The 144,179-nt window shown below is 39.9% G+C and overlaps 3 protein-coding genes and 1 pseudogene across 3 annotated transcripts in view; 2 read left to right on the forward strand and 2 right to left on the reverse strand.

Annotated features, from left to right (window-relative positions):
- Positions 1–12,107: 12,107 nt before the first annotated feature.
- Positions 12,108–80,852, forward strand: RGSL1 (regulator of G protein signaling like 1). Its single transcript, XM_044003129.1, is given in 23 exon segments — positions 12,108–12,218; positions 19,193–19,267; positions 20,768–20,897; positions 22,909–23,013; positions 24,990–25,151; positions 26,632–27,686; positions 32,013–32,075; positions 32,721–32,955; positions 33,436–33,546; positions 34,138–34,249; positions 43,367–43,560; positions 51,817–51,934; positions 53,235–53,352; positions 54,414–54,543; positions 58,299–58,479; positions 60,348–60,486; positions 60,913–61,037; positions 71,193–71,302; positions 72,378–72,470; positions 79,598–79,655; positions 80,122–80,212; positions 80,717–80,734; positions 80,736–80,852. Coding segments are annotated over 23 exon segments (3,651 nt in total).
- Positions 80,853–84,178: 3,326 nt separating this feature from the next.
- LOC122725768 lies at positions 84,179–84,654 on the forward strand (annotated as a pseudogene).
- Positions 84,655–103,156: 18,502 nt separating this feature from the next.
- RNASEL (ribonuclease L) lies at positions 103,157–127,368 on the reverse strand. The gene is made up of 7 exons (XM_043999943.1): positions 127,225–127,368; positions 120,779–122,398; positions 117,783–117,868; positions 114,017–114,222; positions 113,770–113,887; positions 104,788–104,924; positions 103,157–103,842 (listed from the first exon to the last, which is right to left on the reverse strand). Exons 2-7 carry the CDS (start codon positions 122,220–122,222, stop codon positions 103,713–103,715), a joined length of 2,121 nt encoding a protein of 706 aa, XP_043855878.1. The 5' UTR covers positions 122,223–122,398; positions 127,225–127,368; the 3' UTR covers positions 103,157–103,712.
- A 15,294-nt stretch (positions 127,369–142,662) lies between these two features.
- The window catches only part of RGS16 (regulator of G protein signaling 16), a 6,974-nt gene continuing 5,457 nt past the window's right edge, over positions 142,663–144,179 (reverse strand). Inside the window, exon 5 of the mRNA XM_043964150.1 lies at positions 142,663–144,179. This exon is cut by the window's right edge and continues 217 nt beyond it. Within this exon, the coding sequence (XP_043820085.1) occupies positions 144,172–144,179 (8 nt within the window). The 3' untranslated portion in view covers positions 142,663–144,171.

A 144,179-nucleotide genomic window follows, 5' to 3' on the forward strand; every position in this document is an offset into this window, starting at 1 on the left:
TCCAGATACCTCATATCATCACTGACATTGAACAATAATTAGCAACTACTTTTTGAGTTCAACCATCCAAGCAGTTCTGAATCTTTCTAATTGCATTATATAATTCCTATTATTAGCAATCAATCAATAAACTAAAGCACCCACTATGTGCCAGTCACTGTGCTAAACACTGAGGATACAAAAAGAGGGAGAAAAATAGCCCTTTTCCTTGAGGAACTCACAATCTAATGGAGACAAATGTAAACAAGCTCTACATAGGATAAATAGAAAATCATTAGTATAGGGAAGGCATTAGAACTAACGGTTGGGAAAATCTTCCTGATCATTACTCATCAACTCTCCTCCCTCTGCCACTCCATCCTCTGCCAGACAGAATCCCTCCCTTGTGACTAGAGTTGTGCAAAACACATTTCCATAATGCCCGTGACTGAAGTGCATCTTCAGTCTATCCCCCCTCTCTCTCTCTCTCTCTCTCTCTCTCTCTCTCTCTCTCTTCATCTTTAGCCTTCTGAAGCCCTGGTTGGTCACTGCATTCATCAGGGTTCTCAAGTTTTTTACAGTTGTCTCACTTGACAATATCACAGTCAATATACCAGGTGAGCCAAAAGTCACGATGTTTTTAAAACATCGTGAAAAATTTTTTTTCTTTATTTTTTGCCATTTATGAGATGTGATTTTTCACACATAATGTAAATGCATTTCCTATATACACTGTGTATGATGCTATGGTATTATAAACTAAAAACAAAAAATAAAGGAATTAAATATTAAAACCCCTTTGTGACTTTTGGTCCACCCTGTATAACAAAGTTCCCTTCATTCTGTATCATTTCATTGTCTCAGTTTTCTCTGAATCCATCATGTTCATCACTTTAATAAGCACCTACTTTGCTTCTAGTTGATACAATAAAAAGTACTGCTTATAAATATTTTTGTTAATATGGGTTCTTGACCTCTGTTTTTGACCTCTTTGGGATACTGCACCTAGGTAGTACAGTGGATAGACAAAGGGACTTACAGTCAGGAAGATCTGAGTTCAAATCCTGCTTCATACACTTACTAGCCATCAGACCCTAAATAAATCACTTAACCTCTGTCTACTTCGGTTCCTTTGTCTATAAAGTGGGAATAATAATAGTACCTACCTCACAGGGCTATTCTGACAATGAAATGACTCAATATATGTAAAGTACTTTGCAAACCTAAAAGCTCTAAATAAATTTTAGCTATTAGTATTGTTCAGTCATATCTGACTCTTCATGTCCCCATTTGGAGTTTTCTTAGCAATGAGACTGGAATGGTTTGACATTTCCTTCTCCAGTTCGTTTTACAGATGAGGAAACTGAGGCAAACGTGGTCAAGTGACCTACCCAGGGAGCTCACACCTACAAAAGTATCTAAGGTCAGATTTGAGCTCATGGCTTCCTAATTCCCAGCCTACTGTCTACTGCTCCACTTCGCTGTAGCTATTAGTATTATATTCCCAGTAGTGACATCAGTGGGGCAGAGGGTATGCCTAGTTTAATTATTTTTTGCAATGGTTTCATTTGTGGATAAGAAAAGTGAGGCTCACAGAGGTTAAATGATTTTCCCAAAGAACACTGGCAGCTAGGTGGCTCAATGGATAGAGTGTCAGGCCTGGAGTCAGGAAGATTCTAATTCCTGAGTTCAAATCTGGCCTCAGACACTTACTAGGTGTGTGACCCTGGGCAAATCACTTAACCCTGTCTGCCTCAGTTTTCTCATCTGTAAAATGAACTAGATAAGGAAATAACAAATCACTCTAGTATCTTTGCCAAGAAAATCCTAAAAGGGGTCATGCAGTCAGATACAACTGAAAAACAGTTGTGAACAACAGTAATTAGAAAACCAAGGATTCAGATCACACCAAATCCCATGTTCCATTGAACCAAGCTAACTTCCTAATAGATAAGAATCTTCCACCTTCTCACAACTGCTATAAGCGATGGTAATTTCAGACTAGATAGAAATCAATTCTTGCCTTGATTGGATTTTTTTTTCCAGTGAAGTAGAGAATAGTATGGGACCTCTGATGCATTAGATAGAAGAAGGGATGGGGCCAGGTTCTTTGGCAGTTTTCATTATACTTTCCTTCCATTTTAAATCATTGTAACCCACTATCCAATTCTCTCTAAAAGCTCAAAGTGTTCATTGAGGTTAGGAGAAAAGGAATCAGAAATGGGGGACCAAGAAAAGGCTTGGTGGTATAAAATTAGTCTAAGTTCCTTTTCACACACACCACTGCCTATTGAACCATTTGTTTTGATGCAGTACAAATGGCAACATCAATATAGACCGTGTGGTGTGGTATGTGATGGAGAGAGTATTTGCCTTGGAGTAAGGAAGCCCTGAGATAGAATCTTTCCTTGGACACATCTAGCTGTGTGACCTGGTATAAACCACTTAATCTTTCTAGGTCTCTACCTCTTCATCTGTAAATTGAGGAAGTTAGACTCAGTGACCTAGAAGTCCCTGTCACGTCATGAGCTATGATCCCATGACCTTAGATTTACATAGATCCAATGTTGACAGCATCTCCAAAAGGCAGTTTTGTATAGTTAGAAGAATGCTGGACTTTGACCATTTAATTTCTGTATTTCTATCACCAGAGTCTAGCACAGTGCCTGATACATAGTATATATATATATATATATATATATATATATATATATATATATATATATAAAGGATTGTTGATTAGTGATTAAAACCTGACTTTATGGCCCAGTTCTGATAGTCACAGGTTTGGTAGTTGCAGAAAAGTCACTACCTTTCTGAGCTTGGGTCTCCTTCTAGGCAAAATTCCTCATTTCCTTTTACTGCCTACCTGACAGAGTGATCCTGGGGATAAAAATGCTTTCCATAGCTTAAAGCAGGAAATAAGTTATCAGGGTTAGTAATATGTTCTTACTCTCTGGGATGTAGGCAGCAGATGAGATCATGGATACAAACAGGCTTTCTTTCAGATGGTCAAGTATTATCTTACCATGAGCTGTTTTGATAAAAAGAAAATAGGCTCATGTGGACAGGGACTTTTGATCTCTTTATGAGAAAATAACCCAAATCTAGGTACTGTGTTATAGTAGAAAGGACACTGGATTTACGGTCAGATGACCTTGATTTCACTCCCAGTCTTGGTTCAAAGCTTTGCTTCACCTCATCCTACCTGTTGTGATCGTGGTCAAGTTACCTCCTCTGGGCTTCACTTGTCCCATGTGTAAAATGAGGGGTTTGCATTAGATGGTGTGCAGGGTCTTTTCCAGCTCTCCATCTGTGGTCCACAGCCAATCAACATAAAGATGGATGCAGGAGCAGGAGAGGTAGAGGTGCCTCCCGCTTGTCTAAAAATCAGACTCAGAAACACTAGGAAGCACTGGAGCCCTCGCTGAATGAGACTGGGGAGGGGGAACACAAGAAGAACAAGTTCTTAACTCTCCAGGAATTATGGCCGAGGAAAAAAACAAACAAAAAAACTCAAACAAACAAAACATAAACACAGGAAACCCTTGACAATAGTCCGGAAGCAGTCTGCGGACCAGTGAAAGCCAGGGCAGATGAAAAGCCGACTATGAGGAAGCAGCATGGATGGGCCCAGCCCATTGGAGTCGGCACACTGTTCCTAGAGGGCCTGGGAGATCAGGTAAAATACCAGCCATTCTAGAACCCAGAACTCTTTTCAAGCAGGCTCACCACTGTTATTTCACAAAGGTTCTGGTGGCTGCTGAGAGAGAGAGACAACATGAGCAATGTGGGTAGGTAAACACCAAGTTTTGAGTTAAAATACCTTAGATCCCCTTGCCCGAGTGCCTGGTAAAGGCCACCCTGCTTTTCGGGGCTGGCCCTCGGAGGTTTCAGCTGGTCTGGCAGGCTTTTCCAATTGTCCAAGCCCTTTGTTTACCCCCTGCCTTTCTGTTGCTAGCCTTTGGGTGATACTTGGACAGCTCCACTTCAGGACGGGGAAGGGAAGGGAAGGGAGGCAAAATTCAGTTCATTTTATTCTTTTTCAATATCCCCCAGAGAAAGGGCTTATTGTGGGGAGGAGGTTGGAACTACTGGCTACCACAGATGGTTGGAAATAATTCATAATGTCTGTTCCCCAATATTGGCTCTATTATCACTGATAATGTGAGCTTCCTGAGGGCAGGGACCATGTTTTCACCTTCCCTTGTATCCCGGGCATGTGGCAGAGTTCCTTGTAAATAGTAAGAGTTTAATCAATGCTTGTTGAGTGACTAAATGACTACTATAAGTTTTCAAAGATCTATAGGAAGATTCTGGACAGGAGTGATGAGAACTGAGAATCAGAAGGAAATGAGGAAATGAATAGAAAATAAAGCTGCCAGAGGGCAGGGGCTTTTTTTTTTTTATTGCGGGACAATGGGGGTTAAGTGACTTGCCCAGGGTCACACAGCTAGTAAGTGTCAAGTGTCTGAGGCCGGATTTGAACTCAGGTACTCCTGAATCCAGGGCTAGTGCTTTATCCACTGCCACCTAGCTGCCCCCAGGGGCTTTTTTTAAAACAAAAAAATCTTTGCATTTCCACTATTCAGCACACAATGTACAAGGTAGATGCTTGATAAATGCTTAAATGGAAGAAAGAAAGGAAGAAAGAAAGAAAGAAAGAAAGGAAGGAAGGAAGGAAGGAAGGAAGGAAGGAAGGAAGGAAGGAAGGAAGGAAGGAAGGAAGGAAGGAAGGAAGGAAGGAAGGAAGGAAGGGGAAATGAAGGGAGATTCAGGAGGAAAAAAAATAATGGCCACACTTAAGACCACAGCAAAACTGGCTATCATTGAAAACTTTGAAGGATCCAAAGGCTGCCACATAAGTAGGAGAGACTGGAAATCACAAATGCCTTGTCACTTCTAGAACCAAGGAGCAGAGGCAAAATTGAAAAGACAGTCAATCTCTTGTCGTGTTTGATTTTGCTCATACAGACCCACAAGAAACACAATTCAGTAATCCATTCACTCACTTGATAAATATTTATTCATGGAATCCTTGTAGTACCTCTACTGACAGCAAGATCTAGCTATGCCTTTGGGGGCTGCCTCTCTCAAAAATCTCTCCAGGAAAGATTTCCCCACACATGGAGAAACCCTGAGAACTTCAAGAACTGATTTGTCTCCTAGAAAGGGCTCTCAGCAACCCTGCAGTTACTAAGGTTAAAAAGATATTAAAACCTAGAAATCATTTTACTCACAGAACAAAACGAGATGGAAATAACTTTTATCCAAACCTATTCAGAGTCAAGAAAACTCTCCCAATTCATTCCCCAATAGAAATGCCTCAGACCCAAGCAGAGTGGATATAGTACTTGCAATTTAGAGGATTGCCCTTGTGTGGCTCAGTGTCACCTCAAGTACAACAAAGGAAGGGCTTACATAACTCCTCTAGCTATATATATGCTACATGGAGCCCCTAATGTGTACGTTGAACTGTATGGGGCATTGTGTCGGTTGCAAAGATGAGGAAGGCACAATCTGTGACCTGAAAGAGCCTGTAATTTAACAGGAGAGATGAGATGAACACAATGAAAGGAGAAGTAGTGGGGTAAGTTGGGAAGAATGCTAAACTTGTAATCAGGAAGGATCTGTGTTAAAATTCCGGCTCTGACATTTACCAGCTGTGTGGCCTTGAGCAAGTCACTTTGTTTCTGAGCCTCAGTTTCCATATCTGTAAAATGGAGACTTAATTCATTGGAACAAATATTTGAGCACCTACTTTGTTTTGTTTGTTTGTTTTGGTTTTGTTTTGTTTTGGTGGGCAGTGGGGGTTAAGTGACATGCCCAGGGTCACACAGTAAGTGTCAAGTGTCTGAGGCCAGATTTCAACTCAGGTACTCCTGAATCCAGGGTTGGTGCTTTATCCACTGTGCCACCTAGCTGCCCCTTGAGCTCCTACTTTGTACAAGACACCGAGCTAGGGGCTAGGGAAGCAAAGACTAAAAGCATTCCTTGCCCTTAACAAATTTACATTCTACTAGGAAACCATACAATAGGTGTACAGATAAAATGAGAGAACAAGCACAAATAACTAAAGGGGATAAGGGAAAGCTCTGTATAAAAAGTAGCATTTGAGATGACCCTTGAAGGAAACTAGAATTTCTAAGAGGCAGAGGGGAAGAGAGAGTACATTCTATGCATTGGGAATAGCCTGTTGAGGTAAAAGATGGAATATTCAGGGAACAGTGAGTAGGCAAATTTGGCTGGACCAAAGCATTCATGAAAGGAGCTAATATTAAGTATGGAAAGGATAGGTGACATCCAAGTGTGGAGGGCTTTGAACATCAGGCTAAGAGCCTTACATTTTATTCTAGAGGCAATAGAGGACCAACAAGGCATCTAGGTGGCATAGTGGTTACAGTGCTGGACTCAGAGTTAGAAAGGCCTAAATTCACATCCTGCCACACATATCTAAAAGCTGTGACCATGGGCAAATCTCTTTACAAATAAATTAAGTAAATAAAATGATAATAAAGTAATATTATTATAAAGTAAAAATATTTAAACATTAAGAAATAAATAAAAGCTAGTTTGAGAAAAGAAAAGGTACCAAGAACCATGAGGACCAGGAAATATTTTCTGAAAGAGATGCTGTCTCATGTCAATCTTAAAGGTAGCTCAGATAGTTATCTTAGGGGCAAGAGTGAAGGAGGGCTTTCCAAACTTGGGAGACCTACTGTGTGAAAAGCCCAGGAGATAAGAGAATGACAAGTTCGGGAAACAGGAAATAGGCGTGTGTGTGTGTGCACACACGCGTGCACACGTGTATAAAAGGGGATCAAGTGAAACAATTCTGGAAAGCTAAGTTCAGACAAATTGTGAAGGGTTTTAGATGCCAGGGTGAGGAGTGTCTACTTTATCCTGAGGCATTAGGGCACCACTGAGGAATTCTGAGCAGGAGAGTAAGTCCTATGTTCTGTAAAATTTCCTTTGTCAGTTGTGTGAAGGGTGGGAGGAGAGGAGGATAGATGGAAGCAGGGAGACCAATTTGGAGGCTCTCAAAATAGTGCAGACAAGAGGAAGAGAGCCTCAACAGGGGTTGTGGAGATGGATGCAGAAGATACTGAGGAGACAGAACAGGCCTTGGATCCTGTTTGGATCTGGAGAAGAAGAAGGGTGAGAGAGAATGTAGAACCAAGAACGACTCCGAGGATAGGAATCGGGGACTACTGGAAGGATGGTGTCTCTGTCTAGAGAAAGAAGAAAATCTGGGGGTGGGGAAGGGAGGTACTTAGAGAAGCAAGACCACAGAGGCAGAGTCTCCAAATGGGAAGGGGTTCCCAAAGGCGGCTAATCCAACCCATCCTTGAACAAGAACTCCTTCTACAAGAAACATGACAAGCGATCATCTGCATAGATCCAATGAGGGGAGTACATTTCATTTTTACAGAGTTCTGTGGGGTTAATGAAGAGCCCTGGATGTGGAGTTGGGAGACCTTTGCCCCAATTGCAGTTCTGCCACTTTTGTGACCTTGAGCAAGTCACTTTTCCTGGTCCAGCCGAGTCTGAGCTCTAGCATTTATCATTACGATTCCCCTTTCTGAGCCATGGATCCCTTACTGTAGAACAAGGACAAATATAGGGCCTCCTGAGTGTTGTTTTTTAAGCTGAGGAGGCCTAAGGATCCCTTTTAAAAAGATTGTTTTGTTTTGTTTTTTAAATGAAATAAAATACAGTGTTACAAAGGAAACTAATTATATTGGAAATATAGTTATCAAAATACCTAAAAAAACAAGTTCACAGACCCTCAATTCAGAAGACTAGCAAATGAACTGTGTGGTGTCTTCTTGCTCTAAAGCCAGTTTTCCCAGACATCTCTCTCTCTCTTACCCTTTTTCCTCCTCTCCCTCCTCCCTCTCTGTCTCTTTCTGTCTCTGTGTCTTTCTCATTCAGTCTGTCTCTCTCTCCCTTCCAGATCTGCCATCAGCAAATCTGATTAAAATTCCATCTATGCTTTTTAATCCAATTCATTGGCAAATCTGTTAAATGGCATGGGGTTAAGAAGAAATCCCTGAGGTCCCTTCCTACAGACTACCTTCCAATTTAATATCTAAACATCAATTAAATAATTAAACATTTGCACTGGTGCTCAACCTGTCCCAAATTTACCTGCTTTTACTATTTTCCAGCCAACATATCTCCAGATCTCTTTCAGCAGAAATAAGAGTAATGTAATCCTTTATCAAGTCTTGTTATCTCACTATGATCTTTCCTTTCTAAATGATCATTAACCATTTAAAAAAACACATTCTAGAATTGACTTAGAGTTTTCTGATTCTATTCCTTTCCCATTTTTAAAAATAAGGGTGATATTTGCCTCACTCCATTCCTGCAGCACCTCTCTTATTCTCCACGACCTTTCTGATAGCTCTGATTGTGGTTCGGCTATTCTATCTGCCTTTTTTTTCAGTTCCCCAAATTGTAGTTCATGCAGGGCAAGTGTCTTCAACTTGTCAAGGCTCCCTCAGGATTCTCCCATTATCTCCTTATTTATCTTGAGAACCAATAACCTTCAATTATCCTGCCCCTTCTAGCACAAAGGTTATTCTCATTGCAAAGAAAACAAAAGCAAACTAAAAACCAAACAACTCTGCATTCCATCTGTCATCAGTTACCAACAACCCATGCACTCCAGGCTCACCTCATTTCCCTCTTTGATCATGCTATTTTACCAAACATGACTAAAAAGATTTTCTTGCTGTTGTTATTGTCGTCAGCATGCTTAACTTTCCTTCTGGTTGCAGCTCATTCTGAGCTTTAGGATTCCTTGTGGTATTCTTACAGTAGACAATATACCGCTTCTGTGTTCTTCCTTCATTACCCGCCCTTGCTTCCACCATTTGTATCTGACCTTTTAAACCTATCTGTCTGCTAAGACAGCTTCCCTTTTTCTTCCTCATCAGAATTGCATCTCTCTGGATTTTTAGATTGCCATTCTTGAACTTCCCTTCTCCTGGGCTCACTTCCCTTGAAGAATTTTTCAAGGATGTCCTACCCATCCTTGCGCAGATCCCTTTGAAATCCGCTCCTCCAAAATCTAGTGTGCATGTCAGTCTACCATGGCATGACCTCCCTTATGTTGCCATAATTTCTACCCCGCTCAAAAAATTCCTTCCTGTTGTTGATAATCACATTTGAAATAGAATTTCCCCTTGTTGGTTCCTAAACATTTTGAAGGATAAAGTTTTCATTAGAGAGAAGCAAAATAATTTTTAGCTGCTCCGCTTTTGGCAGAAGGGTCACATCCATCTGTTTAAAAAAAAAAACAAAGATTGTTAATTGAGGCCAGGCACTAAGGGCAACTTCAATTGAGAGCTGAAAACTGTGTTGTTTGCAGTTAAGATATTAATTGGAAATGAGTGGAGAATTAAAATGGTTTCTTAAAAAAGAAAATAAAATCAAAGGTCATTGAAGATCTGATGTCTGTGGAAGTGCCTAGAACATAGCATTTTAATTTTAGCATCACGGAACATCAAGGCTAGAAGGGACCTTAGTGATTATCTAGTCCAGGTAAAAGCCAAGGGAGAACGTCTAAAAGAGAAAGGAGGTTAAAACTATTGAGAAAACTGAGAAATTGTTACTTGCTAAACTTAGTCACGGGCAAATCAGTGTCCAAGTCAGAAGAACCAAGGCATTCTGATGCTCAAGGCAATGTTCCTTCTGCACTACATCCTGACTTCCCTCAGGAGCAGTTAGGTGGTAGAGTGGATAGAACACTGGCCCTGAAGTTGGGAGTACCTGAGTTCAAATCTAACCTCAGATACTTACTAGCTCTATGACCCTGGGCAAGTCACAACCCCAATTGCCTCAAAAAATCCAATTCACTGCAAGTCATGACATCATCCCAATGCCATGGCCCTCTTTGATAAGGAAGGACAAAAAGCAACAAGTCTGACTTCCCTAACTCATTTAGCTTCCAAATGAGCTCTCATATTATTTCTTCAGGTCCACCTGTAGGGCTTAATCAAGTCAGTCAACAAGTCACCAAGCTTTTATTAATACTGACAATGTGCTGGGTGTTGTGCTAAGGACCAGGGCTACAATAAAAGGCAACAGCAGTCCCTGCAATGAAGGGGTTCACTATCTAATAGGAGGACTTGAAATGCAAATGACTACACCTACACAAGAGTTAGACAAGATGAATAGGAGACATTCTCTGAAGGAACAGAAGCATTTTCTAAGGCAGGAGTAAGCAGCTAATGGCAGGATGTTACTGCTGCTCATTCATTCATTCAGCATTTCTCCAGTACACAACTTTCTTCTAGGCAGACATGGCTGCTGCTCACAAAGAGTTTACAATATAGTGACTATGGATAGCCATTTCTACTCCTCCCATTCCCTTCTCCTCTCTCCCCGACCCCATTATGAGGTCTGAAATTATGTTTTTTGTATCAGTTCCCATCCTATTTTATTATTATTATTATTATTTGATTATTATTTGATGAGGCGATTGGGGTTAAGTGACTTGCCCAGGGGTCACACAGCTAGTAAGTGTTAAGTGTCTGAGGCCGGATTTGAACTCAGGTCCTCCTGACTCCAGGGCCGGTGCTCTATCCACTGTGCCACCTAGCTGCCCCTCCCATCCTATTTAAATCAATACATGGTGGGAGGAGTTGGGCATGGCATGGCATGGCAGACAGAGGAACAACCTTGGGGTCCCTGGTTCAAGTCTTGTTAACGATGTATACCGGACATACATGCTTCAGATTTAAACTTTTCATATATGCTCATTAAGAAATCATGAGCCTCAGACACTTGACACTTACTAGCTGTGTGACCCTGGGCAAGTCACTTAACCCCCATTGTCCCACAAAACAAAAACAAACAAAAAAAGAAATCATGAGGGAAAATGTCAGGTAGAAATAATTATATAGTGAGAAGCAGCCTAGCATAGGGGGTAGAGTACCAGCCCTCAAGCCAGGAAGATGAGGGTCCAAGTGTCATTTACTATGCACACTGGCCATGTGACCCCGAGCAAGTCAGTAACTTCTCACTGCTTCAGGCAACTCTCTTAACAGGTGCAGAGAAGACGCTGATCTGCCTTGGTGGAGGGATCTTCCCATTCTGGGAGTTTCCTCTATCAATGAAATCACAGGTACCTTCCCTATCCCTACATAATGACCATAGGCATTATTGCAAAATGTGTTAGATGGTGATTATTCTTTTAAAAATATTTTTATTGTTTTGTTTTATTGTTTTGGTTTTTTGTTTTATTCCTTTTTTATAATTCTGTTTATCTACTGCTTCAGAGGAAGTGTGACCTCATGAATACAGTACTAACTGGAAATCAAAAAGATTTGGTCTCATTTCCTACCTAAGATACTAATTAGGTGACTATAGGCTAGTCCCACAACTGATCTGAGTCTTGTGCCTCTCTCTAAACCTAAAAACGAGGTAGTGATTTTAGTGTGTTTGCCAGACTAATGAATTTACAGGCCAGCTCGATGCATTGACTTCAGTGTACATACAAATATGCATTGCAAATTTGTAAATACAATATTTTGCAGAAAGATAAGTTGAAGATAGATTGCAGAGAGCTTTAGATGTGTAACAGAGGAGTTAAATTCCTAATTGGGGGCCAAAGAAGTTCTTTGAGCCACAGTTTAAGAGGGGGTGTTGACAAACCTTCAGCACATCCAGAAGTGAAGATGGTGAAGGGTCTCAAAAGCATGTCTTATGAGGAGCAGTTGAAGACTCTGGGGCGCTTATCCTGAAGCAGAGAATTGGAGACTTGGAGAGTAGAGATGAAACTTCCTTTAAATAGTTGAAAGATGGTCAAGGGGGAAGGGGATGTGAATTACTTTGTGTAGCTCCACAGGGTAAATCTGGACCCCTGGATGGAAGTTACAGGGAGGAAGATTTTGATTCAGTATGAGAAAGAACTTAGCAATGATTAGAACTATTTGAAAATGGCAGCAATTGCCTTCTGAACTAGCGAGTGCCTTATCCCTGCAGCTTTCTCAGTAAAAGCTGAATGGCCATGCGTCACAGACAGCCTAGATCACTCCTATATTGGGTGGGAGTTGGGACTAGATGACCTTTAAGGTATCTTCCAAAGATAAGATTTCTAATCATCTCATTTCCGGATGTATCGGTCTCTTATTCCCCATATAGATGTCATTGCTTCAACAAACCTTATAGTGCTGCTGGAAGATGAAGTCTTTGCTGATTTTTTCAACACATTTCTGTCTCTCCCAGTAAGTATCTGTTGCATTCAAAATCTGAACCCAAACTCCCAGAGATGTTGTGTATTAAATTGTGCTGTGTTCTGTAGGTGGTATAGCATATACAGCTCTGGGCCCGGAATCAGGAAGACCAGATTTCAAATCCTGCCTCAAGCATTTACTAGCTGTGTGTCCTTGGGCAAGTCACTGAACTTCTGTCTGCCTCAGTTTCCTTATCTGGAAAATGGGGGATAATAGACTTGCCTTGAAGGGTTATTGTGAGGATCAAATAAGATAAAAAATGTAAAAAGTGGGTTTAGGAAAGTGCCTGGAACATAGTAAGCACTATAAAAATGTTAGCTATTATTATTATTATTATTAATAATGTGTGGTGCCACACATTATATTATATCATCTTGTATCATGTTGTATTGTATTTCTTTTATTTAACTGAGAAACAAACCAAAGTATTTTTTTTCAAACCAAAGTATTTTAATCTAATTTGATTTAACAGTTTAAGACAGAAGTGATTATAGATCTTTTTTTCAGGTTGCTAGGGGTTGCAGTGGATAAAGTGTTAAACCTGGAGTCAGGAAGACCTGAGTTCCAATACAGCCTTAAACATTCAGACATTAGTTGTGTGACCTGGGAAAGTTATTTAATCTCTGTTGGCCTCGATTCACCCATCTGTAAGATGACAATGATAACAACACCTATTTCCCAGGGTTGTTGTGAGGATCAAAAAAGAATATATGAAAAATAGTTTGCAAATCTTAAAGCACTATGATATACAACTATGATTATTAAAATGGCTAAACCTGGGGGCAGCTAGGTGGCGTAGTGGATAGAGCACCAGCCCTAGAGTTAGGAGTACCTGAGTTCAAATCCAGCCTCAGACACTTAACACTTACTAGCTGTGTGACCCTGGGCAAGTCACTTAACCCCAATTGCCTCACCAAAAAAATTTTTAAAAAAAAGGCTAAACCTGAACATCTGTAGATGAAGTCTCTGTTCATCTTTTAACTGGTTCACAGTTTGAATTGTAGTGGAAGGGGAAGATGCTAAAGAGAGAGCAGAAGCTTAACCTAAAGTTATGGACACTCTCCACTTGGTATAGAAATGATTCCCCTGGACTTTGGCCTAAGAGCCTTCTCTTTTTCCTCACTGTTGTTGTTGTTGTTTAGTCATTTTCATTTTTTAAACAATATTTTATTTTTCCCCAATTACATGAAAAAACAATGTTAACATTTTGTTTATTCTTTCCCTCCCTCCTTCTCTCCTCTCTCCCTTCCCTGAGATGGCAAGCAATTTGAAATAGGCTATACATGTGCAATCATGCAAAACATTTCCATATTAGTCATGGTATGAAAGAAAACACAGACCAAAAAAAAAAAATCACCACCGCCACAACAAAAATAAAGTAAAAAATAGCATGCCTCAATCTGCATTCATATTCCATCGGTTTTTCTCTGAAGGTAGATAGCAGTTTTCATCACAAGTTCTTTGGAATTATCTTGGATCATTGTATTACTAATAATAGCCTAAGTCATTCATAGTTGATAATTATACAATATTGCTGTTAGTGTGTATAATGTTCTCTTGGTTCTGCTCACTTTGTTCATGTCTTTCCAGGTTTTTCTAAAATCATCCGGCTCATTTCTTATAGAACAATAATATTCCATTAAAATCATATACCACAGCCTGTTTAGCCATTCTACGTTTGATGGGAGTCCCCTCGACTTCCAATTCTTAGCCATCACAGAGCTGCTATAAATATTTTTGTACAAATAGGTCCTCTTCCCCCCCACCCCTGCTTTTTATCTCTTTGGGATACAGATCTAGTAGTGGTATTGCTGGATCAAAGAGTATGCACACTTTTATAGCCCATTGGGCACAGTTCCAAATTGTTCTCCAGAATGGTTGGAATAGTTCACAACTCCATCAACAGTGCATTAGTGTTCCAATTTTCTCACATCCCCACCAACATATATCATTTTCATTTTCTGTCACATTAGCCAATCTTATAGGTATGAGGTAGTACCTAGAGTTGTTTTAATTTGCATTTCTCTAATCAATAATGATTTAGAGTGGGGGCAGCTAGATGGCGCAGTGGATAAAGCACCGGCCCTGGATTCAGGAGTACCTGAGTTCAAATCCAGCCTCAGACACTTGGCTCTTACTAGCTGTGTGACCCTGGGCAAGTCACTTAACCCCCATTGCCCCACAAAAAAACAAACAAACAAAACAACAACAACAACAAAAACAAAACAAAACAACAAAAAAAAGTGCTTTAAAAAATAATGATTTAGAGCATTTTATGTGACTATAAATAGGTTTAATTTCTTCATCTGAAAAATACCTGTTTATATCATTTGACCATTTATCAGTTGGGGAATGACTTATAATCTTATAAATTTGACTTGGCTATCTATATATTTGAGAAACGAGGCCTTTATCAAAGGAACTTGCTAAAAAATTTTCCCATCTTTTTGTTTTTCATCTAATGTTGCTGTCATTGGTTTTGTTTGAGCTAAACCTTTTTAATATAATCAAAATTATCCATTTTAAAATCTCATAATGCTCTCTACCTCTTGTTTGGTCATGAATTCTTCCCTTCTCCATAGATATGACAGGTAAACTATTCCATGCTAACCTAATTTGTTTATGGTCTCCCCCTTTATGTCTAAGTCACATACCCATTTTGACCTTATCTTGGTATATGGTGCAAGATGTGGTCTATACCTCGTTTTTGAGATACTATTTTCCAGCTTTCCCAGCAGTTTTTGTTAAACAGTGAGTTCTTGTCCCAAAAGATTGGGTCTTTGGATGTATCAAACACTAGATTACTATGGTCATTTACTAGTGTGTATTGCATAACTAATTGATTTCAATGATATACCACTCTATTTCTTAGCCAGTACCAGTTTTGATGGTTACCACTTTATAATACACTTTGAGATCTGTTACAGCTATGCTACCTTCCTTTATATTTTTGCATTGATTTTCTTGATATTCTTGACTTTTTTCCAGTGAATGTTATTATTTTTTCTACCTCTATAAAATAATTTTTGGTAGGTTGGTATGACACTGAATAAATTAATTTAGGTAAATTGTCATTTTTATTATATTGGCTCAGCCTATGCATGAGGGAATGATATTTCTGGTTTTAATTGTGTGAAAAGTGTTTTGTAATTGTGTTCATATATTTCCTGGGTTTGTCTTGGCAGGTAGACTCCCAAGTATTTTGTATTGTCAAAAGTTATTTAAAATGGAATTTTCCATTCTATCTCTTGCTGCTGGATTTTATTGGTAATACATACACACACACACACACACACACACACACATATATATATATATATATATATGCAGGATTTATGTGGATTTATGTTATATCCTTCAACTTTGATAAAGTTGTTCATTATTTTGACTAGTTTTTAAATTGGTTCTCTAGGATTCTCTAAGTATACCATCATGTCATCTGCAAAGAGTGATAGTTTTGTTTCCTCATTGCCTAATCTAATTTCTTCCATTTCTTTTTCTTCTCTTATGTCTATAGCTAACATTTCTAGTACAATATTGAATATTGGGAAGGATAGCTTATCATCATTATAGATAATGCTTGCTGATGGTCTTATATAGGTACTACTTATCATCTTAAGAAATGCTCCATTTGTTCCTGTTCTCTAGTGTTTTTTTGTTTTGTTTTGTTTTTTAGTGAGGCAATTGGGGTTAAGTGACTTGCCTAGGGTCACACAGCTAGTAAGTGTTAAGTGTCTGAGGCTAGATTTGAACTCAGGTACTCCTGACTCCAGGGCTGGTGCTCTATCCACTGTGCCATCTAGCTGCCCCTCTCTAGTGTTTTTTATAGGAATGGGCATCGTATTTTGTCAAAGGCTTTTTGTGCATCTATTGTGGTAATCTTAAAATTTCTATTGGTCTTGTATTGATATGGTTGATTATGCTGATAGTTTTCCTAAAAATGAACCAGTCCTGCATTCCTGGTATAAAACCTACCTGGTCATAGTGTATGATCCTTGTCAAATATTGCTTTAATCTCCTTGCTAGTATTTTATTTACATTTTTGCATCAATATTGATTAGGGAAATTGGTCTACAGTTATAGGTCTATAGTTTTCTTTCTCTTTTAATTCTTCTTGTTTTAGCTATCAGCATCATATTTGTATCATAAAAGACTCCTTTGCCTATTTATTCAAATAACTTATAAAGTATTGGAATTAATTGTTTTTTAAATGTTTGATAGAATTCACTTGTGAACCCATCTGGCCCTAGGGATTTTTTTTTACTAGTGAGTTCATTGATGGCTTGTTCAATTTCTTTTTCTAAGATAAGGTTAAGTATTCTATTTCCTCTAATGTTAGCATGGGCAATTTATATGTTTGTACATATTCATCCATTTCCCTTAGATTTATTGACATATAATTGGACAAAATAGCTCCTAATAATTGTTTTAATTTCCTCTTCATTGGAGGTGAATTCACCCTTTTAATTTCTGATACAGGTAATTTGGTTTCCTTCTTTTTTAAATCAAATTAACCAATGGTTTACCTATTTTATTTTTCATAAAACCAGCTCCTAGTTTTATTTATTAATTCAATAGTTTTCTTATTTTCAATTTTATTCATATCTTTGATTTTTCAGGATTTCCAATTTGGTGTTTAATTGGGGATTTTTAATTTGTTTTTTTTCTAATTTTTTCAGTTGTATGCCCAATTCATTGATCTGCTCTTTTTCTACTTTGTTGAAAGATATAAATTGTTTAGAGTTATAAACTTTCCCCTAAGTACAACTTTGGTTGCAATTGATAAATTTTGATATGGTGTCTCATTGTTGTCATTCTATTTAATGAAATTACTCTTTCTATGATTTCTATGATTCTTTGACTCACTCATTCTTTTGGATTAGATTATTTAGTTTCCAATTAGTTTCGAATCTATCTTTCCATGGCCCTTTATTGAATATACTATTTATTGCATTATACATTTAATATTTCTACTTTTCTGCATTTGATTGTGATGTTTTTAATGCCCTAATACAGGATCAATTTTTGTGTAGGTGGCATGTACCACTATTCCCATTCAATTTTCTCCAGAGGTCTATTATATCTAACTTTTCTAAAATTCTATTCAACTCCTTAAATTCTTTATTGTTTATTTTTGGGTTAGATTTATCTAGTTCTGAGATGGGAAAGTTGGGGTTCTCTAGTACTATAGTTTTACATCTATTTCCTCCTGTAATTAATTTAATTTCTCCTTTAAAAATTTGGATACTATACCATTTGGTGCATATATGTTTAGTATTGATATTATTTCATTGATAGTACCTTTTAGCAAGATATGGTTTCCTTCCTTATCTCTTTTAATTTTTGCTTTTGCTTTGCCCAAGATCCTGGTATTGCCCAAGATTTGATTGCTACCCCTGCCTTTTTTTTTTTACTTCAGTTGAAGCATAATAGATTCTGCTTCAGCTACTTACTCTATCTGTGTCTCTCTCTCTGCTTCAAATGTGTTTCTTTTAAAATTTTTTTTTTTTTTAGTGAGGCAATTGGGGTTAAGTGACTTGCCCAGGGTCACACAGCTAGTAAGTGTTAAGTGTCTGAGGCTGGATTTGAACTCAGGTACTCCTGAATCCAGGGCCTTTGCTCTACCCACTGCGCCACCTAGCTGCCCCAAATGTGTTTCTTTTAAATAACATATTGTAGAATTCTGGTTTTTAATCCATTCTGCTATCTGCTTCCATTTTATAGGTGAATTCACCCCATTCACATTCAAAGTTATGATTACTGTGCATTTCCTTCCTTCCCTTTTCCCCTGTTTAAAATCTTTTTTGAGCTCTTCTAGGAGGTGGGTTGGTTTTTTTGTATTTTTTGTTGTTGTTGTTGTTGGTGGTGGTGGTCTAAGACCAATTCACAATTTTCTTTGAGGCTTCACAGGTAGCCATTTTGACATTGTTGTCCATAGTCACTTTCTATGGCCAGCTATTTTGTGTTTGTTTTTTGCTCATTCTTTCAACCTACTTCATTAATTTAATTTTATGTTAAAGTTGGGCTCTGCTCCTGAGGTAAAGGGGGTACTGTCCCAAACTTCTTGTACCAGGGGCACAAGACCTTGCTGCTAGCCTTCACCAGAGGCATGGGGCCTTGATGCTGACCTGTCCCGAGGCTTGGAACTTCACTGCTGCCTTGCTGGGGCACAATCTGCTATTGAATTGCCCAGATGACACTTTTGTTAAACTGTGCTCCTCTTTTATCTGAGTGAGACAGAAGTTTCCTGCTGACCTTCTAAGTTGTCTTGGGCTGGAAAATTATTTCACCCTATCCTTTCCTGTCTTACACTTTATTGCCCTTGATGCATTCTGCAATTCAGCCTTCCTGGCCTACTAAATAAGTCCCCATGTCTTGCTACTAGTTGTCTCCTATGCCTATGATGCTTTATCTCCTTACCTCTACCTCTTAAGTTTCCTCACTCAGAAAAAGACTCAGATTAAATTTGATATTCTTCAGGAGTCCTTTCTTGATCCCACATGATACTACTGGCTTCCTTTCACAAATTACTTTACATTTGCTCTGTATATATTTTGTACATACCTAGCTATTTACACATTGTCTTCCCCATTAAACTTGCTTCTCTATATCCCCAGTGCTTAGCACAGCTGTGCCTACCAAATAGTAAATGCTGGTTGGCTGTCTGACTTGTGTGTGTGTGTGTGTGTGTGTGTGTGTGTGTGTGTGTGTACGGGCTTGATAAAGAGGAGAACACAAGCACACACATACACACACATTGTGGGGTGGTCAATTTGGGGTGTGTATCTGTAAGGTTACTCTGCTCTGATGCTCAGAATTGGTAAGTTAGTAATGTTTTGAGGATGATATATTCTGAGACAGTTGAGTGTGGCCCCAAGAAACACTGCTCTGTAATGAGTAGACATTTTATACACGTGGGTGAAAAACTTTATTCTGCTGGTTGGATTCTTCTCTTTCTTTTGCAGGTATTTGGTCAAATGCCAATTTATATAGTTCATGATTTACAGTGGACCCTATGGCCAGAGTTACCCCATGCTTTGGTAAGTCAGGCTCTAGCCTTCATTATATGGAATAGGCATGTGGAGGGATTTAAGGATAAGTTGAAGTGTGGCTGGAGAAATGGGGAGAGGGTGAGGAACAAAACTTGAGGCAAGTTGAAGGCACATAAGGAGTAAGACAATCAGTGTTGAACCAAGCTAATCATTCTCCTAATATATACAGAGAGGCTCCTCGCCAGTAGGCTGGCTGCCCCCTTGTTAAATGTTTACTTACTACTTGACAGGCATATGGGCTAATATTTGTGCATATAAATATAAAAATCAAGACCCTGACTTCTCAGAAGGAGTTTAATAGGGAAAAACAATCCTTTTGGGGGTGTGGTGGGGAGGGGTGGCTATAGAGAAATTTTTTTGGAAGAAAGGTCCATTCTTCACATAAACCACAGATACTATTTTTAAATATAATAAACATTTTCATTTATAGTTTTGAGTTCCAAATTTTATCCCTCTTTCCCTCCCTCCCCTTCCCCTCTCCCTGAGGCAATAAGCAATCAGATTTGGGTTATACATATATGACTATGTAAAACATTGCCATATTTGTCATTTTATACAAGAAAATTTGATTAAAAGAAAAAATGAAAGAAAGTGAAAAATAGCACGCAGTCTTTCTTTGGAGGTGGATAGTATGTTTCATCAATAGTCCTTTGGGATTGTCTTGGATCATTGTATTGTTGAGAATAGTCAAGTCATTCACAATTCCTCATCAAACAATATTGTTGTCTCTGTGTACAATGTTCTCTTGGTTCTGCTCACTTCACTATACATCATTTAATACATGTCTTTCCAGGCCTTTCTGAAGTCATCCTTCTTGTCATTTCTTGTAGCACAATAATATTCCATCACCATCATATATCTCAGTTTGTTTAGCCATTCCCCAATTGATAGGCACACCACTGATCTCCAATTCTTAGCTACCACAAAAAGAGCTGCTATAAATATTTTTGTGCAAATAGGTCTTTTTCTCTTTTGGGGGATGTCTTCGGGATATAAACGTAGCAGTGTTATTGCTGGATCAAAGGGTATGCACAATTCTATAGTCCTTTGGGCATAGTTCCAAATTGCTCTCCAGAATGGTTGAATCTTTTCACAACTCCATCAGCAGTGGATTGGCTTCCTAGCTTTCCCACATCCTCTCCAACATCCAATATTTTCTGTTTTTGTTATATTTGCCACAATAGATACTGTTTTAAATAATGTTAACTAATTCAGAGAAATGGATTTGGAAATGAAAGACCACTGCAAGAACTCAAACCATTACTTCTCTTCTTTCCTAATAAAGCTTCCTCTTTGCCAACCTCAACCCCAGACTATAGTTTCCTCTCTTTGGATTCTGCTCTTCAGTACCTTCTGCATCCATTCTCAAATGTTGGTAGGATCCAGCTTGGTTGGGGAGAAAGGGAGATGATTGTTATCTGCCCCATTCTGAGATGGACATTCCCAATAGCCATTATTTTCTCTTCTCTTCCTGTCCTTGAATTCTAGATTGCCAAGTATAAAGGCTTATTGACGTGGTTGGAAAAATACAGATTACCTTATTTCTGCAAGACCAACTTATGTCACCATTACATGCTCTGTAAGGAACTCATCAGTTTCATCAAATCCCCAGAGGGTGGTGAGCACAATTCAATTTCAATTCAAACGAACAACTTTTAAACAAATAATTATTTTGTGCGGAGCACTCTGCAAAATATAGGGAGAGATACAAAGTCTACCAGACAAGGTTTCTTCTCTTTAGGAATTTACAGTCATGTAGGGGTGTAAAATGCAAACACAAATAATTTAATAAACAACAATGCATGGTTTGGTCCATTAGAAGAATGCAAAAAAAAATTTTAATGGGAGGCAAAAGGGTTCAGGTTATTATAGACAGGAACGATCAAGGAAGCCTTTAAGGGAAGGTGGGATTTAAGTGGGATTATTCAAAAATGGGTAGGAATCCAACAGGCAAATAGTTGTAAGGAAGGTGTTCCAGTCCCAGTCAACATCATGAACAAAGATGGAAAGCAAAGGGCTTGTTTAGGAAACAGAATATTTGGGCTTGACTAGATCATAGAGTGCATGGCGATAAGAAATATGAGGTGAAAGAAGGCTAGGCAGAGTGGAGGGTACATCTTTGGAGGGCACTGAATGCCAGGAAAAGAAAACTGAACTTTAATCAGTAGGCTCCAAGAGATTGAAGACTGATCAGTCTCTTGAAGATGGAAGTTTCAAGCAAGTGAGTAGAAGGGACAGGAGCCAGATCGCTAAGAGGAAAAGTGCCCAGCCTTGTTTTATGATAGACGCCAACGGAGATAATAATAGCAAACAATGAGAATACAATGGAAGGCCACAAGGTCTCCCAACAAGAATTCCATGTCCAATAGTCTTCATTAAGGATCCACATGTTGGGGCAGCTAGGTGGCACAGTGGATAGAGCACCGGCCCTGGAGTCAGGAGTACCTGAGTTCAAATCCGGCCTCAGACACTTAACACTTACTAGCTGTGTGACCCTGGGCAAGTCACTTAACCCCAATTGCCTCACTAAAACAAAAAAAAAAAAAAAAAAAAAAAAAAAAAGGATCCACATGTTTATATTACCATGGGTGCCTTTGGAGAAGTTGACACATGAAATCCCCTGTCTTCATGAGAAAGGATAAGGATTAAGATCTCCTCTATAGATTACTCCTAGCACTAATGGGCTTATGAGGCAAGAGGCCTGGCTTCTTGAACCAGCCCAGCCAGAGTTAAAAGTGTGTTTGGAGAAATTGTTTTATAGACAGGTCAAACACTCAATTTTATTTTCAAGAGTACATGGTCAGGGGAAAGCTAGGTGGCACAGAGGATAAAGCACTGGCCCTGGATTCAGGAGGATTTGAGTTTAAATCCAGCCTCAGACACTTGACACTTACTAGCTGTGTGACCCTGGACAAGTCATTTAACCTTCACTGCCTCACCAAAAACAAAACAAAACAGGGGGCAGCTAGGTGGCGCAGTGGATAAAGCACTGGCCCTGGATTCAGGAGGACCTGAGTTCAAATCCAGTCTCAGACACTTGACACTTACTAGCTGTGTGACCTTGGGCAAGTCACTTAACCCCCATTGCCCGGCAAAAAAAAAACCAAAACAGCACAAACACCAAAAATAACAAACAAACAAACAAAAAACAAGAGTACATGCTCTTATCCATTGAGCTAGCTGACCACAACTAAGGGGATTCAGGTTTAACCCTAGAGAATGCAAAACCAGTTTAAGTCACAATGTGTTAAGCCCTTTGATACATGTACATCTAGGGGGAATCAAGTAAAAACCAACATCAAAGGTGACCTTCAAGGGGGAAAATGGTCAGTCAGTAAAGGACAGGATGAGGAGGAGGAAAGGGATAATCCTAACCATTTATTTCAAGGAATTCATGGGTTGATTATACTTAGGTACATGAGCCTCTACAAAGAATGCCAAAGTAGTTGCCTCCAATACCTGGTTGCTCTAGAAATAACTTTCCAGTATTTGAACCTATAGCCTTGGTTTCCTGAGCATAGTGGTCCAATGGGCTGAGATGACTGACTACAGCTAGGAAGAGATTAACTATTTGCAAAGTTGCAAGGGGGTTGGGGAAAAGTCCTCTCACTGTCAGCCTTTTCTGATAGCCAAGATGATGAGATGGAAGACAGCAGACCAGTGGCTGCTCTACAAATGTGTTGGCGGTGTCCGGGGAATGTGGCGCTTCTGTGCCTACCTCAGTGGCACAGCAGGTGGGTTCCTGCAGCCATCCCTGTGACCTGCTTCTCTTCCCTCCTCCTTTCCCCCCCTCTCCTTTTTTCTATTGAATCACAATAGGGATTTTTCTAGGATACAAAATAAGGGTGCTGATGTCTCTTTTAAATCAAGATTTAAGAAGATGAGGACAGGGAGTCCACATTGCCAACCCATGGGTTGGAATTTAGATGAATAGATCCTCCAGTCATGGTGACAGTGATCTATGCTTGATACTCTAAGGAGTGATTGCAAACCAGGCACACACATCCTGGGTCCTTTCCAGGGATAGGACAGCAATGCTTAAAACCTCAATCTCTCCCTTCTCCACTCGTCTGTTGTGGCGCGTTGCATCCCAGACTGGGGTTTGGGTTCACTGGCCCTTGGCCACGACCTCAGTTTGAACAAAGAATAAGAGAAGAGAGGCTTTTTCTCTCCCCCTTCCCCCACCTCTTCAGCAGGTGTTATTGTGTTCTGAGGAGTAAGAAAGGGAAGAGCGGACAGACTATATTATGAATTTCCTTCAAAGAGTTATTACTTTCCCCTGTCCTGTCCTCAGTGGATGCGGTTGTTCTGCTGGCTGATTCAAGTTTCCTACTCTGACACTCCATTCAGTGCTGCCTTTCCTATCAGTGCACTGAAGAGAAGCAGAAAGACGGTGACAGAGGTCTGAGCTGGGAGTCAGGAAGACCTCACTTCAAGTCCCATCTCTGACACCTAGCTGTGACCTTGGGCAAGTCACAGAACCTCTGTGAGCCTCAGTTTTCTCCGTACCCCTTCTTCTAGCAAGACTGTCCCCAGTCATGAGAGCCACATCTCACTGTCACCATGAATGGAGGATCCATATCACACCTTTTCTGGGGGATGCCCAACCCCAAGAGAGCTCCTCCCCTCACCAACTGAATTCACCGCAGGCACCAGAATTCCTATTTATGGCTCCATACCCTACTTTTCCTTTTAGGTAATGAGGCTTTTGCTGGTAGAATTCCAGGCCATGTGGCAGGTAGTTCAGGTAGATGCGTCAGTCCTTCAAAACATATAGGAAGGGGGCTACCAACTCTTTCTATGCATGGGGGGCAGCTAGGTGGTATAGTAGATAGAGCACTGGCCCTGGAATTGAGGACCTGAGTTCAAATGTGACCTCAGACACTTACTAATTATGTGACTCTGGGCAAGTCACTTAACCCCAGTTGCCTTAAACATCCAGGGCCATTTCCAGTCACCCTGATGTTTCTCTTGCCACTGGACTCAGATGACTCTGGAGAAGAGAGTGAGGTTTGTGACCTTGCACAGCCCTCTCTCACTTAAATCCAATTCAGTGCAAGTCATGACATAACCCCAATGTCATGGTCCTCTTTAAAAACTGTGGGGACCAATTTTTAATTGGGGAGTGAGTGCTAGCTAAGCAGCTCGCTGCAATATTGGGGCAAGGAAGGAGACCGGCAGCCTCCCTCAAAACAGAACAAGATTTATTTTAACAAGAACGAACTTAAAAAACAAAACAAAACACAAACAGGATCAGTAGGATCAAGGGAAAGGAAATAAAATGGGGAAAGGGAAATTATAATACCTGAAAAAATACCACCACCCAGGAATCAGCTGAAAATACACAGCAGAATGCCTGTCGCTTTCCAGCTTCCACCTAGAATGCCCAATTCTCCTCCCCCAAACCTAGAAACATCCCACACAGCCCCAGCCAATGGGATGGCCTCTCTGACAGTCACATGACTGCCCTCACTAGGCTTCCAATCTTTATAATTTTGCCAGGCCCATGTAGGCGTGGCCAGTGGTGATGATGTGAGGCGCCAGAGCCCAGACAATGGCTACAACCAGTGGGTGGAGCATCGTGCGGTTTGCGGAGCCCCAGGCCAGTGCACACGGAGGCATAAAAACCTCAAATAGCAATTAATTCTTTACAGAATGAAGGACAAACAACAACAACTACTCTGCTCTTACTTTGCTGTCTGTTCTGCAGGGGAGGAGCTGGTGGAGTTCTGGATAATTGCCGAGAGAATCCTCGGGATAGATGAGACAAATGATAAGCAGAAGGACACCTACCTGTCCCTCCTCCTGGTGTTGAAGGCCACTCATTTGCAGGAAGGGTCCTCTGTGCTGATTCTTTGCAATATGAACATCAGTAAGAATCTAAAAGGCACCATCAGTGGGGAAACTATGGGGGGAATTGATAGAATCAAATCATTTTTCAACTATCTACCTCATCACTTGTTTTCCTTGTTATTGATAGTGACTGTAGTTCCCTACTGTAGTTAATTGCTCTGCTAATAGCTCACCTTTTTAAAAAGTCTTTTTTTTTATGCGTGATGGAAATCCCGTGGAGCCCAAACAGGAAGGATCTGAAAGAAGGCACCTCCATTTAGGCTAGCACTTTGCATTAGCCTAAGGGATGAGCTTCCTTTCCCCAGAGTGGTATACGTAGCTAGGAGGACCCAACACTGAATTGGAACAAATGAACAGCTGCCCACTTCCTCCTGAACGAGAGTGACTTCGTCATTTGGTCTGAAAGGAATTCCCAGATATACCCATATTCAATTGTAAATACATTAAAGGTTCATTCTAAATCCTATTAGCAATACCCCTTGTTTTAAACTAGCTATCCCTCTGATCAGTCCCATTTATATGAATGACTGAGAGTTAGCTAAAGAAACAGAGCTGGAAAGGCCTCTCTGTGGTCATCTAGTGCATTTTGATAGCCAAGTAAACCCCTAATTTTATTTTTATTTTTTTTTGGTGAGGCAATTGGGGGTTAAGTGACTTGCCCAGGGTCACACAGCTAGTAATTGTTAAGTGTCTTTGGCCAGATTTGAACTCAGGTCCTCCTGACTCCAGGGCCGGTGCTCTATCCACTGAGCCACCTAGCTACCCCTGGACCCCTAATTTTAAAAGACGTCCAAACTGGGACTCTTCTTAATCTTTAACATTTCCTCAATTTTTTTTTTTTATTTATCTAAATCCATTCAATTGTCTGGGTTAGACTTTATTAAATCAGGCAAGGGTAACATGTTCCCCCCTCCACTCCATATCTGAGTCAGAACACTGAGCCCAGTCCAAATAACCGTCACCATTGCTCTCAGAAGATCTGAGCTCTAGCCACGATTTCTACTACTGGTTTACTTGTTCAGTTTCTCCATTGTTTAAATGAAAATAATGGGGTTAATGGGGTTAAAATTTGGATTTCCCCTTCCTTCCTTCCTAGGGTGGCTGTAAAGGAACAAACAAGATCAGATAGATATATATGTGTGTGTATGTATGTATATGTATGTATATATGTGTATATATCTACCTATATGTATGTGTGTGTGTATGATCTTGTTTGTTCCTTACAGCCACCATTAACCCATATATGTGTGTGTGTGTATGTGTGTGTGTATACATACATGTGTGGACATATATGTGTGTATATCTTGCTTGGAATAGCAAAATGATAATATCTTAACTTTTTTATTCTAATTTCAACTAATCATCATTTATTTTGTCTCTTTCCTATTACACACACACACACACACACACACATATATATATATATATATATATATACACAGAGAGAAAAAGAAATCGCCATGCTACCTTCACCCTTTGTTTCTCTGTGTCCTTTGCAGAATCACTGATGAACCTCTCTGTGTGGCATCCCAAACAGTCTACTACCAGAAGGGAAATCCTGAGCCGAATGCAGAAAGTGGCTCTGTTTAAAATCCAGAGCTATTGGCTCCCAAACTTCTACATGCACTGCAAAATCAATATGGCCAAGGAGGAAAAGTGCCAGGCTCTGCTGCAGGAGTATGAAGACCGCCTCTGTCAGGTGGAAGAGGAAGAGGAAGAGGAAGATGAAGACGAAGAGGAAGATGTGAACTCCTTGCCAAGTGACCTCCCCCTTAATATGAACATCAGGAGACTTTATGTGACCCAGAAGCCGTACTGTAGCAAGAAAACCAAGAAAAAGATGTGGCAGTTCATTGAACAGGGCACGTGGACAGTTGAACCTGAACTGCCCATCATAAACACTTTGCATCCCCAAAAGAGCAAGTTGCATGAGAAAGAGTTTGAAGGACTCCCTGATCTCTTCTCTCCACCAAAACTTGTTGTGCGGATGGGTGCCCTGAGACCAGTGCGTTTTAAAGACAGTCTGTGTGATTTAAAGACAAAGGAGAATGTCAGCTCCACAGCCTGCAAATCCAGGGGGGATAATAATAAAACCTATCTGCCCTTTTCCCTAGAAGGAGTCTATGAGAAGAAATTCACAGCCAGATTGCGTCATGCCACCCCTGTTATCAACCAACCCTCCCTGATATCCCTAAAGAAGGTGATTCGGAAAAGTTTCTCCTTTGAATATCTCCACTGGGCTCTGACTGCCGATTCCTGTGCAGGGAACCCTTTTGGAGACTATCTTAAGAGTAAACACTACAAGATGGAAAACCGTCTCCTGCATCTCTGGAAGGACCTGGACAACTTCCTGACCATTTCCATCAGTGCCAAGAAAGGGGGCAATCTGCTGTTTCGGCATACGCTTGGAAATCGCATCTGTGAACTCTACCTCAATGAGGACAATGGCCCCGTCCTGCCACTCAAACCTCAAACCATCCAGCATCTGAAAGAGCTGCTCCCCTCTGGGGATGTGATTCCCTGGATCCCCAAAGCACAGAAAGAGATATGCAAGGTAGGCTTGGATGCCCAGAGCTGGCATGTACCTCCATCATTGGGTAGGTTCCAATAATATTTTTCCTGACATTTCTAATATTAATTAATTGTAACTATGGAGCGGGTAGTACAAGATTGAATGGGCTTCCTAAAGCATCCAGGTTTATTGAATCTTCCAGGTCACTGGACAGCAGGATACTCTTGTTCTCTTCCCTCTGAAAGCACACAAAAAACCTTAGATATTCTGGAAGTCCTCAGCAAAGCTTTTAAACTGTTAGCAGGAGTGCAAAAGTTTAATCTATAACCCAAAAGAACCCAGATTTTTAAAAGAATTTACCACTTTAATAATAGGTCATATCATAGGGCCCTCTATTTCCAGTCAATCCACTGCACACTTAAATTTAGTTCAAATCTGGGTGTTCTGATGGCAACATTTAAAATTTCAGCATCTAGTTCCTATTGCTTTTGATTTACCCCTAGCTCTAACTTTCCCCTATATACTACTTCTTCTTCTTCTTCTTCTTCTTCTTCTTCTTCTTCTTCTTCTTCTTCTTCTTCTTCTTCTTCTTCTTCTTCTTCTTCTTCTTCTTCTTCTTCTTCTTCTTCTTCTTTTCTTCTTCTTCTTCTTCTTCTTCTTCTTCTTCTTCTTTTCTTCTTCTTCTTCTTCTTCTTCTTCTTCTTCTTCTTCTTCTTTTTTTTTGCGGGATAATGGGGGTTAAGTGACTTGCCCAGGGGCATACAGCTAGTAAGTGTCAAGTGTCTGAGGAGGCCGAATTTGAACTCAGGTACTCCTGAATCCAGGGCCAGTGCTTTATCCACTGCACCACCTAGCTGCCCCCTCCCCTATATACTTTTTTTTTTTTTTAGTGAGGCAATTGGGGTTAAGTGACTTGCCCAAGGTCACACAGCTAGTAAGTGTTAAGTGTCTCAGGCCGGATTTGAACTCAGGTACTCCTGACTCCAGGGTTGGTGCTCTATCCATTGCACCACCTAGCCACCCCCCCATATACTTCTAAATCAAGCTAGAATTTTTTATTATAGTTCCCAATAAAATAAACACATGAAGTTTTACATAACCTTCTCACTTAAAGTCAAAAGTTCCTTCAAACCTTTCTGTCAACATACTCAAACCTTCTTTTCCTTCCCTTAAAATTCTGTTTATTTTGTTCCAATTCTGTTATCCCCTATAAAAAATGGAAGCACCCCAATTCCTTTAAGATGCTTTCAGTAATTATCTTACAAAAACTTTGTCCATTCAAATAACAATTAACAATTAAGTTCTGGTATAAGTTCTGTATTCACAGAAGTAACACAAAGAATGTTTCTGAATAAATATCATATATATTTCAAGTTACTTTCTGTCACAGGGGAAATTGGTGATGTGGGGGTCCTTGGGTATTTCTCTTTAAAGAATTACACCCTCTTGCACACAAATTCAACTAGAATAAAATAATCTTTTATTTCGGTGCTAGAGAAAGGAAGCAAGCGAGATAGACTCTGGAGGGGAGAAAATGGTTTAGAGACATGATTCTCTAAAAAATACATTTCTCCTCAAACAGAAGACAAAAGCTTTTATAGATGGTAGATGGGGTGATCACCACCTGACAATGAAAAGTTCCCTTTAGAAGTGGGAGAAAGGCTTGAATGGGAGGTGGTGGTCTGGACTTCTGGAGTTAATCTCTGTCCCCTAGGGCTGATCAAGGAAGCAGGCATGTCTCTCTTACTTCTCAAGGTGTGTTTGTCCTTTAGATAGTAGGCCAGTTTAAACTTTAATAGTCCCAAATTCCTTGATATGTCCCAACCCCATAACACTTTCTTAAATAAGTTTCTCTTTTGTGGTCAAGAAGCAAAACAGTTCTTTAAAATTCAAATACAGGGGGCAGCTAGGTGGTGCAGTGGATAAAGCACCAGCCCTGAATTCAGGAGGACCTGAGTTCAAATCTGACCTCAGACACTTGACACTTATTAGCTGTGTGATCTTGGGCAAGTCACTTAACCCTCATTGCCCCTCAAAAAAAGGAAAAAACCAAAAAGGCTCCATTGTTAATAAAATTCAAATACATCATCTACTATTAAAATGGGTAAGAGTCTCATAATTTACAGCAAAATTTCTCATTTCAAAACTCCAATTCAAAAAGTTGTTCTACTTTAATTTTTGAGATTTTTTTAATAAAATAATTCATTTAATTTACAGAGACTTTTCTCTTTTCTATGAACCAGGAAAGAGTTAACATTTATTCACAGTAGAGAACTTGAATTTCAGTTACAAACTCAGTTTCTAATTTGGTCTACAATGTAAAAAAATCATACAATTTATTTCTTATCTGTCTCTGCTTCCACGTTCCCCACAGCTTCCTCAGATTTCAGGAATGTAAAGAGAAAGAGACTTGGTCTGAAGACTTAAAGAACTAAAAATAAATCACAAGACACACAGAGAGAGATTTGCTGGCAAAGTGTTTTCTTTCTAAGCTCTATGCACACAACTGCAGACTGTGAGACAGTGGCCCCAATATTCGCTTACTAGCTAGGTTTTTCAGTTACCAGCCTTTTTTCACAAGCATGTTGCCCTTCTCAGTTTTGGCCCTTACTAGGTGTTTCCAGAACCCATGCTATCTCTCACACACACCTGAATACACACAAATAGCACTCCATAGAAAACATATACCTGGCAGTCATCCCTTTGGGGGGACCTGTTGGAACAGACCCAAAATTGCCCGTAGGTCTTTTAACACACCCTCAATCAAAAATCCAGGAACTCAACTGAAAAAGGACAGGAGCTCAGAAATTCAAGAGATTACATACCCAAGCCAGACCACCAAATCAAATCCAGACTGGATACAAGGGGTCCTGTGATGGTACCAGACACCCAAAGTTGAAAATGGTAGCTGGCAAACAGGATTCTTAGAATTCCACTTCTGGCATCAGATATATCAGCCTGAAGTAAAGAAGACTACCAAAGTAGCAACAAGGGTCTTTAATTGAGTCAAGGGAATTGCAATTCAGGACACCTACACTAGAATGTAGGAATGCCCACAAAGGGACAGATGGGGCAGGGTTTAAATACACTTCAACAGAGAGGCATGCTGGGATGCGTAATGTATTCCCTTTTAACAAAGTGTACTAGAATTACAAAGGACTTTGCTTGCAACTGTAAGATAGACATTGTAGATATTACTCTCGTTTTACAAATGAAGAATGGAGACTCACAGAGTTGAAGTCTACTGCTTATATCTACATATCTAGTAGTAGTCTCAGGTTCATGTATAAGGGGGTCAGCCGAAGGAGCAGGAGATTTTTAGCTTAAAGAACAGAAGACTTCAGAAAGCTATGATAGCTGCTTGCCCGCATTCTAATGGTTTTTTTGTAGCTACTCTTGACCCCAGAAGCCAGAATGACTAGCAGGAAGTTACAGAGGCCATGTCCAAGGGGAGAAAATTCTTAACATCTGAGCTCTCTTCAAGTGGAAAGGGCTACTTCCAGAAGGAGTGGGGTCCCCTTGCTAGGGATCTTCAAGTAAAAGTGGATGGCCACTTACCAGGTAGGCTACAGAGGCAATCCTGGCTCAAAGATGGGCTGGACTAGCCAACTATTCCATTCAGTAATTCTCCAAAGTGTGAGAAATAGAACTTGAACCCAAGACTTCTGTTTCCAAGTTCACAACACTAAAAAGTGCATCTTTTCTTCTGAGTCTCACAGCAACCTGTTATCCCATATGTGCAAAACTCCGACTTGCTTTTATTATTGTTTTTTCAGCAATTTAACACAAAATGCCATCCTTTTTGTAAACAGTAATTAGCTGAGGCTTGGAGACTTTCTGAATAAAGTGTCATCGTAGAGGCAAAGGAATGGGAGTGGCTAGTATTGTTGATCACAGTTGAGTTTTTCTTCCAAATTAAGTTTCCTGAAAAAAAAAGATAGCCTATTTAAATAAGATGATGTATGTAAAGTATTTTATATTGTCAACCACCATGTACATATTAGTTGTTGTTGTTATTATTATTATTGTTATTGTTATTAGTATTATTATTACTACTACTACTACTACTGTTATTATCCCAGGTGAATTTAAGCCCTAGAGGCCAGAAAATACAGGTTGGGTCAAAAGTCAGGAAGTAGTCTTATGTTTTAATAGCTTTTTGAAAAGTATTTTTTCTTTACTTTTTGCCATTTACAAGATTTGATTTTTCACACTTAATGTAAATTCATTTCCTATATATACTATTTATGATGCTATGGTGTTGTAAATGATAAACAAAAAATAAAGGAGTTATTAAATATTTGTGACTTCTGGCCCACCATATACAACACTTGTTTCAATACCTCATATTTTGTGTTTGGGTTTTAGATTCTTGCTTCCTTGTTTGACGACTTCCTTGATCTTGATGACCACTGGTTTCTCATCTTTGTGGTAGGAGGGGCTAAGGGGTTGGCCTTGGGTGAAGTAGGTACTAGGGGACTGATGTGAGTGTTTGCACAAAGGAGATGGCTGTTCTGCCATGGACTGTTTATCTGGCAACCTAAAATTTTATATTTTTGTGGTTTCAACAAAAGGAATTGAGATACTCACTTGTGTTTCAGGGATGAATAGCAGGTCATGATGTCCAGCATAAAAGGAATTGAGTGTTCTCTCTTTCTTTAAAACAATTCCAATTCATACACATTGCCCCCAACTTTTTTCCTCCACAGACTTGCAGACCAGGAAAATTTCACTTTTTTTTTTTTTTTAGTGAGGCAATTGGGGTTAAGTGACTTGCCCAGGGTCACACAGCTAGTAAGTGTTAAATGTCTGAGGCTGGATTTGAACTCAGGTACTCCTGAATCCAGGGCCGGTGCTTTATCCACTGCGCCACCTAGCCGCCCCCAAAATTTCACTTCTTATAGGAACTGGGTCCAATGGTGAGGTGGAGGTAGAGGGAACTTATGCAAAGGGGGGATTACTCTTCTCAATTTTGACACAATTGGCATATGTCAGCCTGGAGGGTTGAACCAGAAGGAAACTGTCTCTGGTGTGGTCTCCTGTTCTTGTGGCAAACTCACCACCTCTTTCTATTAGTCTCAAACCAATACCAGTGAAAGCAAGAGACAGAAAGAAAAGGAACACTTGGACAACCTGGAGTATGTTCTATTGTGTAAGAGGATACAGGAATCCCTGGTGTTGTGCCAGGGCTTGTCCACCCTGGAAGACATGGAAGCACTCACAGACACACACTGGCAAATGATAGCGACGCAGGACCTGAAAAGAGGAGGATCGCTCCATTTGGAACTACAGCCTTCAGTGTATAGGGAAGGTAAAATCGTTAGTCTCTGTGTTTGGGAGCCACAGTCAGGTGAGAAAGAGGGGCTCATGCCACAGTATTGGAATAATATGAAAACTTTTGTGAAGCAAAACATTAATGTGGTTTCTGAATCAGCTCAGAATCCTCATGTTCTCTTTTCTGTGACCCTTTGCCCTGTATTGATAATTATTTTTGTAGGTCCTAGAGGAGTAGAACCTTAATCTCCATCAGGTCTCTGGATTATGTCCCTTACCTATAACTTAGATATGGGGTCCCTGTGGGTCCACATGTATTGATATACAGACATCCCATTCCAACATATAAAAAACACATACATATGCAGATGAAATATATACTTATAATATTTATATATATAATATGTAAAAATGTAATGCATTTTAATGGAAAATTTTCACCAGGCCAACATCGATCAGCTTTTGAGCTCATTATTGGTAAGCAATCTGTCCCCCGAATCCTCTCCTCCTTTGACAGACACAAGGAAAATGGGTTTTGAAGAGCTATGCAGAAAGAACCCAAAGCTAGCCATAGAGAGAATGAGTGAAGACTTTAAGAAGTATTGTGAAAAGAAACCTATAATTATAGGTGAGTGCCAAAACTCCAGGAAGTAAGGCTTAAATCCTGAGGGAGAAGAAAGAGAGTACCCAATTCAAAGCACATCAGCTCACGGTGGAGCTGTTTTGTTTTAGAGGGGCATTGGTTGTAGGCAATGTCCTTGGGGGAAGATACCCTGTCTTCTCTACTCTATACCTAACTAGAGTAGGCATCATGGACATGAGGTCATCTATGCATTTAAATACACATAATTAATTGAGAATTATGGTTATAATAAGTTGGCCACCAAATCTAGGGGTGTTAGTCTTCCTCTTCTGTATGCAAATTGGTTTAAAGAGAAAGGTAGCTAGAAGTGGTCCAAGTTAAAAATGTTTCCTGTATTACTTGTTTCCAGATTCTTCTGCAGCTACAGGTAGCCCTCTTTTCCACTGGCAATCTCTTGTTCTTTGGTGATGGTGCCATGGTACCATGACTTTCCCCTAATTTCTCACTCCTTTCCTCTTCAGCCTTCCACTCTCCCTTTGACAAACCCTCATTTAGTCAATTTCACCCAACCATTGTTGTGCAACTATAGGAGTTCTCAAGTTTTAAAATCTTATAATGCTTCTAATTTCCCATTAGGAAAGCCAGTGGAAGCACCTAAGAAGACACCCTCTCGTTTACAATTACCGAGTACCTTATCCTTCCTCAAGAAGGGAAGCGGTATTTTAAGGAAACCCTCACTGAGACCCAGGTAAGAAATAGAGTTTGCTATATATCCTGTACCTCTGCAGGCCTGACCTCTCTCCTGAGTTCCACTTTGTTTTGATCCTTCTATGATCTGATACCAATAAACTTAATATGTCTGATACCAGTACTTCCCCTGATAGGTCTGATACTTCCATTTATTTTTCTAAACTTCCTACCTCTGTATATATTAATGGTGTTACCATTCTCCTAGTCAGACTCAAAGCCTTAGAATCCTTCCTGATTCTTTCCCTTTCACCTGCCTCTCACATTCTATAAGTCACCTGGATTCTCACTTTGACAGTGTCTAGTCATGATGTCCCTTCCCATTGTTTCCACACTAATCAAGGCCCTTGCTACTCCTCATCTGGAGAGCTGTGATTGCCTTCTACCTGAAGCCATTCTTCCCTTGGATGCATCAGGGAATCGTAGAAATATAAAGGAGTAGATGTGAAAGGGAACAAAGAAGTGATGTAATCTAGGAGATCATCACAATCCCCTGCTTAAAGATGATAACTCCTCCTCCAGTAATGGGGAATTGACTTCATTCTGTGGCAATCCATTCCATGTTTGAAACATTCCATTTCTTAAGAAGGTTGGGGGGGGCAGCTAGGTGGCGCAGTGGATAGAGCACCGGCCCTGGAGTCAGGAGTACCTGAGTTCAAATCCGGCCTCAGACACTTAACACTTACTAGCTGTGTGACCCTGGGCAAGTCACTTAACCCCAATTGCCTCACTTAAAAAAAAAAAGAAAGAAAGAAAAGAAAAAAAAAGAAGGTTCAGAAGGCAAATCACCAGATTGTCCTGACTAGGACAGAAGGCAGAAGAATGTTAATGTCACCCATTTTTCTCTCAGAGCCTGTTACAGTGCCCACCATAGAGAGAGTGCTGAATAAGGGTTTGCTAAATGGATTAATTCCTTCTGAACGCTACATAATTAAGATATGATATATAGAGCTTCAAGATTTATGAGATAATTTATTTATACTTTATTATTATATCCTCACAACAGCCCCATGAGACAAGAACTCCAGAAGTTATCTTCATTTTACAGATGAGGAAACTGAGACTTAAATGACTTGTCCATGGTCATGCTATTAGTAAGTGCTAGAAGCATATTTTTCACCCAAGGATTAAATGAGATCATAATTACAAAGTACTTAACACAGTTCCTAGCACTTGTTAGGTGCTATATAAAACTTAGCTAGTTATAGTAGTAGTGGAAGTGGTGGAAGTAGCAGAAGTAGTAGTAGTAGTAGTCTTCATAGTAATAGCCATAGTCTTATTCATGGCTAAAAGAAAAGAGAAAGGGACACACACACATATGTGTGTATACACAAAAACATTTGTAACAACTCTTTAAGTGGTGGCAAAGAATTGGAAATTGAGGATGTCCACCAACTCGGGAATGGCTGAACAAGTTGTTATATATGATTATGATGGAATACTGTTGTGCTATAAAAATTGAGTAGGATGCTCTTAGAAAAATCTGAAAAGACTTATATGAACTGATGCAATGTAAAATGAGCAAAACCAAAAGAACATTGTACACAGGAACAACAGTATTGTATGAAAATTTACCATGAATAACTTAGTTATTCTCAGCAATACAATCATCCAAGGGAATTCTGATTTATGATAAAAGTTGCTGACCATCTCCAGAGAAAGAACTTCTGGAGCCTGAATGCAAATTGAAGATACTTTTTCTTTATTTTTCTTGAGGTGTTTTTGTCTGTGTTTTCTTTCACAGCATGACTTATGTGGAAGTGTGTTTTGCATGACTACATATGTATAACTTCTGTCATATTGCTTACATTCTCAATGCTGGGGAGGGGAAAGAGAAAGCAAATTTGGAACTAAAATTTGAAGAAAAAAAAAGAATGTTAAAATTGTTTTTACATATAATTGGGAAAAAATAAATATTAAATGTTTTAAAATATGTCCTGCCTTCCTGGCAAATCCATTTTAGTCAAAGTCACATTTTTCTTTTCTAATCATTCACAAACTCTCTTCTACCGGTCCTTTCCTTTTTGTTGTTATGGTGTTTTTGTTGTGGTGGTGGTTTTCGGAATCTTCTTGCTTTCTTGTCAGAAATTGAAGCCTTTTATTATCTCTGGTCCCTTGGGGTCTTTCTCCTCATCCCTGTTTCCTCAGAGATCACAGATAGCAATAAAATACCTAAGTGGGCCAGCTAGGTGGTGCAGTGGATAAAGCACTGGCCATGGATTCAGGAGTACCTGAGTTCAGATTCGGCCTCAGACACTTGACACTTACTAGCTGTGTGACCCTGGTTGAGTCACTTAACCCCCATTGCCCCACCAAAAACATAATAATAAAATAAAACAAAATACATAAGTTATTTCAGGGAGTCATGTGGTAGAATGGGAAGAATCTTAGACTTGAAATCAAGAAAGCAGTTTTGAATCCTATCTCTGCCAATCTCCTAGCTGTGTTGACCATGCAGCAAATTGCTTAGTTTTTCTGAGCATCGCTTTCTTCTCTGTAAAAGAAAATGTAATACCTATTAGTACTTGATTTAATTCAATCCAATAAATATTTTTAGTACCTACTAAATACCTACCAAGTACCTCCCAAGCACAGGCACTGTGCTAAGCACTGAGGATACATAATAGTTCCTCATGAGATTATTGTGAAGATCAAAAGAGATGATGTAGGGAAAGCTGTTTGCAAAACTTAAAGCACTATATAAATGCCCCCTATTATTTGGGCACCCTAGGATTGAATTCATCTGACCCAGATGAACCAACCTAGGGCAGTTAAGCATTCCTGGATCATCTCCTAACTTATCTTGAGTTTCAATTTGTATAACCCCTGAAGATTTACAAACCACTTCCTTCGCAACAAGCCTGTCGAGCAAATGCTCACATCCTTGTCCCCACTCAACAGAGAAGGAAAGTGACATTCAGTAAGATAGGTCAAATGACTTTTTCTGTCATCACCCAGTCAACAAGAATTTATTAAACTCTTACCATGTGCCAGGCACTGTACTAAACTCTGGGGATACAAAGAGAGGCCAAAAAATGGCCCTTAGCCTCAAGGAGCTCACATTCTAAATGAGGAAACATGAACAAATAATTATGTGCACACAAGATATGTACAGGATAAATGGTAGGTTATTTTAGAGGGAAGGCATGTAATAGCTGAGACTGAAAAACAGGTCTTATGATGCCAGGGCCAGTTCTCTTTCAAGAAGTTCATTGGTTGAACTAAAGCTAACTGACTGAGTTGGTCTGCTATTTCAATGTCATCCAACATGAGTTGTGTGATTTGCTCACTCTGCAGCCTGAGCAAGCAGAATAGCCCTAAGAGGCAAGGGCAAAGGTGTTCCTATAGTAACTCATCAGTAGACAGAGGAATGTCTACACATGGAGGCAGCAAAGCCTCACCCCATTGGTGACACAACAATCTGAGAACAACCACCATAGGAACCCTAGAATGGCCATTCAAATGGTCACCTGCCTCTGGCTGTTACCAGTTATTTCGTTGTCGTGGTGGTAGGAGAAAGCAGGGCAAGTTCATCTACGTGAGCGTCTGGAATTTGTTCCAGAAGCACCACACAAGGGATACAGCAAACTAAGACAACTACTCCCAGTGGTCTTGGGTTTCTAACCCCCTGTGTCTCCATTTGTGAGATTGTGGAGAGTTCTGCACATGAACTAAGAAAGTTGGGAATTGCTGGTAGGAACCCTGTTTGTCTTTGGGTAGGGAGTAGGGGTAAACCAGGAGCATGGTCTGGTGCATAAAGTCCTGGCCTCTGTTGACTCAGTTTGTGTCTGTCTCTGTGTATGGGAAGGAGGAAGGGACAACATTTATTAAATACCTATTATGTGCCAGGCACTATAAATATGAACTCATTTGATTTTCATGACAACCCTGGAAAGTAGGTGCTATTATTATCTCCATTTACAATTAATAAAACTGAGGCAGCCAGAAACTGACTTGCCCAGGGTCACACAGCTTGTGACCTTAGATCTTCTAACTCCAGGCCTACTGCTTTCTCCATCATGCTACCTTGATGCCATGGGAACCCATACTTATCCTTAAATAAATAGTCCTTCACAGGCCCTAAGCACTCCTTTGTTCAACTCTTCCCTGATATATATTTTTTTCCTTTGTAAGTCCTTTTTTTTCCCTTAGGACTTTTCAAAAGCCTGAGCCCATGACGAGCTTTTAGCCTTCTTAACACTATCCTTTTTTGTTTGTCTAAAAACAATCCTGAGTTATATGTCCTCACTTCTGCATTTCATCCTGTGTGTTTAATATCTTTAGCCCTACCAGAAAACAATCATAAAAACTATTCCACTAAGTTCTGGTGATACCTATGAAGTTTCATTTATAGCTGAGCATTAAAATATCAAGTTCATGGTTTTTCAGTCACACTCTGCATTGTTGTATAGATCTTTAAAACAAATTTATATTTATATTTAAAACAAATTTATATTTCTCTTTCTGATGGGAGAGAGAGAGAGAGATGTCCTTCTTCATGTACCTAATTGGGTTTAGAAGTTGTATCTGAGCAGTTTCCTCCTCCTCTGTGCCATTTTCAGTTTAAAATGTATATTGATCTAATCAGATCTCCAAGGAGATGCCTTCATTCCTCTGGGCTTCATTAGATTTAGCCATGCTATTATAGATGAGGATCATAGGTCTATATTTGAAGCAGAGGTCATCTAGGCCAACTTGATTATTTTCTAGATGAGGAAGTTGAAGGTCAGAGAGAATAAGTGACTTTCTAAGGTCAAAGAGGAAGAGAGTCAGGATTCAAACCCAGGTCCTCTGATACCCAAATCTTGTGCTCTTTCTACTATGCTATGCTTTCATAGCCACATGTTCTTCATTCTAATGCCTTAAGTCACTGTCCAGAAAGCCAAATCCTATTCACTGACATCGTCTTAGTTCACTTTAAGCATCTTCCTTTCTCTTCTAAAGCCCTCACCTTCAATTCTGCCAGATAATCTTCCCAAAACATCACTGTTGTACAAGATACTTTCCTATTCAAAAAATTTCAATGGTTTCCTATTTGTCTGCAGAATCAAGTCCAAACTTCTTAGCCTGGCATACAGTCCCTAACACTCTGGATTTAATTGTATATCTCCAACCCAAACTAATACTTTTCTAATCTCATCAATTGCATTTCTGTCTCTATCTTTGCTCTTCTCCTTGCCTGTGTGAGATTAAAATTGGATATTAGATCACAAATCTCCCCTACTTAACCTTTCCCTTAATTTATCTCCCAGACTAGTAAATGGAAGAAGCTTCTGGTTTTCTAGTTAGAGCTTTTAATGTATGGTAGTCACAAGGTGATGTTGATTAGAAGGATAGGAAAGTAGAAATACAATACAAATCGTCTTAAGTCTAGGCTTAGTCTATATTCCGTATAAAACTCACCAAAAGCCGAAGGCCACCTTTGGGGAGAGAGACCGAGTCAAGCATGTGCTGTTAACCAAGAGCCGGGCCGAGTCAAACTCCAGTCAGCATCTGTCTGTGCAGCGCAGCCAGGACACCAGCAGAGAAGGAAAAAAAGGCCCCACTTCCGTTCTCTCCTTGCCTTTTAAGCTCGCACCCCGGAAGTCAAGTGCTCAGCAGGCAATCTGGCGTGGGTTGCAGGCGGACTGGTGTGCGTAGCTCATGCTGTTGGTCTCCTCCCCAAAAGGGTGGTCCTAAAAAAAAACTGGCATCTCTCCATTATCTAACCAACTGTTAAAACTTTACTGTTCCTTGACGGAACAGTAAAAATAATATAATAACTATTGCTAACTAATAATATGTGAACAACAATATAGAAAAGGAAGAGAGGAAAGTTTTGTCCAGAGGGGCGATTTTTTTGTCCTCATGAACTGACGCTTTGACATAGTCTTGCAAAGGGAGAGAGAGCCTCTGCAGAGAGTACATGTTACAGATAGTGTATATTATAACAGAAAGGAGATAGTAAAAACTAACAAAACATATAAAGTCTCTGAGTTCTCTTGTCTTCTTGAAGTGGTAAGATGTCATCAGGAGGAAACTGGATTCTGGTCTGGAAAACTGGATTCCTTAATCCTATCTACTGTGAGAGTTCTCCAGTCTGGACATTGTGTCAGAAAGTATCTGTGTATTTCTGGCAGTGAATTATAAACAAATGTGTTGAGAACGATATAGGAATCTCTTAAATCTACTGGATCCAATCTGGTGTACTGTCTAGTGGCCTCACAAAGTCTATCATAAAATCTGTTTGGTCTTTCATTAGCCTCCTGAGGTAGGCTTAAAAATTTCTGCCAGTTTTCTGGTTTTCTAGAGCAAGATTCCATTCCCTTCAGAAGTGTTTCTCTAGCATCTTTTAATCTTTAGAAATCCCTATCATTATTATAATTCCACTCTGGATCCTTTAGAGGCCATTCCACATAGGCCTTACCCTTTGCAACAAGGGCATTTCCTGCTGAGATAATATCTGTAATCTCAGTTGGGGACAGTAAAGTTTCCATAAGGCAAGTAACATCAGCCCAAGTGGGTTGGTATATATTAAATATAGTCCTTAACTGTGAAATTACAGTGTTTGGATTTTTCTCAAAACTAGGGATGATTGATTTCCATGCGCTCAAGTCACTTGGTTTAAAGGGGCTATATTTTCTGTCTTGAATTGGTGTTCCTTTTTTGGTATGTTCTATAGTTTCCTGCAGGGGGAGCAGTTTCTGCTGATCTGATTCTAAACTTGGATCATCTCTAGTAGAAAGAGCCATCTTGATGGCTCTCTCCATATGTGACAATTTCCCCCATATTATAACAATGATAATAGCAAAAATAAAATCCTTAGTCATATGAACTATGGATGTGGTATTAAAAGGTATTTCAATTGCAGGCATAAAATTTCTACTTATATTAAACGTATTTTCCCAAAGATTCACACTTAGACTATTATACAAAAAACTTTTTGCTGCCTGAATGAAGAAAAAACCAATAATGTTATGAAGGACCATTGAGTAAACTATTCCTCTAAGTCGGGACGTTATGCTGTCCCAATATATTCCAATGAGAAAAATCAAAGGGATGGTAGAATATTCAAATCTAACTGACTGTTAAAACTTTTTACCACACCTGGAATGCATTTCCTTCCACTCAACGGATCTAAACTTCACTTATACTGCCCTGGTCAGACCACATTTATACTGGGTACAATGCTTTGTGCCAAATTCTAGGACATAGGCTGGCATATACATGCACCTCCAAAAGATGGTGATTGTGACATTCAAAGATTAGTTGAAAGAACTAGGGATGTTTCACCCATAGAAGAGATAACTTAAGGTAAGTAGTCATGTTCTGTAGAAGTAAGAGTAATCAATGTGAGTTGGAAGGGCTTCAATTTAAGGGAAAACTTCCTAACTATTGGCTCTGTCCAAAAGTGGCATGTGCTACATTAGGAATAAATAGGTTTTCCCATCATTAGAATTCCTTAGGCAGAGGATAGAGGACCATCCATTGCTGATACTGTGAGGGGATTCTCATTAAAATATGGATTGGGCTGGTTTACCTTTAAAATCCCTTACACCTCTAATATTTGATGTTAATCTATTCTTCAAGACCTAGTTCAATTCTGAACTTCATGATACTTTCTTTGACTGCCCTAATGTTCTGTGATCTCTTCCTCCTCCAAACTCCTCTGCCATCATCTGTACCCATTAGTTTGGTACTTCATAGATACTATATTGTCTTTTTTATTAAAGTATCTTTATGCTTATTTACTGATCTGCACACACACGATGATGCAGATAGACAGATAGACAGACAGATAGATAGATAGATAGATAGATAGATAGATAGATAGATAGATAGATAGATAGATAGATAGATAGATGAAAGTCAGAGATAGCTAGCTAGAGATAGAAATAGAAAGATAGATACTATATGTATGTATAGTCTCCCCAAATATATATGGATTGTATCTCAAACACTTGTATCTTATTGAAATGAAGCATGACATAGTAGATAAGAGCTTTCCTTGAACACTGGAAGTCCTAGGATAACATCTGCATCTGGCAAATGCGAGCTATGTGATTGCCCTGGACAACTCTTAAAGACAGAGTTACAAATGAGTTGCTACAGTATGCTATGTCAGAACTCCCCTATAATGATGAAATCAGAGGTCTAGTCCAGAAAGAAAATCCTCAACACATAGCATGGTGTACTATGCTTTCATGCAGAAGGTGCTCAATAAGTGTTTGTTATTGATCATGGTCGTGATGACAAAGACATCGTACTCTAGATCTACAAGCCTTTTTCCCTTTCTCTTGTCAAGTCTACCTAAACTCTACTCAGTCTGGCACACCAAACCTCATAAAACTAATTTCAGTCCAGCCAAACTGATTTATTCACCAAAATTTTCCTCTCGTCATGGTATCAATTCCTGAGATTCATTTGTGTCCGCTTCTTTCTTCCCCATTTTAGACACCACCATCCTTATTCCCAACCCTAACCCTAGTCTCACTTCCCTTCCTATTATAAAGAAATGTCATACAAGACACACTCAGAGAATCAGAGAATCCTAGAGTTGGAAGCACCTTTTAAAAAAAGGCACCTATCTTTTGCCTTTTGAACTTTATATAATCCTCTTGGGTCCTCTTTCACCCCTTCACTCATTCACTACAGCTAACAGAGATGGATTCTTCTCCTTCAATATTGCCAATTGTTTTTAGAACTTTTTGTAGTCACAGTACAAAAGAAAAAAAAATCTCTTGCCCTTCCCCCTTCCTGGGGTTCCTAGTTGATTGGACCAAACTTGAGAAAGATGCACAAACACTCAAGTTTTTCCTCGAAGAAGATTACAGATTGTGTTGGTTCTTCCCCCAAACCTAAATCCATTTCTTAAAGCTCCCTCAAGGCTTCCATTCCTGTCCCTACTCCAGTGTCCCGCTAACAAAAGGAGAATATCATTTTTTTACAGGTAAGGAAAAAGAGGCTCAAAGAAACTGATTTGACTTGCCAAGAGTCACACTGGTAGTAAGCGACTAAGCCAGGAGCTAAATTTCAGGCCTTTGGCTCCAGATGCAATGCTCTGTCATACCATAAAAACCTATGTCCCTATTGAAAAAACTATTGTGTCTGCCACTGCTGCTTTCTTCTTGTCTTGCAGGAGTATAATGGAAGTCCTCCAACACCCCATCCATTTGGATTACTTCAAGGAATTCCTTAAAATAAACAAGGCTGAGAATCTGCTGGATTTCATCCTTGCCATGCAGAGGGTCTGCAGTGAATCCAATGAGAAATTACAAAAATCTCTCATTGAAGCCATCATCAAGACTTTCATCCACAGTAAAACTAATGTTGGTATGAAACTTCAACCCACCCCCCATCCCCACCTCATAAGCTTCTCTCCCAAGTTTCCTAGAATGGGTATGGAGTTCTCCAAACCTTTCCAAATATGGAATTCTTCAAGAGGAGCTCACAATGCAAGTCAAATACATAGATGGATGGATGGACAGACAGACAGACAGACAGACAGACAGACAGACAGACAGATAGATAGATAGATAGATAGATAGATAAGTAGGTAGATAATCTTAGTGTCTATAAGGAAGTCCAGGAAAGGAAAATGCCTATTGATCACAGAGATAGACTATCACCATGTATCATGGGGATAAGGGGTTATGTGTAGGGCATTGAGAGATGAAATTTGAGAAGAGAGGCAGGTAGGAAGAGAGAAGTGGCATGTGGTGAAAAGTCAATGAATGTAAAAGGAACTTTAGTTTAATATGGTAAGTACTATGTCTGGCTCTCTTAAACATGATCCAAGGGTAATGGGGATAGTTGCTACTTGAGATATCTCTGAATTTCTTTATCATAAAAGACTCAACTGTATTAGAAAACTGGCCCCTATTACCAAGAAAGTACTGAGCACGAGACAGCAGACAGGCAGAGGAAATGTAGGCTCAGTACCTTGCTATTTTAGTCACCTTGCTACTGGTTAGTAATTGTAAATCCTACTCCACAAATAATCAAATTTGCCAAAGGAGAATATAGTTAAATGTAGACTAATTATCCATAAACAGAAGTCACTACTCTTCCTTCTCCTTAAACATCCCAGTGAGATGGTAGCATAATAGAGCTCAGCTACAAGCCCCCTGCCTTCCCCCAGCTATGGTGCTGACAGAGCTCAGCTACTGGTGACTCTGCTACTCTTCCTCATCATGATACTGCCAGCATTCCTTCTTACAGTCTCCTCTCCTCCCATATAACAAAATTTGGGGAAGTATAACCAGGAAAAGGGTAGAACTAGTATGTGTCAGAGGTGGAATTTAAACCCAACTATTTCTGACTTTATCCACTCACTACACAAATAATCAAATCCAAAATCAGAGGCATCATGGGAATGTCTTTATCCTCAGGTCCCAAACTTCAAGATAAAGCTTTGTCTAGAGTGTTGTACATTCTAGGCACATGAATTTCTAAGAGGGGAAAAAATCGGGCATCATCAAGTCCAGACTATATTTGGCCTCCTTGAAATAAATTCTGTCCAAGTGATATATCTAAGTCTCCAAGGGCCCCTTGAGAGCTAGTCTTTCCTAGTCCATCATGAGGTAATTTCTTTCTAACAAAGTCAACTTATAGGAATAACATTTGACTGGGGAGCAATCTTGGACTCTGGCCCATCCTAATTTCCCAACAAATGTTGAGTCAAGGCTGCCCTGGTAGGCATCCTTTGAGACATTTTTCTCCATTTTTTTTAAAGAATGAGAAGGAAACATGGTTTGGGATATTACAATAAGGGAATAACTATGAAGTCTATTTTCAGTGCATAAAGTAGCCCCTTTTCCACCATTCTTTTTGGCATCATTCCCAGTCTTCAATACTCTGGAATAAACTGTGTATGAGAAGTTTTCTACTCCTAGGAAACACTGTCAGGTCTTTACTCCTGCTAACAGAATCCAAATTTTTGTGATTTTTACACTTGTTAGCTCCATTCCTAGACAAAGCACAAATCTTGTCCAGATAGACTACTTCAGCGTATCTATTGATATCTGCCAAGTGCTCATGAATCAAATTTTGAAAGGTTTCAGGCACATTACCTAACCTGAAAGGCATAAGCAGATATCTTCTGAATATCTGAACCATGTCCAAAATACTGTCATCCATTCCTCCCTAACCCTAATTCTAAGAAGATAAAATTTACTACCTGAAAGTTCTGCTTGCTATAGATGGGGGAAGAGAGCACAATGGGTGGTGCAGTGAAAAGAGCTCTGGCTTTAGAGGCAGAGAACTTAACTTTAAATCCTAGTTCTGAATGAAGCAATTATTAAGCATTTACTATGTGCATAGCATTCATTGTACTAGGTGTTGGGAGTACAACAGAACATTAAGACAGTGTCTGCTCTCAGCTACATTTCAGTGGGGCAGAAAAACACATAGAAACGTTTAAGCTCTGTGTCCCATAAAAACAAAAGTCCATTGGTCTTTAGGGTGCAGCAGCAAAGCTGATAATAATTGCTCTTTTAATTACATTTTGGCTGATGAAATCTAGCCATTCCTAATGTTGAACCACGTAGCAACACTGAAGACTTTGGTGACAAGGAAAATAGATATGAATATAGCACCTAAAGGAGCAATTGTCAGGCTATATCTTCATAGATGATGGTGGTTGTGAGCACTGGGTTGGAAGAATTTCTATTCCAGAGGTTCTTGGGCTCAGTGTTTAGAGCTGTTCCAATTGGGGTTTGAGGGGGAATGATGGTGGCTAAAGTGGTAGTGGTTTTTTGACTTGTCTGGCACATCCTACCTCCCATTTCTCCATCATAGTGCCTTACTGCTTCAGCCACCTGCAGTGTAAGTGGCAATTGGAAGTTTGTGGGGATGTTGTTCAGTCATGTCTCACTCTTCATCACTGTTGTTTTTTCCATAGCATAGCACTGTCCTTGGGGCTTTCTTAGCAAAGATACTGGAGGGGTTTGCTATTTCTTTCTCCAGTGGATTAAGGCAAACAGAGTAAAGTGACTTTGAACTCAGGTCTTCCTGGCTCCAAGCCCAACTCTCTATCCCCTGAGCCACAAGGCTGCTTCAGTTGATGGCGAAAGCTGGCCCCTTCTTCATAAAATTTTATTCCCTGTATGATGACTGTGAAGGATGCACCAGAAGTATAACAAATGGTATGGGATAGGGGGATGGGGTCCTACCACTCTCAAGGCTCTTACACTTATTTGCCTGTTGGTGACAGTTAATCAACAATTGTTGGGTCTAATGGACCTTTCTCTCTTGATTAAAAATTCCCTCTTCATTTCTGGTTGGATTTTCCCCACCCCTTAGTAGAAAATACTTGCCTGAGAAGTTCTTTTGTACAATTGAATGTCCAGGTCATAATAATGGAAAGACTTTTATGACATGGTTACTTCAATAGCCTAAGAGACCTGGAACCCCCTACTTATCCACAATTGCACAGGTTTCAGATTCTTGCCCCTTTTTAAATTTTTCTTCATACCCCCAATTCTTTCTGTCTATCATTCTTCCCAACCAGCTGATCACTTAGCTGAACTGTGAGATGTCCAATTCTGGACATGTTTATAGACCCTCTAGTCAATTTCTTAATTTCTCATTTGATCCTTTATTATTACCATTAATATTGCCTCTGCCTGGCCCCAAAATTCTTGTGACCATCAAAATTCATCAATATAAGCTTCCAGTGATCAACTGCCTTGTCATGTTTTTAACCTGTTACTCAAATATGGATACCCAAACCCTACTAAGAAATCTCCATTATAGCATCTATAAAATGTCAACAGTCTCCTCTCTTCTAAAAAGGACATTCATAATGATGCCTTCTAATTTTAATTATCATTGAAATCTTTCTGTGCCTGACCTGCCATGAACATGTGAGCTTAATCTTCAGAGGGTAGTTCTCACTGACCAAGGAAAACCATTAGGTTAGCAGACTGAGGCAAGATTGGGGCTGCAATTGCTTATGCCCCTTAAGAGAGTAGCCAAAGAGAAATGAATGCACTGGTTCTTACTGTGACACTACTACTATAACCAGTATTGCCTGGTGAACAATCTGTGCCTGCTCCTCCAGAATCTCTAGAGGAAGAGTAGTGTTGTCCATGATTTACAAAGTCTCAGTCTTTACCAGACAGGGATGCTGGGATATCTCAGAATTGCCTTATCATCATAGATTTGCCTATATGGGAAAAAATGCCCCAAAGGCTGTAAAACTATGCATACCCTTTGATCCAGCAATACCACCACTAGGTCTGTATTGCAAAGAGATTTTTTTTAAAGGGAAAAGAACCTATTTGTATGAAAATATTTATAGCAACTCTTTTTGTGGTGGTTAAGAGTTGTAAATAGAGAGAATGCCCATCAATGAAGGAATAGCTGAACAAGTTGTGGTATACGATTGTGATGGAATATTATTGTGCTATAAAAAGTGATGAGCAGGATGATTTCAGAAAAACCTGGGAAGCCTTATATGAACTAATGCAATGTGAAATGAGCAGAACCAGGAGGACATTGTACACAGTAATAGCAATATAGTACAATGAAGAATTGTGAATGACTTAGCTATTTTCAGCAATACAATGATCCAAAACATTCCCAAAGGACTCATAATGAAAAATGTTATCCACCTCCAGAGAAATAACTGATGTTTTTCAATTAAAGACTGAAGCATACTATTTTCCCGCCTTCCTTTTTTCCTTCTTTCCTTCCTTCCCTTCTCTCCCTCCTTTCCTTCTTTTCGCATTTTCTTTTACAAAATTACTAATATGGAAATGTTTTACATGATTGCACATGTAAAACTTAAATCAGGTTGCTTACCAACTCAGGGAGATAGGGAAGGATAGAATTTAAAACAAAACATTTTTTTTAAATGGTAAAAATTGTTTTTACATGTAATTGGGGAAAATAACATTATTTAAAGGAAATTTTTTTTTAAAAAAGAAGAATACCCCTTTTCAGGAACCACCTTACAAAGACAAGAGTAGGTAGAGATTTTTGTGATGTGAACTTCCAGATTTAGAATATCCCCCATCAATTTATGATAATGCCTGAAATTCCAACACATAATCACAACTAGCAGCTTCTCTGCTATGAATGCACTCTTCTCTTCAAGCAAAACAAATACATGATTTAGCCATGTCCAAAAAACCACAACCTGCATTCTGAGTCCATTATCTTTTTATCTGGAAGTGGGTCATATGCTTCATTATGAGTCCTTTGGAATTGTGGTTAGTCATTGCATTGATCAGTGTTTCTAAATCTTTCAAATTGTTTATCCTTATAATATTGTTTTTATTGTATAAACTGTTCTCCTGGTTCAACTTATTTAATTCTGCATCAATTAATACAAATCTTCCCAAGTTCCTCTGAAACAATCAGTTCATGAAAGTCATAGACCTGAGGTTAAATTCTATTCCATATACTGTTTAAGTCATTGGAGAAGTTTATGGAGTATTTCTAGAAAGATTTCTATCTAGAAAGTTCATTGAGGGAGTTTTTATTTTTATCTATGTATTTTCAATAGCTAGCATAGTATCTTATGCATAGTTCAGTGCTTAATAAGTATTTGTTAAAAAATTAAAAATTATACAAACATATGTTGCTAAAAGTAGTGAACTGTCTTAAAAACATGGCTATCTAGAAAAGTTTGTTTTAGATAGTTTAAATTATACTCTATATAAATGCTAACTGGTCAACCACTGCATACTGGGCCATTACCAGTCTTCTTGACTTTTGCGTTGCCACTGGACTTCCAATCATCTTGACTTTTGCATTGCCACTAAACTTTAATGACTCTGTTGTTAAGATAGAGTGAGGCTGATGAATTTGCCCAGCTCTGCCTCACTTAAATCCAATCCGTGTGCAAATCAAAACATCATGCTTGTGATGTCATTGGTCCTCTTTGAGATAGAAGCCCAAAAATGAAGGACAAATTACAACCACAAACGCTAAGTAGTTGGTTGTTTATGTTCAATCTAAATGATACATAAAGCTATCTCTTGAATATGTCTCTGAATTGAAGGAATGATAAGAACAGAAAGGATATATATTTAAGCTAGTTGGATTGGTGGGAAGAAGACAGAAAAAGAGAAAAGACCTATGGTTCCAAAAAGATTTCCTGAGTACACAAGAGGGGAAAATTTATCCCATATTGAAAGGTGGGTGAATATACATGTGTCAATGAGTCATAAAAGGGATAGTGGATGGTGAACTGGCTTGCCTTGTGTAACTAAATGGCAATATATTAGTCAAAGAGATCTCAGTCAGACTTATCTGCTAAGCTGGACAAAACTACTTGAGTAGAATTCCCAACTTTAGAATACCCTCACACCTTGAGTCAAGCCATTTCAAGTTAAGAAAGAAGCCTGGAAGAGAGAAAAAGTGGAGTAGAGGAAGGGCCTGGTGTCAGGGAGGAGGACATTTAAAAGGATTAACAGACATTATTTCTGGGTAATTAATCATTTTCTTAATAATGCTAGCATTTTATTCAAAGAAGGACTGTCCATTTGGCCATCTCTCTTGGATCGAAGAGGACTCTTTGGCAGTGGGTTTACAGTTTATATGCCCTTGGGAGAGTAGGTGTTCCTGAGGGTGACGATCAACTCTGAATATCACATTGAGAGGTAGACCCATTTCAATAAGGGGCTAGGAGCTATGACTTTTTGTCATTTACTTCTTTTTTTTAATTATAAAAGCATTTTATCATTTTCCAGTTACATGTAGAGATAGTTTTCAACATTTGTTTTTATAAGATTTCTAGTTCCAAATTTTTCTCCCTGTCTCCCCTCCCTCCCTCCCCAAGACAACAAGTAATCTGATATAGGTTATGTATGTACAATAACATTAAACACATTTCTGCATTAGTCATGTTATAAGAGAAGAATCATAGCAAAAAGGAAAAACCTCAAAAAAGAAAAACAACAGCACCAAAAACAAAAGAAATGGTATGGTTCAATCAGCATCTATATTCCACAGTTTTTTTTTTTTCTGGATCTGGAGAGCATTTTCCATCATGAGTCCTTTGGAACTATCTTGTACCATCATATTGCTGAGAAGAATCAAGTCTATCACAGTTGATCAACACATAATGTTGATGATACTGTGTACTATGTTCTCCTGGTTCTGCTCATCTCACTCATCACCAGTTCATACAAGTCCTTCCAGGCTTCTCTGAAATCTGCCTGCTCATCATTTCTTACAGCACAATAGAGCTTGTTCAGCCATAGTCCAATTGATAGGCAGCCCCTCAATTTTAAATTCCTTGCCACCACAAAAAGAGCAACTATAAATATTTTTTTTTGGTGAGACAATAGGGGTTAAGTGACTTGCCCAGGGTCACACAGCTAGTAAGTGTTAAGTGTCTGAGGCCAGATTTGAACTCAGGTCCTCCTGAATCCAAGGCCAGTGCTTTGCTATAAATATTTTTGTACATGTGGGTCCTTTTCCCTTTTTTTATGATCTCTTTGCGGAAAAGACCCAATAGTGGTATTGCTGGGTCAAAGGGTATGCACAACTTTATAGTTCTTTGGGCATAATTCCAAATTACTCTCCAGAATGGTTGGATTAATTCACAGCTCCACCAACAATGCATTAGTGTTCCAATTTTTCCACAGCTTCTCCAACATTTATTATTTTCCTTTTTTGTCAAATTAGCCAATCTAATAGGTATGATAGGTAGTACCTCAGAGTTGTTTTAATTTGCATTTCTCTAATCAATAGTGATTTAGAACATTTTTTCATATGGCAATAGATAGCTTTGATTTCTTCATCAGAAAACTGCCTGTTTATATCCTTTGACCATTTCTCAATTGGGGAATTGTCATTTACTTCTTCTTCTTTTTTTTTTTTTTAGTGGGGCAATTGGGGTTAAGTGACTTGCCCAGGGGTCACACAGCTAGTAAGTGTTAAGCGTCTGAGGCCGGATTTGAACTCAGGTCCTCCTGACTCCAGGGCCGGTGCTCTATCACTGCGCCACCTAGCGGCCCCTGTCATTTACTTCTAAATCACCCAGCCTTGTGCAATCTATTCAAAGAATTTATACTCCCACCCCAAGCCTGAGCAAAACACCAGGAGCTGGGAATTAGATTAAATTCCTTACAAGGTTGGGTGGGGTCTTCAATTTCATTGTCAGTAATCTCCCTCAGAGCCTGAACTTTGAAATTAGGACTTTAGAAAAAGAAGGAGAACGCTACATCTCCCCAAATCATTGGTTATTAGTAATCATTTCTCTCAGAGACCTAGAGTCAAGTCTCACCTTGGACACATACTATCTGACATTAGGCATGTTGCTTAACCTTTCAGTGTCCCAAGTCCATAAGAGCCTGTAAGTTACAGACAAGTGGAAGACTTCTCCAAACTAGTATTTCCTTATATGGATGAAATCACAGGCCCTGACCCTGCCATACCTCAAAAAATAAATAAAAATAAAAATAAAAAGTGAATGCTGAGGGGATTCAGAGAAGATGAGTACTCAGACTTGGGTGGAAGTAAAGGTTGGGAATGTCAAAGGTCAAGGGAGGGTGTCTCAAATAAGAAAGCAAACCACAGCAGAAGAATATGGTGCTTCCTGATCTCTTCCTTCTCTTTCTTTGTTCTTTACAGAGGACATACTACAGTGTGCTGCCCCTATCCTCAGAGAAATCTCTCACATGCGTCGAGTTCCTTTGGCAATGTTGATCCAGGCCCAGAACCAAATGCTGAAATACCTAGACGAAAAATGGCAAGTAGCATGGCCTGAAGGGATAAGTTCATATAATATTTGTTGACTTCATTAAGTCACAAGGTCATAGAATCTAATCTCATTGCCAGGTTTCATCTCATTATCTTTGACTCTTGAATGGAGGATATGAAAAAATGGTCTTGGGTCCTTCCTTGCCCATCTATCTCAGTGCCAGCCTCTATGGTCATTTCTCAGAGGATTAAAGTGGCCATAGAATGTAGGCTTTGACACACTTATCTCAGTCCACTTCTTTCAGACCTTGATATAGTTCAGCAAAGACAGTAGAACAATTTAGGACAAAGATAGAGGGTATCTCCTGATGAATGAATGGGTGAATGACCATATTTATTTATTTATACACATACAACACCTATATACATATGTGGATATATGCATTTAGAGTTTATACCCTTAGAATATGCTCACCCCCTAAGTAAAGCTGTTTCGGGACAAAAAGACTTGGAGAGGACACAGACAGATAAGATGTGTCTGAATTAATAAGCATTTATTAAGCACTTACTTTATGCCAGTCACTGGTGCTAAATGCTAGGGATACAAATACAAGAGCAAGATCATCCCTGCCCTCAAGAAAATTACATTCTAAAAAAGAAAAAATATGTAGACATATATGTGTGCATATACATATATACACATGTATATGTGTATATACAGTGTATACAATGCATATGTATGTGTGCATTCTGTGCATATGTACACACATATGTATACATATGTACATATGCCTATGCACACATATCAGTTAATCCCCCTATTCATCTCTGTTATTTCCTTGACCAAAACACCCTCCCCGACTGCCACTCTCATATATATGTGTGTGTGTGTCTGTGTGTCTGTGTATAATGTGTGGAATGTAGTGTGTTTGCATAGAGGGGAATAGTGTGTAATAAATTTGCAAATGTGGACTAGGATCCAGTTGTGAGGGGCTTTAAATGCCAATGAGGATTTTATATGACAAACAAGCAAGCTCTGCTGGCTAGTCCTCTCTTGGATTTATATCAGCTGTTCTCAAGGCTGCAGGCACAGCCCATAAGCTCATGAAAGCTGCCTCTTCTCCTATACCATTCTCCCAGACACACTTCAATTAAGAATAAAAAGAGCAGAGATGTAGAAAAGCAAGGCTTAAAGAGACAAGATGACTATTAAATACACCTAAAGCTGCAGCTCCCTCAATATTCAGGAGTTATTCTAACATCTTATCTGGAGCTTGGTTTGTGTCCAAACAATCTTTTTTTTTTTTTTTTCCAAAATATGTTTAATGCCTTCTGTCTCTTAATGGCAGGTTCAAAATTTACCAAGACATGTTCCCACCTCGTCTTCAAATTCAAGTTGTAGAACCTGAGACAAAACAAAAGCTACTGAAAAAGGGAGCAAAGACAATTAATCTACAGTTCAGGAAGGTCAGTGAGCAAGATACAAAAGCAGGCCTGGTCTCAACCTTGCTGTGCCCAACCGTTGTCTAGAATTCCATAGGTTAAGGCATCTCTAAATATAAGGATTGGGCTTTAAAGACATAAGATCTCTGCAAAGGAACAGTCTGCCCTGATTATGCCAAAGGTAGGGTGGTAGACTCTCTGAAAGGATACTGAGACACCAAAGAAAGAAGGGCAGTACACGCCAGAGCAGGTTCTCTGTGTAGATGTATGAGGGTTTGGTTGGTTCATTGGGTCATTTAAGAGAGTTTACTCCCAATAAGCCAGTCGTCCTGGGTGGTGAGAGAACAGAGTAATGGATCCCTGCACCATCTTTTGGCCAAGTCAGGCATCATATAGAAACAGAACAAAGAAAGCCAGAACCAGGAGGGGCCCAGGGGCATGTGCGAGTGTCCCCATGAGATGGTTAGAGCCCCTTTTGCTGTTTCCATTCATTCAAGGTAGCTTCCATTAATTGTAAGGCTTAAGGTCACATTTTCAGGCTCTGGCCCCCACCATCCACAGGCCCATGGATCTTGAACCCTAAAGAAGTCAGTGAGCCCGGTGAGAGGCAGTTCTTTTCCCCTGACCTTCTCCTTCTTTCCCCACTGCTTAGCTGTGTGATCTTGGACAAGTCACTGTGTATCTGCAGGATGCAGTTTTTACCAACCATAAAATGGGGGAGGGTGGGAGGGGCAAGAAAAGAGATAACCACAAATGTCCAGCACAGATATCCTGTGATTTTGTGTTGTTTTGTTTTTGGTGAGGCAATTGGGGTTAAGTGACTTGCGCAGGGTCACACAGCTAGTAAGTGTCAAGTGTCTGAGGCTGGATTTGAACTCAGCTCCTCCTGAATCCAGGGCCGGTGCTCTATCCACTGTGCCACCTAGCTGCCCTGATATCCTGTGATTCAGATAACTGCTTCTCTGTTGCCTTGCTGCCTGACCTTCTATCCTCCCTTCCTTCCCACTTTCTGTTCCCCCTTTCCCAGGCTAGCAGGTCCCATGGCGGGCCACCTTTGCTCACAACACTTCCGTATCTCTCCACAGAAAAAGGTATGGTACTACTTGAATGCCATTATTAGGAGCATCTGCAGATTTCGAAAGGAAATGAAGAAACCCGCAAGCCGTCGCAAATTTGAGGATTTTCTACGTAGGCAAATGCATAATCATAAGGAAAGTAAGCGTTACTGCCCTACTTGTTACCATGGTGACCACCAGGCTCTGCTTGGAGGACCATAGGCAGCTGTCCACAGGGTATAGCATCAGTCTCCTTTCAAGTATCCTGGAATTTGGAGGTGGAGGGGACCTCAGAGATCTAGGCCAAACCCTTCATTTTACAGATGAGGAAACTGAGACTCAGGGTCAAACCGGTGATGAGAAGGAGGGTTAGGATTCAAATCCGAGCCTCCAGAGTCAGTGAGTGTGCATCACAGCCCACCCAGCCTGTGACTTCCTAGGACATGAGAGGTACCCTGGAAAGCTATAGGACAGTACCGAGTCTGCCTAAATTGTCACTTGTATCACTTTGTAGGTACAGTTTAGAGTATGTGGCAAGAAGGTTCTCAGCCTCATCCTCCAAATGAAGTCCCAGCAAAAGAAGAGATGGATTAGAGAATCCTAGGAGTGTTTTCCTTTCCAGTCCCCCAAAACACTGAATTCCTTTTCTTCTCCAGCACCCTCTAGGGGCCATTTCCATGCTTTTTTTTTTTTTTTTTTTTTTTTGGTGAGGCAATTGGGGTTAAGTGACTTTCCCAGGGTCACACAGCTATTAAGTGTTAAGTGTCTGAGGCTGGATTTGAACTCAGGTTCTCCTGACTCCGGGGCCAGTGCTCTATCCACTGCGCCACCTAGCTGCCCCATTTCCATGCTTCTGCTGCAGAAGTCAGAATTCTATAGCCGTGCTCAGCCTTTTGAGCTTCCCTAGAGGTTCTCAAAGTCCCCCCTCCCCCCTCCCCCACCATGGCTTCTGGAAAGGAGCAAAATCTGCAGCCTCCAGGGCCACAAACATCTAGTCAGGTGCCTGGAGCCTACTGTGTATCTCCTACTTCTTAATCTATAAAACTTTACTGGGGCAGCTAGGTGGCGCAGTGGATAGAGCACCGGCCCTGGAGTCAGGAGTACCTGAGTTCAAATCCAGCCTCAGACACTTGACACTTACTAGCTGTGTGACTCTGGGCAAGTCACTTAACTCCAATTGCCTCACTAAAAACAAAAAAACTTTAGTAATTTCTTCCAGATTATATGCATTCATTCATCATGTACATACAGTATTTATGTGCAGTGCACAGATGACAAAATTCCAAGATGAAAGGAAACAATCCCTGACCTCAAGGAGTATATTCTCAGCCAAGAGCAAGCACAATGTGCAGAGAAAAGTAAATACACGTCGTTATGCATCAGGAAGGGCTCTGGACTGGGAATACATTAAGTTACAAATTCAAATTTTGCCTTCTTGTTACTACAAAAAAGTCACATAAAAGTTTCTGAGCCTCAGTTTTCTCATCTGGGAAATGGGAATAATAACTCCTGGAGTACCTGCTCCACAAGACCATTGTGAGGACAGTTAGATAATAGGTGGAAAGTACTTTGCAAAGCTTATAAACTTATAAAAATGTCAGCTCTTGGGGGCAGCTAGGTGGTACAGTGGATACAGCACCGGCCCTGCATTCAGGAGGAGCTGAGTTCAAATCTGACCTCAGACACTTGACACTTACTAGCTGTGTGACCCTGGGCAAGTCACTTAACCCTCATTGCCCTGCCCCCCCCCCAAAAAAAAAGAAAGAAAAGAAAAGAAATGTCAGCTCTGGGGCAGCTAGGTGGTGCAGTGGATAAAGCACCAGCCCTGGATTCAGGAGTACCTGAGTTCAAATCCGGCCTCAGACACTTGACACTTACTAGCTGTGTGACCCTGGGCAAGTCACTTAACCCCCATTGCCCTAAAGAAAAAAAAGAAAAAAAAAGTCAGCTCTTACCGAGGAGGGGAGGAGGCTGGGAGAAGCCTTTTGGGGTAACAAATGTCCACAGTGAATAGCTCTGCTGTGCCTTAATCACATTTTCCTCCTTTCTTGCTGTCTAATTTCCTACTTGTATTTCCTGCTATGCTCTATTTGATAATAATAAAATAATAATAATAAAAACAATAGAATTTATAGAGCATGTTAAGCTTTACAAAGCACATTGCAGATATTATCTTACAAATCTAGGAGGTAGATGCTACTATTATTCCCCATTTTATAGATGAGGAAACTGAGTTAAACAAAGACCAATATGTTGCCCAGGGTCACATAGCTAGTGATTGTCTTGAGATTCAGACTTTGGTCTTCCTGACTACAAGTCCAGCTCTCTAACCACTACATTGCCTAACTGCCAGGGTGTGATATGTCTTATGTCCAGACTGGATTGTCTTCTCATAACTTTAATATAAGAATTAGCACAGCTTATTACATTTTTTTTTTTTTGCAGGGCAATGAGGGTTAAGTGACTTGGCCAGGGTCACACAACTAGTGTCAAGTGTCTGAGGCTGGATTTGAACTCAAGTCCTCCTGAATCCAGGGCCGGTGCTTTACCCACTGCGCCACCTAGCTGCCCCAACTTATTACATTAACAAAAAAATTTACTGATGCTTTGTGTGTGTGTTTTAAAATTAGACATTTTCTAATATTTCCCTAGGAATCCTCCCCTGTCGAAAAGAAAACAGCAAAACAAAAATCAACACAGTGACAGCAGATACCACCCTCAGCATCCCCTATCTTAGTCTCTACTTAGAGGAAGGATGATGTGTTTTCCTCATCTTTCCTCTAGAACCATGTGGTGATCATTATCTTTAATATGAATTCAGCTACCTCTGAAGAGTGTTAACATCTCTATTATTATAGTCATTGTGTCAGAGGCAGTGTGGTCTAGTGAGCAAGAATGTTGGACTTTAAATCCTGAAGATCTGGGTTCAAATTCTACGGTCACTTCTTGGCTATGTGATCATGCGCAAATCATGTAACCTTTCTAAGCCTCAGTTTCCTGGTCTATAAAATGGAGATAACAATAACTTTGGTGCCCAACCTCATGAAGTTGATATGAGGATCCAATAAGATAATGTATGTGAGAAACTTTGCCAACTTTGAATCAATGTCAGTTATTCTTCTTCTCAATTACATGCTGATGGTTCCAGTTTCAGCTAAAATATTCATAATTCATATACAATCTGAGGAGAGAGAAATTTTGACTTAGGGAGTAGTTATAGAATTAATCCAAAGACTTACCCTGGGTTGACTAACTTGTCAGCTCTTTGTGTCCAAAGGGTTACATCCTGAACCTAAGAGAATGACCACCCAAAACTGACCCAAGTTCTGGATCCTCTAGGGTAGTGGCATTGAGCTTAAGTAGAAATGGGGATCATGAACCCTACCCATTGACTGAGAAAACTGCATATCAACTATCTATTTTTATGGAATTTTTACTTATTTTGTTAAATATTTCCCAATTGCATTTTAACAAGTTCAGTCCTGACTCAGGAGTGTTGTGGGCCACATAGCGTTTGATCTCTCTTGACTTTGGATGCTTCAGGCTCATGAGAACCTTGGGCAGAGATGTTAACTCTATGCTCATTCTCTCTCTCTCTTTCTGCCTGTCTGTTTCTCTTTCTGTGTCTCTGTTTCTGTCTTTCTCTCTGTGTCTCTCTTTCTCTCTCTCTCTTTCTCTTTCTGCCTCTGTCTCTCTGTGTCTCTCCATTTCTCCCTGTCTCTGTTTCTCTTTCTGTGTGTCTGTCCATTTCTGTCTGTCTGTCTCTGTCTCTCTCTCTCTGTCTCTCTGTCTCTCTCTCTCTGTCTCTCTGTCTCTGTCTCTGTCTCTGTCTCTGTCTCTGTCTCTCTGTCTCTCTCTCTCTCTCTCTCTCTCTCTCTCTGTTTCTCTCTGTGTGTCTCTCTCTCTGTCTTTCAGATATAATTATATCAGGGCCAGCCAAACCCACGACCACAACCAACAGTTCTCTCCCCACCAAGCCTGGCTTAGATGTTGACACGGAAGAGATAGTTTATGTAAAACGCCGTATATTTGGCCATAAGATGATCATCATCAACTTCCTGGTCAACGACTTAAGTTACTTTACTGAAATAGAGAAGTAAGTTGACAGTCACCGCCCCCTTTCTTCTGTCCGCCTTTCCTCTTGGCTGGAGTTTGCCTAGACTTAGGCAATGTGGGTTGGCTTTCTCGATGGCAGGATTTGAGGGCCAGATTGACCCCCGGCTCCGAACCATCTCCCCCACTGCCCATCGTCATTCTTGACATTTCCACTCCTGGTGATTCGTTCTTGGGGACCTTTGCGGCCTTCAGGAGTGCCCTCCTGTGGTTGTTGCCGCATCATTTCACTCATGTCCATCTCGCCACAGCCCCATTGGCTGTTTCCTTGGCAGAGACACTGGGGGGATTGGCCATTTCCTTCTCCAGTTCCCTTTGCAGATCAGAAGCTCTTGGCAAATTTTCTAGGGATATAGTATACTAAGGAAGAATACTTAGGGAATACTCTTGTCAAGGGTGACAATATGACTATGATTAGCCAGAGGACATAGCGTATAAACTGAACTTGGAGTCAGGAAGTCCTGAGTTTGTAACCTGCTTCAGACCTACGCTAGCTGTGTGACCTTGAGCATATTATCTCAGCCTCCGTTTCCACATCTATAACATGGGAATAATAATCATGATAATAATAGCGCCTATCTCCCAGGGTTATTTGGAAGATCAAATAAGAGAATATATTAAAGCAATTTGTAAACCTTAAAGTGAAATGTTCATCATCATTGTTATTATTCTGATTATCATTATTAGATGATTACAGCTGGAACTAGCAGGCATCTAGTCAATCTTCTAGGGCAGCTAGGTGATGCAGTAGATAGAGTGCTTAGACTGGAGTCGAGAAGACCTAAGTTCAAATCTGGCCTTAGACACTAGCTATGTGACTCTGGGCAAGTCACCTAGCCATATTTGCCTCAGTTTCCTCATCTGTAAAAGGAGCTGGAGAAGGAAATGGCAAACCACTCCAGTATCTCTGCCAAGAAAATCCCAAATGGGGTCACAAAGAGTCAGACATGACTGAAAGACAACTGAACGACAAGTCCAATCTCCTCACGTTATAGATGAAGAAACTGAAGTCTAGAGCGATAAATTTCTTGGTCAAGGTTATGCAGCTAATAAGTGGGAAGGCTTGAACTTAAGCATAGATATTCTGATTCTAAGTTCAGTTTTCTTTCTGCCATGCCTTAATGCAAGAGTACCGACCTTGAAAAAGTCAATACCTACTTCAAGCCACCACTATTTTTACATCATAGAACTTACTAGCTATAATTGACCTCCTGGTCCAAACCATTTACCCAATAGGAGTGCTGGGAGACCCCTCCTAAACCCAAAAAGTCCCTCTTCAACCTGTTCGTGTTGCATGAAATTCATTAAACAGGCATTCCACCTCCATTCCACTATTATAAAGTACAGAATGAAAATACCCGCCATGAGAGGTAACAGTTAGACTTAAAGCTAATTCAGAGCAAGTTAAAAATGATAAAGATAGGGGTAGCTAGGTGGCACAGTGGATAGAGCACCAGCCCTGGAGTCAGGAGTACCTGAGTTCAAATCTGGCCTCAGACACTTAACACTTACTAGCTGTGTGACCCTGGGCAAGTCACTTAACCCTAATTGCCTCACTAAAAAAAAAAAAAATGATAAAGATTTTGGTATAGGAGAGAAGAAGAAATCAAAAGGATGCAGAGCTTCTGGAGGGGGTAGGTGGGGATAAAATTGAGGGTGGACAAAAAAAAACAGAAAAGGGGGAGACTTGGAATGCTGACAATGAACTGTACCGACTTCCCAGTTTTGTGGACAGTTATTCCAAAACAGACTCAATCTTTGAGCCAAAAGAGAGTGCTTGGGCCTGGTGTCTTCTGCCTCCAGTGACCCGACTTTCTCTTTCTTGGTATCCCACTCAACATGCTATTTCAGATTCAATGACCTGGTTTCTTCAGCCTTAGTACTGCAAGTTAACAGGGTCTTCAATGAAAATGATGTTGCATTGATGAAAGCCAAAGGAAATATTATCTACAAGCTCTTCCTCGCCTCTGAAATTCCTCCCAAACTACGGGTAAGAGGGGACCTTAAGCCCATCTCTGGGCTTACTTCCAGGAGTAACTGGTCCTGCCAGGGTGGCCTCAGCAAGGACTGAGGGTGACTTATACTAGGTCATAATCTCCCTGGGCTCATTGACTTCCAGTCTCAGAACTTCCTCAGATGGCAGAAAAGAAGTGGGCTCTAGAGCCTGACTTCTTAAACTGTGGGTCTTGACCCCATATGGGCTCATGTAACTGAATGTGGGGGTCATGAAAAATCAGTAAATGTTTGATTTGTATGCCTATTTTATGTACCTATATACCCAGGGTCATGTAAAAATTTCCCTGGCGAGAGCAGGTTGGAAATGGAAAATGTTTAAGAAGCCTTGCTCTAGAGGAAGGGGTGGGCATCGGACTGTGACTCACCCAACAGTGACATAAAGTTCCTTTTCTTTGGGTAGGTGAACATTTCTGAAAGCATGAAGGATGCCATCCATAATACAATTACAGATGGGCACCTGGATCGCTCTGTCTTCCACAGTTCTATCATGACAATTTTCCCTATTATTATGCACTTCTGGAAAAAGTAGGTATCTCCTTTAGTACCATAAAGCTAGAATGGAACCAGATTTAATTCCCTCATTTTAAAGATGGGAAAACTGAGGGGCAGAAAGGGGAAGAGACTTGTCTAAGGTCACAAGGCAAGTCAGGACTGAAATCGATCTCCTGATATTTTTCGGATTGCTGTCTCTTAGGATTGTTATGAAATCAGGAAATCTTAATTTTTTTTTGTTCGTTTGTTTGTTTGGTGTGTGGGGGGGGTTGGGTGAGAGTTGGACAGCTGTTGTATCTCTTTTTAGGCCTCCTTTTCAGATATTCCTATCTTACACTTGGGGTGGCAGGGCAGCATCACAGTTCATAGAGTTCTGGGCCTGGAGTCAGGAAGACTCATCTCCCCAAGTTCAAATCTGGCCTAAGAAACTTTATGTTTGAAGAAGTTTCTTTACCTTTCATCCCATTCTCTTTATGTGTGTTATTGCCCTATTCCAAACACTGACAAATGAACAATAATATTAGTAATAACAATAGATAGCATGGACTGGGGATCTTAGCCCTACACTATAAGTGAGGAGATGTGATTTTTTGCTTCAGTTTGAATGAATGAAAAACAAAACACATTCATTAAACATTTATGATGTTTCAAATGCTGTGCTAGGTGCTGGAAATACAAAATGGAAAAGTGAGACAGTCTATTCTTTCAAGGAATTCAGATTCTAATTGGAGAATACAGTACATAAAGTTCAACTTCAGGGCAAATGGCAAGGCCTGAGGATCCTTAAACTTCAACAGTAGACTAAATGACAAGTGACAGGACAAAAAAGTAGGTCAGATAGTAAGGTCTGAGGAAAGGTAGGAAACAAGCATTAATTAAGCCACTACTGTATGTCACACATTGTACTAAGCATTTTACAACTATCATCTCACTAGATCCTCAAAATAACCACAGGAGGTAGGTGCTATTATCATGCCCATTTTGCAGTTAAGGAAAATGAGGTAGGCAACAGTTAAGTGACTTACCCAAAGTCACAGAGTGTCAGGTCAGCTTTCATTTTGTATCTTCCCGACTCCAGGCCCATTGTTCTACCTAGTGCACCAGGACCTCAGAATACAGTCAAAGAGTAAGGCCTAGTGGTCCACCATCTCACTGGAAGAAACAGAGTTGGTCACTCTCTTTCATTTAAGCCCTGAAAACAGTCCAATAGTACATATTGGTTCTCAGGCAGCCTGGGGTGGGGGGAATAGAGGGCAACATATCTGTTGGAACAAGCTCATTAACATCTCTAAATCTCATTGTCTTCTACTCTAGGATGAGAATAATATTTTCTCAGAATAGAAATGGTATCAAGCACTTTTAAAATATGATTGTTTATGGCTTGCCTTTCTTCTTTTGAGAAGTACTCATTTATTGCTGTCTTGTCTGAGACACTTGCACTCTTGCTTTTAAAAATTCACCTAAAGCATAATAAATTCTTCTCCAGTCCCTCATTTGTTGAACCCTCTAAATATTTGTTTCTGTAAAGAATTAATTGTTATTTGAGGTTTTTATGCTTCTATACGCACTGGCCTGGGGCTCCGCAAACCGCTTGGTGCTCCACCCACTGGTTGTAGCCATTGCCAGGGCTCCGGCACCTTACGTCATCACCACTCGCCCACCCCTACATGGGCCTGGCAAAATTGGAAGCCTAGTGAGGGCAGTCATGTGACTGTCAGAGCGGCCATCCCATTGGCTGGGGCTGTGTGGGGTGTTTCTAGGTTCAGGAGAGGAGAATTGGGCATTCTAGGCGGAAGCTGGAAAGTGACAGGCATTCTGCGTATTTTCAGCTGATTCCTGAGCGGTGGTATTTTTTCAGGTATTATAATTTCCCTTTCCCCATTTTATTTCCTTTCCCTTGATCCTACTGATCCTGTTTGTGTGTTGTGTGTGGTTTTTTTTTTAAGTTCGTTCTTGTTAAAATAAATCTTGTTCTGTTTTGAGGGAGGCTGCCGGTCTCCTTCCTTGCCCCAATATTGCGACGAGCCGCTTAGCTAGCACTCACTCCCCAATTAAAAATTGGTCCCCACATTTCCTAGTATGCTCCTTGTAAAGACAATATTGTTGGATTCTTCTTTCTAATACGCTTTTACCTTCCTTTATTTTCTGGGTGGATTCATACTCTTCATATTCACTATTGTGATTATTGATTGTGTATTTACCTGAAGCAGAACCTCTTACACCTTTTGTCCTTTCACTCCTCTCTTTACAAATAAAGAGTCGATGGAGAAAGCCACTACTTGTAATTTATCACTGAAGAGGTCTATTCCTACTCTTTTGCCTCCTCTCCAAGATGAAACCTTGATCCCTGTCTGGTTCATACACAGGGAGTCTAATAATTCTTAAATTCTCATTTCTTGACTTATTTGCCAGGTCAGCTGTTTTTGATAATAAGTATTTTATATTTTATTTTTTTCAATATTATGACTTTATAACAATAATAATAGCTATAATTTACATAATTCTTCAAGGTTCACAGAGTGCAATTTGTTTATTCAAACATTTTATCTTGCTCTATGTAGTCACTCAGTTCTTTAGCTCCATTTTATTTTTTTGATGTATCTACTACTTCAGTAAGATTCTGCCTTCTCTTCCAAACTATTTATTCTACTTTGATTTTTTTTGTTTCTGAGCTTTCATTTCATGTCAAATTTCATCTTTTATTTCTTGCTTCATTTTCGAGCTATTTTTGTAGACCTTGTGGTCAAACCATTTTGCCCCCTCTAAGCTTCACCTTATAGTTGTGGGATTATTCTCTACTTTTGGATTTATGTCTTAGACTTCTCTTAACACATAGTATTTCTTCATCTTGTTTTGTATTTTCTTCTTTTTAATATTTTCAGGCTCAGTTCTTGGTTTGGCTTTTTGTACACAGGTTAGTCCATTCCAGATTGGGTAGGCTCAATTTGATGCTTCAGCAGCTGATGCATATTCAGTTTGGGTGGCTGATTCTAGATCCTACTCTTTGACTCAATTCCTAGATTCCGTCCGAGTCTCCTGATAGTCCACTGCAGGTTCTAGCTTGAGGAAATTAAACGGATTCTGTATCGTTTTTTATAACCAATCCTATTCTGTAATTAATCCATTTCTATATCACTGCCCCATTTTGAATGATTGTTTAAGCCACATTTCTTTGTCTCTGTGAGCAGAGTTTAAAATTTTAACCTTCTCATCTGAGTTAGTTTAAAGCTATAATTCAAGAGAAAAACTATTATCTACCATCCCTGTGGTTCCTGGAAAAATTCCAAGACGTGTGTTTGTTATCTTTAAAGGCCTACTAACTGACCTGGTATATGTCCACAAGATGTATTGTCCATCCTTGCATATCCTTGTACAATTAAAGAGGGTCTTATCTACCTCTTAGGAATCAGGCAACCTGCTATCTCTGGTCCTCCACCAATGTCCTCAGAATGCTGATAGGTCCCATACATCAATCAAGCATTCCTTAATGAAAGAGAGAGAGAGAGAGAGAGAGAGAGAGAGAGAGAGAGAGAGAGAGATGTGGGTGTTTGCTCACTTTCTTTAATGTAACCAATCATGTTGTCCTCACCCCCATGATGCTGTCAGCCCTATAACTAATCACATTGTTTTCCCCACCTACCCAGTTCATTCTTTGTTCTATGTTTATAAAAAGGAGCTGTGCTTCTTCCTCTGGGTCACTGCCTTAACCAAGGTAGCCACTTGACCCATTTTGCTAACAGATTCATGCCCTGCTAATAAACTGATAAAGTTCAGAACTCTGTGCCTTGTTACCTTTATTAAATCCTATTGAGGCAATTAGGGGCTCATCTAGGATCAGGGGAAAGAGGCTGGTCCCCAAAATTGCCTCTTAGGGAACCCCCCTTTCATTGAGCTCTCCCTGGGGACGTTTTTTCACCTGAAGTGGGATTGCTCCTGGAGAATTAAAGCAAAGACCTGACTCTCCCCTTGACCTCAGATTCTCAAGCAATTTCTTCTGAGTTTCAGATTAGCAGTCTGTTGGGAAAAGCTGCAGCTTTTTGTATATTTATGTCTTTCTTTGGGGTGCTATTTGGGTTCACTGTGAACATTTAGAAATAATTGGCAGTATAAAGACCCAGAAGAAACCCTGTAGGTACTTTTAAAACCTTGGAGAACTTTTTGATTCTCCAAAGGGAGCCCTTGGGTCAAACCAGGGGAATGTCTATGGTCTTGATTTTGAAAGTCTTGAAGAATTTCTCTTTCTTTAAGGAATGCTCTCGGTTCTTGTAAGCCAGCTAAAATCAGGAGGAAAAGGCAATCAAAATATATAGAGAAGGAGCAGCTAGGTGGCACAGTAGATAGAGCACTGGCCCTGGATTCAGGAGGACCTGAGTTCAAATTCGACCCTGGGCAAGTCACTTAACTCCAATTGCCCAGCAAAAAAAAAAAAAAAAAAAGAGAAAAGTCCCAGAATTAGGCTGACAAAAGACCTTTAAATACATATAAATTTCATAGGTCCTCCATGACTTTGGCTGGGTCTCTGTGTATCATAGCATGGTCTCTGGAGACATCTAGTGACCATATTGAAAATAGGAACATGCTTCATTGAAAAGTGTTTTTTCTAGCTTCGATACCAGTATTTAGTGTTTGTTACAGTCTCTTATTTTCAGTCACTGTGAGTATAGAGAGATGGTCCCCAGGTTCTGTCCTAAATACTATCTCTTCATTTAGTTCATAAACGGGTCCCTGACAAAAAGATTGAACCTATTGGCAGGCTCACCTATGCTGAGGGAGTATGGCACTGTGAACCAACCCAGACATAGAAATCAAGTCAGTAAGGGAAACCTGAGTCCTCCCAGGAGGCGTGCATTTGTTAACCAAAGCATCAGGGACCCTTGACTTGGCCATTAACTGACTACCCTTTCTGCCACTGCGGTTGGTACTTTGATTGCAAGGTCAATCACTTGGAATGCCATGAACTCTTAGAGGACCCCTGAACTTTTATTAGATGCTCCTTAGGGAGGGACACCTGGAAAAATCTAAATTCTTAGTGAGGCACACTTGGATGCCATATCTCCATTAGTCACTCAAAAAGCTGAGTTTTTAAAAAAATGAACCAGTAAAAGATCTTTTTAACTTCCCCAAACTGGTACCTTATCTGACAAGGAAAGATAAAACTCAGCCCTTAAAAGAGACTTCTACTGAAGCCTCAAACTAATACCAGTGAGAAGTCTTCATAGTAGTTGTTTTAATTGGGCCTCATGGGGGATGCTCCACAAAAGTCTATCAACCCCTTCTGTCTATCTGTGTTTCTGTGTGTTTGATTGTGTCTTAAAATTTTTCCTTTGGTCATATCTCAGAAATTATTTAGGATGATAGGAGCTAAAAATTCTAAAGCTAGCATGAAAAAAGGGACTCCCTTGGAAAAACTTCTCATAGCATGGGAAAAGGGAAAGCTCCCAGTAAAGCCAGGAATGACCACCAAGAAACACCCACCCACCCAAAATGTGCAATTTGGTTTAAAACAGCAAGAAAAACAGCTGATGAATCATTTAATTATCATAAGTCAAAAGATTTAAGGCTAGCCAGGGCAGACAAAGTCATATGGAATCCTGGTTTTTGTTGAGGCCAATTAACTTATCCTCACCTAATGACAAACCAAAGCCATCAGAGGACATTAGTCCAACACCTCCAGAGGTACCCTCCCTCTACCATGCCTTCGTCTTCTCCCTTTCCCCTGCCCCTTGCTGTTCCTTTACAACCCTCTGCTACTCTCTCCCTGCCTTCCCTGCCTACCAAGACTTCCCTTCCTCTCCCTCCTGCTTCTTCCCTAAGCCCTATTCCTTCTTCTTCCACTCCAGTGCCTTCTGCTTCTCCATCTTACTCTCCTACCAAATTGGTGGGAGATCTAATCAGTTTTGTGCTGAGGAAAAGCCTACTGTTATTTACCTGCTTCAGGAAATGCTTTTCCACAACCATCTGGGTCACTTGGTTGTTGGGAGAGGCCACAAGCCTTTCTGTCCTGCTGACCTCTCCATTTAGAGAAGGGATGCCCCTAAATTTAATGAATGCCCTGCAACCATTGTCACCCAACTGAAGGCATTTTTAGAGGATACAATCCTACTTGGGGAGATGCTATGACTTGGTGAAGACTTGTATTGGCACTATTATAGAAACAACAAATAGGATGGTTCTTGAAGGTGGGTTAGCTCCCAGCCCTGTGAGAATTCCCAATTGACCACTTTAGAACCCCAATGTCCTGAGGATTACATAGATTACAGGAAGCTAGGGATGGGGCAGCTAGGTGGCGCAGTGGATAGAGCATCAGCCCTGGAGTCAGGAGGACCTAAATTCAAATCTGGCTTCAGACACTTGACACTTACTATCTGTGTGACCCTGGGCAAGTCACTTAACCCCAATTGCCTCACAAAAAAAACAAACAAACAGGAAGCTAGGGGGTCCCTACTTCTGGGTATGGAGTTCAGAGAACTGGAGTAAATTTCAGGATATATTACAGGAAGAGAAAGAGGCCCTACCTGTTTTTATGCTAGATGGTGTAAAAGTGCTAAGGGTATTCTGGATTAGACCCATGTATCATTTGCCCACACTTTGTTAATCAATCACTGCCTGAGGTACAAAAGCATTGGCCGAAGAGATGTCCTAGATGTAATGGAATGACAATAGAGCCAATTAAGAGCCTTGCCTTTGATGTTTGTGAAGGAAAAGAAGAAAAGGTGAAAAGGAAAAAGAAAAAACTGCAGAAGAGCAGCAAACAGACAATTCTTGCCCTGTTCCTGCCTGCCCCAGGCCAAAGCATTCTTGCTTCTTTACAGGCCGTCCCTGAAGCCCCTGCACAGACTGTTTAGGACCATTAAAAAGGCTCTGGTATGAGCTATTTCAGAGGCTCTATCTAAATCTGGCTAATCGTGTGAGTGTTGTTACTGCAGGAGGAAGGACTACGTTGTTCAAAACTGCCACAAGAAACAAAGACCCCCAGAGTTAAAAGGGGAATTGAGGGTGCCAGGGGAAGTACAATGCCTGAAGGTGCAGGGGATGGGGAGGGATGGAGAGTCTTGGTAAGGATTCTTTTGTTTTCCAGAGACCTGATGTTGTATTCCCTGTTATTCCATTCCATTGCTTTCCCAAAGTAATGAACCTCATGTCACCCTTGAAGTAGGTGATACACTATATGTTTGTCTGTTGGATACTAGAACCTTTAGTTCAGTTTCTATGAATAAACTTGGTGCCAACTGAACCTCCATTGGGTCTTTAAATGGTGTTGGGGTCTCAGGCAAGCCCCAGAACATTCCAAGTGTCTGTGGATCATTCCTTTCTCCTTCTACCTTAATCCCCTGTAATCCTGCTGGCCCAGGATCTCCCATGCAAACATAGGGCTACTACTTCCTGTTCCCTGTTCTCCCAGTGGTGCTCTGTCCCTACAGCTACCTGAGGACTTTCTCCTTATTCCCACTTCTTATTCAGAATGACCAAGAGACAGTCAAGGACACTTCTAGCATCCTCCCTGCCATCCCTGCCTCTCTTTGGGCCTTCTCATCTTCAGACCTGAAATCTGTTATCAAAACCATAAGGAGCCCTCCATCACCAATCCATCTCCCAGGAACTTTTATCTAGGGTAGCTATTGCAGGCATTTCATCCATCGTTGACTCATTGAAAGATCAATCCAAGCCCCGGGCCCCAGTTGGATTCTTGAGATGGCGGCATCATGCCTCCTACACAGTTCCCCAGGAGATATAGCAACCAGGGGCTAGATTGACTCTGTCTTCTGCTATTGCTCCCAGGGCCCCTAGAATTGCACAGTGATCTATGGTGGCTAATTCTGTCCCTGATTCTATCCTGACAGACCAGAGTTGAGATCTGATGCCTCTCCTTTCCCCAGCTCTGCCAGCTTCTAACTAGGACTTGAGTTGAGCTTTCTCTTTCCACCATCACTGGCTTTCCTGGTGAAGCCCTTCTATCCACTCCTAACAGCTGTCTTTTTGTGTAATTTGGGCCCGGATGGAGGAGCTTATTTCTAATCCTTTTCAGTTTTATCACTTATTTTTCTTGGATCATTTTTGGATATGAATTAGGGTTTGTGTGAGAGAACTGGGCTTTTCAATGATCTTTCCCATTGTAATCTATGTTCTTTTGGAAAACAAATAGGAATGGTATTTGAGATAAATGTACATACATACATATATATTTATTATTATTAACCTATTTGAGCTTGCCAAGTGTTTGTCTCTTCAAAAGCAGTGCATTAGAAAAACACAGTCCTTTACAAAATGTCTTTAGCTTGCCATAGCTTTGTGGGGAAGGTTAGTGGCTACATGTGACAGTAACAGTAATTGTGTATATTTACTTTTCATTTTCTCCCTTATCTTGTACTGGTCACACCCCTCAGTATCTGATCAGGACTCAGAATCACAGAAACAAAGAATTTCCCAGGTGGAAAGGGCCTCAGTTGCCACATAGTACAATCCATACACAAAGGAATTCCCAATCTAACATTCAAGGCAAAGCAGTCATTGAGCCTCTATTTGAAGCCCTCCAATGAGGGCTTATCCCTCCAGGAAGCCCATTCTACTTTTAGAGAACCCTGGTTGTTAGTAAAGGTTTTTGTTTTTGTTTTGCTGACATCAAGCCTTCCTTTAGCTCTTTGCAAATTTCAAACAGTATAATGCTTTGAAGATACTAAATCTAGTTCCATTTGAGGGTTTTTTTTTTTTACAAAAACAAAAGAAAAATCAAAGAAGTTTCTTTTGTCTGTGAACGCTCACTTGAAAATCAATTCACTAATAATGAATGAGAAACAGAGCGATGCCTTAGTAGGGATATTGGAGATCTAAAATAAATGGAAGAGAGCTGAGGAGGGAGAAAATGAAGAAATTCTGGAGATTTAAAGATATCTATAAAATTAGCTGTAGGAAAAGACCAGCTTTCAAAACTTTCAAAACTAGTCAGGCATCAGAAACAGATTTGGGGATAGGGATCAGTTCCAGATCTGTGGTTTCTTCAGTGTAGAAATGACTATGGGTCAGCAACTCTTCCTTAGCAGGTCCTCGATAACTTAGTTGAATAGAATTAACTGGGACAATATGAGGTTAAATGACTTGCCCATGATCACACAGCTATTAATTATCAAAAGCATAACTTTAAATATAGGCCTTTTTAATCCCAGGGGTATTCCATATTTCCAGATCTACACTTATAGATTCCATCAGTATGTTTTAGGCCCCAAAACATTCTGTGAGAAATTAGTTTGGGAAATGCTTGGTTAGAAATTACAAGGCTAGCCCCATGGAGGGTGGTTATTTACACCTGGATTCTATTCTTCTTTTCTATGATTTGTTCTTTGACACATGCATTAGTTAGCATTTAATTATTGAGTTTACATTTAGGTCTGTCTCTTGTTTATGTTCCCTGAATTGGTTCCTGTTTTTATTGAGTTTTGTCTATAAAAGATATGCTTTTAAAATTCTGCCTTTTATGTTTATTTCTAATTTCTCTACTCTTCAATACACAGTCATTCTTTGTGGTGACAAGTCATATGTGCCACGTGGTGACAAACAATAAGTATATTCTTTAGTGATTCCATTCAGAAGGTGTCATGTCTTTTAGCTCTAAGTTTCTCCAACATTTTGTTCAATTCTATATTTTCTCTTTTTTTTTTCTCATTCTTAGATTTATCTGGCTGTGATAAATATTGCAGTCTTCTAATATTATTGTGTAACTATGTCTATGATCTCTCTACATAAATATGACTCATCTAAAAGAAAATAAAAATTTGATAGTCACTGGTCAGTGACTATCAAAGTGACTAAAACATTGTTGAGGCTTAACAATTTTTAAGAAATTACATAATTTGAAGTGAGATATGAAGAAATTTAATACATCCACCCACTAAATAAATGTAAGCTCTTATCTCTCTCATTAAGTCTTTTAATTAATCAGAGCAAAACAGAAACTTACCTGGAACCTTTCCTTAGGCCTTCTGAGGAACAGACATTGCTCAAACATATATTGGTTCACTGCAGCTATCAGTTTGCTTTATACAAGTACTTTGTTGATCCTTGGGGCTGAACCCTTCAGGTGAACCCACAACTTATACTTAGCTGCTTACTATTTTTTTTAGCAAGAGGTTCCCTGTCCTATTAGCACCACCCACCCTCTTTCCATTCTGTAACCAGAAGCAATTCTTCCCACAGGTACTGTAACTGGAGGGCAAAGCATATCTACTTTCATTATTCAGGAATGAAAAGCAAGGAAGCCTCCCCTGTTGGTACCATGTCTCCTAAACAGCCTCAGTGGAGTGGGGGTAAGCTGGGACTATGGTTGCTTGTTCTTCATCCTTCAGTAGCACTCAGCACAGGATCTGTAACCAAAGAACCTGTGGACCAATTGAGATGATTTGGTGGAAAGGAATGAGTCATTAGGTGTTAGGATTACTATATCTAAATGACCTGAATATAATACATTTGGGGTATCAGGAAGTCCTAGGAGATATTTGACTTTTTTTTTTTTTCCTCACACGGCCCATAGAGGCAAAGTATCAGACTTCAGTCTTATAAGATGTAAGGAGATGAGGTGATATTCTCTACTTTAGGAGTGCTTTGTTTAAAAGAAAGGCCATCAGGGGCAGCTAGGTGGCGCAGTGGATAGAGCACCAGCCCTGGATTCAGGAGGACCTGAGTTCAAATCCGACATCAGACACTTAACACTTACTAGCTGTGTGACTCTGGGCAAGTCACTTAACCCCAACTGCTTCACCCATAAAAAAAAAAAGAAAGAAAGAAAGGCCATCAGATAAAGTTCTTCTATTGGAGATTTATTACTTTGGGTTAACAAATGATTTTTTTTAATGTTTAAGAAATGTTCATGGCAGTATATAGCATTACAATAATTTATCTAAAATTGTCACTTTGTCATTTAAATATGCAATCTAAAAGTTTATGGCATTGAAAAACTGCAGATACCCCTGAAGAGGTTAACATTCACTTAGCTATCCATCATTCCTACTTCAGAGTAAGCTAGCTTAATCAGATACTGTCCTCTTAGCAATTAGCTGAAACCAATTCACCTAGGAAATGAAAAGGGTTGGCTTTCGGGTTCAAATCCCAACTCTGACATACTAATTCTGTGACAGGGAAGTCATTTAACCCTTCCATGCTCCCAAGCAACTTGGATACAGAATGATTGCTCAATCAGCATTGATAAGGGGAGCTTTCTAAACAGAAAGAAAGTTTCCCTACTTCAATGAAATCCCATGTCTAAATAAAATTTTTTTAAAAGAAAGAAAGTTGTGAGGAATGAAGTGAAATTAATGCTTGGTTTTCTGTTTTGTTTCGTTTTGTTTTTGTTTTTGTTTCTCTCCCTCATTTCTTCATTTGTAGGGGACCATGTCATCCTGAGATTTTCTCTGTTCAAGGGCATTGAGTGGCTGCTGCCTCAGCCCCGGGAAGATGCGGAGAGTCCAGCTATGTTATGTAAGTCTGTTGATGTCAAGTTGATGTAACCAGATGAGCTACTATAGCCCTGACATGAGAGCTGACTTCAAGCCTTTGGAGGGCTGTCACACAGAAGAGAGGTCAGATTTGTTCTATGTAGCCCCAGAGAGCAGAACTGGAAGAAATGGAGAGAAGCTGCACAGAGGCAAATTGGGACTCAGTATAAGGAAAAGTTCTGGCCTTCCTATTCCTGATTCTGGTCCCAGTTCTGTGTCTCTGTCTCACCCCCACCTTCCTAACCTTATTCTTATTCATGCACTCTCCACATAGTAGCCTTTTCCTCTTGCTTTTAGACCCCTGTGCCTCCAGCTACCCTTTCCCCTTCTCGCTCACACTCTATTGTCTTAGGATCCTCCCTATCCAGAATTCTGTATGTTCGATCCTTTTCTAAAAGCAGCCCTCCCTTTCCATGTGGTTTCTAGCACTAGTCTCTTTCTCTTTTTTCTTTAATGTCAATTCTTTTCTCAAGCCTCTTGCCACTTGACACCTCTGTCTCTTTAAGGAACACAAAGGGCCATAGTCCACAAATGTTTGGAGATAAACTTCCTGACCTTAAAGTCAGTCTTCTAGGGCTGATATCGTCACCGGGAGACCCAGCACGCAGTGAGACATTGAACCAACATAAGGTACCTCAAACACCCCCAGCAAGATGAATTATCATGGGGCAGCTAGGTGGCTCAGTGGATAAAGCACCGGCCCTGAATTTAGGAGTACCTGAGTTCAAATCCGGCCTCAGACACTTGACACTTACTAGCTGTGTGACCCTGGGCAAGTCACTTAACCCCCATTGCCCTGCAAAAAAAAAAAAAAAAAGATGAATTATCATTAGCTGCTTCAATTTTAAGATGTCAAGGTGTCACACCTCCCTTCTGCCTGTCCACAGACTTGCCTTCATCCCTGGGATAAGGTCCCTTCTTGGTACAGTAGATATGCTCTTTAAAAATGCCCCATCTTGTGTCAGGGTAGCTAGGTAGTGCAGTGGATAGAGCACCAGCCCTGGAGTCAGGAGGACCTGAGTTCAAATCCAGCCTCAGACACTTAACACTTACTAGCTGTGTGACTCTGGGCAAGTCACTTAACCCCAATTGCCTCACCAAAAAAAAAAAAAAAAAAATGCCCCAGCTTCTGCTCTGGACCACTCCTGCCCACCCAAAGTTGCCAAAACAGCTCACCCATTTCTTCAGGGAATCTTTTGACTCTATAGTCTCCATTCACTCATGGACAGATCACACGTGTAAACTGATGAGCTCACACTGCTTCCCACTGCCCAAGTTATGAAGTCCATTCATGCACCTAGAAAAATGACACTCTCTTCTATAAAAATCAGTCACTTTTTTACTCTTGGGTTTTCCCCACCTTTATACTCCCATTTTGTATTCCCTATAGGAAAGATAATGACTTTGAGAAGCTATAGGGAGATCTCCCATTTATGATACAAACTGTTAGGACTTCTTGCAATTGAGCCCCCATGGAAGCTGCAGGATTAAGTATGATTTTTTTTCCCACCTGGAACTTCGACTCTGGACAGCCACCCAGGGAATAAAAGGATTGCAACACGGGCTTCTTCCAGCTCACCCTGATAGTAAGCCCCATGGCCTTTCAATGGCAACTACTCACTCCATATTAGTGTGTATTCATCAGTCCCTGTTATGTCAAGAACTCTTGGATGTCAACCTTCCATCCACTAGCTCCATATGTACCATCATTCAAGTTAGTAGATGAGAAAAGGGGTTTCCCATGACAGCATCCTTGGAATCTCAATGCTGGTAGGACCACCTATGGTACCTTGTTGATTGGGAGGTCATCAGAGCAAATGCACCAACCTGGCACAGGTACACACCTGTGGTAGCAAAAGTCTCTGCCATCAGAAACCCAGCAAACCCCAGACCTAAGAAGGAATTTTAGGAGAAAGAGTTTGCGTATCAACAACTAAAAGCTCTGCCTTTTTAATTTTCAGGAAGGAAAATGGCTGCTATATGCCAGCCCACCATAAAAGGAAGCCATGCTAGAAAATAAGCTGAGCATAGCGAATTGCCAATTAAGGTGATAGCCTAGAGCTCCTATCTTTGCTTTTCTGGCCCTTAAATTCATCCTAATGCTCTGTTCTCCTCTTAGCCCCTATCCCTTACTACGCTTGTGCATTCTACCTGGTCTGAACTTCCTGATTCCTGCTTTTGCTATATTCCCCGGCACAAAAACTCCCTCCCTTCAACTCTCTGATGGACCTTGGGTTAACATATGGACAGCCATTTTGCTTGCCTCTACTGTGGGTCCTGACACCTTGCTATACTCCTCAAGAGATGAAGGGCTGCTACTTACTGCTGGTAGTCTGACTCTTAATCTTTGCCTGGGATATGCCAATTGACTGCATGGGATGGACATCATCAACATGACAACCTTAGCATCACAGAATCTCAGAGTTGGAAGGGAGCCCAGAACTCACTTGCCTAACACATAACAGAAGCAAGAATTCATTCCCATTATAGCCTCCTTGGCAAGTGGTCCTCTAACCCATGCTTAAACATCTTCAGGTATACCCTTTTCACTAGCCTCCCCACTTTCACCTCGTCCTTGGCTGTGGTGAATGCCCCCCACAAGAATGTCTTCCATTTCCATTATTTTGTCCATGGTAAATACCTATCAAAAGCTTTCCTAGTAGTGTACCCATCTTCCTACACATTATACTTAAGATTTTGTCCTCTCTGTTATTGGGGAGCTCCTTTACAACTTGCTCCTTATTCCTCATTGCCCTACCCATCTCTCTTATCCAGTAAATTTCATCTGTGTGCTTCTCCTCCCTGCTTCATCTGCTACCCTTGGTCCATTTCTTTATTAATTTCTAGAACTCCTCTCTGTACTAAAAGGTTTTGTCTTTCCCATCTCTTTAATAATCTACCTAGAGTCAGGTCTTCTCTAATAAGACAGAAGGCATATTGTTTGCCTACTATGCCCATATATTGATCTTTCTCTTTCTTGCCTAAACTTATTATTTCCAAGAAGACAGTGACTTGGTCTTCCTTACATCAATAGATCTGTAATCTCATCATTGTGGGTATTTCTTCCAATGGTGTTAGGTCACAACTCATTCACACACATACACACACACACACACACACACACACACACACACACAGAGTTATCCTGTGTCTCTTGATCATATCCTCTCATACATTTTTCCTAGTATGCTAGGGGCCTTATTCTAGGCCTCTTGACATTATATGGGTGTTAATCACCTCTTCTGCTTATTCTTCCTACATGATTGGTTCACCTCTCTTTGATAAAATCTTTGATGCTGCCTTTGGTATATATCTGAAGTCAAAGCAAACTGGTAAGACAATAATTAGGAAAGTCATACAGATTAAGTGATAGAATACATAAGAGACTCTTTGACCCATGAGTGAGTGAGGGTGAGTGAGATGAAATCTCAGCTCAACCAGGGAGACAATTGTCTAACTCTATGAGTCTCCTCTCAGCAGTCTCTACTTTTGTATGCCCTAGGAACTGAAGGATGTAGCAGGGCTCCATTTTTTCCATATATGCCTACAAATCCAAAGGGGTCCCCTGTTTTGCTATTCACAGTCTGTGCCTCACCCTCTCTTCTCTCTACCTTTTCTCTCTTTCCCCCTCACTCTTTCTTCCTATCTTACCTCGCCTCACCCCTTTCCTTTTGCTTCCTCTCTTTCTCAGTCAGGAGTCAAGTCTCCCTACACACATTCAGGAACATATAAGCTCTTTCAGGGGACTTCCAAGCCTACCTTGGGTGTGGGTACCATGGATAGGTAATGTGCTGAAGACTATTCATACCATCACTCCAATGTCCTTTGGGTGACCTATAATATTGATTCTTCAGAGATTATACTGTTCCATTCTTCTCACCTAAATACCTTTACTAGAAAAATATTTGTGATAAAAAGATGAGTTTTTGTTTCAGGGAGAAGCTTGGTATCTTTGAAAATGCTACAGAATTTCCCAAACGCAATCACACTTGTTCTCCTTCTGTTCAATTCTGGGCCTAATTTATTATCCGTTTACATCCTAGACATGTTATTCTGCTGAACTAGCTCAATGAACTAACTGCATATTATAGTTTTGACCATGGAGAATTCTTCATCTACTTTATTTTTCACGTGCAGAGGGTTAAGCCAAATCCTGCAGCAGTTATATGAATCTCATTTGAGAGACTCTGAAATGTTCCAGGGTTGAATGCAATTAGCACAATGATATCACTGGAGAATCTGGAGAACCTCACTATCTATAGGGAATCTCTTTTTCCATAGGAAATCTGTGATGAATGGCAAATAGTGGTGAGTCGTATCTCCCCACTTTATACCTTTATATTAATAATTAGAGGATTGTAGAATGGCCATCTCCATTATTAAATCTATCCAAAAATCTCAAATAATCTCAATTTATTCATGAGAGAATCATATCATTAGAGGAAAGCCTTTTAAACTCTATTCTCTCTACTAATCAAATGCTTTTTTAAAAAGTCATTCAATAATAAGTCCAATGGGATCTTAGGTTTTCTGCATCTTTCAGTCAGTTGATGGACTCAACTGACTCTAAAATTATGGTCTGTTGTTGTTGTTATTGTTTATTATTCATTTTTGAAGAGGACCAATTGCATCAGGGGTGATTTCTTGTCTTGGGTATGATCTTGTAAAAACTTGCCTTCTCCTATCTCATCTTTTTTTTTTAATCAAGAATACCCTTGTAACATTGATAAATCATTCTCAAAGATTCTGTAGAGATGAGAAAGTAGGCATGGGTTTTGCTGGTAATTTATGTTCTCTTGGTCACCTTTTTTCAAAAGGAATAATATTCAAAATCCCCCCCCCCATTATTGTATTGTCTTTCAGATATCCCAAGATCTGATCCTCTTTAAAAGATCTGATTCTCTTTAAAAATGTGTCGCCCTCAACAAGCTGCTCCTCTGTCTAGATTTCTTTGTGTACTGGCAGTGATGGAGAAAATTGTTTGTCATAGAAAGACTGAGAGATTTTTGGTTCATTTTCATTCGTTTTATCTTCCTTCCATTTTTATCCTTAAATACCTTTGGGATTTCAAAAAGACAAATTAATTGATTTCATCAGCTTGGGAACTCCCTCCACAAGCATTGAGTGCAACCCATCCATCCATCCATGCCTGCCATCTATTGAGATTCTTGCCCACATCCTCCCCTGTTTCCTAGACAGTATTCCTTCTCCCAGGATGCTGGGGCCCTTGCTATTTTCTCCTAACATTGCAATGGCACCAGTGGAGCATGCTGGCTCTCCATCTAAAATCCTGATAAGGGACTAATTGTATAATCCTTGATGACCTCTTTTTAAAATTTTCCTTTGAAGTCGATCTTTGGCTTTCTGTTGCCAAATGTTCTTGGAATAATCTGGCTTAATGTACTATCATGTAAACCTTTCTACAATCTCATGCTTCCTTTCCCAGATTCTCACTGTTTTGTGAGGTTCTGGTTTTGTTTCATAGGTTTAGTTGATGTTTCTATAGCTCTTTAAGGTCTGAAAATTGCTTAATGCATAGTACCTTATTTTGATTCTCACAACAAAAATATAAGACATAGACGCTATTTTCCTCATTGGATTCATGAGGACACTGAGGCCAAGTGAGGCCAAATGACTTACAAAACTATGACACAGCTGGGGCAAGATTAGAAGCCTGCTTTCCTGCTACCACTGTCACCTATGATGCCAACACTGTAAAAGCAAAACAATTCATCACCTAGTGGCTAAGCATACTGGTGATAAGACTTTCCATGCCTGGATGGCTTAGACCTGAATAGGCTGGTCCTTCTCTAGTTTTGAATTTAATGCTACATATTATATAAACAACAAAATATTAGATAAGTGAATTGTAATGGATAGAGTCCCAGGTCTAGAGTGAGGAAAACTCACCTTCATGAGTTCAAATCTGACCTCACGCATTTACTAGTTGTGTGATCCTGGGCAAGTCACTTCACCCTGTTGGCCTCAGTTTCCTCGTCTATAAAATGAGCTGGAGGAGGAAATGGAAAACCCCTCGGGTATCTTTGCTAAGAAAACCCCCAATGGAGACATGGCGAGTCAGACAGGACTGAAAAATGACGGAATCTGTAAAATGGGAGTAATAATACAGTATTTGCACTACCTGCTATACAAGGTTGTTGTGAGAAAAGCACTTTACAGACATCAAAGTGAGTTATTATTGGTAGTGTTCATTTAATAAATTGAACATTGGATGGGGGGAGAAGAAAAGAATGAATTAAGATAAACCTTAGTCAAGACTAATCTGAGGAAGCAATACCTGATGGGAAGAATGAAGCCTGAAAGATTCCAAGCTATCTTACTCCCACGGCTTACTTTGGTCCACAAGATGCCCCTCTCCCATTTCAAAGTGCTTTCTGGAAAAGAGTTGAGTCTTTGATGTTCCAATGGAAGACATTTGACTCTAGGGTGGAAGATGTAGGCAAAGTTCGGACTTGACGATACATTCTGAATTTTAGAGCAGAAGGGTTTTTAGAGATCAACTAACCCAACTCCTTTGTTTTACACTGAGGGAGACGCAGATAAACTTAGTGACTTGTCCAAGGTCACACAGTCACTTGGCTGCAGAACTGGAGCTGGATCCCAAGGATCCTACCTCCAAGTTCAATACTCTTGGCATGGCGCCATGTTGTTGCAAGAATAGCCAACTTCTCAATAATCCCATCCCTTGTTAGCAAACTATCATCACTGGGAAGAGATGCTGCCAACCCTGGAGCACAGAGACCCAATCCAGTTTCCCCAGATTTATTCTGTTTTGATGATATGATATCTGGGTACTGAGGAAAGTTTACCTGGACTGAAAAAACCCATGAGGTAAAGCGGGTCCTCCACCACCACCTTCCAACTGCCTTGCTCCATCTCCATATTCCTAGGGCCTGGTCACTGCTACTTGGTCACACATACACACTCAAGCTTCCCCTTGCGACTCACAGGGAAGATTTGACATCTATACCAACTGCTTCTCCAGATTGATTGTGTTGACAAAGGCCCTTCCCAAACCTGACACCCTTAATAATCACCAGCTCCTCTTCATGTGCTCTGATGGGAACTTCTCTTTATATTTGTCTTTAGCTTCATCTAGCAGCATGTCCCAGAAGAAAAAAGGGACAGGCATCTTCCAATCAGCAGGGTAGGCAAAAACAGGGGACCCCCTTTGGTTCTGAGTTGCCTCGTCTCTGAACCGAAGAACATGGCTGGGGATGGGAAAGCCTTCTCTTATCCCAGGAAGGGGCCTTGTTTCCCAGGGACCTTAATTTCATGGCTGAAATCCAATTCTTCATGTAGCAAATAGAAGACAAAGTCTACTCCCCATCCACCCCCACCCCCACCCCATCCTGCCTTGCGAATGAGATGGGATACCCGGGGATCTGGGAGCTGCCTCCAGGGACAGGTCAATTATAGAAGGAAAGGGGCCCCTCTATGGTAGTCCTGGGTCTGGTTACCAACACTGAGCAGCTCCCATCAGGACTACTCCAACTGGGTTCTGAAAAAGTAGGCCAAGAGCCAGAGCCCTTCTGTGGGGGGAGCACCCCTAATGTTCTCAATCTGTATATGATCCTAATACTCCTCCACCTCCCACTCTACACATCGCTCAGAGATATGGGAAAGGAAGAAGAGAATCTTACCAGCAAGAGTGAAAGAGAAGAAAAGAGCAAAAGAGGGTTCTTGATGCCTTTGGAATTTCAGGTCTGTCTCCGCTGACCCAGAGGGAAAACCCAGTTCAGCACTGCCAGAATCTCAAGCCTAAGCCATGGTTGGGTTTGGGGAAGAAGTCGGGCCCTCCCGTCCTTTAAGAACCGCTGCAGTGTGCTGAGGTGGCTTGGAGCTACTGAGGTCTGAATAGTTAGTAACTGGTCCTAGCCTGAGAAACAGACCAGCACCTTTGGGACTCTGCTCCCTGGAGGGTCAAGGCAGGGCTTGAGCCTCCTGGAGGAGAGCGGGATTTTAAAAGTTTGAGACCCACCGGTCTATAGGTTTATGTTGCCTGGCACTTGTGACACAGCCACCAAGCCTAGCATACTTCCAGACTGGGTGCCTGGTTGTTGCTGTTAACCAACTGTTCTTCTGTCTCCCTTCAGGCAAAAGCTCTCTGACATCTCTAAAGAGTCAACTCACTAATCACATCCTACATCTGACAGACTCGTCAGATCAGTCCTCGGAAAGCAGCTCACACTGATGGAATCTTTACAGGTCAGAACTGGGGTGCTTTGGCAGTGACCCCTGGCATAAGCAAGAAGGGACATGGGGCACCAGCCTGGGAATGGAAGGGATGGGCTGGTCTGAGTGCAGATGGAGAGAGAGACCTAAACAGAACTATGGGCAGTAGATCTGCTAACTGTGTTTGAGACTGGGCTTACTCCTAGCAGAGTAGGCTGTGTCTACATTCAGTAATTGTTTCTGAGAGAGTATTCCATTTGAATCTGGAGGCATGGCTTCTAATATTGGCTCATCCACTGTATAATTATATGATTTGGGTCAAGGCACCTTAATCTTTCTGAGCCTATTTCTGCATCTGTGAAATGGAAATAATATCTGGATCAGAGTCCTTATACCAAATGAGATAATATTTGGGAAAGTAATTTGAAAAACACAAAGTACTTCCCCTTCACAGTTTATTCAAATATAAGGCATTATTATTACTATGACTGCCATTGAGACAGGTTATCATTCATGAATGTTAATCCTATCTAGACAAGTTAATCCTGTGTGCCCCCTCCACCCCCACAAAAAAAGAGGTCTTCTTTTCTCAGAGATCAATTATTTATTTGTTTGTCTTAGTTAAGAAAGTATGAAGGGATGCATTTTGAAATTTTTACCTCAAGGTCGAGATTTTAAACTTAAGTTATTACTATTACTTGCCATGCATTCTCTCATAGCAAAGAGTCCCACCGTCTGGCCCATAATTTTTCAATAAAATAAAGGGCAGATGAGCTCAGATTAATTTCATTCTTGGCCCCCAAGAAATAAGAAGGAAAATTCTCTCTCTCTCTTCAGTAGACTTATGGGGAACTACAGGTGTGGAAGGTTGCATATACTATCAGACATTGTCACTTTGTCATTTCAATTTAGTTAAAATTTTGCATTCTTACAAGAAAGAAATCATGGGGTGGGGGCGGGAGTGAGGAGGGAAAGGGTGAAATACTGGGAAAAAATTTATTCTGGTGTTGCAAAGGCATGAGTATTAAGTATTATAATTATATAATATCTCAGTATTAAGAAAAATTTCCAAAACAAAGGGCAATCTCAAAAGGTGAGTACATACTTGAGATGACTTGGGTGGCTTATCATCTTCCCAGGATCTATAATAAGAGGGAAGAAAGGAAGCAAGGTAAGACAAGTTAGGGGCTTCCATTAATAGCAGTCATTAACTGTGTATTACAGTAAAAAAATGAGGGGGGGGGGGTGGAACAGGGCACTGGATTTAGACTCAGAGAATCTGAGTACAAATCCTGACTGCCAATTCTTACCTGTGTGACCTCGGGCATGAGTTTCTCTGTAAAAAAAAAAAAGTGGGGGAGGGGGACCTCTAAAGTGTAGATCCCAGGGCTAAATTGATGAGTCTTTTAGGTGTTTTCACCAGTGTTTTATTTCTACTTACTGTATCCCATAGTCATTTCTCTGTGCATTTTCACCATAATGGAGAACATTATAGAAAGAAGGCATGGTTGATGTTGATGGGATGGACCAGGTAAAGGGTAACCAGAATCTTCAGACTAGATAGACCCAAAGGGGTATGGGTAGGTGCTTAACAGAAGTCCATGCAGTGGGAAAAGGAGGAAATCTAGATGGGAGAGCTTTGGAAAGAATAGGCAGCAGGAAGTAGAGACCCAGCCACAGAGAATGGAGCTCAGATAAAACTCTCTAGTTTAGGAATTCTTCAAAGGTTTTTTCTTCTTTTCCTTAACAAAATTAATCCCAAGATTCCGAGACCTTTGATATGAATAAGGAAAATGGATCTCCACAAAAGTCCCACTCATGAACCCTGAGTTTTCAAACGCTATGTCAGTGAAAGACAAGCTCTGTTCAGCTTCAACCATGAGCCCAACAACAAAGTATGTATTTGTTGTACAAGGACTAGCCCTAATAAAAACAAAAGGGCTTGTCCATCAAAGGCTGGCCTAGTCTAAATTATTATGTTTTGCCCAAGGTAACCCATGAAATAAACAAAATTTTACAATCATCTTAGTTCTATGAAGCTTCTGCTGTCCTTCTTCCTAGAGAAATTGCATTCCACACATATTTGTATTTTTACTATAAATGAACCTTAAAAACTAAAATGTGAGTATAGCCAGCCCACAGCTTTTCCTTGGAGTTGATGCAAATGGTTTCATCTTATGCTAAAAGACAAGAAACATCATTATGGGAGACACCTGGTCATCTTGCCTAGCATCGCCTATATGATGAGCATGAGCAAAGGAGGCTTCTAAAAACAATTACAATTTATGTAACAACATTCATTGCAAAAGATGATGTGGAAAAGTCTATGAAGACTTGGCAAGATACTCTTAAGGAAGTCAACATTGTACCTAGATATACTATATCAAGTTAGTCCATTAATAGGGACAACTAGGTGGCACAGTGGATAGAGCACCAGCCCTGGAGTCAGAGGACCTGAGTTCAAATCCGGCCTCAGACACTTACATTTACTAGCTGTGTGACCCTGGGCAAGTCACTTAACCCCAATTGCCTCACCAAATAAAGTCTATATGTATCTTGGACCAGCACTGCTCGTGGACACTGAGCTGATTCCAGACTTGTGTAGGAGAAAATCAGAATCCATCACACTTGGGAAACTCTGCAATGCTTTCATTGATTTCAGATTGTCTTTCTTATCTCAACCAGACTTCTGGAGGGTCTCTTTAAGTGACCTAGGTTGGGAGGCAGAGACTGTTATAGAATTATGGACTGTGTAGAGGTGGAGGGGACCTAAGAAGTCATATACTCCAACTCATGTTTGAACCAGAACTCCCTCTTACACCATGCTCAACAAATGGTCTCCCAACGAATCTTGCATGAAGATCCCCAGGGAGAGAGAATCCACTATCACTGGTGATGGCTCAAGCCTAAATTTGCCTCTCTCTCATTTCCACTCATTGCTCTTATTTCTGTCCACAGAGGCTAATCAGAACAAACCTAAATCCTCCTTCACCTTGATGACCCTTCAAATACTTGAAGACAACTTTCATTTCTTTATTGAGTCTTTTCTCCTCCGAGCTAAACATCTCCATTTCAAGCTTCATTTTCTCTTCACAGGAACTCAAGGTCCATCATCCCAGTTGTCCTTTTCTGGACAGCTTTATCCTTGTCCCCCCTAACAGGTAAATCCCAATACTTCACATGATATTCTGCAGGTGTTCTCTGATAAGCCAGAGTATAGTGGTATTATCTCCCTAGTCCTGAATACTATGCCTCTCCAGACAACCTAACACTGCATTGATTTTCTTGACTGATAGAACATTATTTACTCATATTAGGCTCCAAGTCCTCTAAAACCCCAAGTACTTCTTCCCCTATCTTATACTTTCAGAGCTGATTTTTTGAACCCAAGTGTAAAGCTTTACAAATGTCACTGTTAAACTTTAAGTTTAACTTTATTTGGCTTAAGATTCTAAACTATTAGGCCTGGGCCGGGAGGACATTTGGCTGCTGGAGATGAGTGGGTCTTTATGGGGAGCGTTTGCTGCTCTGCTCCACTGGGGGCGCGGGGTGCTACTGAGGGGTCCAGCACTTCGGACTCGGAGCTCGGGCCCTGGGGTATCGGGCTCGGGCTCCACGGAGAATCTTGACGCTCTCGTGAAGAAGGACAAGGTGGTGGTGTTCCTGAAGGGTACCCCTGACGAGCCCCAGTGCGGCTTCAGCAACGCCGTAGTACAGATCTTGCGGATGCATGGTGTCTCCAACTAACTATGCAGCCTACAACGTGCTGGAGGATCCTGCCCTCCATCAAGGCATTAAAGAATATTCCAATTGGCCAACTATCCCTCAAGTGTTACCTTAACGGTGAATTTGTTGGTGGTTGTAACATCCTCCTCCAGATGCATCAGAATGGAGATCTAGTGGAAGAACTGAAAAAGATGGGAATTCGTTCAGCACTTTTAGATGCAAAGAAAGATCAAGACTCAAAATAAAAAGCCTGTAGGAATCTTCTTTAAGAAGAGTGTTCCCTGGGGGCAGCTAGGTGGCACAGTGGATAGAGCACCGGCCCTGAAGTCAGGAGTACCTGAGTTCAAATCCGGCCTCAGACACTTAACACTTACTAGCTGTGTGACCCTGGGCAAGTCACTTAACCCCAATTGCCTCACTAAAAAAAAAAAAAAAATTAAGAAGAGTGTTCTCTGACTGGAAATGAAATCTTTTTAGTTTTAAAGACTGGTTACCAGAACAGCCTTACTGGTTTCAGTTCTCATTTTTTTAAGAAGGCAACTCTTTGTACTGACACTAAACAGTATTGAAGTAATTTTCATTTCTGTCTGGTGTTTTAGGCTAAGGATATTCTATCATGAATTTAATTATAACTACTATACTATAATAATTGAATATTATGTTTTGACACAGATGTTTTAAAAATTCATTCTTCTACTATCTTCTACTCTTTACCCTAATGCAAGATTAAACCAAAAGATTTTGAGTCATCCTAGTCAGTTATTATTATTGGCATTATTACTGATTCTAATGTATGTGTCACTATAAAACCCAAAGGAAACATATGTAGCCCTTTTACGGAAAATGATGGACAAGATAACAGTGATGACTTCTGGGTTTTTTAAGAAATAAAAGAAACTGCCAACATATATAAAAGGTCCTTTTTGGTGAAGCTTTCACAACTTTTTATTTGTTATGTATTGTACTTTGATTTTAATAGTAAAAGTAAATGGCCCACAAAAAAGATTCTAAACTATTGAAATATTTTTGAATCCTAATTCTGATGCCTAATGTGTGAGCTATCCTTCTCAACTCTGTTATTTAGAAAAATCAATGGTAAAATTGTTAAATAGCACAAAATTAGAACAAATTCTAAGGGCATGCTACTAAAGACCTCCTCTGAAGTGCCACTAAGTCATCAATGACTGTCATGTCAGGTCATTCAACCATTCCTCAATCCAGTTAAACATCTTTTTTTCCCCACAAGAATTGTGTGAGAAGCTTTAGAAAATGCTTTGCTAAAATCTAGGTAAACTATAGCCATAGATTTCTCCTGCTGTGTCAGTTTTGTGATCCTGCCACAAAAAAGAACAACTTATTCTGGTGTGACTTGTCTTCATGATATCATGCTTGCTCTTTTGAGCACTACTTTTCTAGATGTTTATCAACTATTTCATTAATAATATGCTCTTAAGTTTTTTCTATGACTTAAAGTTATATTCAACTGGCATATAATTCACAAGTTCCATTCTCTTCCCAACCTTTCTTCAAAAAAATTGGTACATTGATCCTTCTCCAACCCATAACTACCTCCTGCTTCACTGTGATCTCTAAAAAATGATTGCAAATGGCTTTGCAATCCTGTTTGGCAGTTTTTCCAGTACCAAAGGTATTATTTACTTATCCCAGGTCATTTTAACACATCAAGGGCAGTTTCATGCTCTCCTCGCTTCACTTGGGCATCAACCCCCATCTGCTATTTTCATTCTGTCCTTTCTGGTCCAAATACAGCTCTCCTCGGAATAGAAAACAGAAGCAAAATAGAATTATGCATCTCTGCCTACTCTCTCATTAGCTATTATCTCTTCCATGCCAAGATGCCATCCTATCTCTTCTTCTAGTCTCCTGTTTTCCGGAGAAAACCTGTTTTTTAAAAGAATCCTTTCTGCCTTTAGCTTTTCCTGACCATTTCAGCTTATTCTGGATTTTAATGCTGTGGAAACTAGTATTAGAGGACAATTTCATGCTTTTGCATTCATGCTCCGTTCCCTGCCCTTACTTCTATGTTTTTTGTTTTTGTTTTTGTTGAGGCAGTTGGGGTTAAGTGACTTGCCCAGGGTCACACAGCTAGTAAGTGTCAAGTGTCTGAGGTCAGATTTGAACTCAGGTCCTCCTGACTCCAGGGCCAGTGCTCTATCCACTGCGCCACCTAGCTGCCCCCAAGAGCTTACAATCTTGAAGAGGCATATAGTATGTACACAAATAACTCATAAAAAGTAGAACATGATGAGTATAGCAGAGAAATATAAAATGCTAAGCAAAGACTAATGAAAGAGTCTGATTAGAGGAATCATGGAAGGCTTCATGGGGTAGAGTAGAATTGGGGGCTTGGAAGGTCTTGACAGATAAGTGGAATGTTAATCACTAGAAATAGGGAAAGGGAGAAAAGTATTCCAAACACGGACTGTGGTGTGAGCTAGAGCACAGAGGTGAAAAGGTTCTGGACCTGTTTAGGAGACAGTCATCCAGATCAGTTAGTATGTAACATGGTTGCTTAAGAATTTGGGCTAACTTAGGTTGGAAAGGTGGAGAGGCACCAGATTGTAAAAGGTGGTCTTAGAATCTAGTGTCTGAGTTGGAAGGGGTCTCATTATAGAGACAAGGCTTTAAATCTTACATACCCTATTCATACTAAGGGCTAAAGAAAGAGAAGTGAGAGAATAATAGATTTTTATTCTCTAGGGCTATTTTCATGCATTGCCTTATATAAACATGAAGAATCTCCTCTCTCCACAGATTTCAATGATGTTGATTATTCTCATTCAACATCAGCATCCTCTTCTGGAAAAAGAGAAAAAAAAGGACTGAGCTTCCAGCACCCAGGATCCCCAATTTCCCTGTCCCCCTTCCCTGAACAATCAAACCACTGAGAAAATTAGCATGGATATTAGGAAAAATAAAAATAAAGAGTTTTATATGGAAAACTGTTGGGTCTTGTGTCTTTAAAAGGAAGGAGGAAAAGCCATAGTCAGTGCTCACCTGGGTTGTTCCTAATAGCATTTCTCTTCCAATGGGAAGAAATTCATAAAACAAAACAGAAATGTCATTCATTGTCAGGCTCATGGACTAGAAAGTAAAATACCAGGGGGTCCCCAATGTATAAACTCGGAACTTATAAACCACCCAGGGGGGTCTGAATCCAGGGTCTCTGGGGCTTTCCAAATGCCTGCTCCCAATGACAGCAACTCACTTTCCATTCCCCAACCTGTTCAGAATCCCAAAGGATCAACTTACCCAACACAATGCCTTCTTTTATGAAGATATGAATAAACCCATGGTGCCCAGAGATACCTCCTCCCTCCATGCCGCTACCTATAATGATACCACTATCAGGAAAATTGCTGCCACCAAACAATAGGGGTACATGAAAGAGTTGGAGTGTGTTCTTGGAAACCCAAGTTAAAACCTGAAATACATTTTTCCCCAACAGAAACAATGTAAAAAATGGTAACAAAGATGAAATAGAACTTTTAGATATAAGGGCATAATATATAGAGGGCTGACCTTGGAGCCAGGTAGGCCTGAGTTCAAGTCCTATTTCTACCATTTACTACCTGTTTGACTATGGGCAAATCACTTAAACTCTCAGTGCACCCCCCAGGAACCCAAGATTCAACATCACAGAAAAGCTGTCATCTGTATCAGCTAAGAAAATCTGTAACGGGTGGGGGGGGGTGGGGGGTGGGGGGAGAGTTTTCTCATGAGGAGTTCTCTCCCTTGTTGAAATATGGTACAGGAGAAATATTCAACACCTCTATTCAACTACCACCTCACCAATGTTTGGGTCACCCCCTTGGTAAGCTGGGAACTGGTTAAATTTCTGCCTTAGGCAGTGGTACAAAGGGATTTGTTTGCAAGACAGTTTGTCCTTCCTGAGAACAAGTTCTAAAGGTTAATGATGTTCACCAATGTAACCCTTGTGTCATACACTCATGCAAGACAGCCTACAGAATTTTTTCTCTCACTTGTCTCCTTGTCCCTATCCAGGAAACTGGGGAAGATACATGCATGGTACTGAAGTGGATTCCCAACTGATAATCATGGAATCAGCAAGCATTTATTAGGCACCTACAATGTGCCAGGCACCATGCTAAACACTGAGGATACAAATTTGAAAATCCTTGCCCTTGAGGAATTCACAATATAACGGGAGACAATATGAAAATAACTATGTACGAACAAGATAGATACAGATATAGATCTATAGATGTAGATATATATGAAAGCATTTTATTGAAAGACTAAATGAAACAATACTTCCAAAAGAACACTTAAAAATTAATAGAAACCCTTACACAAATTCCTACTGAATATACAGGCTTCGGGCTTTCTCTTGTAGTTCCTATTATAACCAGCAGGTGTCACAAAATAGTGCTTGCTACAGCAGCACCTTCCACGGGAATGCCTGAGGTAGGAATCTCTCTGGACCAGATCCAGGGGCAAAACATCCTGTTTTTTAGATATAGGCATCCCCACCACCATGGGAAACCTGAAGGTTTTTCTTTGACTGACAAAAGGCACAATTCAAAATCACAACACTTGCAATGTTATACCTAACTAGTGTTAAAGCTAAAATTCTAGCTAGTCTGTCTAAAATCTAATGAGTGGTCGCCAATAAATTATAAGCTTTAGCAAGAGTTAGACTGTTAAGCATTTATTAAGGGGAATAAGAATTTGGTAAAGAGAGAGAGAAAGGCCTACATTCATCTATCTATCTATTAAATGGAGAGTGCATTTCTAGCTCCCTTCTCCACCAGAGTCCACCCGCCAGAGCACCAGGCTCCCCCTTCTTCCTCCCACAAGCAAACGTCACTTCCTGACACCAAAGAAAAGACGCATGGTCTTGCCCTCAAAGACCTTCACCTCATGGCGGAGCTTTTCTGCAGTAAGTCTCCAGAAGGTGGCGTCATTCCAATCGTTACACTAGGAATTTCCTCTCACTTTAGTCATCCCCCTTAAAAATTCATAATTGAAAGAAATGCTAAATTAAATAAATATTTATTAAGCACTTACTAGGTGGCAGACACTGTGCTTAAAAAAGGCATGTCAAATGAGACCATGACATAAAAAAGGGTTAATAACCCCTTTACACTCTCAAGGAAACACTGCATCTTGGGAAGGAGGGTAGAGGAAAAGAGAATAGCATCCCCTTCACTAGTATTCCTAGATTCTGCCAATAACCTTTTGTATTATTCATTAATTTATCTAAACTCCTCTTGAGCCTATTGGTCTTTTCAGTACATACCACATCTTAGAGGCAATAAACTCCATAAGCTATTATTTGTTGTAAAAAATAATATTCCGGGGGCAGCTAGGTGGCATAGTGGATAAAGCACCAGCCCTGGATTCAGAAGTACTTGAGTTCAAATCCGGCCTCAGACACTTGACACTTAGTAGCTGTATGACCCTGGGCAAGTCACTTAACCCTCATTGCCCTGCAAAAAATAAAAATTAAAAAAAAATATTCCCTTTTGTTGTTCTATATCCCAGAGTTATTTCCCCTGGTTCAAATAGTCCAGTAGTCCTATAGTCTCTAAGCAAGAACTCATCTCTGTCTCTGATATTGCTGCTGGCTGCTTCCCCTCTGTCAGTAACGTTATCCGTTGGTCTGTTACCATCAGGTTGGGCACTATACTACAAAATGTCATTGTCTTCTGCTGGACTGGACTGAACTGCACTGTATTGCCATCTGCTGGTTATCTTTGTGCAGGCGGTAATCAAATACACATCTGGCACTAAAACCCATGTGCTTGCCACTATAACCATCAGTAAGAGTCAATGTTATAGACAGAATGCACTAGGATTTCATCATCATTTAACAAAGTCCTTCATGATGTTGTGGTGCACAAAAATAGAGAGATTTAGGCTAGATAATAGTAAAATTAGGCAGATTTAGATATAGTTAAATCAGAATTCAGCACACTATGGCCCATGGGCCAAATCTAGCTCACTACCTGCTTTTGTATGATCAGTAAGCTAAGAATAATTGTTATATTTATATTTATATGCATGCATATATACATATATATATATACACACACACACGTACATATATATAGTATCTAATCAACAACTTTAGGCTCACTGCCTTCCCACAACTGTAGAAAAAACACAAAGGAACCATATTACAGGGTAAATTGAGGAGAAACAAGAGGGATGAGAGAAGTCACTAACTTTCTAAACCTCTTAAACAGTTTATTTTTGGACTTAGGCTGGCAACTTGAAGAACAAGCATAGGAGTGTAACTCATAATGTCACAACATGCAGGTGTACTTAAGAAGTAAAGTTCAGGTAGATGTCCTCACTATTCCTTGGCCAATGAGCAGGACTCTGGTATGCCTTCTTCCCCTACCTGAGTGACTGGAGTAAATGAAGAAGCCATGACCCATGACAACTCTGGAGCAACAGGAAATTGAAGGATACATAGGGAAAGAGTAGGGGGGTTGGTTCTGCTAACCAGATTGAGCATTTTAACATGCCCCATCCTCTGACATGCACGCCGACCCCCTCCGCTGCACTGATGAGTTCTTCCTAGAACCTTCATTTTGAGGAAGGGTCCAGACCAGCCATACATCATGCTCTGGACTTTACCAACCTGCCTCAGCTGCCTCCTTCTCCTTGCAACCTTGCTATCCCCTTAACCCACCTCCATCCTACCCCATCCCTTTCAGGTCCCATTTATGGAAGTTATCTTTCCCCAGTAGAATGTAAGCGGCTTTAGAGAGGGGGGTTGTCTTATTTTTTCTTTGTCTTTGTACCCCAAGCATTTAGCACAACATAGGGTACACAGAAAGCACTTAATAAATGCATGTTGCTTTGACTTCTGAAGATAGGCAGTGCCAAGCATATAAGTGCTTAATAAGTGCCTGTTTGATTCTGTAACTATTGGAATGACGCCACCTGCTGGAGACTTACTGTAGAAGAGTTCCGCCCATGAAGTGAAGGTCTTTGAGGGCAAAACCAGGAGTCTTTTCTTTGGCGTCAGGAAGTGGCGTTGGCTAGTGGGAGGAAGAAGGAAGAGGCTGGCGCTCTGACTGGGGCTCTTTTCCTGAGGATGCTGGTGGAGAAGGGAGCTAGAAATGCTCTCTCCCTTTAATAGATAGGAATCTAGGCCTTTTCTTCTCTCTTTACCAAATTCTTATTCTCCTTAATAAACGCTTAGAAGTCTAACTCTTGCTAAAGCTTATAATTTATTGGCGACCCCTCATTAGATATTTTAGACAGACTATTTAGCCCTTAACAATTCATTGATAAAATAAAGATTTTTTTTTTTTAATACAGCTTGACTTAGAAAAGCAAAATGTAGGAGAGGAGCTATTTGGCCACAGTGAATAGAAAGTGGTAAAGGACAGAAAAAGGAACTCTTGTTCAAAGGAGGCAATGCCAGAGGGTTAACATCAGCCTTGTCCTGGAACCAGTCCGTGCAGGCCTAGAAAGCCAATTGTTAAACATTCAGTATGAGCATTGATACCTTAGAAATCAACAAATGCTGAAATGAGGATTTGATCTATTATTTTGTTGATTGTTAAATGTAAGAAAGCGATGGAGTAAATGTTGATAATGAAGATTAAACTTTCAAGTGGATTGTACTTAATTTGGGGAGGGAGGGGAAGGCAGGAGGTGGTTGTTAAATATTTGCCCACACATTCCTATATGTCATTTCCAATTTGAAGGAAATTGGGGAAATCTTCAAAGAGGAAATGGCATCTGACCTGGGTTTTTAAGTAAAGGTAAAATTTTTTTTGGTTTTTGTTTTTTGGGGTTTTTTGCAAGGCAATGGGGGTTAAGTGACTTGCCCAGTGTCACACAGCTAGTCAGTGTCAAGTGTCTGAGGCCGGATTTGAACTCAGGTCCTCCTGAATCCAGGGTCGGCGCTTTATCCACTGCGCCACCTAGCTGCCCCCATAAAGGTAAAAATTTAACAGGTGGGAAGAGAGGGTATTATAGGACCAAGAAATGGCATAAGCAAAAGTGCTGTGAGAGGAGACGATGGCCAATGATACTGTTTGACTTCAGGGCAGATTCAAGTGCAATAGAATAAAATAGAGCTAGAAAGAAGTTGAAGCCTGGTTGTGTAAAGCCTTAAATGTCAAAATAAGGACTTTGAACTTAATAGATGGTGAATGTTGAAGGATTTTCAGCAGAGTATCAACATAATCAATACTGCACTTGGAAAAGATGAATCTAGCAGTTAGAGGCATCACAGATTGGTGCTAGGAGAAACTGAATGTGGGGAGATTCCTTACAAAATTGTAGAATTTGTCCATTAGTCTAGGAGAGAGGCAGTGAGGACCCTGAAATGCAACAGTAGCTATGGGAATGGAATGGAAGAGATGGCATGTGAAACACTGCAGGGAGAAAATCATCAGGAATCGGTAACTGATTGTACATAGCATGCAACAGAGAGAAGGGAGTCAAAAATAAATGTTTAGTCCCCTCTGGGATTAATCACTGTTTTTATTAAGTATCAGATCTAAGAATGCCCAGATACACCTCAGACAGCTTATATTCAGTTATCAATTCTTTCTTACCTTTTCTGTCCATTGATGGCAGGGCTTTTAATCAGTATCACCACAATATTTCAGAATTTGAGTGATGATAGATTTCTGGACCATGATTTTATTTCCAATATTCTGAAGCACTTTGATGCACCCATCAAATTACAGATATGTCAAGAGTGTGTTTACCTTTTCCTAGAAGAACTGGATTTTCCAAAGAGGAATAGGCAACTGCAGATACAATGGGCCCTTGGCACGAACATTCCCAGATCACCTAACATGGAAGCACCCATGAGGGAAATGCCAGAGACCTTCTTCTGGGGAAGTATATTCTAGACTCCCCTACCATGGCAGGGAGGGTGGGGGGAAGGCAGGAAGGAATAGATTCTTTCCATTAACTAGCCAGAACAGACTGTCTCAATGAGCAGACTAAGACATTTTGTCTCTATGTCTTTTCTTTTCACCCTCATCTAAAGAAGATAAAGGTCCTATTCACCTAAAAATGGGCACCATAAACTGAAAAGAGTGGAGGGAAGGGCTATCTTCCCCCCATCTCCCTTGTTGGCCTTGTAGCCCCAAGAAAGAGACTTGGTGGGGGGGGGGTTTGTTCTATTTCATTTATATTTTTCAGTTCTAGGTGTAGGCAGCACAATCCCAAGTGGACCCACATTTGAACTAGATGTTGCTGCCAGGCCAACAAGGAAATCTTGAGAAGTCAGGGTGCCAAGGACTTGAGTCTAACTGGAGCTTTGGACTTGGGACTTGATGGGACTGTGCTACATAGGAACAGAATTAATAATCCCCTTTTGCCTCCTAGAAACTGAGGTAATTCAGAAGGGAGGGAGAATTATGCCCCTCACATGTTGGGGTGGATGGTTGTGTGTTTGTTATTGCTGTAACTTTGACATGAATATTCCTTTGTAAAAGCTATTCTGCCTGTGAAATGGTTAAATAAAACTAGGTTGCAGGGGACCCTCTAAAATTGAGGGAATACCATTCGTGGGGGCTAGAGCCCATGACACAGAGACTAGACACCTCCAAACCCTTTTAAGAATTCTGGAAGACTCTAGGGAAGGGATGAAATGTCACTTAGCTGACCTTCAGGCAGTGAGGGGTTGGGGCAGGGGCAGAGTAGTCCCTGTTACACCACTTTAACTTGCTTTATGTAACAGGTGCACTCTTGGAATTCACAAGTAAATTCTGTGCATACTAGATCATATTTTCCTTACTACTGAGTCACATTATAATTTCAAAGGGCTCATCTGTCTAGTATCACCTACATTGACAGGTACAATTCATCAAATTGGGGAGTGGAGGGCAGAGGAGGGCAAGGCATCTCTGATTCCTCCAATTCAGAAAGGCCTATCAGAATCTCAGCATCTGAGAGCTGAAAAGGACATTAGAGGTCATCTGATCCAACCCATTCACAAAGGAATCCCCAACTGTAATACCCAACAAGTGGACTTCTACCCCCTGTTTGAAGACAAGACTTCCAAGGAGGAGGGACTCACCACCTTGTATTCATTCACCTTGTATTGTACTCACCCCATTCCACTTTGGAGTAATTCTGTTTTGGTTTTTGGTTTTTTCGGTTGGTTTTTTTTTTTTCGGTGAGGCAATTAGGGTTAAATGACTTGCCCAGGGTCACACAGCTAGTAAGTGTCAAGGGTCTGAGGCCATATTTGAACTCAAGTCCTCCTGAATCCAGGGCCAGTGCTCTATCCACTGTGCCACCTAGCTGCCCCACTTTGGGGTAATTCTAATTGTTAGGAAGATTTCCCTGACCTCAGGCCTAAATAGACCTCTTTACAACATCCACTCATTGCTCCTGGTTCTGTCTCCTGGGACCTAACAGAACAAGATTAATCCTTCCTCCATACAACAGCCATTCAAGTCCTCAAAAAAAGGCTATCATTTCTCCCATGATTCTTTTCTTCTCTAGGCTAAATATCTCCAGTTTCTTGATCCAACTATTCAGGAGAGCGATTTGGCACTATGTCCAAAGGGCTATGGGACTGTTCATACCCTTTGACCCCAGTAATACCACAACTAGGTCTGTATCCCAAAGAGATCATAGAAGATGGAAAAGGACCCACATGTACAAAAATATTTATAGCAGCTCTCTTTGTGGTGGCAAAGAATTGGAAATTGGGGGAATGTCCATAAATAGGGGAATGGCTAAATAAGTTGTGGTATGTGAATGGAATGGAATACTATTGTGCTGTAAGAAACGATGAGCAGAAGGATTCCAGAGAAACCTGGAAGGACTGAACTGATGCTAACTGAGAGGAGCAGAACCAGGAGAACATTGTACACAGTAACAGCAACATTGTGTGATGAACAATGGGGATAGATAGAGTTGGCTCTTCTCAGCAGTGCAAGGATCTGAAACAGTTTCAAAGAACTCATGATAGAAAATGTTCTCAAGGGGCAGCTAGGTGGCTCAGTGGATTGAGCACCGGCCCTGGATTCAGGAGGACCTGAGTTCAAATCCAACATCAGACACTTATCACTTACTAGCTGTGTGACCCTGGGCAAGTCACTTAACCCCAACTGCTCTGCAAAAAAAAAAAAAATGTTCTCAACATCCAGAAAAAAAGAACTGTGGATTATGAATGCAGATTGAACCATACTGTTTCTAGATTTGGGCTGGTTTTCCCCTTTCTTTTTTGAGGTTTTTCCATTGTGCTCTTTCACAATATGACTAATGCAGAAATATGTTTAATGTGATTGTACATATATAACCTATATCAGATTGCTTTCCACCTCAGGGAGGAGGGAGGGAAGGAAGGGTGGGAGAAAAATTTAGAACCAAAAATCCTATGAAAAAAAATGTTGAAAACTATCCTTACATGTAACTGGAAAATAACAAAATACTTCTATTAAATAAATAGATAGATAGATACATATATAGATAAATGGATGGCTAAACAATCAAACAAATAAATGAATGAATAGATAAATAAATAAACAAATATCTCCATCTCCTTCAACTGATCTTCATATTACTTAGACTCAAATCCCTTTGCCAACCTGGTTGCCATCATCTGAATACTCTCCTACTCATGCATGACTTTCTTAAACCACAGCATCCAGAGCTGAGCATGGTTTTCTGGATAAGGTCTGATGATAGCAGGATACAATGGAACTATTTCTAGAAGCTATTCCTTTCTTAATGTAGCCCAAATTTTTATTATCTTTTATTTTTATTAATTATTTTATTTATCTTGTCTGCAGCATCACACTGTTTGAGTTGATGTGTTTAAACGGTTTGGAGGGAATGTTGGGAGAGTTAGGGTGGAATGCTGCATCTACTCCATGATCTTGGCTCAGCCTCCAACTCTCTTATTTACAAGTGAGGAAACAAGCCAAGGAACATTCGATGCCTTGACCAAAGTCATGCAAACACCTTGTACATATGTAGCAAAGCTGAGGTTTGAACCCATATTGCACTGGACCACACTGCTTGACAACTGGATTTTTCTATAATTCTAGCCAATGTTAATTTTTAAAAATAGAAATAGGATAAAATAGAAAAAAATTACTATTTGTGGAAGAAAATATGTAGAAAGGAAACTGAGGCCATGGGAAAGCAAATGACCTGACAAAGGTAATTCATGGCAGAGTGCAATTTGAACACTTCTTCCAGATCCAGTGCTATTTGGATTGACTCCAAATCCAGCACTTTTTCTACCTCATACTAATTTCCCTTTCCTATTTTAGCTGATACCCTGTCCTGTCAACAGCTACTTGTTTACATGTCTGGACTCTACCCCTTGCCTTCCTGGCTTTCAATGTCTGTCTAATTTCTCCTACCTACCCAGGATTTTGGATCTGGCAATCCTTGGCCAGGCCTGCGTTGCTTTTTTCTGGTGGCCTAGCTTGACAAAAGAGAGAGGAAGCCACACAGTAAGCCAGCTTCCCTAGCTAGGTAATTAAAGATGATAAAAGGAAGCATTCTTCCTAGAGTCATGACATTTTTTTAAGGCTTCCTGAATGCTAGGAGGAGAAGAGAGAATATTGAAGTGACAAGTTTTGATACCAAGTTAAATGGTATTGGGGAAGTGCCCAAGATGTTGCCATGAGCAATGTAGTCTCCTTTCAAGGTTTTTGACCCAGAGGATTTAGGAGGAAGCCAATGATTTTACTTCCTAATCAATTTCACAAGGAAAACCACAGTAAGCAAATAAGTGAGTAAAACTACTTGAAGTTTAGTCAAGGAAGTACTTAAAGTGTTACCTAATTATTATATTTCTTTTAAACACACCATATTGTGTTTGGACTTGAATTTGTTATGCAGAGCTTACTAAGTATTTATATAATATTTTTCCATAAGCAATAATTGGAGTAGATTATTCTAAGTCATCTCATTGCCTGTCACTTATTCATAACTGGAACAAGTCAAAATGTGCTGTTATGCTACCTTTAGCATGCACATCTGCCTGGTAGCAGCTACCTAAAATACAGGCCTACTCTGATTCTGGCCCTTACTCAGAGAGGGCCACAGCTCCCTTATGACTGCAAGCACTAGTATTCCTCTATACCCTGGGAATGTGACTGAGAACTACAGCCCCCTACTCCCTCTCTGCCCTGGAAGTCTCTAGACTAGAGAGTATAGCCTCAATTTCAGTCCTATTGCATTGGAAACACCTTGAAAAAGGCCAATGTCTTTTATAAGATAATCCCTTCCATCCTAGCTGCCATTTCTAGAAATGGGAGTGAAGGGCCAGATTTTAAATAATTAGTTGTTTCAATTTCAAATTCCAAATCTAATCATTACAAAAACTTATGGGGGCAGCTAGGTGGTACAGTGGATAAGTACCAGCCCTGAATTCAAGAGGACCTGAGTTCAAATCTGGTCTGAGACACTTGACATTTACTAGCTGTGTGACCCTGGGCAAGTCACTTAACCCTCATTGCCCTGACCAAAACAAAAAAATCCCTTATGTATGTTTCAGGAAAACATAGTCTTAATATAAAATTCATGACACTTGTCACAGTCAAGGTAAAGTTTATTTTTTCCAGATTTTTTCCCCAATTACATGTAAAAATAATTTATAACATTTTTTAAAATTTTGAATTCCAAATTCCCTCCCTCCCTGCCTCCTCTCTCCCCTCAGTGAGAAAACAAGCAATTTAATATAGCCTATACATGTGCAGCAAGACAAAGTTTATAAAATAGAAAAAAAATCAGAAATCATGTCTACAAACATGTACACCATGTGAATCATTGCCAAGATTTCTTTTGTTAGTTAATAATGGCTTGCACTTTAACTTACTGCATTAAAAAATTACTACATCTGCAAATAAGTCAATGTTAAAATTTGTAAAACTCAAATTAAATTCAAGGACAAACTGTCTTTAAGGACAGAAAGACCATTTTTAGTACACAGTAACTCAAGTTAACCATTTTGAGGTCCCTGATTTCTCTTGTCAGTATAAAATGAATAGGTTGCCCTACATTTATTTCCAAGGTTAGTATGGCCTAATGGCAAGTTAATTTCCTTTCTAAACAATGGCAAGAAATGATTCTTCAAGGACTGAATAACCCAGTTCTAAAGACCTGCACTTCTACCCTTTCCTAACTATTGCTGTGGATTGTTAATGCTTGTATAGAAACAACTGACTGTACCATCTCTATAAATATTACAAATATTAAAGCAATGCAGTAATATTAGCCCCTCATAGCCTTAGAACAATTTCCCATTTGACTCAGAGAAAAAATAAAAAGAGGAAAAGAAGCCATCCTTTCCCCTCCACTGTCTTGCAGAAAACAAAAACAACCCAAAACTACTCTTAAAAAAAAATGTCTGATAGAAACCAGTTTGGTCCAAGGCTTTTTGCTCATTATCCAGTGATGTGACTGGAATAATTCAATTGTTTACATTACCCATATTGTTACTGACTACATTGGCTTTCTTCCAGTGCTTTAAAAAGCATTACAGTTTACTCAGGTGGAAAATGGCCAGTGGGTGCAGAGATGTCTAATACTTTCTGTTTGTCTTCATATCCATCAATATCTGTTGAGTATTGATCTTCCTCCATCATTGTGCATTCAAAGCAATTGGTTTCCATTCAGGTTGTAGTTGACCTGAATTTTGGATACACCTTATGAAATCCAGGAACCTTGGTATTACATATCTTGCCCTCTCTGTAAAGTCAATGGACACTGACTACATAGAAACAGTGACACAAGTAGTCTACTGATGTACCCCACAAGGGCTGATGATTGGAAGCTCTTCAACCACAGCAGGTCCATGGACTCCTTCAATTTCACCTTTAGCATTTGATATTCTCCAAGATCTGCTGTCTAACTGACAAGCCCTTTCAGGAAGTGCAACTTTTAACGTGTCCATTCTCAATTAGTAACTGAAATAGTGAGGTAGCTTGCCTGGAGTTAAGCTCTGGTAGAAATGATGTGTAGGGGTGGCTAGGTGGCGCTGTTGATAAAGCACCGGCCCTGGATTCAGGAGTACCTGAGTTCAAATCTGGCCTCAGACACTTGACACTTACCAACTGTGTGACCCTGGGCAAGTCACTTAACTCCCATTGCCTCGCTAAAAAAAAAAAAAAAGAAAGAAATGATGTGGCTGCTGACACTGAGATATCTCCAGTTGTTGCTATCCATCTCTTTATCATGAACTTATTCAAAAACCTAGTCTCTGATGAGAGGGTAGCCCCCACCCATTACAGCATCGTATCCATAAGAGGGAAACTATGCTAAGTAAGAAGCACCTGTAATAAACGTGTCCTTTGCAGATGAATTCCAAGCCATCCTGGTCAGGATATTCATAGATCTCAGAATGATTTAGGCTCTCTAAGCTTTCTAGTGCCACATTCTGACTCAAACTAGTGTGTATGCAAAATTTTAGAGGAACACACTGCTTTGGTTCTTGCCTCTGTTGGAAACAACCAGCAGCTGTGTTAATATCTAGAAAATCCTCTGAGCAATATTAAGTTGAAAATGCCTTACATTCCCCCCAACCCAGGAAGTACTAGCTTCTGTCCATTGTGGATCCAAAAGGAGCGTGGATAGTCATTAGAAAGCTTCCACCCTATCTGAACTTCACCACACCTAGCTCATGTTCCTCCAAGCTGCCTTTCAGAAATTCCATCATCTCTGGACACTTTTGTCCCAAGCATCTCTCAAGTTCATCCCAGGCTTTTAAAAAGAGTAATGTGATGTCAAATAGATTCTGCTAGATCAGAATAAGTCTCTATAAAGACTTCCAACTCTTGTTCTTCAATGGTGTCTCTATCACTCTCATAAAAGCCAATGCTTTTTTTTTTTTTGCAGTCTCTTCTTCATAGAGGATTGTGGTTTGATGGTCAGTTTAATCTTTAGCTGACATAACAGTAACTGGCAAGGTCCCAGTAGTCCAGTAAGGAGAAGATAAACAGAAAGGGATGGGTGGCAGCAGTTTCAAGGTCAGCTCCAGCTCCTCCATGACATTTATCAAGGCAGCATTGATATTGTTCACCCTTCATAGGGTAGGGGTAGATGAAAAAACTGAGATGAAAGGTTTCAGTTATCCAGTCAGGAAGTAGTAAACCCAGATCATGTAACTAGTTGTCTGATATACTTTCCATTACATGACATGCTTCCTAATACAATAACAGCACTGAGATTGAATTCAGAAAAGACCTGAATTAAAATCCTTCGAACCTAGTAGGCATAGGGGAAAGGGGATGTAATAAGCATTAATATAGCACCTACTATGTGCAAAGCACCTTACAAATATTATCTCTTTGATCCTCATAACAACCTTGAGAGGTAGGTACTGTTATTCTCCATTTTTACAGATAGGGAAACTGAGATAACAGTGGTTAAATGGCTTGTGCAGAGTCTCACAGCTAGTAAATGTTTGAGGACAGATTTGAATTCAGGTCTTCCTGACTCCAGGCCCAGCTTTTCTATCCACTGCACCACCTAGCTTCCCCCTTCTTAGGTTAAGGTAAGGAAAATTATCTACAACCCGTACAGGCATGGGAATAATTAATAATCTTAATGGGAATAATGAATAATAACTTTAATAGGAATAATTAATCAACTTCAGAAGAAGGGGTGATAGAGCAGGTTACCTGGAGTTCTGATCTTCCCTGAGAAAGACTTTTGATGAGGTCTAGAGTCTCATGATAATTTGGTATTTCAAGTCCACAGGCTTGGACTACCTCAATGTCACTTTCAACTGTGATTTCTGTTAACTGGGTGCTTCCTTTTTGACCACATATAGGATCAGTTGACCCAGGGACTGTGTTGAACATGGGATTTGAATTATTTCATTCCCAGAAACAAAACATTCTAAATGTATAGAAAGAGGAGTGTTATGCTCCTAGCCCCTCCCCCAACTCAAGTGATACAGGCACAGGGATTAATCACAAACTGTTAATTAGGCATTAAACTAAATATAAAGATACCTTGAACCCAAAGGGATCATGGTGTAGGTGATATCAGATCACCTAGGTTCAGGTTATTTAGGATGAGGTATAAACACCTTCCTCTGATGGAATTTAGGGAGTAAACATATTACCTGTACCCTTGGCAGGAGATGGGGGAACTTTAAATAAGAAAACAACCCTGGTGAGGGGAAAGTGATTATAATCCATGATCTTGTTGTGGAGGAAATCCCTGCAAGGAATAGAGGGAGGACATTTCTCTCTTGTCTCCCTCCTCCCCCAGTCATGACATCTTAGCAGTACCTTGCCCAGAGGGAGACGCTCCGATCCAGAAGTCAGTGGTTCTGGGAAATTCAAGGCATGATGAAAAGAGAAAAGACACACCTTCTAGATAGTTGCCTTGGGGAGACAACAGCTTCAAGGAATGTGACCCCTGGCAGCAAAGAAGAAAGTTAGGCTGTGGAGAGGAGCAGATGCTAGGAATCCAGATGAGCGATCCACCCAAAGAGATGATGATGCACCTTAAGGGGAAAAGTGTGAGGATTCACAAAAAGAAAAGATGGATTTCTAGGGCCTGTCATACCAGGATTTGTGAATTGCCTTTGCCACATTTATCCTGTGCCTCAGTTTGAGCTCATTCACCTCATGGATACTTTGTACGTTTGTGGAAGAGTGTGCCCCAGGTTTATAAGGAAAATGGTTCATAACTAGTGTTTTTCATTTTCCATCTTAATGAATGCCTTTGCTAAAAGCTGTGTCTACTGGCTGATGACTAAAGGAAAGACACTGATGGAGACCAAGGGGTTCCTGATCCATAATAATAGGGGTAGTCACCCACTAAGCACCCTAGAACCTGAGGGGTTCTTTGGGGACCCATCCTGTGAGTATAAATACAACTTGGGGAAGTAACCCAGAGGGTCAGGAGGGGGTCATAACAGCTGGGTTCTTTGGCCTCCCTTCCTGTCACTCCTCCCCAGAAATGCAAACTCTCACCAGAGACTGGGTAAAGTTACCCTATAAGGGGGAAAGCACTGGAAAGCCTCCTTCTCAATGGCTATAATCTGGTTGTAGATCAATCCCAATCTCTTTTCTGAAACCACAAGGCAACTCTCAGTGTCTCCATTACTACCCAGAGCTATGAATTTGGGCCCAGCCAGCTTTTGGCAGTATGGAAGGGACTTGATGTCCCAAATCCAAAGGATTTGGAAGTGGACGAGATCTGGATTGATAGGCACTGGGAAAATTTTTTAACCTATCTCCCCATCTATAAAATGGAGAGCATAGTACTACCTCCTTCCCAAGACTTGTGAAATGTCCTGCAAACCTTAAATATTCTAATACTTAAAGAATTTACAATTTCTTCAGTATAGATAACACTCCCAATGAGTGCTGTTTACAACTCCTCTTTATCTCAGTATATGTTCTTCATGAATATCAATAACAACAAAAATTACCACATGGTGACCAACTTGCTAGTGATTAATCTTTTTAAACTTAGTTGTTCCTTATTTGACAGATGCTTCCTGTCTGTTGAATGATCTACACTTAGAACCTTTCCAACTTGGAAGGATCTTCACTTTTTTTTCCATAGCTTTTGGGAACCCAGCCATCTCCACACCATGATGCTACATTAAAGTAGGATTTAATGAAAGGCTCCCCATTTACCTGAAGGCAAAAAGCAAGATTCTTTTTTTTTTTCCTTTTTGGTTGGGCAATGAGGGTTAAGTGACTTGTCCAGAGTCACACAGCTAGTAAGTGTCAAGTATCTGAGGCTGGATTTGAACTCAGGTCCTCCTGACTCCAGGGTCGGTGCTCTATCCACTGCGCCACCTAGCTGCCCCCAAAAAGCAAGATTCTTGAGCTTGACTTTCATGGTGATAGGTTCTTTATTCAAAGATTTTCGCTTGATTATAATTTTGATTATGTTGTGATCAGTGAAGGAAGTGTTTAAGATTTCTACTGAGGTTACTGTGAAATGACATTTGGAAATGGAAGTGGTGTTATGTCAGGGATGCCTGTAGATTCATATTTGTAAGATTTTCTGGACTTAAATGAAAAGAACTGAGATAACTTCCTAGCAAAACTTTCTTCCTCTTAGGGATTCATCACTTTTATATGCTTTCACATATAACTTCACTTTATGTTTATCTGTCTACATCCTCCTTTTATCCTCAATTCCTTAAGAGGAGGGATCCAGTCTTCCTCTTTTTTATAGCCTTCAAAGTCCCTAGCATAAGGCTTTATAAATAGTAGAACTTCAATAGGTATTTGTTGAATTGAGTGGGATTCATCCAATGGGCCACATGTAAGAAATGATTTAAAACATCCTTGGGTCCGGATTCATGTTGGCATGGTGTCAACAACTCAAGCTAAGTACTGTTAACACTGGGAAAATGCTTCTCGTAGACCGTATTCCGCAGTTTCTTGTAAACATAAATCACCAGATCAGGAAACATCTTCTGAAAATACTGAGCAGGTTCCCCAATTTTTAACTTCATTCTGAAATGAAAAATCATATGTTCAATATGCTCACTCCATGGTGTTTAGTTCTCCATTTCAACATTTACAAATCTGACAAGTCATTCATTCCTCAAGAAAAACTCCTTTGATTTCTGCAACACAGAAACATTCTAGGTATTCTCTTACCTCTCCTGATCCTCCTCATTTCTTAGATAAGAAAGTCTGGATACTCAGACAAATTTGAGCAACCTGCTGATGGCAATGCACTTAGCAAATGTTGGAGGTGGGATTCAAACCCAGATCTCTCCTAATTGCAAGTCCTAACTCCACTATGCCATGCTGACCTCTTCTGAGGGACACTGGAAGTGGGACTTTCTCATTCAGACAGCCAGAGGTGAGGAGTGGACTTATAGGATAACAGATTTAGAACTGAAAGGAATTCTGAGGTCATATGGTCCCATTTTATGGATGAGGAAACTGAAGTCTATGGAAAAGAGATTTTTCTGAGCTTTCTTTGAGGCAGCTAGGTGGGCCACAGTGTACAGAATGCTGGGCCTGAAGTCAGGATGACCTGAGTTCAAATCTGACCTCAAATACTTCATGACCCTGAGCAAATCATTTAACCTCTCTCTACCTCAATGTCTTTCTTCTCTGAAAGATCTTTCCTTGCTACCTGGCCCTCAACCAACACTTCAGTCAGTGAACTAGAAATTAATGTACAATTTGATGAAACTTTTTGTTTCGTCCATTTGGATTTGAGTGTTAAGAGAACACTCACAAAAATAAATAAACAAATGAATGAATGGATGGATGGATGAATGAATAGATAAATAAATGCATTTATATAAATATATAAATAAACAAATATGTGAATGAATGAATAATAAATGAATGGATGAATAAATAAATAGATGAATGAATGGATGGATGGATGGATGGATAAATAAATAAATGAAAATAATTTTTAAAAAGGAGAGCACTCACTTTTTATTTTGTTCTTCATTAATGTGTTCACCTATATTACGGATGAATTTTAGCAAGTCTCCAACTTCATTCTTGTAGCAGTACATAGGCTTCTTTTTATAAAATGAATTCATTTTTTTCATAATATGTTCATCAATCTAAAAGAAAAAACACCCCTAAGTCATCATAAAGTGAGATCTTTCCACCTTCAAGGCAAGCAGCCATGGACAGTGCACTCAGCTTTGAATCAGACTACCTGGATTCAAGTCCTGGGCTTGCTGTTATTGACTATGTCAACTTGAGTAAGTCATTTAAGCTCTATGACCAGTGGATTCCTCCTCTGTAAAAGTGAAGATAGTAACGCTTACACTCCCTGTGACACTGAGTTCTTATGAAGATGAAAGAAATCCTCTACATACAGTCTACGTGCCTTGTAAAACAAAAGCAAACAAATAAAGGGACCCTAGAAAAGTTAGTTATTATGATTATTAGCATTCTGGTTTATACCCTCTCCCAAGGTTCTCTGATGTCTTGGTGCTAGAAACAATGATTCTTACAAAAACTATACACCCAAAGAGAGTTAGTAAGGAAAACTAGGCCTTCTGATGTGTATTTGATTATATAATATATGTATTTCCAAATCAGTTGAGTCAACAAACTATTTCTTTCTTGGCCCCCATTTTTCTCAACCATAAACTGATACATATAACCAGATGATCTCTTCCAACTCTGAATCTCAATCCAGAAAGGTAAGCTCAGGGTTGTTATGGTTCAAATAATTAGGAGAGACACCATATTATCAATTTATCAATCTCTACCAGTAAGGGATTGGCAAAGAGACAGCCTATCTCCTTGTGGTCCAAAGAGAGCTTGAATGTTGATACTTTTTGATCAACATGTTCCGGTTTTTATCCCCTTTTGATAAGAGGCAGGCCATTATACATCAATCAGAACTAATTAATTCACATAATTAAAGATGAATTACATCAGGTCAGAAGGACTGAACTGTTCCCTTGATTTGGGACAATATCTCTATATATGGCAATCAATCCAAAGAATTTGGACCACGCTCAGACTATCTGGGTTCTGAAAGGGAGTGCAAGTCTAGCTGACAGCTTGTGAATCTGAAGTCCCCCACATACTGGTCATTAATAATTATTTTCTCACAGGGTCATGGCAGGAAGAAGGAATGAGCAGGTCACTGAGGCCAGCTAGATGTAGTGAATTCTCACCAATCATCATAAAATGGAAGGAAGGTTTTGAAAATTATGTCTGAACCTCCAGTGATATTAGGCAGCTCTCTACTTTTGTCTCCTTGTCTCACCTCTACCACATATTAAGATAGAGGTTATAGTAAAATAATTCTAATGATGTTTCCAACTTGAAAATGGATTCAGTGCATATACACCTTTGATCAAGGGCAATTAGAGATCCTGAATCCTAAAGAATACTATATATGAATTCAGAAAACTTGAATTCAAGATCTTCTTTCACTTGCTTGTTATGTGACTTTGGACAGGACACTCAATAGAAGTTCCCTGGGGGGCAGCTAGGTGGCGCAGTGGATAGAGCACCGGCCCTGGATTCAGGAGGACCTAAGTTCAAATCCAGCCTCAGACACTTAACACTTACTAGCTGTGTGACCCTGGGCAAGTCACTTAACCCCAATTGCCTCACCAAAAAAAAAGAAGTTCTCTGAGCCTCAGTATCCTAATCTGCAAAATTCAGCTAATATTTGTAGTAATTATTGCACAGGAACAGTATGATTGTATTCTATAATTTATTTAAAATGCAATATAAATATGATTTATTTGTGGCACCTTTAGAAAAACTATGTATATTCTGGAGCATAAAAACCTCATAAAGAAATGCAGAAAGAATAGGAATACTAAATACACACTTTGCTGACTATTATGCAGTAAATGTCATAATGAGGGACCTTTGAAGAAAGAATTAAAAATTAAAGAGAGATTAAATGATTTAATCCTAAAGAAATGGAAGATCAAAAAAATCATAGAAATAATAGATAATTTTATAAAAGTAAATAATGAGACAATATATCAAAACTTTTAGAAAGATGTCCTGAGGGAATTTTTTTTAACACTAAACAGTTTTACTAATGAAAAAATAAATCAATGAAATAGGAATGCAACTAAAAAAATAGAAAAAAGCATATAAGAAACTAAAAACTAAAATGAACATCCTGAGAATCAAAGAAAAGACAAAAAAGAACAAAAAACCCATCAAATTGATAAATATAAATAGAGGCTGGTTTGGTTTTTTAAAAAACTAGTAAAATAGTTGTTGTTCAGTTGTTTTTCAGTCATGTCCAACTCTTTATGACCCCATTGGGTTTTTTTTTTGGCAAAGATAGTGGAATGGTTTGCCACTTCCTCCTCCAGCTCATTTTATAGATGAGGTAACTGAGGCAAACAGTAATGTGGGATGGAATTAGGGTCAAATTGATCATGAGTCATCCCAAAAGAATTACAAGACTCAGAGACTCAGCCCAAGTTTTATTGCAATACTGTGAGTGAATACAGAGAGAGAACCAGAAAAGTGGAAAGGTATCTCTCAAATAGCAAAAGAAGAGACAGTTATAATTATAGTACGGATAAATTGATTATCAGTTTTATTATAATAATCTCCAGGTACAGGGGAGGGCCTATCCTAATTTGGAGTTCCTGGGGGCTTAAGCCAACCCCCGAGGCTGGTACCTATTTCTGTGAAGTTTACCCATCATAAGGTGAATCTGGGGACAAATTTGGCCTTTTCTGCACATGTCACTTTTTGATTCCCATGTCCAGTTTTCAAAATATCTTCATTTATCAGTAGAATTTCTATACCCTGTCATTGTATCATTGTGTATCATTGTTATAGCTAAGGTCCCTCTGACCTGCCTCTTTATGTTCTTGTTATGGGTGCTGATTAATGTGGGTAGGGAGAAATTAGGCCTTGACTTATATTAATGAAGACTCAAGTCTTAACTTATCCATTAACTGGGATCTGAATCCCTTTTAGAGCTCATATGTGAATTAGAGTTTGGGTCTTAGGTTTTTCGATTAACCCCTTTTTGCCTCCTACATCAATGGGATTAAGTGACTTGCCCAGAGTCACTCAGCTAGTAAGTGTCTGAGGCCAGATCTGAACTCAGGAAGATGAGTTTTCCCAACTCCAGGCCCAATACTCTATCCACTGTGCCACGTAGCAGAAAAACAAATTCCCAAAAGCAAAAATGAAAAGAAAGAATTCACAAGAAATGACGAAGAAATCAAATAAATCATTAGAAACAATTTTTCCCCAATTATATGCCAACAAAAACAATAAATAAAATGGATGAATTTTTGTAAAAATAGGGAAAATGTGTTCCTATCAAATTCTCCCTATGACAAAAATATGGTCTTGATGCCTAAACCAAAGAGAGATAAAGCTAGAAAGGAGAAATATAGACCAATATAATTAATGAATATGAACACAAATTGAATCAAATATTAACAAAAATGCTATAACCAAATGTTAAAAATATTATACCCCTGTGAGAAAATAATTATTAATAATTAATTTCTTGGGGAGGACACAGAGATCAGTTTCAATCCTTTCTCCCCATCCCCACTCCAGAAAGTTCAACAAATCTTTTATTTTAGGACAAGCCCAAGAGAACTGATGGGATTAAACCACACCTAGATATTAGATTTATCCTTTGTCCTTCTGAGAGGTTCTCTTTCCTTAGGTCATCCTTAGAGTTCATTTTAATTTGGACCATGCTCAAGTGATGTCAACCAATGGAATTGAAAGATGCTAACCAATTAGCTTTGATAAATGTATAATGACCCACTTCTATCAAAAGAGGATAAAACCTTTAACCCCACCCCCAGGGTCAGGGGCTCTCTTGGTATACACTCTTACTCCTAGGACACGGTAGATTTTGTAAGGCTTCTGAACTCTCCTTGAGACCACATGCTGTCTGGGACTTCTGGGGCTTTTCTCCTGCTTGTGCTAACTGCCATGTGGTCAATTCTTTACCGGTATATATAATATTAGTTAATAATAAATGCTTACTGCCAAAGCAGATTAATAGCAATTAATATATAAATAGTATTTAATTTATAAAATACAGAAGTAGCAATAATTTCAAAAAAACACACCCCATAACCAGGTTGGATTTATAGTAAGATTGTAAGATTGGTAGAGTGTTGGGAAAACTATAAAGACCCTCTTAATAATGTTATAAATAGTATTTATCTAAAACCAGCAGCTAGCACTTATCTGTAAAAAATAAATACTTAAGGACTTTTCCAATAAATTAATGGGTAAAGCAGAAACTTCCACTATAACTGCTATTACTTAATATAGTTATAGAAATGCTATTACAGCAATTAGACAATCAAAATATTGAGGGAATATGTAGACAAAGAAGAAATAAAATTATTACCTTTTGAAGATAAGATTATTATTAGAACCCTACTGATTCAACTAAAAATTAATAGAAACAACTTCAGTAAAATAACAGAATATACAATAAACTCACAAAAGCCATCAGCCTTTCTGCATATTACAAAATTTTCCAGAAAGAAATAGGGAGAAAAAATTCCCTTAAAAATATCTCTATAATGTTTAAAATATTTAGGAGTCTTTACCTACCAAGACACATTAGAGAAATTATATGATCATAGCTACTTTTCACAAGTATGGTTAGGGGAAAAACTTTTAACAAAACAAGGGATAGAGACTACCTTACATAAAATTGGACATTTTTGACACAAACAAGAACAATGAAACAGGAATTAGAAGAGAAATAGTTAAGGGGGGGACTCTTTGAAACACATTTCTCTAATAAAGGTCTAACATCCAAGATAAATAGCTAATCAATACAAATACATAAAAAAACAAGAGTCATTCCCCAATAGATAAGTGTTCAAAGGATATGAACAGGCAATTCTCAAATGAAGAAATGCAAGCTATCAACAATCATATAAATAAGTTCCAAATCAGTAGTAATAAGAAAAATAAAAATTCAAGCAACTCTGAAGGTGTACCTCATAATCATCAGGTTCTCAGATGATCAAAAAGAAAAATGACAATTGGTAGAGGGATAATGGAAGGGCAAACACAATGAGGCACTGTTGGTAAATTTCTGAAGTGGTCCAACCATTCTGAAAATCAATTTGAAATTATACACAAAAAAGTCACTGAACCCTTGACCCAGCAATACCTCTACTAGGCTTATTTATCAAAGTGATCAAAGATACAGGAAAGAACCTCTATGTACAAAAAAAAAAAAAATGATAGCAGAACTTTTTGTTACAGCAAAGAACTAGAAGCAAAATAAGGGAAAATGAGGGCTGGTGGAACAAATTATTATATCTTTGTCAAGGAAGAAGGATTCGGGACTATACCTATAATTTCGTTGGAGTAGGAACTCAGGTGACAAAACTCTACTAATGCAGGTCAGTATCTTCTCTGAAATTTATATCAGAAGTTTCCCTAGAACACTGATAATTTAAGTAACTTGCTCAGGGTCACACAACCAAGTACATGACAGAGATGCAAATTGAACCCATGTCTTCCTGATTGAGAAGATGGTTCTCTATCCACTAAGTAATGGAATATAATTGTGCCTTATGAAATGATGAAGAGGACAAATTCAGAAAAAAACTGGCAAGACTTGTCTGAACAGATGCAAAACAAACTAGAAGAATACCTTATATGATGACTACAACATTGTAAAAGAAAATGAATTTGAGAGATTTAAGAACTCTGATCAATGCAATGACTAATCATGACTGTAGAAGACTGTAGATGAGAAAGTATGCTTCCTATTTTTCAATGGAAATTCATTTTGTTTGACTCTATTTGTTACAAGGAAAGGATTTTCTTTGGGGAGGGAGGATTGTTATGGGACACTGGGGAATAGTGGTACTAAAAAAGAAGGGGGAAAGTGCCAATGAAGTAATTTAAAATACACAGAAGAGTGAAGAACAAAGTTCAGAAGGGACCAGAGACTCACTTGGCTCATCTTCCCTATATCATGCCCTGTAAAAGTGGGTATTCCCCAAGGCTCTTCCTTAGAACTTCTTTTCTCTCTATACTTTCTCATCAGCTCTTCTGGGTTCAGCTATAATCTCTATGCAGATGACTCAGAGATCCAGACCCGCTTTCTCCCTGAGCATCATCAATCCCACATCACCAACTGCCAAATGAACATGTCAAACTGAATATTCCACTCATCTCAAATTCAACATGTCCAAAACTGAATTCATCTTTCCCCCCAGACCCTCCCTTCTTCCAGATTTCACTATTTCTGTTGAAGGCAACATCATCCTTCCAGTCGCCCAAGTTGGTAACCTTGACATCATCCTTGACTCTCCCTCACCCCATATATCCATTTATTTGCCAAATCTTGCCATTTCTGACTCTGACAGAATCTCTTCTATTTGATCTTTTTCCTCCATTCACACAGCTACCTCCTTAGTTCAGACCCTAGATAATTGCAGAAGCCTCCTAGTTGGTCTCCCTGCCCCAGGTCTCTCCTTACTCTAGCCCATTCGATGCACTACTGCCAACTTTGAACACTGCTGTTCACTTGTATATTATTTTGTACTATAATTATTTCTGTATCTCTAACATCTCACTACTAAACTGTAAACTCCACAAGGTGAAGAACTACTATTTGAATATTATGACTCTCCCTCACACTTTGCACAGTGTTCTGAAAACAGTAAACATTTAATAAGTGCTCACTTGATTTGTTGAGATCCAACTCTCTTCCTCTCAATGCTCAACAACATTGTTAAGTCCCCCTCCTGGGATTCTATAGAATCAGGCGACATGATGTGAATAGAGCACAGGACTTGGAGTCAAGAAGATCCGAACTCAAATTCAGCCTTGGGTATTTACTAGCTATATGACCCTGGGTTAGTCACTTCACCTATGTCTTTAACTCTTGTCTAATTGATTCTATCATATTTTTCACAGATTCCCCCTCTTTGGCAGAGGACTTTACCTCATCCTTTAAGACACCACCACCCTGATGTAGGCCTGGACTATTGCAGCAGCCTTCTGGTTGGTCTCCTCCCAAGTCTGTCCCCATTCAAGTCCATCCTCTACTCAAATGCCAAATTTATCTGAAAGTGTAAGTCTGACCATGTCACCCCACTATTCAATCAACTCTAGTGACTCCCTATCACTTCCAGGATCAAATATAAAATTCTCTCTGACACAGAAAGTCCTACATAACCTGGCCCCTCCCTACCTTTCCAGTCCTCTTATATTTTACACTAATGCCCTCCCCCAACCTACTCTGAGATCCACCGACACTGGTCTCCTCTCAACTCCTCACTCCATCTGGATATTTTCACTGCCTTTCCCCCATGGTGGAAACTCTCTCCCTCCTTATCTCAGCCTCTTGGCCTTCCTGGCTTCTTTGAGTCTCAACTAAAGTTTCACCTTCTACAAGAAGCCTTTCCCAGGTCTCCTTAATCTTAGTTCATTCCTCTATGATTATCTCCATCATAGTCTGTATATCTTGTTTGTACATAGTTGTTGGGGTGTGGTCTTCTCCATTAGACCATGAGCTCCTTGAGGGAAGGGACTGGGATTTGGGGGGTTTGGGGAGGGTTTCCTTCTTTGTATCCCCAGTGCTTAGCACAGTGCCTGGTATATAGCTGATGCTCAATAAGTGCTTGTCACTTAGCCACTGTGATCAATACAATGATCCAAAACCATTCTGAAGGATTCACGACAAAAAATGCTATCCACCTCCAGAAAGAACTGATGAGGTCTTAGTATAGATTGAAGAATAATTTTTTTTCCATTATTTTTCTTGGTGTTGTTTTGTTTTGTGTTGCAACATTGTTGAGTCCCCTCTTCCCAGAATTCCCACCTCCAATCATGTCAATCAATTGTATTTGAATGATGTTAGCCAATTAGATTTCATTGCTGTGTAATGGACCTCCTACAATGGGAAGAGTATATTAACTAAGACTCGATCACAAGGAGGGGGTCTTTGGTCTGAGAGAGACGTCCATAGACCTCCTTTTATTAATAACCTGCCAGTCTTATTAATAATATTATTAAATTACACAGAAAGTGTGTCTCTCATATTTTTAATTGTTCACATTATGTAGCCAACCCTTGTTTCTCTTCTAGATTCCAGGGCCACATAACTAACTGCCTGCTAGGTATTTGTCTTCCCCAAACTTCTCCTAGCTTTCCTGTTCCTGTAATGGGCCTCACAATATTTCCAGTCACCCAGTTCTACAACCCCAGGGTCATTCTTCAATCTTCCCTCTTCTTCATTTCCCCATATCAAAGGATTTGCCAATTCTCAGCAACTTCCTGTCTTCACAGTATTTCTTATATTGAAGCATTATGTAGCCTTCTGATAGGTTTCCTATTCTCAAAGCTCTCTACCTTTTCCAATCCATTCCTTCCATAGATTCAACATTGATAAACACTAAAACACAGATCTAAAAACATTACTTCCCCCCTCAAAAAACTCCAGTGGCTCTCAATTGCCTCTAGTTTTCTTCAAGGCCACCTTTAATATAGGATCTCTCCTGATCTCTCCCAGTTCCTAGCATCTCTCCCACCCAAACTGCCTTTGTCTCTACTTTACAAACTTTATCTACTTTTCATTTGGTACTCATTTATGTGTATACATATTGTTCTCCACTGGTCCACCCCAGCAGAATGTAGGTTTACTGAGAGAGAAGACTTTTCACTTTTGTCCTTATAATTCCAGCACCCAGTAGAATGCCTGACATGTAAATGGTTGTTGATTGATTGGCCTACCATTCATTGCCCAATTTTCTCTACACTGTCATCCCTCTTCCATACAATAGCCCTTCAAATACTTGCAGACCTGTTGGATTACTTCCTGCAGAAACTGATGTGTAAAACAAGCAAGTAAAACACTTAGCAGCCACTTGTCAAAGACAAATAACAACTCTAGTTGGCAAAGTCTCATTACCAGTAAAACCTATTGGGCCATGTTGATCTTACCTTTTTTGTCCACTCTGCAAAAACATCAGTACAGTTTAGTGCCTTGAGGATTTCACTCTCATAATTTCGTCTTTTGATGTCAGATTCATTCCCCACATCTCGAAGGAATCTGTAACGACTGAAAGATGACAGAATTAGAATAGTTCCCTGTCTCTTCCTCCTTTCCCATCAAAGTATAAATGTTAGTGGTTCTTCCATTCAGTTCAATTCATTCATTCATTAATTTATGATCTGGACTTTCACTTACATATTACAATTCCAGAAGAAAGGATGAGAGAGCATCTTACTTAGCAGGTTTTGGTATTGTGTTCCAGGCATAAGCAGGTTTTGCACAAGATCTTTAATTTCCTCATTTATACAAGCATCTATGACCTCACGGATACTTTGGCCTTGAATTTTGAAAAAGGGGTCTTTTCCCAACTGTACCACATATAGAACCAGCCTTCCAAGAGTCTAGAAAGAATCAATAAATCCATCAGCTTATAAATATTGAGCTAGATCTACTCTCTACAACACACTCTAATAGGCATGACAGATGCAAAGGTGAATAAGACAAAACCCTTACCTTCCTGGTGAGCATAATCTAGTTGGAGAAATAGAAGGCATGTATTTACGTAAAAAGGCAAGGAACCAGCCACTCAAGGCAACACCTACTAAAAGTCCAGTGAATGGAATAAACAAAAAAGTAGTGTAGGGATTCAAAAACAGATCACCATGAGCAATGATAAGTAGGGAAGGCTTATTGGAGAGGATAGAACTTGAGTTGGGTCCTGAAGGATGAGTAAGAATTGCAGTTATCCCTTCCACATCTCAACTTTCCCAATCCAATCCAGGTTTCTATACATCACAGCTCAGTGTGAGAAATTAAATGGGAATTTTGGGGGAGTTTTGTGGAAGCTGCCAATGGCATAAGAAGGCCAGTAGATGACACAGAGCCTATGAGCAAATAATTAATCCAAATTTTACAATAAGGTACTATAAACACTACATAAAAGAAAAAGAAAAAAATTCAGATGTCTTCTTCAGTACGAAGGGAAGGCCAAAAAATTTCACTCAGATTTTCCAGATCTGGGGTGGGGGTGGGGGTACAACAGCCCTAATCTTCACCTTCCATGTGGAAGGGATAACTGTGTATCAGTGGAGAGAATCAGATAATAAATTCAAACCAGTGAAAATGTCTGAACAAAAATGTACAATTTCCTCTCTGTGCTTCACTTTTGACTCCCCAGATTTCTTTCTTTGTGAATGCCACCTAGGTTTTATGAATTCAAATTCTGGGATCTTTCCATTATACTGTGCTGTCAGGAACACAGCTGCATAAAGAGTTTTGATTTTTTCCATTGTGAGAAAATAATGGGGTTCTGGAGGACCCAGAGAGCCTCACCTGACCTTTCTTTCTTTCTTTTTTTTTTTTTTTTGCAGGGCAGTGGGGGTTAAGTGACTTGCTCAAGGTCACACAGCTAGTAAGTGTCAAGTGTCTGAGGCTGGATTTGAACTCAGGAACTCCTGAATCCAGGGCCGGTGCTTTATCCACTGCGCCACCTAGCCACCTAGCCACCCCTATCACCTGACCTTTCTTAAGGCCAGCACAGAGTGAGTAGAATTTCAAAGGAAGTTAAGTCACATTAAGACCACCCTCAAGTCATGTCCATCAATGGACTTGAATGTTACTGGCCAATTAGCTTGGATCAAGGTGGAGTGACCCACCTCTACCTAAGACAGGTTAAAAACCCTGGAGAGAAGTTTCTCGCTCTATTTTTGGCACACTCTTCCCTCTCCCATTGGCTCTTGCTCTCTACCATGTGTTCTCACTTTCTCTAACATTTAGTATGCTTTAATAAATGCTTAATGCCCAAAACTAGTGCAGTGGCCTCTAGTTTCTAAGTAACCATATATTAGAAACCCCAGCTAAATCCCCTAAAATTTGGGACAGAGATAGACACCCCTATAAAATTTCAAATGACACACCATAGAAGAAAAACCCTAGTTACCCTTTTTTCTTTACATTTTTCTTTCCTTTATAGCTTTCTTGGCTTACAACTCTACCTCACCTAAATCCAATTCAGGAATGAGTCAAGATATCACCCTGTGATGTCATTGGCCCTTTAAAAAAATGAAGCACAAATAACAACGCAAAACTCAGGAAAACTGCTCCACTAGTTGAAGTAGCCCCTGTATGAAAAAAATTCCTGATATGAATCCACATCAAATCAACAGACTGATTTTTACAACATATTGATTCTCACAATATTGAAAATCACCAGAAAGATCATCTGGAGTTCAAGTCAGCAGTTTTGGAGACAAAAATCAATTTCTTAATTCACAACGAACAAATATAAAAACACCATCGAATTGCCTTTGCTTCTTTGCAAATTTTTTTTTCATATTTGTAAGCATAGGGCAGCTAGGTAGCACAGTGAATAGAACACATGGCCTGGAATCAGGAAGACTCGTCTTCCTGATTTCATATATGGCCTCAGACACTTAACTAGCTATGTGACCCTGGGAAAGTCACTTAACCCTGTTTGCCTTCATTTCCTCATCTGTAAAATGAACTGGAGAAAAAAATGGCAAACCACTCCAGTATCTTTGCCAAGAAAATCCCAAATGGAGTCACAAAGACTCAGACACAACTGAAACAACTCAACAACAGCTAACATGAAAGAATTCAACTTTATTTTTGTTCCCTTCTATGCTTTTAGACTGGCGGGGCGGGGCGGGGGGGGTGATATAAAAATCAGAACCACAGAAATTTAGAGTTAGAAACGGCATCAGTGGCTATCTGACTCAACCCATCTAAGAAAGAAATTCCTAATGCAATATACCAGACAAAGTGTTCGTGGCACCTAGAACTGAACACCAGACAATCTAGGGATGTTATTTGATCAGGACAGAGTCCAAAGAAACTATGAATGGGTAGATGAATGAATGAATGAATGAATGAATGAATGAATGGAGAGAGGGAGGGAGGGAAGAAGGGAGGAAGAGAGGTGTTAAAATGCACTTATTAAGCACTTGCTTAGGGCAGAGTAGAAAAGCAGGTAGTAATACCTTTTCTTTAATATATAATCATTAATAAAGCCCTACCTATTTCAGATGCAGAACCCTTTGACAGTACCAAGGATTATGATAGTAACAACTTTCTTTTCTGGGTCTTCAGGAACTATGACTTCAATCAATCTTTTATGGCTTCCTTTAAGTCCCAATTAAAATACCACCTTCTACAGGAAGCTCTCCACAGCCTCTCTTAATCCCAGTGTCTCCCCTCTGTTAATGATTTCCCACTTATCCTATACATAGTTTGCTTTGTATATATATTTGTTTGCATATTGTCTCCTCCAGTAGATTATGAACTCCTTGACCTTAGTGACTGTTTTTTGTTTTTTTTTTAGTGAGGCAATTGGGGTTAAGTGACTTGCCCAGGGTCACACAGCTAGTAAGTGTCAAGTGTCTGAGGCGGGATTTGAACTCAGGTACTCCTGACTCCAGGGCCAGTGCTCTATCTACTGCGCCACCTAGCTGCCCCCCTTAGTGACTGTTTTTTGCCTTTTTATATCCCAGCACTTAGCACAGTGCCTAGGACATAGTAGGTACTTAATAAATATTGATGGATTGATTAATTGATTAATTGATGTAACTTCAAGGTCCTTAAGCATTGTGGTTACCCTATTCTACCTGCTTTCCACTTTATCAACCTCCTTCCTAATATGATTTTTTTTTTTTAGTGAGGCAATTGGGGTTAAGTGACTTGCCCAGGGTCACACAGCTAGTAAGTGTTAAGTGTCTGAGGCTGTATTTGAACTCAGGTACTCCTGACTCCAGGGCCGGTGCTCTATCCACTGCGGCATCTAGCTGACCCCCTAATATGATTAAAGTGAGCTAATTCTCCTCCACTTGATAAGAAATCAAGATATTGAAAGGAGGTGGGGGGGGAAGAGAGGCAGGATGGAAACAGAGAAAGTATTTAGAATAGAGAAGAAAAGTAATTGTAATTCAGCATAAAGGGAACATACCTCTAGATCATCCTTAATTTTATGCCGATTTTCATTCAATTTTTCACTCTTATCAAAATCTGCCAAGTGAACTTTACCTTCAGAATCTAGCAAAGAAAGAGGCAAGAAACTGTTAAGTGGAATGAAAACCCCTTATCCCCTCATGGATTAACTTAACAAATCCATATGAATATGCATCCTAATATGCCATTTTTCTTTTCTGAAGAAGACACTAATAACACCTCACATTTATCAAATGTTTTGTCTTTTTCAAAGGACCTTCACATATACAACTGCCTAGCCTACCTACTACAGGATGCGTACTTGTCTTTCTAGTAGTGGCCAAGGATTTGCAGGACATGCTCCCCTCTATGACCAATAATACACATTGACAAGATACTAGGTGTTCCTGAAAAGCTAAATTCATCTGGATCAGATGAATTACATCCCAGGGTTCTGAAAGAGATAGAGAAAATAATTTTTGAACCCACTGTCAATGATTTTTGAAAGATCACAGAGAGAGGGTGAGGGTCTGCAAGACAGAAAAAAGGGTAAATCATGTACTTATTTTCGAAAGAGGAAAGAACATGAAGTTTTTTAAAAAGGCTAGGGAGCTTACTTTCTTTTCCCGGCAAAAATTTAGGATATATTATTAAAGACATGGTTTGTAAACATTTAGAAGGGGAAGTAGTGATTAGTAAGAGGCAGCAAAATTGTGTGGATATATCCTTAGTTCACCAATCCAACGGAACAAGAAAGTTCCAAAGAACTCATGATGGAAAAGGCTCTCCAAATACAGAAAAAAAAAAAAAAAGGAACTGTGGAATATGGATGCTGATTGGACCATAATATTTCTTTTGTTTTTGGTGCTGTTGTTTTTCGGATGTGAGGTTTTTCCTTTGTGCTCTGATCCTTCTCGTATAACATAACTAATGCAGAAATATGTTTAATGTTATTATGTATATATAACCTATATCAGATTGCCTGCTGTCTAGGGGAGGGGGGAGGGAGGGGAGGGAGGGAGAAAAATTTGAAATTTGAAATCTTATATAAACAAATATTGAAAACTATTTCTACAGGTAACTGGAAAATAAAATACTTTTATTTTTAAAAAAGAAAATATTCTTAGTGAACACATCTTAAGACTTTGAAAAAGTTTTAGATATTCCAAATTTTTTTTTTTTGGCGGGGCAATGGGGGTTAAGTGACTTACCCAGGGTCACACAGCTAGTAAGTGTCAAGTGTCTGAGGCCGGATTTGAACTCAGGAACTCCTGAATCCAGGGCCGGTGCTTTATCCACTGCGCCACCTAGCCACCCCCTTATTCCAAAAATTATTAAACAAAAACAGAGATTCTTTGGAATTGGAGTAAATTAAATCTAACCCAATAAGCATTTATTTAGGAAAGATATCTCATGTGAATGGGACCAAAGGTCATGCTTTGTGAGGGATGCCCATCAAAATGGGAAATAGGTAAACATATGGTATATGTATTGTATGACACGGTGTTCTCTCTAGGGCAAGATCCTTCTCCCATACTGTTCTCTTCCTCCTTTTTTCCTGTAGTGACATTAGCATAGCAGCATCATTATTCACATTACATATATAGTACTTTAAGGTTTAGAGAATAAGTTGGTGAGTATGGGCATTTTCTCCATTTTACAGATAAGTAAACTAAGGCCCAGAGATATCATGTGACCTGCCTATAGGTACATAACCAATTGAATCCAAAAAGCATTCATTGCTGCATGACATTGTCCTAAGTACTGGGGGGTGGGGGGACTTGGAGTCCATGGAAAATTTCAGAATGTCAATGAACTTGGATGGTGGGGAGGGGAATTGCACTTTTATTTTCACCTCTAACTGAAATTTAGCATTTTCTTCAATTATGAATAAGAAAAGAAAAGACAAACATGATTCTGAAATGGAGTCCATAGGCTTCATCAGACTGTCAAAGGGGCCTATACTATAAAAAAGAGACTCCCACATCTAGAAATACAAAGACATTATGAAAAACAAAACATCCCAATGGACTCAAAGCAGAGGGACAGAAAGACTCATATTCTGTGTGGAACCTGCAGCACAATCCCTCTCCCAGTTCTGCACTTGCATAGACTACATCCAATCTTGGAAAGCCCACCCAAAAGCATCCATTTCCCTTGAGCTCCTTGTCCTTAGTAGATACTTTGAGAGGTTGTCTACTTTAGGGAAATCTTATCTAATAAGTCTTAGAAAGGTATCTTTGATGAGGGCAGTAAAGAGGGTATAAATCTGAAGGCAAAGGTGGAGTTTTCTCTCCCACCACCCACCCCCCACTCCTTTTGAAATGGCAAACTAGGAATTAGGACCTTTGGGGGTTGGCAGATTCCCACGTATGGAGCTAAGAGTTACCAGCCCATGTAATCTGAGCTTCAAGATAGTTCAACAGGACTCTGGTCTAATATAATTCCCTTCTATTTCATTTTTATATGCATACTTAATGTATGTGTATGTGTGTTTTAGTCCAAATTCCTCATGCAAAGAAATTATCTGAAAAGTTGCTATATTCAATTTCACCTAAAATTTTTCCCCAAAGGAAACAATGGATATTTTAACCACATCTGTACAATACCTACCCCGCTCTATTTTTGAAGAAATTTCTTATTTTAGATGTTTTGAGTGCCATCTACCAAGATGCCCAGGTTTAGAAAACCTGCTCTGCTGGAGAATTTTAGTGACAAACCTGATCATGCATGTACCTTCCTAATTAAATCCACTTCTAGAACACTATAAAATTAAGCTATGTTCCCTTAGCACTCAACCAGTACACTTGGGGAAAGGGAGCCCAAGGTAGCAGAAGGAAATTAGCCTAGAATAAAGAAATTGCTATAGATGATCTTCAAAGTGTATAATCTCCATGTAAATTACCAAAAATGGACTGTAGGCCTTTGGTGTTTATAATGGTTTGTTATAAAGAAAGCTTAGGTGATCTTATTTTTTAAGCTCCCTAAACCTTGATGGCTGGGTTGGGTACTCACCTATCAAGATATTCCCTGGGTGCAGGTCCTGGTGGAGATAGTCGTGTCTGTGTAGTTCTTGCACTGCCTTAAATAAGGACTCAAAAATGTTTTGGAAGTCCTCATTCTCCAAGGCTCTTGTTGTCACATGTTCCTCCAGAGTCCTCTCACAAAGAGAAAAGCACAAATACAAACAGTTGTCTTTGCTTTCTCTCCCATAAAACATCACCAAGTTGCTATTCTTTTGGCAATGGAGGATGCAGTCCATCTCTTGCTGAGCCCGTTTACTGTCTTCTCGGAATCGCTTCACGGCTGCCTCTTTCCCATCATAGAACCCCAGGTACACACCACCTTCAGAAGTTTCTGCAACCTTGTACTCTTCTTGAATGAAAATCTTGAGCTTACCAATCATGTCACGCTTTATCCTATAGAGATGCATCAGGGGATCTCGCCAACGTTGACTCTTCGGCTCATAGGCCGCAAGAGGGAGATAGGAATTTTCATTGGCCCCATAATATCGAAGAAGCTGGACCATGTTCCCATTGTAATTCCTCTCAGCTATATCAATGAGCTCTCCACAGTTCGTGTTGACTCTTTTTTCACACAGCAACTGGGCAATGTCAAATTGATCTTTTTCAACAGCAAACCAAAGAGCTGTTTTGCCATCATTGTCCATGTCGTTGAAATCTATTCCATCCTGCTCCAACATTATCTGTACTAACTCAACATCCTCCTTTTCTACTGCCAAAATTAAAGGCGTTTTCCCCTTTTCTCCCCTCACGTTGACATCAGCTCCATGACATAGCAGGATGCGTATGATAGCCTTCACATTCTTGTTCTTAGGATCCAGAAAACTATGAATCAAGGCATTTCTGCCCATGTTGTCACGGGCATTCACGTCTGCTCCCATCTCTTCAAGAAGGATTTTCAATGCTTCGACATGACCTTGTCTGGCTGCATCCATGAGTGCTGTATTCCCTCCCTTACCGAGTTTCCTTTGTTCTTCACTAGTTTGTCGTCCCAAGTTCACATCGGCCCCATTTTCAAACAGGAATCTTAAAGCCTTCACCCGACCATAACAGGCAGCTTCCATAAATGCTGTGAACCCATGGTTATCATATTCATTGATGTTTGCTCCCTTAGAAAGAAACAGTTGCAGGAGCTCCACATTCCCCACAATTCCAGCTACAATGAAGGGAGTGGCACCATTATCCTTCTTGATATGAGGGTCAGCACCTTTGTCTAGTAAAAGCTGGACAATGTCCTTGGAGACTTTTTTCACAGCATTATGCAGCGGAGTCCAGCCACCCTCCCCCCGGACATTGACATCAGCTCCTTTTTCTAACAGCTGGCGGACCTGTGTAATGTCACCTTCCTTAACAGCTTGAATCAAAAGATGACATTCCACCTTGGGGGCAGAGGAAAATATGGGTCTCTGCTGGGAGTTGCTGTTATTGGCCTCCATGAATGTCAATGTGGTATGATAAATGCTATGTCGTGCGATCCTCTTTGCCTTAGAGAAGAAGAAAGTACAACTCCTTTGGACCTTAATAAGAGATGAAACTTTGAAAGTCTTCAGCTGGTGAAGGTGAGGATTGTCTTGCTAATGAACAACGTTCACTGGGTCTCTTATTTCTCCATCTAATAAAGAAGAATTTTATCAGTTAACCATAGAAGCCACATGAAAAACACATTTTTCTACCCACTCCTCATAATGGATAATAATACCATGATGTAAACCATTCCCCATCTCTCCAACCTTCCTCGAGAAGTTCTGCACTTAGCAGTCTTATAGTAGAGGATATCAGCCTCTTCCTCTTCTTCTTCTTCTTCTTCTTCTTCTTCTTCTTCTTCCTCTTCCTCTTCCTCTTCCTCTTCCTCTTCCTCTTCTTCTTCTTCTTCTTCTTCTTCTTCTTCTTCTTCTTCTTCTTCTTCTTCTTCTTCTTCTTCTTCTTCTTCTTCTTCTTTTAGTGAGGCAATTAGGCTTAAGTGACTTGCCCAGGGTCACACAGCTAGTAAGTGTTTAGTGTCTGAGGCTGGATTTGAACTCGGGTACTCCTGACTCCAGTTCCGGTGCTCTATCCACTGCGCCACCTAGCTGCCCCATTAAGGGATTCTTTTTCAAAAAAAAATTTTTTTTCTAACTTATTCTTTATCTCTCTCCCCCTAAAACCTCTTCCAAACCTTCTCTTCTCTCTTCCTTTACTCCCCTCCTCTTACAGCTGAGGATCCCACCTCCCACTTTACTGAGAAAATTGAAGCCATTTGGCATGAATTCCTTCTTCTCCTCTTTTCTTCATGTTTAAGCCCTTGGACACCATCTCTTCTCTCCCCCTTTCTTCCAGTCTCTGACAAAGAGGTTACCAATACTTAATTAAACATAACTGACTTCACTAGACTGTATTATCCCCTCAAGCTATCATCCTTTATCAGTTCTCCTTTTCTGAGCCAAGCTTCTTGTCTATCAAAAACAGCTGGGGAAACTAGAAAACAGTGTGACAAAAACTAGGCATAGACCACCATATGCCAAGATACGGTCAAAATGGGCACACAAATTACATGTAAAGGGTGATGCCGTAAACAAATAATGAGAGCACAGAATAGTTTGCCTGTCACATCTATGGAGAAGAGAAGAATTTATGACCAAACCAAAGATAGGAAGCATTTTGAAATATGAAATGGATCATTCTGATTATATCAAATTTAAGTTTTTGCACAAACAAAACCAACACAACCAAGATTAGAAGCAAAACAAAATTGGGGGGAAACTTTTACAGCAAAAGGCTCTGATAAAGGCCTCATTTCTCAAACATATGGGGAACTGAGTCAAATTTATAAGAATACAAATCATTCCCCAATTGATAAATGGTCAAAGGATAGGAATAAGCAGTTTTCAGATGAAGAAATTAAAGTTATCTATGGTCATATGAAAAAATGCTATAAAACACTATTGATTAGAGAAATGCAGATTAAAACAACTCTGAGGTAACACCTCATACCTATGGCTAATATGACATAAAAAGAAAATGATAAATGTTAGAGGGGATGTGGGAAAATTAGGACACTAATAGACTCTTGGTGGAGTTGTAAACTGATCCAACTATTCTGGAGAATAATTTGGAACTCTGCCCAAAGGGCTATAAAACTGTAATCCAGTAATACCACTACTAGGTCTGTATCCCAAAGATATTTTTTTAAATGGGGGAAAGGATCCATTTGTACAAGAATGTCTATTGTGGCTTTTTTAATGGTGTCAAAGAATTGGACATTGAGGGATGTCCATCAACTAGGGAATGGCTGAACAAGTTGTGCTATATGGTTGTAATGGAATACTACTATGCTAAAAGAAATGGTGAGCAAAATTATTTCATAAAAACCTAGAAAGACTTATATAAACTGACACAGAGTGAAGTGAGCAGACCCAGGAGAACACTGTATACTGTAATAGGAATTTAGTATGATGATCAACTGTGAAAGACTTAGCTATTCTCAGTAATACAATGATCCAAGACAAGTCCAAAGGACTCATGATGAAAAAATGTTATCTCCCTCCAGGACTGATGGAGTCTGAATGCAGATCAAAACATACTATTTTTACTTTGTTTTTGTGGTGATGGTGGTGAGTTTTTTGTCTGTTTTCTTTCACAAAATGACTAATATGGAAATATATTTTTCATGATTACACATGTATAACCTATATCAAATTGCTTATCATCTCAGGGAGGGGAGGAAGGGAGAGAATTTGAAACTCAAAAAAATTTTAAATAAATGTTTAAAATTGTAATGTAATTGGGAAAAATAAAATAGTAATCAATAAAAAAAACTTCCTATGTTCACTGCCCCTATTTCCTTTTCTCTCATTTACTTCTTAAGCCTTTGCAATGTGACTTCCAACTTCACCACTCAACCCAAATTGCTTTCTCCAAAATTATCACTGATAATCATGCCTGGCATTTATAATAATGGCTACCATTCATATTGTGTATTAAGGTTTAAAAAGGCTTTTAAAAATATCTGCTTCTCTTCTTTTATATATGCTTTCTCATTGGATGTATACATCAATTCTGGAAGTAGATGTCATTAGTATCCCCATTTTACAGATGAGAAAGCTGAGGCCAAGAGAACTTAAATGACTTAACCAAGATCACACAGCTACCAAGTTGTATGGGATAGGTGGACTTGAGTCAGTTTAGATTCTGAGGATGGGGTCTAGAAAGTACCCAGCCCCTAGTTCCTGTTATAGTTAGATAATTTTGTTCATGTTTAATTCCATTGCTTATAATAGAAATCATGTACTTTGCCTTACTGAACCTGATGTACCTTGGTACCCCTTACCCCACCCCCCTTGCCTACATTCCAAACCCCCAGTCCTTGTTATGCTGTTGCTACAACACACTTCATGACCAGGCAGAAGATGTCTCTTGCTTGTTCAAACCCCACACAGATACTACCTCCCCTTTTTTTTGTTTTTTTTTTTTTTTGTTTTTTTTTTGTTTTTGTTTTTTTTTAGTGAGGCAATTGGGGTTAAGTGACTTGCCCAGGGTCACACAGCTAGTAAGTGTTAAGTGTCTGAGGCCAGATTTGAACTCAGGTACTCCTGACTCCAGGGCCGGTGCTCTATCCACTGCGCCACCTAGCTGCCCCACTACCTCCCCTTTTGCATTCCTAAGTCCTAACTCTCCCCGGTACCAGCTACTGGTACCATCATTCCTTTCTTCCCCATTGCCCCTCCTTACCTGGGTGGAGTGGTTTGGAGTGGTTTTACCCCTCCCTTGGTTTGACCTCTTCCCCCTCCCCTTTTCCCCCAGCTCTTGGACATAGCTGAGCATGCATTCATATCCTGATCACAAGCTGAACACACACCCTGGGTGAGACAGGATTGGATGTTAGATTGTGAGCTCACCCTGTGCACGAGGGGACCCCCCCCCCCCCCGCCTCAAAATCTCTAAAACCCAAATCATGAGCCTATTACTGCACTCCTCCCCTCCACGAGGTTGCCCATTCTCATGAGAATGTAATAAATCTGCCTCTGCTTGACTTGGTGGTCTCCTCGAGTTATTTGGGTAAACTGAGGCAATTTTGTCCCAAACAAAGTGTCTGATGCAGGATCTGAATTCAGGTTTTCCTCACTGCCTTAAGAGACTCCCCATTTCAGCCCATCCTCCTCCTTACTGCAAAAGTAATTTTACTTAACCACAGATCTGACCATGTGAGTCTTAAATCACCTAAACTCTATTTACCTCAGTTTCCTCAATTGTAAAATGGGGACAGTAACAGCATCTGCTTCCTGGGGTTATTGTACTGGTTAAATGAGAAAATGAGAGAGAGAGAGAGAGGTTTAATCTTAAAGCACTGTATAAATGCTAGCCATAATTATAATAGCACCTATCTCCCAGGGTTGTTTTAAAGATCAAATGAGATCATAATTGTAACGTGCTTGGCACAATGCTTGGCACATAGTAGGTGGTATATAAATGCTTATTGCCTTATTCTTCCCCACACCCACTTGATCACCTCCAGTGTCTTTCTATTACCTCTAGAATCAAATATAAATTATATTTTGAAAACCATTCATAACCTTGGCCTAATTTATCTTTCTAGACCCACTGGACATTCCACTCCTTCCCGATTTCTTTGAGCTAACCAAACAGTCCCTCTCTCACACATGACCACCCCCCCCCCATCACCCATCACTGTGCCTTTGCACTGCGTGTTATCTTTCCTAGAATGGCCTCCCTCCCAATTCCACCTGCCAGAATCTCTCTTCTCCCTTTAAGACAAGGTTCAAGCACTACCTTCTCATAAAGCCCTTTCTGATCCCCTCAACTGCTACTGCCTTAAATTTTTATTACTTTGTATTGATTTGTATTGATTCTCTTTATATTTATTCCAGCGTGAGTCTTTGTATCCTTATCGGCCCTCCATTGGAATAAGCTCCTTGGAAGTAGAGGTTGTTCCACATTGTGTTTGCAGTGCCTGGCCTTATAATAGGTCATTCAAAAATGCTTGCTGGGAGCCACGTGTGTCACCTAAACACATCCTCAGTCCCACCCTGGCTCTCTGTCAACTCACTGAGCCAACTGTTTCTACCCTCCCCATTTAGAGTTTGACGGTGAGGAGGGCCATAAAGTAAAAGAAGCAAGAGGGAAGAAAAGACAATTAAGGAAGGAAAGAGAGCCGGCTGGAAATAAAGGGAAACAAGGAAGGAGAAGTTTGCCCGGGTCCTTTCTTGCTTTCACTTTCATTTCTCTCTAGAAAACAGTTCCTTTGCTAGGTCAGTAATACCTGGTCAAAAGACTAGCACTAAGGATATTAACAGCTGATCAGCAAAGAACAGAGCCCTCCCCAAGCGTGTTTTTGTTTCCCCGCTGGCCTCTCGGTACCATTCCCAGGCTGATGGGAAAAATCTTTAAAAGGACCATTTCTCCGACTCTGGGCTCAGCTTTCCGCCTCCCGCCCACACCTACCTTCGGATCCCCTAACTCTGGCTCAGTTGTTCCTGCTAGTGTCTCTTTGGTATCTTGTCTCCCCAACTCACTGGCAGCATTTATTGACAACTCCAGTCCCAGAAGGTTGGAGGCTTCCGAGCATCCAGCCTCAGCTGAGCTCGAGGTTTGGGGAGGAGGAGGGGGGAGTTCTCTGTGTAACGTCATTGAGCAGGGGGCGGGACAAAGAGAGAGTTGTAGAAATGAGAACGGGAGAGAGGGAGAGAAAGAAAAAGAAAAATTTAAACTGTCCTGTGTGAAGCCCAGAGAAAGCGCTATATAAACTTGACCAATCAATAATAACAAACTTGTGCCTTCAGCCTCTCTCTGAACAGAACACAGCAAGTAAGCTTCAGGATCTGCTGCTTTGCCCAGTGTGTACCTGCTTCTCAGATCTTGTCTGCATCGCCCCAAATCCTATTTCCTTGAGTAATTAGAACAATATTAATAACAATAATGGCTTACATTTGCATGGCGCTTTCAAGTTTGCAAAACACGTATTTGATCCTCACTACCACTCCCATGATACAGGTTTTATTAATAGCCCCTTTTCCCAGATGAGATTCAGGAAAGTCAAGTAACCTGCCTAGGGTCACAGAAAGCAAATGCCTAAATCAGAATTTGAACCCAGAAACAGAGACATAGGTTAGATTTCAATTCTAAAAGTTTCTACCATGTGTCCAGCCTTGGCCTGTATTTTGGGAAGCAGAGGTCATGACCATTCATTCTGAAACTCAAGATTAACACCATAAATAGTGCCCTCTACACATTCCATTCATTGGTGGGGGGGATGGCAAATGGAAATTTCAGGAAGGGACCTTTAGACCTTGAGACGCAAAGCTGAAAGGAAGGGAAGATTAGTTAATAAAGAACAACTTGAGAGAGAGAACTTTTTTTCCCATTTTATTATTTTCCAATTACATGTAGTTTGCAACATTTGTTTTTATAAGATTTCTAGTTTCAAATTTTTCTCCCTCTCCCCTCCCTCCCCCCTCCCCAAGACAGCAAGCAATCCAATATCGGTTATATAAGTACAATCACATTAAACATATTTCTGTATTAGTCGTGCTATGCAAGAAGAATCAGAGCAAAAAGGAAAAACCTCAAAAAAGAAAAACAACAATAGAGATAGTATGGCTCAATCTGCATCTAGATTCCATAGTTCTTTTTTTTTTCTGGATTTGGGGAGCATTTTCCATCTTGAGTCCTTTGGAACTATCTTGGACCATTGTATTGCTGAGAAGAGTCAAGTCTATCACAGCTGATCAACACACAATATTGTTGAGAGCGCACTAACTTTTAAGGGAATTCAAGAAAGACTTGGAGTAGGGGGTGGCCCCTGAGTTGGGGTTCTTGGAAGATTCTAAAGCTATACCACATGAGAAACATTTATTAGGCACCTACTGTGTGCCAGGCACTGAGGTAAGTGCTAGAAACACTAAAAAGGAAACAAAAACCAAACAAACAAAAAACCTTGCCCTCAAGGGGCTTATGATCTAATGGGGAAAGGCAATACACAAAAGGAAGCTGAAAGGGGGAAGGGGAGAGGGAGAAAATAGAGCCAAATGTTACCTTGCACAAGACCATGAGGAAGATGATGGTGAAGTTGACACCAAGTAGGCAGATAGTGGCAAATGAAGAGAGAGCTGGTATTTTTGAGTCTTCTTTAAAGGGAGGCGATAGAAGGAATTTTTTGCTCCACCCTCCAGGTGAGGTATGAGTAGTAAAGGTGAAGCAAAGTCCATGATGACGAGTTTTCATGTGGTGAGTTTATTTCATCAGTTTATCTTGAGTGAAGCATGATAAAAATGTCAGCGGAATTGAAACCAAGTAGAGTACCTAGGAGTAAATGAAACCTATTAGACATAGCTCTTGCAAAGGTATAGAGGCAAGCCATTTTGACTGAGATATAGAGCAGGCAAATGGAGAGGAACAAAAACTGGTCTGGAAAGGCAAGATTATGGAAAGTGCTTTTGATTGGGGTGTGTCAAAGAGTCAAAGAAGACTGAGGTTGTGAACCTGGGCTGGAGAAGGCATGGTGGTGCCCTCAACAGAAACAGAAAAGTTTGGAGGAGGGGGGGATTTTAAGGGGAGAAGATGAAGTTTTATTTTGGACTTGTTGAGTTTGAAATGCTGACAAAACATCTAGGTAGGGATGACCACCAGCTCCTCTGCAATCAAGGCTGGGAGTTCAAATGAGAAATTGTGGATAAATATAGAGATTCAGAAGTTATCACCACATAGGATGCCTTAGAAATCAAGTTGTACACTAACAACCTCTCCTTCCTCCACATCACTTTCTCCTAATATCCCACCCCTCTATCAGTTATCCTGGGGAAAGAAGTCAGTAGATAGGGGCTAATCTGCTAGCCATAAACTTCCTGGACATTTGGAGAGACAAATGATATGTAACACCCAAAGAACTCTGGGGTTTACCAGCTATCCACTGAGCCACCTAGCTGCCCTGAGGATATTCAACTGTGTGGTTGTAGATTGAAGGAAAGAATGAGGAAATGCAGAACAGAAACTAAATAATGAAAGACTGAGACAGGACAAATGAAAATGGGGGAGGAGGAGGGAGAAGTAGGTATAAGTGTAAGGAGAAATGGATAGCTGAGAAAGCATTATACATGGGTGTGAACCTAGGAATGTAAGATGTAAGATTCCCAAGTTTTTTTCATTCACATAAGCAAAAGTAGGAAGAGTATAGAAAGACAAAGTAACCATCTGGTGATAACATTTTTTTTTAATTTAATTTTTTTTTAATGTATAAGGTTTTTTTATTTTTTCCGTTACATGTAAAGATAGTTCTCAACTTTTGTTTATACAAGCTTTACAATTTCAGATTTTTCTCCCTCCCTCCCCTCCCTCCCCCATCCCCTAGACAGCAGGTAATCTGATATAGGTTATATCTATATATCTCTATACATATACATATAGATATATATATATATATATATACACACACACATACATATACACATAATAACATTAATCCTATTTCTGCATTAATCCTGCTACAAGAGAAAAAATCAGAGCAGTGATGCAAAACCTCAAAATAGAAAAAAAAAAACAACAGCACCCAAAACAAAAGAAATAATATGGTTCAATCAGCATCTATACTCCACAGTTCTTTCTTTCTTTTTTTTTCTTGGATTTGGAGATCCTCTTCTATCATGAGTTCCCTGAAACTCTTCTGTACCATTGCATTGGTGAGAAGAATATAGTCCATCACAGTAGGTCAACACTCAATGTTGATGATACTGTGTACAATGTTCTTCTGGTTCTGCTCATCTCACTCATCATCAGCTCACGTAAGACCCTCCAGGTTTCTCTGAACTCTTCCTGCTCATCATTTCTTACAGCACAATAGTATTCCATTGTATTCATATACCACAACTTGTCCAGCCATTCCCCAATTGATGGGCACCCCCTCAACTTCCAATTCCTTGCTACCACGTAAAGAGCAGCTATAAATATTTTTGTACATGTGGGTCCCTTTCCCCCTTCCATGATTTCTTTGGGCAAAAGACCTAAAAGTGGAATTGCTGGGTCAAAGGGTATGCACAGCTTTATTGCCCTTTGGGCATAATTCCAAATTGCTCTCCAGAATGGTTGGATCAGCTCACAGCTCCACCAACAATGCATTAGTGTTCCAATTTTCCCACAGCCTCTCCAACATTTATTATCTTCCTTTTTTCTCATTTTAGCCAATCTGATAGGTGTCAGGTGGTACCTCAGAGTTGTTTTAATTTGCATCTCTCTAATCATTAGAGATTTAGAGCATTTTTTTCATATGGGAATAGATAGCTTTGTTTTCTTCATCAGAAAACTGCCTGTTCATATGCTTTGACCATTTCTCAATTGGGGAATGACTTGGATTCTTATAAATTTGATTTAATTCCCTATATATTTTAGAGATGAGGCCTTTATCAGAAGCACTGGCCTCAAAAATTGTTTCCCAGTTTTCTGCCTCCCTTCCAATTTTGGATGCATTGCTTCTGTTTGTACAAAAATTTTTTAATTTAATGTAATCAAAATAATCCATTTTGCATTTTATAATATACTCTATCTCTTGTTTGGTCAAAAATTGTTCTCCTTTCCAAAGATCTGATAGGTACACTATTCCTTTCTCTCCTAATTTACTTATGGTATCACCTCTTATGTCTAAATCATGTATCCATTTTGACCTTATTTTGGTATAAGGTGTAAGATGTTGGTCTATGCCTAATTTCTGCCATACTATCTTCCAGTTTTCCCAGCAGTTTTTGTCAAATACTGAGTTCCTATCCCAGAAGCTGGAGTCTTTGGGTTTATCAAACACTACATTACTAGTGTCATTTACTACTGCATTTCCTGAGCCTAGCCTATTCCATTGATCTACCACTCTATTTTTTAGCCAGTACCAGATAGTTTTGATGACTGCCGCTTTATAGTAAAGCTCCAGGTTTGGTACCGCTAACCCACCTTCCTGTGAATTTTTTTTCATTATTTCCCTGGATATTCTTGATTTTTTGTTTTTCCAGATGAATTTTGTTATTATTTTTTCTAGCTGTATAAAATAATTTTTAGGTAGTCTGATTGGTATGGCACTGAATAAGTAAATTAATTTAGGCAGTATTGTCATTTTTACTATATTAGCTCTGCCTATCCATGAGCAATTGATATCTTTCCAATGATTTAGATCTGATTTGATTTGTGTGAAGAGTGTTTGGTAGTTGTGTTCATAGAGTTCCTGGGTTTGTCTTGGCAAGTAGACTCCCAAGTATTTTATATTATCTACCGTTACTTCAAATGGAATTTCTCTTTCTATCTCTTGCTGCTGGACTTTGTTGGTCATGTTTAGAAATGCTGATGATTTATGTGGATTTATTTTATATCCTGCTACTTTGCTAAAGTTGTTAATTGTTTCAAGTAATTTTTGACTTGATTCTTGAGGATTCCTTAAGTATACCATCATATCATCTGCAAAGAGTGATAGTTTTGTTTCCTCCTTGCCTATTCTAATTCCTTTCTCTTCTCTGATTGCTAAAGCTAACATTTCTAGGACAATATTAAATAATAGGGGTGATAATGGACATCCCTGTTTCACCCCTGATCTTATTGGGAAGACCTCTAATTTATCTCCATTGCATATAATACTTGCTGATGGCTTTAGGTAGATACTGTTTATTATTCTAAGGAAAGCTCCCCCTATTCCTAAACTCTCTAGTGTTTTTATTAGGAATGGGTGCTGTACTTTGTCAAAAGCTTTCTCTGCATCTATTGAGATAATCATATGATTTTGGTTGGTCTTCTTATTGATGTGGTTGATTATGTTAATAGTTTTCCTAATGTTGAACCAGCCCTGCATTCCTGGTATAAATCCCACCTGGTCATAGTGTATTATCCTGGTGATCACTTGCTGTAATCTCCTTGCTAATATCTTATTTAAGATTTTAGCATCAATATTCATTAGGGAAATTGGTCTATAATTTTCTTTCTCTGTTTTTGCTTTGCCTGGTTTTGGTATCACACCATATTTGTGTCATAAAACGAATTTGGTAGAACTCCTTCTTCACCTATTTTTCCAAATAATTTGTATAATATTGGAATTAATTGTTCTTTAAATGTTTGGTAAAATTCACCCGCAAACCCATCTGGCCCTGGGGATTTTTTCTTAGGGAGTTCATTAATAGCTTGTTCAATTTCTTTTTCTAATATGGGTTTATTTAAGGATTTTATTTCCTCTTCAGTTAACCTGGGCAGTTTGTATTTTTGTAAATATTCATCCATTTCATTTAGATTGTCAAATTTATTGGCATACAGTTGGGCAAAATATTTCCTAATTATTGCTTTAATTTCCACTTCATTGGTGGTAACATCACCCTTTTCATTTTTGATACTGGTAATTTGGTTTTCTTCTTTCTTTTTTTTAATCAAATTAACCAATATTTTATCTATTATATTAGTTTTTTCATAAAACCAGCTCTTAGTTTTATTGATTAATTCTATAGTTTTTTGCTTTCAATCTTATTAATTTCTCCTTTAATTTTCAGGATCTCTAATTTAGTGTCTAATTGGGGATTTCTAATTTGTTCTTTTTCTAGCTTTTTAAGTTGCATGACCAATTCATTAATCTCCTCTTTCTCTTTCTTATTCATGTAAGCTCTAAATGAGCTATAAATTTTCCCCTAAGCACTGCTTTGGCTGCATCCCATAGATTTTGGTATGTTGTCTCATTATTGTCTTTCTCTTGGATAAAGTTATTGATTGTTTCTATGATTTCTTGTTTGGCCCATTCATTCTTTAGAATGAAATTATTTAGTTTCCAATTGATTTTCATTCTACTTTTCCCTGGCTCTTTCTTACATGTAATTTTTATTGCATCATGATCTGAGAAGGATGCATTTACTATTTCTGCCTTTCTACATTTGACTATGATGTTTTTGTGCCCTAATACATGGTCAATTTTTGAAAATGTGCCATGTACTGCTGAGAAAAAGGTATATTCCTTTCTATCCCCATTCAATTTTCTCCAGACATCTATCATGTCTAACTTTTCTAGTAATCTATTCACCTCTTTCACTTCTTTCTTATTTATTTTTTGGCTAGATTTATCTAATTCTGAGAGGGGGAGATTCAGATCCCCCACTAGTATAGTATTACTGTCTAATTCCTCTTGTAACTCATTTAACTTCTCCTCTAAGAACTTGGATGCTATACCACTTGGCGCATACATATTTAATATTGATATTACTTCATTATCTATAGTACCTTTAAGTAAGATATAATTTCCTTCCTTATCTCTTTTAATGAGATCTATTTTTGCCTGCACTTTGTCTGAGATAAGGATTGCTACCCCTGCCTTTTTTACTTTAGCTGAGGCATAATATATTCTGCTCGAGCCTTTTACCTTTACTCTGTGTGTATCTCTCTGCTTCAAATGTGTTTCTTGTAAACAGCATATTGTAGGGTTCTGGTTTTTAATCCACTCTGCAATTCGCTTCCGTTTTATAGCAGAGTTCATCCCATTCACATTCACAGTTATTATTACTGACTGTCTATTCCCCTCCATTCTATTTACCCCCTTTGTACTTTTCCCCCCTTCTTTCACCCTATTCCTCCTCACCGACGTTTTACTTCTTACCCCTGCCTCCCCCGATCTGCCCTCCCTTTTTATCACCCCCCTCTCTTTTCTTTACCCTTTTCTCCCTTGCTTTTGTTCTCCCTTCTATCAGTCCCCCCTTTCCCTTCCCCTTTTGTTTCCCTAAAGAATGAGTTAAGTTTCTTTATCCCAATGAACGTATATGTTGTTCCCTCTTTGAGTCAAATCTAATGAGAATAGGGTTGAAACAATGTTCCCTCCTCCTTTCTTTCTCTCTATTGTAATAGGTTTTTTCCCACCTCTTCATATGATATAATTCATCCCATTCCACCTCCCCTTTCCTCTCCTCCCCATAGACTCCCTTTTTAACCCCTTAATTCTTTTGTATCATCACATCAAAGACAATTTATATTTATACCCTCTATATAAAGTCCTTCTCTCAGCCCAAATACATTTACAGTTCTTAAGAGTTATGAGTATTATCTTCCTGTGTAGGGATATAAGCAGTTTAACCTAATAGGGTAACTTTTTTTTTTCCCCTCTGTTTACCTTTTTAAACTTCTCTTGAGTCTTGTATGTTGAGATCAAATTTTCTATTCAGTTCTGGTCTTTTCACCAGGAAAGATTGAAAGTCCCCAATGTCATTAAATGTCCATCTTTTCCCCTGAAAGAAAATGCACATTTTTGCTGGGTAATAGATTCTCGGCTGCAATCCAATCTCCTTTGCCTTCCGGAATATCATATTCCAAGCCTTGCGGTCCTTTAATGTTGAAGCTGCCAGGTCCTGAGCAATCCTGACTGTGGCTCCATGATATTTAAATTGCTTCTTTCTGGCTGCTTGGAGTATTTTCTCCTTCACCTGATAATTCTGGAATTTGGCTACAATATTCCTTGGAGTTTTCCTTTTGGGGTCTCTTTCAGGAGGTGATCGGTGGATTCTTTCAATGATGATTTTATCCTCTGATTCTATGATATCAGGGCAGTTCTCCTTAATAATTTCCTGGAATATGGTGTCTAGATTCTTTTTCTGGTCATGGCTTTCAGGCAGTCCAATGATTCTCAAATTGTCTCTCCTCGATCTGTTTTCCAGATCAGTTGTCTTTCCAATGAGGTATTTCACATTTTCTTCTATTTTTTCATTTTTTTTAATTCTGCTTGACTGATTCCTGGTGTCTCATGGATTCCTTATCTTCCAACTGTCCCACTTTAATTTTTAAGGCATTGTTTTCTTCAGTGAGATTATGCAGCTTTTTTTCCATTTGGCCAAATGAATTTTTTAAGGCTTTGTTTTCTTCAGCTTCCTTTTCCAAGCTGCTGATTCTTTTTCATAGTTTTCTTGTTTTGCTTTCATTTCTCTCCCCATTTTTTCTTCTACCTCTTGCAATTGATTTTTAAAATCCTTTTTGAGCTCTTCCAGGAAGGCTTTTTGTTCTTGAGACCAATTCACCTTCCCTTGTGAGGCTTCAGATGTAGCCAATTTGAGGCTATTGTCCTCATCTGAGTTTGTGTTGGCTTCTTCCCTATTGATACAGAAGCTCTCAATGGAGAGGGCTCTTTTTTGCTTCTTACTCATTATTGCAGCTTATTTATTTATTCTTTAAGTTGAGGTCTGCTCTGGGGGCACCAGGGTCCCTGTTTTGGGCTTCTTGTGCAGGGGTATAGGTGCTGTGTGACCGGGCTTTTACTCTGAGGCCTTTATGGTGTGTGGAGATCCCCCGCCCTGCACTTCCTGTCTGATTGCGATCGGCCAGCCAGGCGCCAGACCCCGGCATCTGATCCCGCCTGACCGTTCGTCTCCCTCCTGGCCGGTGCAGGTAGGTTTTTCCACTGTTCTTCTTGGCCACCAGATTTTTGAACCAGGTTCCGGGAGCCTCAGTTGTCCGGCTGTGGCCCACAGCTCCTGCTGACTTGCCCCGACCCCCTCGGCGCTGGGTTGCTGCCCTGCGCTGGGCCTCCCTTTTGCCCGAGTCAGACCGACCTTTTCCTGAAGTCTTCTAAATTATCTCTGGTTGGAGGACTGTGTCTCTCTGTCTCTTTGCAGGTTCTGTAGTTTCAGAATCCGTCCAGAGGCTTGATTTAATGTTCGTTTTGAGGGAACAGAAGGAGAGCTCAGGCAGCTTGCTGCTTCCTCTCCGCCATCTTCTGGTGATAACATTATACATAGTCAAAGAACTTTAAGGTTTATAAAGCACTTAGCATACATCATCTCATTTGATCAATTGAGCAAGCTCCGGGACTGTTAAGGACTCAGGACAAAGCATTTCTACCTGCTTCCAGGTTGAACCTCAAGGGGAGCATCTCTACAGCCTAATGTTGTGCCTCCCTCAATGGAGGTCTCTCCAATCACTTGATCCTCTGCCTAGACTCATTCTTCATTGGGCAACATACACATTCCCTTTTACATGGCCCATCCCAATGATTCTGAACCCCAATTGCAATGTATGGATACCATCTTCCATTGCCTATTCCTTTGTGCCTATCTACTTTAACCCTCTGCCCTGAAAGTCTCACTGCTGATCTGCCCCACCCTCTACTGTGACCTTCAGAAGGCTTTCTCCATAATGAACAAACTTCACCTTAAATCTCTCCTTTTCTTACTTCCCTCCCTGAGACCTGGCTTCCTCCTGATGCCACAGCCTCCCCTACCACGTTTCCAAGTATTTGCTCCACGTTTTCTCATACTCCAAAATCACCTGTTTGAGTGGAAGAGAAACAATATACTTTGATCCTGTTATGATGATGATATAAACCTTCTGGATTTGATGGAGCTGCCTTATTATCCAAAAGAATTTTATGAAACCTTGGATTAATAAGATCATAATCCTCTCCAACTGAACTCGAACAGAACCCAGACAATGTACCAGTGGGTATCAAGTAAACCCCAGAGTTCTTTGGGTGTTACATATCATTTGTCTCTCCAAATGTCTAGGAAGTTTATAGCTAGCAGATAAGCCCCTCTCTACTGACTTCTTTCCTCAGGATAACTGATAGATTTTATGACTGTGACAAATACCTTTGTCTGCTGGAGCCATCCTTGTAAAAACATCTGGGTATGCTTATTGTGACAACCCTTTTTGAATCATATACTGTTGTCTTGTTGTTTGTTCTCCAGTTTGAACTATCCAACTGAGTTGTATTTCATTTACTCTCGTTTATGGTGTTTGCTTTTAAGTCCAACTGTCAAACTGATTTGTATCATGCTAATAGAACTGATAATACCCTGTAATAACAAACTAGGAAGATAGAGAGTTAATCAATCTGGATCTGATTGATTTACCAATAGAGACCTAAATTAAGGTCTGTAACCAGCAAGCAGAGAAAGTGTATATACCCTCATCAAAAAAAAAAAAAAGTTTGAGCTCTTTCTTTGGAAGGAGTCTCTGCATGTATATGCCTGCTTGCTCTTAATCTTTTGCTGATGGAAGGTCTTGATTCCATGTTAATGGCTGCTGACTGATCAAGGTGGTGGTTGCTGAAGATCGAGTGACTGTGGCAATTTCTTAAAATAAGACAACAATGAAGTTTGTATCATTAATTGAATCTTCCTTTCAGTTGAACACTTAAAAGCCATTGCAGGGTTACTGATTGACCTAATTTAAATATTATTGTGTCTCAGGGAATAAGGGAAGCCAGAGGAAAGGAGAGAGATAGAAAAAAGCTGGTTGGTTGAGCAGTCAGAACATGCACAGCTCTTATCAATTAAGTTCATTGTCTGCCTATGCACAGTTCATGGTGCCCCAAAACAATTACAATAGTAACATCAAAGATCAGTGATCACAGGTCTGATAGAGGAGGCAAAAAAGTGTTAACAGATAAACTGAGGCTTGAGTCTTTATTGATAGTACCTAAAAAGGTTAACAGAGAAACTAAGGTTTGTGTTCTTACAGTAACCAAGAGGGTTTGTCCATATCAACCCTCACCATCAATAGAGACAGAAACCAGGGACCATTAACCATTACTAGCCATTAATATTCCTAGATGACAGGACACCTAGAAACCAGATCTTAAGTAAAGAGATACCATCAATACAGAGACCTTCTGAGATTGACAAGTTTAAGCATGTCCTTGGAAACATGCGAAGAAAGGACCAAATGTGTCCTTAGGTTCACCTTATGATGTGTAAACCTCAAAAACACACCTCCTAAGGAAAAAGGTACCCACTTTGTGGGTTGGCTTAGGATCCTAGGAAGTCAAAATTAGGATATGAACCTCCATATATCTTCCTAAGGTGAAGATTATTATAATGAGATGGATAATCAATTTATTCATACTATAAATATAACCATCTTCTCTTTCCCTATTTAAGAGACACCTCTCTCCTTTGGGTGTTCTCCCTGTGGTCACTAAAACTTGGGAAACTGAATCACTGACTCTTGTAATTCTTTGGGATGCCTCCCAATCAATTTGATCACCTTAATTCCATCCCACATAAATAAATACTTGTTGAGTATTTGTGCTAAGTGGCACAGTAGATAAAGCACTGGCCCTGGATTCAGGAGGACCTGAGTTGAAATCCAGCTTCAGACACTTGACCCTTACTAACTGTGTGACCCTGGGCAAGTCACTTAACCCTCATTGCCTCACCAAAAAAAAAAATGCTTGTGGACGGCTGACTAACACTACCCTATCTACTTGACAGGGTTCTTCTAAGGAAAATATTTTGTAAACCTTAAAGTGCTATAAAGATGAGAGTAGTTCGATATCTGAAAAAGAAAAAAGTTCAAAGGGGGACAGAAGAAAAGAAGACATTTTATTGCATTTAATATATACATTTTCAAACAAATTATGAATAATTGAATTTTTATAACTATTTTGGTTATATAATTGAATGCTTATTTTGTTGATGCTTACAAGTTAGAAATCAATTTAGAAGAAACAAAAAATAAATGGGAGCTCTTTATATGAACACTTTCATCCAGTGGCTCTTCAATGCCCACCACTGACCTTGAATGGTATTACTTCTTCCCTCTCAGTTACCTTGCCAATACAGCCTCTGACATTGGATGGCCTCCCTTCAGAAATGCAAACTAATTGTACCCAATATAAATGAAAGGGACTTCATCCATTAGTACTTTTCTCTGAGGCTGATTAAGTCTTTTTCTAGGAGTTGGGCCAATGAGCAAATCTTGGAAATCACCAATATTATATGGGTTTTTTGGTTTGTTTGTTGTTGTTTTAATCAAGCTTTCTGGAAACCCAGGACATGAAAGCCATTATCTTAACACATTAAGTGGTAATTCTATTAGATCCTTAATCCTAGGAGACTATTCTTCAGTTTTCTGAAGTGATTTTGATGTCTTTCAAATCTTTCTTTTTCTTTTTCTCTGAATAATTTGGCCAATTGAAAGACTTAATGACAGTGAATTAGATCAATTTTTTCCTTTCTATGTAGGAGCTCCATTTTTAAAATGTCACCATGAAAAATAAAAGAAAAAAAAGAAGAAAAAAGAAAAAGGAAGAAAACAACTAAAATGTCACCGCGAACCTTGCTGACAAATGAAAACTGAATTTAACCCTTTCTCTGCTGTCTTATGTCTGTATATGTCTTGGGTCTAACCTTTTCTTGTCTCTGTCTTGGGTCTCTATTTAAAAATCTTTGTTTTTCTTTAAAATAATGTTTTAAAGTGAAACAAGTAAACACAAGAGACACAACTCCAAAGAAGGAATTCATAATTTGGTGAAATGTTACTAAAAGGAGTAAAAAGGCCTGAAAGGGAGATTGAATTTCTATGAAAAGAGCAGGAATCACAAGGAAATAGCCACAAGGGAGCAGCAGAGCATGAGGAATGAGAAAAGATCATCAAGACCTTGGTCTTAATTGTAACGTAACCTTCAAGGATGCTACTTCCAAGAAGCCAGTTTTGCAACACAGGCTGTAAGAAAGAAGAACAGTGTAAGTGACACTGCAAAGGTTTGAACTCAGGTCTTCTTGACAGCAGCATCAATGTATTTTCCATTAAACCATACTACCTTTTGTTAGCCTTAAAATACTATATAGAAATGACTTATTGTTATATCCACCATTCCCCTGCTAACCTCCATAACACAAACATCAGAGAACATAAGAATATCCCAGTGACCAAGTCCACTGAGAATTCCACCTAAATTAAATCAGGCATCTGGAATGGCAAATGTACACATCTGGATCTCCTGTTCTGTGAAGAATTGATACCCAATGGCTCTCATGAATACCTTTCATTACTCAAGAAGCATTGTTCATTTCCTTCTATTTTTCCTCCTCCTTTCCCTCTTAGGCACATCCATCTGCCTATCCACAACTGAATTTCCCACCCTTTATTATCACAGACCACTTTAGTCTCCTCATCTGTACAATAGGAAAGTTGGAGAGAAAAGATGAAATTAACTAGGTTTTTTCTAATGTCCCTTTCATCTCTAATTCCTTTGATCTGATTTTGTGATTATTAGTCCCCAGGACTTAGAAAAAGATTCCCAACAGTGTCTCAGGCTATGCCCAATACTGGTAAATCTAAACTTGGGTTATTTTACCCAACCTAACCAAAAGAACTTTTTTTTAAAAAATGTGAATGATTTATATCTCAAAGCCATGTAATTCAACACAGATCAAAAAAGAGGAAAAAAAATAATGAGGAAAGAGGAATGTGACAGGAAGGATAATAAAGAGAAAACTATAAAGAAAAGAAAGGGGAGAGAGAGAAAAGAGAGGAGAGAGAATAAATCAAAAGAACTGATTTTAATTCTTTTCTACATCTTCTGTCAGGTTTCCTTTTGATCCAGAGCATCGTCTAATTCTGCATATATGAACTGAGAAGCAACTTTGTTCAGTCATGTTTCAGTCATATCTGACTCTTTATGACCCCATTTGGGGTTTTCCTGACAAAGATACTGTAAGTATTGTGGTTTGCTATTTTCTTCTCCAGCTCATTTTACAGATGAGGAAACTGAGGCAAGCAGGATTAAGCAACTTGCTCAGGGTCACACAGCTAGTAAGTGCCTGAGGTAAGATTTGAACTTTCATCCTCCTGATTCCAGGGCCATTACTCCACCCACTGGACCACCTAGTTGCCCTGAGAGATAACATGATGTAGGAAATAGAGCATTGGACTTACAGGCAGGAGGACCTGGGCTTAACTTTTGCCTTTCATACTTATAAGCTGTGTGATGATGGGCAAATCACTTAACTTTTCAGCCTCAGCTTTCCCAACTGTAAAACTGGGATGAGTATCCCCCTCCCTTTACAGGGCTATTATGAAGCCTAAGTAGGATTATATATAAAGTACCTTGCAAATTTTGCCATTTAGTTATTATTACTGATTTTAATATAATTAGCACTAATTGATCATTACTAATATTACTAAAACAATAACAATTTAATTATAATTAATTATTACTGTTTAATGAACTAATTAGTAATTACTACTGATTGAATTATGACAATTATCTCACAGAACTCTGAACCTGCATTAAAAATAGAGCCATTAAGAAAATCCATAGACAAAAGGAAACAAAAGCAATGGTGTCCAGTGCCTCCTAAGCAAGATTGAGACATTTGTTGTAATTATTGGATAATTGGTGCCTGGTTCACCCGTGAGGTGGCGTGATAGAGTGGGAAACATGGCCTCTGGATTTGAATCCTGACTGTGCTATTGAATGACTACGTGACCCTAAGCAAATCATTTCAGTTTTTTAAGCCTCAGTTTCCTCATCCTTAAAATGGGGACAAACATAGCATCTACCTCCCAGGGTTGTTGTGAAGATCAAGCAAGATTAATATTTTAAGCCAGTCCATCTGTAAGGTAAGTAAGAATTGATCATAGATTTTAAAAGAAAATCAGGCTGTTGATAAGAGAGATTTGAAGTTTCACACATAATCCTCTTTTTCTAGTCTACTATACACACGAAAACTCATTTCATTTTGGTGTATGTTAAGTTCCGAATGGAAAAAAAAATCTAAGTATTTTGCAAGTTTTCGAGTTACTATCTAAGTATTGGCTAATCCCCATCATTCCCCCATTCGAAATCCCAGTTGCCCACTGCTTTTGAACCACCAGTTTCAGCTCCTCTTTTATTTTAACTGTGCAAACACAGCCCAAGGAAGTCACAAATCATCTCCTCTGCCTTTCCAGCCCCCATTTCCCTTTATAAACATGCCCCTTATCAGGTGAGCAGACATTCATCTTTCACTTGACGTCTGCTTGTGACATCCAAGCACAGGGCACATCTGTGAGCTACCCGAGAATTTTCCAGCCGCTGATCAGAGAGTGCCACAGCCGTCGGGCCCCCTCCGCTCAAGCCCGAAGCCTTGCCCTTCCCAATCCCCTTTGTCTCCACACACAGACACTCGAGACCGGAGGTCACAATTTGGGTCTTTCACTTTATTTCACCATAATGTAACATGTTGTCAAACAGGATAGAGGATCATGGGCTTCATTCACATGTAGGAAACCAGTCCCAAATGTCGGAATAAATAAATAAACACATATGGAGGCTGTGAGGAGCTCCTGACCTCCTGTGAGGGGCTCCCGGCAGCCTCAGAGGTAGACTTGGGTGTAGAGAAGGAAAATCTGGCTGCTAGTTTTGAGAGGTCCTCCAGGTTAAGGGATTTGAACATTACAAATAATAAATAACAATAGCAACAACAGCAATAATAATAATAACAACAACAATATGCTAAATCAATGCCCTATTACACTGAAAATGCTTTTCCCTGGAGGAGATCTCAAGCTTAAGAGGGTGGTGTTCATTTGTCTCCTGGGTCAGACATGCTGGAGCCCTCTCTACCTGCCTCACTAGATCACTATTCTCTCCAGTCTGGGTAACTGAGTGGCCATCTCAAGGATGAATGCATTTGTTCGGAAATGCTAGAATGAAACAGGCAAGGTGTTGATGCTCTTGAAGGCCCTGCCTCCTGTGCCCTGACCCTGTCCCACCCTGTGCCTTGTCCCTATGCTTTGAGTCAGGCCCTTTCCCAGACTCCATAAAGAGCCTTGACTCATTGACCTAACGTAATTCTGGTTCAAGTTCCATCCATCCAAACCGTCCCTGGTGATTCTAATTCCCATCCATAGGCTGAAAGCCAGACCCAACAGCCGCTTTTCCCTTCTTCTGTCATATTAAGTAGGGATGTGATGGAAAGAACCGTGAACTGGGAGTCAGGGGACCTAATTCATTTTTCTCCAGTTCTTGCGCCCAACTCTGTTTGCCTGGCAAAGGGCAGGAAAGGGTCTAAGACATATCTTCCCCCAGAACAAAATGGTTTCCTACAGAGGGCTCAATGACTGACTCAGGGATGTTTTCAGTGAGGTCCAAAACCTCATCTGGGTTGACTGCAGGCACCCCCGGCTCCCTACCTGTTGACTCATGGCTGTAGGTAGGCAAGATATAAACACAGGGGCTGCAGGTGGGCTCTTGGGCCAGCTCAGACTCCAGATGGTAGACAAGGGGCAGAATAAGGCCATCCCTGTCCCGGAATAGAACAACGGTGCCTTCTTTGCCCAGAGTTTGAGCAAATTAATGAATAGGCAAACCACCCATCTAGTTCTGCCCTTTAGGTATTTCCATTTATACCCATTTCCCCCAAAGACTGACCATCTCAGGAACCCTCATTTGTCCTAGTGAGAATGTAAGGAGCCAGAAGGGCCCATTGACCAGCTGCTTCCTTTGTTCCTTTTGGCTCCCTCCCACAGTGGGAGGGGGGAGCATTCCCTTTGTTAGCAGGTTAGTCTGAAACATTTCAGGAGAGTTGGAGTTCAGAACATGAGGTTTCAGCTGCTTTTCCTCTCTCTGTCCTTCCCAACTGCCTTGCAGCTCCTGCCTCCCCCAAAGAGCTGCCCCATCCAGAGGTGTGGGTGCGACCAGGCTGATCAGGTGT

The sequence above is a fragment of the Dromiciops gliroides genome, chromosome 4, assembly GCF_019393635.1.
Source record: "Dromiciops gliroides isolate mDroGli1 chromosome 4, mDroGli1.pri, whole genome shotgun sequence".
Classification (NCBI taxonomy): domain Eukaryota; kingdom Metazoa; phylum Chordata; class Mammalia; order Microbiotheria; family Microbiotheriidae; genus Dromiciops; species Dromiciops gliroides.

Bases quoted from the DNA above. Each gene is read 5' to 3' on its own strand.
- RNASEL (XM_043999943.1), bottom strand. From the start codon at position 122,222: ATGGAGGCCAATAACAGCAACTCCCAGCAGAGACCCATATTTTCCTCT. The intron at 114,223-117,782 runs GTATGTTCCCTT...GATTCTTTCTAG, and splicing joins AAATTAAGGATGATCTAGAG to ACTCTTGGAAGGCTGGTTCT. The intron at 104,925-113,769 runs GTAAGATCAACA...TTTTTCTTTTAG, and splicing joins TTGCAGAGTGGACAAAAAAG to ATTGATGAACATATTATGAA.